General features: G+C 53.3%; 3 protein-coding genes and 1 pseudogene across 4 annotated transcripts; 3 read left to right on the top strand and 1 right to left on the bottom strand.

The window, feature by feature from the left end:
• Positions 1 to 3,914: 3,914 nt before the first annotated feature.
• SLC9A1 (solute carrier family 9 member A1) lies at positions 3,915 to 61,862 on the top strand. Its single transcript, XM_084874920.1, has 12 exons — positions 3,915 to 5,102; positions 44,585 to 45,045; positions 48,847 to 49,097; positions 50,063 to 50,280; positions 54,499 to 54,701; positions 56,289 to 56,378; positions 56,746 to 56,816; positions 56,936 to 57,109; positions 57,385 to 57,499; positions 57,710 to 57,811; positions 59,584 to 59,656; positions 60,124 to 61,862. Exons 1-12 carry the CDS (start codon positions 4,751 to 4,753, stop codon positions 60,450 to 60,452), a joined length of 2,439 nt encoding a protein of 812 aa, XP_084731046.1. The 5' UTR covers positions 3,915 to 4,750; the 3' UTR covers positions 60,453 to 61,862.
• A 23,336-nt stretch (positions 61,863 to 85,198) lies between these two features.
• Positions 85,199 to 85,878, top strand: LOC311618300 (large ribosomal subunit protein eL24-like; annotated as a pseudogene). The gene is made up of 2 exons: positions 85,199 to 85,537; positions 85,756 to 85,878. The product of its transcript is annotated as a large ribosomal subunit protein eL24-like (transcript).
• Positions 85,879 to 110,830: 24,952 nt separating this feature from the next.
• On the top strand, positions 110,831 to 119,694 carry TENT5B (terminal nucleotidyltransferase 5B). The gene is made up of 2 exons (XM_084876144.1): positions 110,831 to 111,180; positions 117,838 to 119,694. Exons 1-2 carry the CDS (start codon positions 110,920 to 110,922, stop codon positions 118,858 to 118,860), a joined length of 1,284 nt encoding a protein of 427 aa, XP_084732270.1. The 5' UTR covers positions 110,831 to 110,919; the 3' UTR covers positions 118,861 to 119,694.
• A 3,027-nt stretch (positions 119,695 to 122,721) lies between these two features.
• Positions 122,722 to 128,721, bottom strand: TRNP1 (TMF1 regulated nuclear protein 1). Its single transcript, XM_084872389.1, has 2 exons — positions 127,780 to 128,721; positions 122,722 to 123,403 (listed from the first exon to the last, which is right to left on the bottom strand). The coding sequence occupies exon 1, from the start codon at positions 128,584 to 128,586 to the stop codon at positions 127,909 to 127,911; it is 678 nt and encodes a 225-aa protein (XP_084728515.1). The 5' UTR covers positions 128,587 to 128,721; the 3' UTR covers positions 122,722 to 123,403; positions 127,780 to 127,908.
• Between the last annotated feature and the right edge of the window lie 5,063 nt (positions 128,722 to 133,784).

The raw sequence follows: 133,784 nt of genomic DNA on the forward strand, positions 1-133,784 counted from the left end.
AGATATATATACATATATACATATACACACATATACATATACATATACATATATATGTGTGTATATATGTGTGTATATATATATATATATATATATATATAGAGAGAGAGAGAGAGAGAGAGAGAGAGAGAGAGAGAGAGAGAGAGAAAGAGAGAGAGTTGCTGAGGAGGAGGAAGAGGAGAAGGGGAAGGAAGGATTCAGCAACAGGAGACTGAGCAGGAACAGCCAGTAAAATGGGAGGAAAACCAAGAGAAAAACCAGGAGAGAGAGGGATCTGATCAGCTAATTGAGGAAAGTGTTTCAGGAAGGAGAAAGTGGGGTAGTGTGGCCCAGCAGTCTAAGAAATAGAGAATGATTAAATGTGTTGAGGTTGCTGATAGGTAAAGAAAAATAAGGACTGAGGCAGACACCACCATTTGATTGAGCAATATGTGCCACTTAAAATATATCACTTTGGCATACAGATTATTTTTAGCTGAAAGCAGTTGAGAAGAAGCAGATCTGGGAAAAGCTCTCTGCCTCCCTCTATTTGTATAAAAGTAGGACAAAAATTGACAGAAGAGTCCCTCTCTACCAGAAAAATTAAGTTATTCACCAGAGACAACTTTGGACCCTTATCAGCCTGGAGACAGCACCAGAGGAATCTATAGAACAAACTTTATTAACTAGCCTTTATCTACCAATAGTTTCCCACAATTTGCTACCACTAAATGCAGGTCCTTTTCCTTCGTCTTGTCACTTCTCTAAAAATGTATTGTTCCTTTTCTAAGATGCTATATAAGCCCATGTTCTAACTAAACCTTTGAGTCACTCATCTCTGGATACACAATGAACATATTTCTGAACTTCTGCTTTTCTCTCGTCGATGTGTACTTGGCCAGAACCTTTCCTCCCCTACAGAGGTCCTCAGTGACGTTGACAAGAGCAAATTAGGTACAGTATTTAGGTATGAAGACCTAATTGGACCAGATGAAAGAGACTGGGAGGAGAAAAAATGATGCAAACACTGTAGACAATTCTCTCTCAAGTTTTTGGCAGGAACTGGAAGGCAGGTAGAGGTGAAGATGTTGGTGTTAAAATGTCAAAATAATACATTATATGCATGATAGAGGTTGCCCATCATTGGTAGAGGTGACATGCATTTCATTCATGATAGCTGATCAGGTAGCTGCTGGGTGCTGTTCTAAGTGCATTGATTAATATCCTCATACATTGATTAATAGCCCCATTAAATTGTCATTACCCCTCTCCCCCAGATTATGGAGGGAGAAACTGTGGAACAGGGGGGTTGATTGATTTACCGAAGGTCATACCATTAGTGAGTGATGGTGCTGGATTTGAACCTAGGTAATATGGCTATCTACATTAGGCCACGCCTATACTTAACTTTTATCCTATAACTGCCTGGTCTGGGCTGGATCTTGGCCATGGGCTGCCTAGCTAATTTCTCCCGAGTGCTCTTTCCTGATTTCTGTCATGATGCTACAACCTTGTCCAGGCTATGGAGGACCTCAGTGCTGACCCTCGTGGAAGCTGCCACCTCCTGAGGGGTCACCGAGAATGAAGTGAGGGAGAGTTAGAGAGTAGGGCAGGTTGGAGCACAACAGTGAAGTAAACATTGCCCTCAAGACTGGAAAGGATTAGAGGTCTCAGGGTTCTGACCTCGTGTCACTTGTGGAAAGTCTCTCTGCTAGTCCCGCCCTTTCCCTCTCTTTTCTTGACCTGTGGTGTTTTAAAATAGTTCTGGATTCAGACACTAGAAAGCTGACTTGAGTTCAGGATATGCTACCTAATAAGCTGTGTGACCTTGGCCAAATGGCTTCATGTCTGAGTCTATTTTTTTTTAATCTATAAAATGAAAATTAATAATAGCTTCTATCTATTGTGCCCTCACTATGTGCCAGGACTAGGGTCATTGATCAACTTGGGGCATTTGGTTGTGAACTCAAAGGGACTGAACCATTGTGAGGCATTATCATCATTATTCTGATCCTTGCCCTAAATGCTATTTCTTTGCTTATTCCCAGTATAATTGATGTTTTCTTTTCACCTGCTCCCAGGTGACACAAGGTCCTTGGCTTTCTCTGAAGACTCCTTTAGGCTCTTCGATCATCTCTCAAGTGGCGGGACCTGTGCCAGGAGAAGGTGAGGTACAGAGAATTCAGTTTAATGTCAGCATCTCAGTCACCATCATATCACTCTATTACTTTAATATATCTGTTTGTGAAAGGATATCATATCTTGAGAAAAGCACACAAATCATGAGTGTTCGATGAATTATCACAAAACAACTACCTCTGCGTAACTTTTGTAACCACCATCCAGTAAAGAAATAGAACGATATCAGCACCCTAGAAGCCCTCATTGTGCCCACTTTGTGCCCCCTCCCAGTCACTTCCACGTCCCTCCTCCCATGTCTTATCTCTGTGTTGCCAGAGCCTAGCACAAAGCCCTGCCCCATGAGGTCCAGTAAATATTTGCTAAATTGAACCGAATGCCTTTGGAGCTAGTTACCTTGATTTTCTTGGCCTTGATTTACTCTTCTAAAAAATAGGGCCAGCATTTCAGTAATTTCTTAATTATATATATATATATATATATATATATATATATATATGAAATATATATATATTTCAGAGAGGAAGTGAGAGGGAGAGAGAGATAGAAACATCAATGATGAGAGAGACTCATTGATTGGTTGCTTCCTCCATGCCCCCTACTGGGGATCAAGCCTGAAACCAGTTCATGTGCCCTGACCAGAAATCTAACTGTGACCTCCTGGTTCATAGGTCGATGCTCAATCACTGAGGCATGCTGGCTGGGCCAGTCAATGGCTGTTTTTAAAAACTTTACAGTGATTCCAGCAATGATGACCTCTTGAATCTTACCAATTCCAGCCAACACTTTACATTGAAATCTCAATTCCACTACTGCTGTGGGTTGAATTGTATCTTCCCAAAAGATGTGGAAGTTCAAACCACCAGTACCTATGAATGTGGTCTTATTTGGAAATAGTGTTATTGAAGATAATCAAGTTAAGTTGAGTTCATTAGGGTGGACCCCTAATCCAGTCTTACTGGCAACCTTATAAAAAGGGGAGATTTAGACTCAGAGACAGTGACATAGGGAGGTTGCCACATGAAGACAGGAGTTATGCTGCTACGATCAGTGAACACCAAAGATTGTCCGCGAAGCACCAGAAGCTGGAAGCACGGAATAGATGTACCCTCACAGCCTTTAGAAGGAACCAACTCTGCCAACACCTTGATTTCAGACCTCTAGCCTCCAGAATACGAGACAATAAATTTCTGGTGTGTGTGTGTGTGTGTTTAATCCACCTCCTTGTGGAATTTTGTTACAGCAGCGCTAGCAAACTGATACAACTATTGACAATACTAGCTAAGGAACTCTTTTTCACCCTTTTTCTTATGTGCAAAACTGAAACCATAATAATAGTTCTATGTGCTGGGCCTCTATTCTACACCCTTCACACAGATGATCTCATTCGGTCATCTCAGTAAGCCTCTGATAGGTACTGCTGCCTTTACCACTTACTTTGCAGATGAAAAAGTGTGGGGCAGGGAGGTTAAGTAACTTGCTCAAGGTCACATGGTAACCAAATACATAGGATAATAATATACCCTGCACAAGACTAATGGGAAGCCTTATGAGCCTGCGGGTGTGGATGTGAGAGCGCTTTGTAAATAGTAAAGCATTTTACCCCTGTTGGATAGAACCTCTGTAGATCCAGGACTTTGCTTGTGTGTGTGCCCTCACCGCTCCTTTCTCTTCCTACAGAACGTAACACTTCCTTCCGCCGGCGGCCAGGGGTCGCTGCGCCGCACGGCCGCTGACAGGTCGCTCTAGCCCGCTCACGCTGGAAGCTCGTTGGTGCCTATAAATGGCAGTGACCGGCTCAGCTAGGCACCAGCCCATCGCTGCCGGGGCTGCACCCGGCGCAGGAACCAGAGCTGGATCTAGGCTTCGGGAAGCCGAAGCTGGGCCGGGGCGGAGCGCAGCGCCGCCGCGCCGGGGCCGCCAGGAGGGCCGCGTTGCCGGGGGCCCACCGCGAGCCGCCCCCAGCCCGCGCCGCGCTCTCCCGCCGGGCCGCCCGCCCCCGCGCCCCCCCACCCCCCATTTCCCTGGAATCTCAGCCCGGCGCGCCTGCACCCCGGCGCTCCTCTGGGTGGGGAAGCTCCCGGCGGCTCTCTGGCTTCCCTCCTTCCTCGCAGCCCGGGCTCCCAGCCCCCTCGCTTCTTTTCCTGGACTGGGTCCCACCCGCTTCTGCCTTCCTCCTTTAGCTCAGGTTCCCTGCTCCTTCCCGCAGTCCCCTTCTCCCCTCAGTCACTTTCTCAGCCCGGGTCCCAGCCTTCCCGCTTCCTTGTCCTTGCCCGGGGTGCAACCGATCTTGCCCCTTCCTCTGTCCTAGGCGCGATCTAGCCCCCACTCTCCTTTCCCCTGGCCTGGAGGTCCAGACCTTTCCGCCTCCTCCCGTGGCCCTTCCTGGGTCCTTGTCCCTCTTCCCCAGTTTGGAGTTCTAGATCCAGGACCCAAGCCTCCCTCCATCCCCAGAGGACTGCTGCCATAACAAAAACAAAACAAAAAAAAGAGACCTCTCCAAAACATGAACTTTTCCTAGAGATGACCGCAGTCTCTCTCCCCACCTGCTGACCCCGCTTGCCACCTGATGTCCCAGGTCTTCCTCTCACTTTGCTAAGGGGTCAAGGCCTGCTGGGCTGAGGGAGGTAGGATGCTTCTGTGGTCTGGCGTCTGGGGTCCCGCTCTGCCTCGAGCCCTGCCTTCGTTGCTCGCGGTGGTAGCCTTGGTGGGGCTGCTCCCTGTGCTCAGGAGCCATGGCCTTCAGCCCAGTCCCACTGCCAGCAGCCTCCGAGGCTCAGAGCCCCCTCGAGAACGCTCCATCGGGGACGTCACCACCGCGCCACCGGAGCTCACCCCCGAGAGCCCCCTGGTTAACCATTCCATCACTGAAAGTGGCTCCAAACTCCAAAAGTCCTTTCCAGTCCTGGATATCGACTACGACCACGTGCGCATCCCCTTCGAGATCGCCCTCTGGATCCTGCTGGCCTGCCTCATGAAGATCGGTAAGTCCAGTCTGCTCGGATGCATCCGCTGCCACCAAACCGGTGCCACCTGCTCGGATGCATCCGCGGCCACCAAACCGATGAGCTGCTTGCCCCATCCTTACCCCTCCAGGCAGGAATCAAGGTCTGGACTCCTGTGAGGTAGGCAGCCTCCATCCCGGCATCTTGGTCCTTCTCAAGCTTGAGCTCTGTGGCCTCTGTGCCTGAGGCCTCCCAAGCACTGTGCACGGGAAAGAACAGGATGAGAGCATGAGATGCTTGTGATACGGGGGATTTCAGCCAGACTACCAGGCCTGGCAAGTCTCCTCTGGCCGGACCAGACCCTCAGGGGAGCCAGGCACCCCGCTGTGTGGAAGGCAAAGAGAAGTGTCTTCCAGCAAGTGGCACAGCCTGCTCTGTCAGCAGCAACCAGTGCAATCAGATGCTTCATGGGAGGGTTTTCCGGGTGGAGTATGTTTCTCCTTTGCCCAAGGAGTTTGATTATAGTGGGAGGAGGGGGGAGGGTCAGTCTCGTGCTGGAGACCTAGAGGTGTGGTAGAACATGAGGGATCCCGGTATTTCCACCTTCCTTTATCCCTGAAACATTACCTGTCAGCTTTGCTTGCCCTGGCTTCTCCTTCTTGTGTGAGGATCAGTTTCCGTCTCAGGCATGCTATTCTCTGAACAGTTCATGGGACAGGGGACCCTGGGGTGTCTGTAGTTTGTTTTGGGGGTGGAGGGGAGCGCAGGCAGTTGGTCAGGCCCCAGCTCACTTCCAGGTTGGCACCTGGCTGCCTCTCAGGGTGGTGCCTGAGCTGGCCAGTCACATTGGCCTGCTGCTCACCCAAGTGGGAGGAGGGCAGGTGGAAGGGTTCAGGATGTTCCGGTCTGGGGAGACTTGGACATGTTCTTTTTGGGAGAAGGAAACAGGGTTGGTCTCCTTGCAAGGCCTGAGCTCTGGGTTCTGCTGGGTGATTGATGGAGCTCACCGGAGCCTGCAGAGCCCAGAGGTCCCTGGAAGGAGGGCGGGGGTGGGGGTGGGGAGGGGTACTTTGAAAGCTGACTTTGCTTTCTGAGCCCCAGCCAGCTGTGGAAGGCATGAGGGCCTGGTGCTCTGGCAGTTTGGGTTTGGGGAGTTGGTGACTCTTGGCAGGAAGCCTTGCAGCTTTCCCAAGGACATGCAGGAGCCGAGTGGCAGTGCCGGGCCGGTGTGAGGCGGGCTCCGGGACATGCTGCAGGAAGGCGCTCTGTTGTGACACATCCCAAACGGAGCCTGCTTCCTGGTGCAGGATGTTCCGGCCTGAGGAGAGCTGTGACCGTGGCAGGGCCCGGCCTGTTCATGGACCTGGGCCATGGGCACCTATACCCTGATGGCAGCCAGGAAAAATCCAGGACTGGGCAAGGGGAGCCATGTGTACTGATGCTGACACATAACATGACCTTGAACGAGCCGGGCCCTTTTTCTGCAGGTCTCGCCCACCTGTGAAACGGGCAAGAATCTCAGTGTGACCACATCAACCCAGTCATGAAACCTATGTTTTAATTTGCCGTAAGAAACCAAAGTGACCACGATGTGTCATTTACTTGTGTGAGACCCGGAAGAGACTTCCCAAGCACTGTCTATAAATGGCCCTCCTCTCTCCAATCACCTCTCCTTTCAGCCACTCCTGCCGTGGTGGCAGGGCCCTGGGGACTGGCACACACATGGCAGGTCTCAGTGACTTCTGGTGGGATGACACATGACCATAAAGATCCTACTGTGGGCAGTCAGGAGTTTGTCCATATAGACCTGGTATCTCTGGTTCTAATTGGGTCAGGTTTGGCCTGCTTTGTCCCCACCAGAACCTGTGCCAGGGACCCTGGGCGGCAGCAGAACAGAGGTGGTGCCATGGCAGGGGTATTAGTCTAGAAGTTAGGAAACTTGGCTTCTCACCCTGCCTCTCTCTGTGGCCTTGGACCCATCACCCATCTCCACTTGTTAATGGGCCCAGGTGGCTCCTTCTGACCATTTCTGCCACTTCACTGACTTAGGGAACCCTGGCCAGTCATTCGGCCTGGGGACCTCAGCTGTCCTGTTGTAAAATGAGGAGGCTGAATACGATCTCTGAAGGCCTTCACAGTTCCAAAAGCCTGTGTTTCGGGCTTTGGAGGACATTTTTTCCTGTGTCTGAAAACAGAGGCGTCCTTGCATCTGGCCATCCCGAGAAGGAAATCCACCGAGAGATCACCGGGGTCCCCGTTCAAGTGACACAAGGGGCAGCCCGTGCTCTCCTCCTCCCTTTGCGGCGTAGCAGTGAGGTCAGATAAGGGCTCCACCGCTTTTCCACTTGCCTCGCTGCGCCTCCATTTCCTCTTGTGTAAAATGGGGAAGCGATACTATCAGCCGTAGCGCCTCCTGATGTGCCGATGACAGAAGTGAATGCCCGTCAAGTTGTCTTGGTGCCCACAGGGAGCACTCAGGAGCGGCAGCTGCCCGGGTTGGTATTTCAGTCACCGAAGGGCATCCCCACCTCAGCCTCCTACCGCATCCTTTGAGGCCGGAGGATTACAAATCTCTCCACCCTGGGCCGCCACCGGGTGTCAGGGTTTTGGGGTGTGTCCGCTGACTTTGTTTTCCTTTCACTTAAGCTGTCTCTCAGGTGGGAGGGACATGGCACACCAACTGACTTCGGAGGTAGGGGTTGGGGGCCGAGACCATGCTCCCTCTGCACTCCCCAAGAGCCTTGGGGTTCCTGTTGGGGTCCCGCCTGTTCTCTCTGCGCCCCCGTGTGGGTGGCAGCTACGTGGGAGCCCTCATCCTGTCACCTGTGGCAGCCGCTTCCCTTGCACGGTGCCCCTCCTGTAAGAACGGAAGGTGCGGTGTGCAGCCCTCATTCTGCCCTCAGCACGGAGCAGAGCCTTGCAAGGCCTGAGCTCTGGGTTCTGCTGGGTGATTGATGGAGCTCACCGGAGCCTGAGATGGGTGTGGGAGGGGCGGGGTCGGAGCTGAAGTTTCAGAGTAGATGCTCTGGCTTCTCTAACCGATTCAGGGGGTGAGTGGGCTGGTCACTTCCCTTCTCTGGCCTTTTTTTGTTGTTGTTGTTATCTCTGCAATAGTCAGGCATTCTTGCCTTTCCCTTGGTGGGGTGGGGCTAGTGGTGGGAAGGGATCTAAATTACTGGGAGAACTAGGAGAGTGACCCCACGCCTTGGGTTAAGGTCCATTCTCCTCGCCCACCGCCCACTATGATTCGGACCCTGCGTGAAGTCCGCTCTGTCCCCAGTTCACCCGGCTCCCCGTCCAGTGCTCCTGCCAGGGCAGAGCCTCCCTGTAACCCAGCTCGCCGCTGGCACCACCGCGTTTGTTTGTCCATCTCCCTGACCCGGAACTCCTGGCAGAGGCCTGGAGCCCGGAAAGCAGGTATTCATGTTGTCGCCTGACCAGAGGCAAAAAAGGCCTTCCTTTGTCCCTTTCCGCCTTATAGCTTGTTTTGGTCTTTACAAGGGGCATCCTGACATTTACTCTCAGGACAAGTCTGTGCGCAGAGGAGAATGGGAGCCATTATTGCCCTCTCCACGTATGTGGACATCAGAGCCAGCAACGGGCTTCCTATAAAAATAAGGTTAGGCCTTTCCTCTCCCTCTTCTCAAAGGAAGAGACGAACAGCTTAAAGGTCACCTTGAAACTGGTGCAAGGAGCCCGGATGGGACCTTTCTGAGAAGAAAGAAGTGACCTTTTGCTCTCGGAGAAAGTAGCTGAGTGACTGCAGGACAGTGGAGGGAGGGCACCTGAGGACTAGGAGGAAGCCTTCGGGTAGGACACGTGTCTCTGGAAGGGCCAGGGCTGGTGTTCTCGGGCCTGAGATGGTCATTTTGCTTGGAGTTCATTGAGCTGAGCACCCACGAGGCCCGCCTTGCCTCCATGCCCCGCCCCACCCGCCCCTCCAGCTCTGGTGGCGAGGGGAGACATGGCCAGCAAGCCTGGACCAGGCACCTTGTTCCTCTGAACCTGGCTCGCCTCATTGGTGAGGTGACATGCCATCGCTGCTTTCTAGGCACCCCTGCATTTCTGTAGGACCCGTGCAGAGATTGGGTGTGGGCATGCCCAGCCCAGTGCCCCGCTCACTGTGGCAGGTCTCAGGGCCTGTTCAGATTCCTCCCCCTTTGGGCGGTCTTCCCAGCCCACGCCAGCCACAGCAGTTGCTTTCACGTCTCCCCCTGAACCCATCTCCCTTATTGTTTATCCACAGCGTTGGCATTAGGCCTCGCCTGCCCTGTGACATCTCTTCTGTGGGGTGTGTGTGTGTGTGTGTGTGTGTGTGTGTGTGTGTGTTTTAATAAGAGTAACCATTTTATTGAGTATCTACAGAGTAGAGTCAGGCACTTTGTAAAAGTGGTCTCATTCAATCCCCACTAAAATCACACGGGATGAAGGCTCTCTCTGTTTGGCAGACGAGGAAACAGCTCACAGAGGTTCTCTGCTGTGAGGCTGAATTGCTGTTTCTTTTCTGTCTGAGTCTTGGCATAGCCTCCTCGAGGGCTGCAGTTACGTCTCCTGCCCCTCACACTCCCCTTGGCGGATGTCCACAGCCCTGCACTGAGTAGGTGCCCAGGTCACTGCACCTGCCCTGGGAGCTGTAGGGCTCCCCTTAGGGTCAGGGCAGATGCCGATGGCGGGAGTCTTCTCCCAGCCCTGAGGAGACGGGAAGGGTTCTCGGTGCTGGCTTTGGGCCCACACTCCGTCCCTATGAGTCTGCATGGGTGCAGCCGAGGCTGGGCCTGTCCCTTGTCCTCTGGCAGTGACCTTGCCATCTCTTTGCTGGTGCCCTCTCGGTAGTCTGACTGCTTCCCTGCTTGGCAGGAGGGTTTCTGGGAAAGGGTGGTTCCCTTTATCCAGCAGGGGTGGCTCACCTGTTGTGACCTCCCGCCTGGGCAGAAAGGGTGCTGGGTTGCTTTTGGTCCCCTCACGGCTCAGCAAGATCCCTGGGAGGCAGCTCCGTGTTGGCAACAGGTGGCACCGCGTTCTTTATCCCTAAAAGGCAGGCGGAGGGGCGTAGTAACGCTTGTGGGTACTGTAACCTGCGAATACGGCATTTAATTCTGGTCATCTCAGGGGAGGGCCTGTGGTGAGAGCAGCAGGTGATATTGGTGGGCCATTTGGTGCATTGAGAGGATCAAGGGGAATCAGAGATCCAGAAGGGCTCCGAGGAGAGTAAGTGAGCAGACACACCCATGCTGGCAGCCTGATGGTCATCGGGAGGCACACCAGTTCTGCAGGAGGAAGGGCTGGAGGAGCGGGTGACCGAGGGGTCAGGCCAGCACAGGTCTGCGTTCTGACCATCCCCTTGAACACATCCTGAAGGAGGAGCGTGAGAGCTGGACACAGAGCTCTCTCTGTGGAGCAACGGACCTTTGAAATGGAGGGCTTTTCCTTTCCCGTGAAGTGCTGTAGGTCCTCCAGGAGGAGAAAGGAGAGGCAGAGAAGCGAATTAAAACAGAAAACATACCCGGCTGGTGTGGCTCAGTGTTTGCTCGTTGACCCATGAACCAGGAGATCAGGGTTTGATTCCAAGACAGGGCACATTGCCCAGGTTTTGGGCTCAATCCCCAGTAGGGGGCGTGTAGGAGGCAGCCGGTCAGTGATTCTCTCAACTTGGATGTTTCTATCCCTCTTTCCCTCTCCCTTCTTCTTTCTGACATCGTTAAAAACAAATAAATAACAACAACAGAATCACACAGAAAAGATGCTGGATGGGTGAAGAGATCTGAGGTCTGGTCCTAGCTCTTTGTGCCTCGCTGTGTGACCTTACGCAAGGCACAACCTCTCTGAGCCCGTGTCCTAATTTGTAATATTGTGTTAGGTATTTGTTCATTACATCAGCCAGCACTTATTGACCTCCTGTTTCAGAGGCTGTGTCGGGTACTGGCACAGCTAGAATACATTGGGGTCTAAGCCGAGCTCCGTCTGTCTGACTCGGAGCCCATGTTTTCTTTATCATCACGCCCTGACTCCCTCCCTTTCAGGTCAGAAGTTTTATTCCCCACATCATTTTGAGCAGGGAAGGCTGAGAGGTTTTAGTGTTTCATGTCTTGGATGCTCTCTGTGGATCATTTCTTGGGTTTGGGGGGAGACTGTGACCCTCCTCTAAATCTCACTGGGAGGCAAACAGTCCTCAGAGCTGGCTGGCAGTGAGAAACACAGGAGGAGCTGGGAATCGGAGCTGAGGGGCCCCAGGCTCCCTATGGGAATGCCAGCCTCTACACAGCCGGCAGGCCTTCCTCCTTCCCTCCCTTTTCCCATCACCCTCCACCCCCACCCTCCCTCCCTGGTGGGGAGAAGGCTCACTCAGCAAGCCCGGGGCCTGGGTTATCCCTGAGTCATCCATCGCCTGTGTGGGCCTCGTTCTGCAGCACTCATTCCCCCGGCGAGCGTCTGAGTCAGACACGTCTCCCCAAGGTTGTCTGCGCACACCACACCGGACCAACCCATCTCTTTAGATGCTGATAAACATCAACTGGCGCTTTAAGGCAGCCTGTGATTATACGTGGGTATTTTTAATCTTATGGGCTAATCTAATTTTAACCGAACTGAGTTTTGGATCGGGCCTGGATCCGTGGCTGCTCTCTTTTCCCTGGGATCACGCCGACTTCATTTTCCTGCCCCTACAGCTCATCCAGCACGAGGGGCCCCGTTCTCAGGGTCTGCTGGGCCAGACCTGACCCCTGGGCTCTGATACCGTCTTGCTGAAAATCTGGAGTTCCCCAAATTACCCCAGCAAGCTTTTTCCCGAAAAAGATGTTTCCTGAAGCAGCTCTAGGTGGGGCTCAGAATGAGAGGTCCTGTTCCTTCCTGGGCCCCCTTCCTGATCTCTTGGGGGACACTTGCCCCTCAGGCCGGGCTGGCCCGTCCCCGGTGCTCAGGCTGTCTGAGACCAGGCCGCTGCAGGCGGAGAGGTGACATCACCACTGTGCGTCAGGGCCCACAGACTCACCAAAATAATAGACAGCTAACACTAACACAGCACTCCCCTTGTGCCAGACAAAGTTAAATAAAGGCTGTGTCTTTGTGCTGGCCAAGCCAAGACTGGGAGCAGCTAATTAATTCGTCTGTTTAAGCTGGGGTGCAAGAGCAGGTCAGCTGGAATATCCATCCGGCATTTCACTTGTGGCCCATCGGGGAGCCAACAGGAGTGAAACCCCAGCCCCGCTCATTAAGAGCCCCCCGGGCCGCCGAGGAGAGAGTGGTTGACCTGTGCGCAGGGCTGGGCAGATTCCTGGCTGAAGCAGTGTCCTGAGGAACAGTCGGTCCCCAAGGGCAGGGGTGGTTCGGGAAGGCTTCTCTGAGGAGGCGGAACTTGAGCCAGTCTTGAAGGGTAGAGAAGTAGATAAGCAGGCGTGACCAGGACAGCTATTCTTAGGACAGATTCCTACAAGAACGTAAGCCCCTTGAGGACGCCGCGCCAGAATATTTGCGGAATGAATGAAGGCTTGATTGATTCAGGGTCCACATTGAACCGGCATCTGGCCACACAGAAACCGGTTTGACTGCTCAGCGAGGAGGGAGAGCGAAGTTTGGAGAGGCTAGTCACCAGCCCGAAGGCCAGGCCCGGGAGCAGAATGAGCTCGGGAAGCGACAGCTGATGCTTTCTGTGTGTGTGTGTGTGTAGCTGCCCGTCTCCGTCCCTCCCGGCCGCCTGCAGCTGGCTCTGATGAACGGAGGGTCCTGTCAGGGCGGGGTGGGGTCCGTCTGGAAAAGTCTGGGTTTGTTTGGTCGGCTGTTGATTTGTGTAAGTAAAAGCAAGACACCAGAGCTTCCTCAGGGGGCTGCCAAGAGCCCTAATTGAATTGAGCTTTTCCCCGGGAAGATTCCTCAAGCCATCAACCACACGGTGACTGTGAATTACTGAGACGCGTGGCCATAAACCACACAAGAAAGCAGCCTCATTACAGTTGCACCTGGGCAGGTTGACTTATGGCTTCTCTTTGTTTTTATGTGTGTGTTGGGAGTGGATTGGGGCCAGAATCTCCTTTCTGTGGCAGATTTGTTTTTATTTTTATAATATGAATAAATAAAACATGTACATGGTAAAAAACAAAAAACAAACAAACAAACAAAAAAACACCCCACAAAAACAAAAACCCAAACAAAAACAAACCCCAGGAATACAGAAGGGTATTAAGGTACAAAGTAAAAGTTCCCCTCCTCACTTCTCTGACCACCCCCACTGTCACACTCCCCAGAGGTCAGCACTGTTAACTTTCTTTTTTTTTTTTTTTTTAAAATATATTTTATTGATTTTTTAGAGAGAGGAAGGGAGAGAGATAGAGAGCTAGAAACGTCGACGAGAGAGAAACATCGACCAGCTGCCTCTTGCACACCCCCTACCGGGGATGTGCCCGCAACCAACGTACATGCCCCTGACCGAAATTGAACCTGGGACCTTTCAGTCCGCAGACTGAGCCAAACCGGTTTCGGCAGCACTGTTCACTTTCTTGTGTATCTTTTCAGAAATTCTCTATGAATATGTGAGCGTGGGAGTATGAGGGCAGGCTTAATTTTCATAAAGCCATTTGTAAAGGGACAGAGCTCTAGGCTGGGAATTGGGGATCTGGGTCCTCTTTCTTACATATTGATGTATGATAAGTCATTTTGCCACCCTGGGCCTTAGTTTCCCTGTTTGTCAATTCCCAGTGTTGTCTCTGGGACTTTCCAACAGGAAAGGCAGTCATCCCAGGGCGCCCTCTGCTCTGGGGAGGCCTGGGCAGACTTGTGAGGCCCGTGGAGCCCATTCTTTGGGGGATGTGCCACTGCTGTCATGATCCCTGGCTTCAGAGCACAGACTCCTCGAGTATAAGATGGTGGTCAGTTCCACCTCCTGCTCTGGGTTATGGGGTTAAATGGGCTCTCAGAGAGCCCACTTTTTTCTCTTGCTGGGGAAATAAGATAACACTCGAGGGAGAAAGCACAGGTGGGAAATTGTGTTACTCAGGCTGGGATGCTGAGGTTATCAGAAAGGAGGGGGAGAGGAGGGAAGGCTTCCTGAAGGAGGAGATCTTTTTAAAAATATGTACTTTTTAAATTGATTTCAGAGAGAGAAAGGAAGAGGGAAAAAGATATAGAAGAGTGATGAGAGAGAATCATTGATTGGCTGCCTCCTGCACACCCCTCTGGGGATCAAGCCCTGAAACCCAAGCATGTGTTCTGAATTAAACCCTGACCTCCTGGTTCATAGGTGGATGCTCAACCATTGATCCACACTGGCTGGTCGTGAAGGAGGTGATCTTGAGCAGTGGGCAGGTGGAGAAGAGGAACACCATTTAGGAGGGCTTTTAGGAGGGTTTCTGGCTTAGGTGGGAGAATGGATTGGGGGATCTGCTGTTCTAGGATATAGGTTCCTAAGAGTCTTCCTTATGCATGATGGAGTTGAAGGGTGCACGGACCCCCTAAAGTAGCCTGCAGACATTTATTTATGTGCTAGAGGACTGGTGCATGGAAATTCATGCACTGGAGGGGGATCCCTCAGCCCAGCCTGCCCCCTCTCACAGTCCAGGAGCCCTCAGGGGCAGGAGGCAACCCGGTGATCAGGGGAAGGCAACGCCCCATCACGCCTCTGCTGCTGCCACTGCCAGCAGTGCAAGCCTCGGCTGGCCCCCCGGTTACCTGAGCCTCAGGTGACCCTGGACGGCTGGGCAGCTGCCATCCGAGGCTTGCCTGTGCCTCAGGCTGGCCCTGGGCTGCTTGGGAGCTGAGGGAACTGGAGGATTCCTGAGGCAGCCTGCTGCCTGGGTGGGGCTGAGAGGACTGGGTGCCGCCATCTTGTGGCTGTAGACACCACCATCTTTGAAGGCATGGCAGTCAATTAGCATATTTCCTCCTTATTGACTGTAGGCACCGCCATCTTTGAGGGTGGAACAGTCAAGTAGAATATTCCCTCCTTATTGGCTGTGGGTGCTGCCATCTTTGAGGGCGGGGCAGTCAATTTGCATATTCCCTCTTTATTAGATAGGATGCTTTTATCAGAGGGAGAAGACCCATAATAGCTACAGATTTTCAGACGGATCTGTGGCTCCCCGAAGGTTAAGAGCTTCAGCCTTGTGTGCAGTGGGCATTTGCAGAAAGGTAAAGGCCTTTACTTGGACAAAGTGTTACTAACCCTGGGACGAGTGGAATTTGCCTGGGGAACTGTTGAATTCCTAGGCTAGAGGAATCTAGTCAGAATGAGTAAGCCGTGTGCTGGGAGGGGAGGTGGGAAAATGACTCTGTAACGTAGAGAAACACTTCTGGGTTGGGGAGCAGAGCAGCGGCAGCAGGCCCCGCCCTCCCCTGGTCGGGCTGCCCCCGGGTTTGCTGGGTTTCTGTGGTGAGCCCTGCGGTAACCCAGGCCCTTGCCCTTTTTCCTAAAGTGGCGAGGGCCCGAACACACCCCTGAGGTTTGTTGGGGGGCACAGCTGCCTCTGAGGCAGCAGAAGCAAGGGGTGGCCAGTGAAGAGACAGGCTTTGAGGGTGGTGGTAAGCAGCCCCAACTGGCCTCCACTGTTTTCTGAGAAAACCAAGCCCCCATTTGCTGCTCCCACGCTGCTTTTGGAAGTGAAAGTAGAGACTATTATTCTGCCTCTGGAATATTAGAGGTAGACAGGACCTTACTTTAGCCTGTGGCCCAAGGACGCACAGGGGAAATGGAGATGTTTTGATCCAGTCTCCTCGTGTTCCCGTTGAGGCCCAGAGGGGAGGTACCCAGAACCATGCGTACGTCAGTGGCAGAGGGAGGGCCTTTTCTGTTCTGTTAGCTAACCCCGGGATCTCTGGGCGGTAAGAACTGGACCAAGAGGAAGGACTATGGTCTGTGATGTTGGTATCTGAGCCTTAGTTGCTCTCTAGTAGCCCTGTAAGGCTACGGAAGGGCAGCTTCCTGCTGGCGTATCTACCAGAGAACTGTTGATGGCAGGGAAACCCTCTGGCCCAGCCACAAAGGTCCTCGCAGGAGAACCAAGTGAAGAGCCAGCCCGGAGGCTTCTTCCCTCGCCCACCAAACGCCTCAGGCCTCCGTATTCCATCACGGAATAACGTTGAGCCTGGGCGCTGTGCTTTTTATAGCGTCTCTGCCATCAAACCAGGGAATGAGATCTCCTGGGTCCGGGCCAGGGCCCACGGGACTCTGGGCGCCATACCGGGCAGGCAGGCTGCCAGGGTGAGGCGGAGCAGCTCACCTAGCTGAGCTCAGGCCCGGCCTCAGGTTACAGCTTAATGGCGTGGGGAGCAGGCACCCTGCCCTGCCAGGCCCGCCTGGCTGGGGGAGCTAGCAGAGAGGCAAGAGAACGGCCCTCTCTCAAGGAGTCCAGGAACTGGTTTGAGAAGCGCAATATAGACGCAGAGTAGTGAGGCAGGAGCAAATGGCTGTGATCTGAGGTCCAGATGGAATTGTATGAGGTTTCAGAGGAGGCAGAAAGACCTCACCTGGGAGGATGGGGAGTGGCTTTGCGAAGGTGATGGTTGAACTCCGGTTTAGATGAGAAGCTTGAGTGAAACAGCATTTGGGCACCAACAGAAGCTTCTAGTTGGGGACCTTTTGCTTGCACAGTTCCACAGACCTCGCCTCAAATCTCAGCTGTCACCTCGCAGCACCATGACTGGGGAGGTCACTTCCCCTCCCAGTCTGTTCACCTGTAACAGGGGTGACGCCTGGCAGGGGTGCAGGAGGGTGTGGGGAGAGTGCTCTTGTAAGAGGCGGGGTACAGTGCGTGGCACGTTCTGTACACACAGAAAATGGAGGCTCTTAGGAGCCAGCCCCCTTCGGGTCCAGGAGGAAGAGACATACTTTGTTTCTTCTGACTCCTGAGTTTCTCAGGATCTGAATAATCACTCAGCAGTGACACCCTGCTGTGTGTCCAGTGCTGTGCTGAATAGGATTCCTCCTTTTATTGGGAACCCCCCTGAGGCGGCAGAGCACTTCCCAGCATGCATCAGGAGACCTTCACTGTTACTCACTGTTTTATCGATGAAGAGGCCAGCCCAGCCCAGGTGACTTGCCTAGGGTCATAGTGGCCAGCCCCAGGGCCTCCCATCCCAGGCCCCGTCCTGTCTCTCACACTTAGCAGGCATTCTGCCACCTGGCTGGGGCAGGAAGACTTGCCCCTTGAAACGTATATTGAGCAAAGCACTATTTTGTATGACATCTTGACATGTAGCTATAAAAGCTACACTTTCGCAGAACAGATGACGGTGTTTAAAATAGACCCCGCTATGATGTGCCGGTGTTCAGGGCAGAAGATTCTGCCACTTGGTAACCGCATCCCTCTGTCTGAGCCTCAGTTTCCCCATCGGTGAAGCAATGTCTCTAAAGCCCACGCACACCACAAGCACTCGGAAACGGGAGGTGGCACTCTCCTGGTCGCACCCCAGGAAGAGGAGGTGAGAGTAGAGTCGAGAAGTGGAGGAGGATTTCAGGGCCAGAGGGCGCTGATTGGGGTAAGGCCGAATGTCACCAGGACTGGGGAGACCGTGAGCCTGTGGGCTGAGGCATCTGAGTTTGGGAGGGCTGGGAGACTCGCCCTCCGCAAACCCTGACTCATGCCTGATAAATGCGGTGCTGAAGGTGAAAAGATGAATAAATTTAATCTCAGCCTCTCAGTGCAGGGGGGGGGGGGGGGTGTGCGGAGATGCAAACAGGCACTTGTGATGAGCTGTGAAGGGTGGAAGGCGAATCAGAGAAGGCCTCCCTGAGCTTAGGCTGAGGCTTGAAGGTTAAGCAGAAGTTTGCTCCGCTCCCACGGAGGGAGGAGCTGGAGAAAGGCATGGGGAGAGATGAATCATGCAGAGCCACTGCCTTTCGCTTCTGAAACCCCCTCCCCTCACCCCCAGGCATTGTTCAGCCCCTTGCCTGGCTGGGAGGAGACGTGAGCCCCTCTGGGGCTGTGAGTGCAGGGTTTGGTGTTGCCACAGCTCAGGGGAAAGTTACCGCTGCCGTTGGTTAATAAGACCCATGAGTGCCTGGCTTTGTGCCGAAGGCTCCATCCACATAGCACATCACTGTCCTGGTGTCATGGCAACGCTGAGGGATGGGAGTTGTGCTATCTGTCTTTATCCAGCCTGCAGCCACCTCCGGAAGGTGAAACGGGGGATAATTAAGTGCATGATGATGACTGTGTCGTTGCCTCAAGGCCCAGAGGACTTCAGGGAGCGGAGAAAGGTGGCTGGAGTGAGCAGGGAGCAGAGGCCTCTGTGTGGGTGTGGTCACAAGACTTGCATAAGGGGGAGGTGGTGGATCAGGCGAGGGTCACAGTGCCAGCTGAGGCTCTGAGCGGCGGGTGTGAGTGGCACCTGAGAGGAGGCCCAGCCAGCTGAGGCTTGGGTCCAGACGGGGGATCAGGGAGAAATAGGATTGGGGAGGTGGGAGCGGCTAGAACGCCAGCTGATGGCTATAGACTTGGCAGGGCCCTCAGGCTGGTGGACAGTGTGGCTCTGTGGGTTGCATGCTTGCCCCTTGGTTTCATTTCCTCTTCTGCTCTCCCTGGCTAAGTCATGGGCCTCTCTGACTGGTGACTCCAGGTGTCTTCTGAATGGTCTCTGGCTCCCCTCCCTCTGCTGGTTATCAGCTCTCCGCAGAGCGGCCGGAGGGACCACTTAGGAACGTAAACCGGAATGTGGTGCTCCCTGCTAAAAACCCCTTTCCATTGCTTCCTGACGAGCTTGCGGTAAACTCCAAGGGAGGTGTGGCCTGTTCCTCTGTCAACCTCACTTCCTGCCGCTCTTCCCCCTGCTCCGCTCACGCCGCCTTCTCGGGTTCCTCAAGCACCCCAGCCCTGCCAGGCCTGTCCCTCCGGGCTGGGCCCTGCCAGCCTCCCACATCGCAGGACTGGTGGCCGCCTGCCTGCAGGCGCTGGGGCGGGCAAAGGAGGGGGCAGGAGTCACAATAAAGATTTATTATTTTTTTACTAGTAAATCTTTACTGCCACCACACTTGCTTTCCCCAGCCTAGAATCCTGCCCGTACACCACCCGCTTTCTCCTTCAGGCCCCGCATCAAACACCATCTCCACAGAGAGGCCTGGCCACCCCGTCTAATGTGCAGCACGCCCATCCCCCCTCCCTGCAGCCTCCCTCCATGTACACAGCTAGTGTACAAAGCAGGCTGAAGGACACAGGCAGGAGCCAGACAGGGAGACTCCCAATGGCCAGGGCTCACTTGCCAGAGCGGACACAGCAATGTGGGGCAGCAGTAGAATTTCCGAAGGAACTGAACTCGGGAGAGATGCGCTGCTCTGGGTGGACACCTGGCCTCTCCAGGGAGCTGGCTTTCCAGCTGAGCAATGACAAGAAGGAGGTGCCTTTCAAAGACCAGGGGACTTCAGGAGCCCCTGGGAGGCAGCCAATCAAAGGGCGAGTGGGTTCAAGGGGCTGGAGCAGAGAGGAAGGCGTGTGAGAACGGAGAGGAAGGCAAGGGCCGGCCACGTCGGGCCTGTGTGGGGGCCTGGGTTAGACATTGGATTGGATTCTAGGTGCCATGTGGGGCCATTGGAGGCTTTGACCAGGATGTCGGGGTCTGACCTGGGGAGGGAAGTGCAGAGCAGCCTGGGAGTCGGCCGTGGAGAGCTGGCTCTGGCTTCGTGCAGGCCTCCGTGAGCCATGCAAAGCGGGTCGCTGGCCCACAGCTGCTCGCCCGGATCTGTGAGAGCATCAAGAGTGAAGCTTCCGGCCGAAACCAGTTTGGCTCAGTGGTAGAGTGTCGGTCTGCAGACTGAAAGGTCCCAGGTTCGATTCCGGTCAAGGGCATTACATTGGTTGCGGGCACATCCCTGGTAGGGGGGTGTGCAAGAGGCAGCTGGTCGATGTTTCTCTCTCATCGACGTTTCTAGCTCTCTATCTCTCTGTAAAAAAATCAATAAAATACACTTTAAAAAAAAAAGAATTCTTAAAAAAAAAAAAAAAAAAAAAAGACTGAAACTTCCGACAGGCACCTCTGCCAGAAGCTCCGGCCTGCAAGGGCCATTCCCAGGGAGGGGTGGACAGGGAGCCGGAGCAGAGCAGTCAGGCATGTGGGGAAAGGAATGGTTGAGTGGGTGCCAGGCTCTGCTGGACTCCTGCCCCCTCCTTTGCCCGCCCCAGCCTCTGCAGCCAGGCGGTCACCAGACCTGCGATGTGGGAGGCGTGGGACCGCCCAGCCCAGCGCCAGGACCCTGAGACGCGTTTCTGGCTGAATTCTGTGTCCCCACGTGGCCTCAGAGTTTTCATTCCGGGAAAGGGCTGGCCTGGAATCAGAATCGGATTTTATTGTTGGGAGGGATCCTAGAGACCGAGTGAGGAGTCCTGGAGGTGCAGCGGACGAGATAAGGGGGTGGGGTCCAAAGGCCTGGCTCTGGCTCCTGCCGCTAGGAGTGCCTGGCGTGCAGGGTCGGGAGGTTCAGTGACCGCTGTGGCATCGTAAGTGCTTGGACATGTCTGGTGAGCAATGACCGGTGACGGGGCCTGGCCCAGCCCCCTCCTTTCACAGGAAGAAGCGGAAGCCCCAAGGGGAAGTGTGTCCACAGGCCGCAGTGGGCGGGGCAGAGCTGGGGTTAGTTCAGGTCTCCCAGCTCAGAGTCTGTGATGGAGTAGATGTCATTCTTTCCTGCACATCTCCCTCGTGAACCGTCCCCTGTTCCTTCTGCAGGGGGAGGTGGCTGTCCCCGGGTGTCCCACCTTCTCCTCAGCTGGTCTCTAAGCACCTACCATGTGTTAGCACTGCTGTGGGGAGGAGCTTCCCGCCTTGTGCTGCCAGTTTGTGTGGGAGATAAGACATGTACACAGCTCGTATACAAAGCAGGCTGAGTGACAGGGAGGCGGCACCATGCAGAGCGGGCCCTGGTGGCAGGCGGACGGCTCTGGGTTCTGGCTCTGCCATTTAGAGGTAGTCGCCACGAGGCCCAAGCCTGCTTTGGGACAGATCAGGAAAGCCTCTGGTTCAATGCAGTTGAAAAATGAACTGCAGCCAAAACCGGTTTGGCTCAGTGGATAGAGCATTAGCCTGCGGACTGAAGGGTCCCAGGTTCTATTCCGGTCAGGGCATGTACCTTGGTTGCGGGCACATCCCCAGTGGGGGGTGTGCAAGAGGCAGCTGGTCGATGATTATCTCTCATCAATGTTTCTAACTCTCTATCCCTCTGTCTTCCTCTCTGCAAAAAATCAATAAAATATATATTTTTTTAAAAAGTGAACCGCAGGGATTTTGGGGACGTCACCACGATTGGCCTGTGTTCCGGACCAGGCTGTCCTGGCAGGTGGGGAATGGGCCAGATGAGGTTTTTCCTGGTGTTCCTGGCTCCGGGAATTTTCCACCTCCCCTATCATCTGTGGATAATTACCTTTCCTAAGAAACTGACCGGATGGGAAAGGGCAGGAAATGGTTTAGGACAAGGGCTGTGCAGGAGTTGGGGGAGAATGGAGAGGATACAGCTGGAGCGGGGGACACACGCCGAGCAGCAGCGTGATTCCCTGTGTGGGGGGAGGGGAGAGGGCCAGCGCAGGCCGGGGATGTGAAGCAGAGTGGGTGGCTCTGGGGGAGCCGAGTTCCTCAAAGCTCCTCCACTGCTGGTTCCTGCTGGGCAAGAGGGGAAGGTCGACTGGCAGGGCCTAGCTTTTCTGAATCAACAGGGGCTGGGATCCTAATTGGAAAAGCGTGAGGCAGTGTGGCCCAGTGGCCGGAGCACGGTCCAGGTCGCTGCTCAGCTCTCCTTCAGCTGAAATTCCATCATGTGGGCCAGAGGCTACTATGGCGAGTGGGTGTGCACTGGGCACCCTTTCCTGGTACCGAGCACTCCTTCCCACCTAGTTCCCTGCGGGCCCAAAACATAAGTTACGGTTAAACAGCAGCTGTCAATGTGCCGAGGCTCTCGGGAAGCCAGGCTCTAGTCAGGTGAGCAGGTGACTGAACCAGTAACCACTGATTAGCAGTGAGGAGCAAGTGGGTCTGACATTTGAACCCGGGGCAGGGCTACCCGTGCAGTGCCAGATGGTGGGAGTCAAGGACCTGGTGGCTGAAGGTCATCAGACATGAATCCCAGCTTCACTCTTAGGCTGAGTACCTGACTTGTGAGCATCCTTTTTCTGGAGATAAATCTCCCTGCCTGTTTTGTTTTGTTTTGTTTTGTTTTTTAACCTTTCTCCTTCTCTTTGTTAAATTGAGAAATAACATACCCAATTAAAGTGATGATCTTAAAGTGTGTACCTCAGTGATTATTTACAAATGTTTATGTTCATGTTTTTTGTTTATTTGTTTGAAGAGAAACATCAAAAGTGCTTTATTGAAAGTAATGTCCATCGCTAGCTACACATTTCCCCCGTCTTTCAGGTAATTTGTGGGTACCGTCCCAATAGAACTTTTCTTGTTTTGAGGCAAACCATTCAGAGATGCCATTTTCCACTTCTTTGTACATTTTTTTAAAAACTAATAAATCTTTATTGTTCAGATTATTACAGTTGTTCTTCTTCCCTCCCCCCCCCCCCAGCCATAGCTTCCCTCTACCCTGTTCCCACCCCCACCTCTGTCCTTATCCCCCACCACTGTCCTCATCCATAGGAGTATGAGTTTTGTCCAGCCTCTTCCCAACCCTCCACACTCCTTTCCCCCTGAGAATTATCAGTCCATTCCCTTTCTATGCCCCTGATCCTATTATATTCACCAGTTTATTCTGTTTATCAGACTTTTTATTTACTTGATTTTTAGATTATGAACTTTGTTGTTCATAATTTTTGTCTTTACCTTTTTCTTCTTCTTCCTCTTCTTAAAGACTACCCTTCAGCATTTCATGTAATACTGGTTTGGCAGTGATGAATTCCTTTAGCTTTTTCTAATCTGTGAAGCTCTTTATCTGAACTTCAATTCTAAATGATAGCTTTGCTGGGTAGAGTAATCTTGGTTGTAGGTTCTTGCTATTCATCACTTAGAATATTTCTTGCCACTCCCGTCTGGCCTGCATAGTTTCTGTTGAAAAATCAGCTGACAGTTGTCTGGGTACTCCCTTGTAGGTAACTTTTTCTCTTGCTTTTAAGATTCTCTCTTTGTCATATGCTCTTGGCATTTTAATTATGATGTGTCTTGGTGTGGTCCTCTTTGGATTCCTTTTGTTTGGGGTTCTCTGCACTTCCTGGACTTGTAAATCTATTTCTTTCACCAGGTGGGGGAAGTTTTCTGTCATTATTTACCCAAATAGGTTTTCAATATCTTGCTCTCTTTCTTCTTCTGGCACCCCCATAATTCAGATGTTGGTTCGCTTGAAGTTGTCCCAGAGGCTTCTTACACTATCTTCATATTTTTGGATTCTTTTTTATTTTTGCTTTTTCTGGTTGGGTGTTTTTTGCTTCTTCATATTTCAAATCTTTGACTTGGTTCTTGGGATCCTCTCATCTCCTGTTGGATCCCTGTATATTATTACTTATTTCAACCAGTGTATGCTTAATTTCTGATTGGTCCTTTTTCATATCCTTGAGAGTCTCACTAAATTTATTGGCAGTTTCTAGAAGATTCTTGAGTAACTTTATAACCATGTTTTTGAACTCTATATACAGTAGTTTGCTTTCCTCCATTTCTTTCTTTTTAAAAAAAAAAAAAAAAAAAAAAAAAAAAATATATATATATATATATATATATATATATATATATATATTATTGATTTTGTACAGAGAGGAAGGGAGAGAGATAGTTAGAAACATCGATGAGAGAGTCATCGATCAGCTGTCCCTTGCACACCCCCTACTGAGGATATGCCCGCAACCAAGGTACATGCCCTTGACCGGAATCGAACCTGGGTCCCTTCAGTCCCCAAGCCGACGCTCTATCCATTGAGCCAAACTGGTCTCGGCTCTTTTTTTTTTTTTTTTTTTTTAATTAAAGTTCTTTTTTTTAAAAATATTTTATTGATTTTTTTACAGAGAGGAAGAGAGAGGGATAGAAAGTTAGAAACATCGATGAGAGAGAATCATCGATCAGCTGCCTCTTGCACAACCCCCACTGGGAATGTGCCCGCAGCCAAGGTACATGCCCTTGACCCGAATCGAACCTGGGACCTTTCAGTCCACAGGCGGACGCTCTATCCACTGAGCCAAACTGGTTTCGGCATGACCTGTTTCTTTGTCTCTGCATTTTGGCTGCTTCCCTGTGTTGATAGCATGGCTTTTTGTGCTAGGTGTCCCATAGGGCCCTGTGGCTCAGTCTCCCTAATTACCTGAGGTGGACACTCTTGGTGCACCCCTTTTTGGGCTGTGTGCACAGTCTGATTGTAGTTAAGCCTTGATTGTTGTTGGTATCACTGGGAGGAATTGACCTCCAGGCCAATTGGCTGTGAGGATTAGTTATGTCTATGGTGGGAAAACTTCATAGTTCTGGAGACACCCTTATGGGGCAAGACTTGCTTCATTGGGGCTCTAGGGTCTGAAGAGTTGCAGTCTGGATGGTCTCTCTCTGACCACTGGGTACATTGGCTCTTGGATCTCCAAGGAGAGAGGCCACCCAGCAGGAGCTACAGAGAGACCTGCAGATTCCTTCTCTTTGTTTGGAGGTTCCCAGATGAGTTCCAGCTGTGAAGCAGTGCAAGCTGCTGTTGAGTCTTGAGTCTTCTTTTGGAGGGTCTGAGGCTCTTTGACCCAGCTACAGTATATTAGGTTTCAGATTGTAAAGGGCCAGCCCATTCATATGCAAAAACATCTGGGAAGAGCTTGGGTGGGGTTGTAAATTAGGTGGGGTGGGGTCTCCCTCCTGGTTGAAAAAGACAACAGCTCTTTCCGCACTGAGCTCGCCTCCGTACCTCTGCACTTCACCTCTGCCCCCACTTCGAGTCTCTGTGTGCTTTTCTCTTTCCTTCTAGTTGTAGAATTTCCATTCAGCCAGCCTTCCCATGGTTCCGGATGATACCTGTTTTGTCTTTTAGTTGTAGTTTTGAAGTGGTTGTGCGAGGCAGCAAGTTCAGGTGTTTACCTATGCCGCCATCTTGGTTTTTTGTTTAAGTCCATGTTAACAACCACCCAGATCCAGATAAAGGACATTTCTGTACCCCCCTAATGTTCCCTCCTGCCCTTCCTTCTCGGTACCCCCACACTCCCCTAAGGTAACCACTATTCTGATTTCTGTCACTAATTGGTTGTACCTGTTCTTCAACTTCACAAGCTGAAATCAGACAACAGGTGCTCTTTCGTGTCTGGCTTTAGATCTGCGTCTCCACCAGGCTCCTTTGTTGTCGCGTGTACCAGAGGTGTGTTCTTTCTGTCGCTGTGCGGCCTTGCCTTCTGTGAACACGCCACAGTCGGGCCATTCTTATGCTGCCAGGCATTTGGGTTGGTTCCCTTTTTTGACAATTATGAACAGAGCTGCTCTGAACATTCTTATGCTTCCTGGGTTTTTTTTGTGGAAATTAAATTATAGTAAAGTGTTTAATGCTGAGTTTTGACTTACAGTAGGTGCTCAAAAAATTTCCCCCAGAATTTTTTTTTTAATAAGTTTTTATTGTTCATATTATTACAAATGTTCCTTCCCTCCCACCACCATTGCTCTCCTCCACCAGGTTCCCACCCCACCCTCTGCCCTTTCCCCACTCCCCATTGTCCTCATCCATAGGTGCACAGTTTATGTTCAGTCTCTTCCTACATCCCCCTCTCCCCTTTTCCCCAAGAATTGTCAGTTCACTCCCCTTCCATACCTCTGATTCTATTATATTCAACAGTTAATATTGTTCATCAGATTTTTTTAATTTCCTTGGTTTTTAGATTCACTTGTTGATAGTTACGTATTTGTTGTTCATAATTTTTATCTTTATTTACTTTCTCTTCCGAAAGAACCCCCTTCAGCAATTCATATAATTCTGGTTTGGTGTTGATGAACTCCTTTAGCTTTTTTTTATTAGTGAAGCTCTTTTTTTTTTTTTTTTTTTTTTTAAATATATTTTTATTGATTTTTATACAGAGAGAAAGGGAGAGAGATAGAGAGTTAGAAACATCGATGAGAGAGGGTCATCGATCAGCTGCCTCTTGCACACCCCCTACTGGGGATATGCCCGCAACCAAGGTACATGCCCTTGACCGGAATCGAACCCGGGACCCTTCAGTCCTCAAGCCGACGCTCTATCCATTGAGCCAAACCGGTCCGGCTAGTGAAGCTCTTTATCTGACCTTCGATCCTGAGTGATAGCTTTGCTGGATAGATTATCTTTGGCTGTAGGTTCTTACTATTCATCACCTTGAATATTTCTTGCCATTCCCGTCTGGCCTGCATGGTTTCTGTTGAGAAGTCAGCTGACAATCGTATAGGTGCTCCTTTATAGGTAACTACCTTCTTTGCTCTTGCTGTTTTTAATATTCTCTCTTTGTCTTTTGCTCTTGGAATTTTAATTATGATGTGTCTTGGTGTGGTCCTCTTTGGATTCCTTTTGTTTGGGGTTCTGTGCACTTCCTGGACTTGTAAGTCTAATTCTTTCACCAGGTGGGGGAAGTTTTCTGTCACTATTTCTTTCAGTATGTTTTCGATATCTTGCTCTCTCTCATCTTCTGGGACCCCCATAATTCTGATGTTGGTTCGCTTGAAGTTGTCCCAGAGTTTTCTTACATTATCTTCAATTTTCTGGATTCTCTTGCCTTCTAGCTTCTGTGGAGGAGTCCCCCAGAATTTTTTGTTTGTTTGTTTGTAAAAGGAAGAAAAGTCAAACACTACCTCACAGGTCATATCCCTTTCATTCCACTGCTCCTCAGCCTAATCACTCTTCACGGTTCATCGCGTCTGCCTGCACTTTTTCCTGTGGTTCTATGAAAATCTTTTCATAAAAATTTATTTTAATAATAATGCTGTCCATACTCTTGCAACTTTTTTCATTAAATCAGATTTTTGGTTTTATTTATTAATCCTTACCTAAAGATATTTTTTCCATTGATTTTTTTTTTTAAGAGAGAGGAAAGGGAGGGAAGAGTGGGAGAGAGAGAGAGAGAGACAGAGAGAGCAACATCAATGTGAAAGAAGTCCTGACCAGGCCCCGACCCTTTGGTCCATTGGCTGGCACTCTAACCACTGAGCTACACTGGCTAGGGCTAACTCTAAGTTCCCTTGTCTGCATCGAAGGAACAGCTTTGAGAGGGACAGGTTGGAATGAGCTCCTGAGCATCTCCCTCGGGGCCTTTCACTCTGTCTGGCAGGAACAATCTCTGGCTTTCCTTTCTGTGGAACCCAATCCCTGGGTACACGTTCTGGCTCCTGGAGCCCTGGGTGCAAGTCCTGGCTCTGCTGCGCCTTGTCTGGGTGTGTTCTTGGGCTTAAATGCCCTGAGCATTGGTTTCCTCATCTTTAACAAAAGAGAACCCATACCCACCTCAGAGGGATGCCCGTGAGGTCTCAATGGGATGGAATATTTCGAAGCAGAATGGAAAGTGATGCGTGTATGCTGGTTATTAGGTAGAACCATGGGCTGCCAGAGCTAGAGGAAGTCTCTAACCCAGCTCATTGTCTTACCCACCAGGAAATCATGAGCCAGGGAAGGTCACGGAGCCAGCAGGTGTTGGAGCCAGAACCAAACCAAAGGGGGCATCGGTATTGCAGCTTCCCGGACTCCCTGGGCCGGAGCTTGGCTCTCACTGCAGGGACTCCCCACGGGGGCACGCTAGAAAATTTCCCAGCCCGTCTCTTCCTGCACGCGTCCTCCCCTCCCCCCACGGCCCCTCCCCTGGCAGAGGCCACAGGGATAACTAGAACTTCCAGGCAGTGATCAGTGCTCGCCATCCCCTGGCCCAAGAGGATGAAGAAGCAGAAAGATGGGCAGAGGATTGGGGGCTTGGATGGGGAGGGATATATATGCTCCCCCAGCCTAGGCCATAGCGCCTTCCCTGTCCTAACTGCACTCCCAAACCCCGGCCTCTGTCCATCTCCCAGCCCCACCGAGCTCCTCCCCTCTCCCTAAGAAGCCAGACCGCACTCCTGCTCCCTGCCCTCCTGGGCAGATGATGGCGTGGGTTTGAGTCGCCTCTTAGACTTCTTTTAGCTCAAGGTTCAGCTCTCCTTAGCCTTTGCCCTCCCAGCTCTGTCAGAGGACAGAGAGGCGCCCCTCAGCCGGGTGAGGTGATGGCCTAGGCTGAGGTCAAGAATCAGGAAACCAAACCCTGACCTCCGAGGCCTGAGGCCTGTGTCTCACTCGGGAGGAATGTGGCGTGATAAGGTTTGCACTGCACCGGCCCAGGTGGGCTCCATGGTCCCCCATGTTTAGCCGCCGCGCACACACAGTGCCAGGTACACGATGGTGGCAATGGCTCCCCCGTTCTGGCTCCCACCTCTCTTGGAGCCGAAGCTCAGATATGGTAATGCCCCTGGCAGTGATATCAGGGAGCCGGGCAGGCCAGCCTGGGAGTGCCCTGTTGGTCCAGGGTAGGGCTTGGGGAGTGGCTCCGAGCCGTGGTATCCGATTTCAGGGCGAGGTTGTGGAGTGACACGTGTTCCAGTGGCTGTGAATGGTGGTGCCACGGGCGTTATCGCACAAGAAGGTGGTGGGGCTGAAAGACCTTGGATCATGAGGCCAGAGGGAAAGAGCCATTGGAGGTCACCTGGTTCTCTTCCCGCACCTGGGCGAGCAAACCCAGGGCCCGGCGTAGGGCCGTGCGGCGAGGCATTCAGGGACAGTGCTCCTTCCCCTCCGCGGACAACAGCGGCTGCTCCTGTGGACATTCTGAGACCGTTCAGTGAGGTCCATCCTCTGGAGAATTGAGAAAACAGTGGTCCAGAGCACTTGGGATCTTGCTCCCTGGCAGATATCAGTTTGGCTCATATAAACTTATAAAAATGCAAAAAACAAAACAAAACACAAAGGTAGAGAAAACAGCTATCCAGCTCCTTCGCTCTGTGGCTCAGAGGGTTGGGAAATGCCCTGGAGGACGAACCTCTCAGCTGCAAGTCAGCTTCCGGGGCTTGAGTCCTGCGTGGCCTTGCCGCTGTCTGCCAGGTGGCGCTGGGTCTCTCTGAGCCTCGGGTTCATCTGTGGTGTGGGGATGGTAGTGCCTTTCACTGGGCAGTTGTGAGGCCCAAGGAGTCCTCGATGAGTGCTCCCATCGTCAGCATCCTTGTCTCCTGAGGAGGCTGAGGCTGATCGGAACCAGGGCTTCAGCCTGAGGACCAGGTCCTTTGCCTGCCGTGCGTGGCTGCCTCCCCAGTACCTCCTTCTGCTTCACGCTTCCCCGTCTCGTGCCATGTGCAAGGCCCTGCCCCGGTGGAAGCGGGTACTGCTGGAGGCTGTCTTTCCTCCTTCCTGGACATGGGGCAGGGACCACTATCGGATGGGCGGCAAGCAGGCCATCCTCGGTCCCTCATGGGCTCCCAGCCTCCGGCCAGGCTCTCACTCCCAGCACCTCTGAGCCAGAGGCTGGGACCTGTGCCCTGGGCTGAGAGCAGCAGCAGGAGGCCGTTACTGCCGATGCCATCGAGCAGCCTGGTGTGAGGGCAGAGCATGGCCTCCAGGACCAGGCATTCCTGGGACCAGTTTTGGGGTTACTGGTCGTGTGGCATCGGGGCAAATTCTTTAAGCTCCGAGCCTCAATCTCTCCTCTGGAAAATGGAAATGGTGCCAGTCTCATGGCCTTGCTGAGGCTAGTGAGAAAGCACAGGGCTTGGTGGTAATTCTCCCTTCCCATGCTGGTGTGTGCGGCTGGAGGGCTGGACTGTGTCCCCCAAGGGGCCTTGCAGGTATTCTCGAGAGTTCCATTCCTTCTCACCGGGGTACCACCTAGCCCTGGTCCTCCTGCTGCAGCGCACACACACACACACACACAGTCCTGGGCAAGCGGGCCTGCGGGAGTCTTGGGAAACCAGAGGGTTAGAGTGAGTGGGTGGCTCACCCCCAAGGCCACATTGTAAGCCAGTGACAGTCTTAAGTGAACCGGTTCTGTTCCCAGCATGGCAGACGGGGCTGGAGGCTGGAGGAAGCACGCGGGGCCGTGGCTCTGGCACGGCCTCTGTAATCCTGCCGTCACGGTATGGGAAGCACCACCATGAAGTTCCCAATAAAAGGCAGTTTAAACAAAGGTGGGAGTGCATGTGGGTGACACTGTGTTCCAGGCGAGCACCGGCTTTGGGATGGTCCTGGCTGTGGATCCCAGCCACTGCCTTGCTGTGTGACCGTGGCCACGTTCCTGCCCTCTCTGGCTTCATTCTCTGCATATGTGAAATGGCAGGATTGGTTGGAATGGTCATTTTTAATTTTTTTTATTTTTATAAGAGTTTATTGGAGCCGAAACCAGTTTGGCTCAGTGGATAGAGCGTCGGCCTGCGGACTGAAAGGTCCCAGGTTTGATTCCCGTTGGGGGCATGTACCTTGGTTGCGGGCACATCTCCTGTGGCGGGTGTGCAAGAGGCAGCTGATCGATGATTCTCTCTCATCGATGTTTCTAACTCTATCCCTTTCCCTTCCTCTTTGTAAAATATATATATATATATATATATATATATATATATATATATATATATATAAAGAGTTTATTTGAGCCAAACTGATGACATCTGCTGGGGAGCAAGATCTCAGACGTTCCCAGAGCGGTCTCGGAAGGCCCTGCCTCCTTTAGCTTCCAGTGGCTTCTTGGTGCTCCTCTGCCTGGGAGAGGCCTGACTGCCCACACCGGACCAAGGCCTGCAGCCGGCCATGACCTCATCTTTCCTCTGCAGTGTCCTCAGAAGGGCAGCGTTCTCTGAGCATGCCTAGCTCCCCATCCACTCAGCACACCTGGCTCCCGGAGGCCTGGGGTGACACCTTGTCCCCGGTGGGCAGGGAGCGGCTGTTCCCCTCCTCCATGATGCTCGGCCAGCCGGGCTGTTTTTAGGAGACGTGTGGGGGAGACTCTCAGGGCACCCCCTGGAGATGGATGCCTCAGACACCTGCCTAGGGGGAACCTCTGGCCGCCCCACCCTGCCCGCGAGCCTCAGGGGCCTGCTGCTCAGGCTTCAGGGCACCTGCGTTTGCCCGGCCCAGCTACTCCCACAGCTCTGTGGCCTGTACGCAGGTACTCTGGAAGGAGCTTCTAGCGGTTTTACAGGACAAGAAGGCAATTCAGTGGGGCTTCAGGGGGCTCCTGCCTCCTCTCCGCCTCCCATAGCCTCCCTCAGCACCGCTGGACACTCCTGTCAGCAGGCCTGGGTCTAGAACCACTGATGACAGGACAGAGCACCAAGCTCTGCTCCAGAGGGCTGCCCTAGAGGGTGGCCTCAGTCTCCCGACTCTGACCGCTTCCCTGGCAACTTCACGGGCTCTGTCTGTGCCTGGGGGTCGGGGTGCAGGGATGGAACTGTGCCCTTTGCTGCACACTTTCTTGGCAGCCCTCTGCTCCAAACACATAATCTCATCAAGTCTCCAGCTGGGAGTTCTTTATGATAGGAATGATGATGAACTCACTTTTCAGGTAAAGAAAGGAGACTCAGAGGGTGCGTACCTGCCAACGAGACCTGGCTAGTAGATGGCAGAGCCAGGCTCTCTCTTAACCACAGGGCTCCCTGCCTCCCCTGATGCGCGTGGCTGAGTTTGCGTTGACACTTTGGACAGATCCCTGAGCCAATACTCCTGCTTGTTTTTCCAGATTTTCTGCTCCCAGCCATCTCACTCAGGATCTCCCAGCCTGCAGGGGGGACCACCTCCCCTGGACCAGCCCTCACTGTAGCCCCGGCCCAGGCCCTGGCCCTCTGCCTCAGCCCCCAGGGTGCTGGCTGCCCAGCCTCTGAGAGAAGGTGCCTTTGGCACAGGCTGCCACCTGACTGGTGGGTCCTCCTCTCACTGCGGCCTGGCTGTGGGCTGGGCTGCAGCTCCAGAGAACCAGGCAGTGAGCGACCCCTGCCCCAGCGGAGGGCCCAGCCTCTATAGTGAAGATCTTCCTGCTGTGCTCTTGTGGAGCCCAACTCAGGTGTCCTTGGTCCCCTTGTGTCTTCTGTCAAAGCAGAGCTGTCACATGGTCACTGCAGCTCTCTGGGTGTTCTGTTTTTTGGAGTGTGTGTGTGTGTGTGTGTGTTTACCTCCATTTCTTTCTCTTTCTCATAGCTCCCCTGGACCATGGGCATTGCTTATCCTCATGCTAGAGAGGAAGGAAGTGAGGCTCAGGGCATTATCGTGATTTGCTAGAGATCACGGAGAAGTTCAGGTTAAAAACGGGTAGAAGCCGCTCCCATGGGGGCAGACCAGGGCTCTCTACCCTGCCTCGTGGGCACTTGCTGCGCAGGAAGACTCTTCTGGGCCCAGACACTGTGTGTGTTGGCCTGGACGGAGGTGGTGGGAGTTACAGATCCTGGCTCTGTCCAGAAGCAGAGGTCAGATTTCAGAGCCGGACAGGCTCTCCACACACCTCGAGGATGGGGAAACCGAGGCCAGAGAAAGGCAAGAGCTTGTTCAAGCACCTAGTGAGTTAGTGGCAGCGTCTAGCTGGGACCCAGGTCTCCCGATCCCCAGCTGGGCTAGGCACAGGCCCTTCCTCTCTCCGAGGGTAGCTGTCTGGTCTCCTGAGGCATATTTGGAGGTGGGATCGGGGAGGGCTCACCCATCCTGCTTGAATATTCAAGAGGCAGCTGCCCCTGGAGCCTAGACTTTATAACAGGCTGTGGACGCTCTGCCCCGCCCCAGGGTGTGGAGCCAGGGTGGGAGTGGGACCTGCAGCTTCTCCTTGGACTTCCTCCCTGAGGTGCTTGCAGGCAGGACTGTCACGTGCTCCCCAGGTCAGAGCCCTTGGGTGGCCCTGCCTGGCTCCCCAGGCTGCCTCAGAAGCCCCTCTTAAGGGTAGGTAAGGCCTTTTATAATCTGGCCCCAGGTGAGCACTGGGCTGGGAGTCAGCCACAGATCTGAGCCCTGGTTCTGGGCTAACCTGTGACCTCGGTGAGTGTCTGACCTCTCCTTTTTCCTGTCTGTTACTTGCCCTTCAGCATTTTAGTGAGACCACCCACGCCCTTATTCCCTCTCCAGCCTTCACTGTCATTGGTTCCCAGGAGAAGTCCTCTGTTACCCCGCCCTGGCCAAGTAGCTCAGTCGTTTGGAGCCGAGGTCAGCAAACCGAGACTTGAGAGCCACATGCGGCTCTTTGGCCCCTTGAGTGTGGCTCTTCCACAAAATATAATACCACGGCCTGGGCGAGTCTATTTTGAAGAAGTGGCATTAGAAGAAGTTGAAGCTTAAAAAATGTGGCTCTCAAAAGAAATTTCAATCGTTGTACTGTTGATATTTGGCTCTGTTGACTGATGAGTTTGCACTGCGTTCGAGAATCGTCCTGATATGCCAGGGTTGCGGGTTCAGGCCTGGTCAGGGTACATACAAGAAAAAAAGCAGGAAATGCCTAAGTGAGCGGAACAACAAACCAGTCTCTCTTTCTCTCCACCCACACCTCTCTCCTTCTCACCCTCTCCCTTCCTCTCTCTCAAACCGATAAGAGTTCATGAGAAGAAATGATGAATTCATTAAAGAAAAAGGAAGAAGTCCTCACAGCACCGGGCTCCTTTCCGCTTTCCACATGCTGCTGCTTTGCCCGAAGGCATCCCAGCGCCTCCCTAACCAGCCCTTCCTTTGGGTTCAAGCTAGTTCCGGAGCATTCCGTGCACAGAGCTGAGGGCCAACCACTGGAGATAGGAGACCAGACAGGAATTCTGCCCTCGAGTCGAGCCTGTCAAAGAACAGGTCTTGATCCTCAACGTGTGCCATGCTCTGTGCTAAGTACTAGAGTCGAGCAGATGGGTGAGACTGGGTCCCTGCCCTTAAGGAGCGGTGTGGCCTGGAAGGTAGCCAACCAGGCACACAGTGTGAGCAGACTCAGCGGAGGGCCGTGTGCCCTAGGCTCCCCGGACTGGGTGTGACCAGTTCCTGGCCTGGGGGTGATTGGGGAAAGCTGCCCGAGGAGCTGGCATGGCTCTCCCTTAGCTCACTGTGAGGTCAGGGTCTGCCCCATGCTCTCCTCTCACGTGGACCTTGTGAGGTCATTGAGGCAGGAGATGATCATCCACTGAGCAGAGATACTGGCTGTGAGCCTACTGTGTGCCAGGCACAATTGTAGGTGCCAGGGTCCACAGTGGTCGTGACGGCCTGCCCTCGCGGAGCTTGTGTTCTGATAAGGGGACCCATCGGTGAGCACACACAGCTGTCGGGAAGTGGGGGGTGCTTCAGGAAGGCTGCAGAAGGGAAGCCAGTGGAGAGGCTTGGAGAATTCCCTGAGGAGGTGGCATTCGAGCAAGAACCTGAAAGGACTGAGGAGGATCCACCCTCGTAGTGCAGAGTTTCTGGCTGAGGGAACAGCAACTGCAAAGGTCTTAGGGTAGGACCGTGTTTGTGCCCAAGGAAAGGCAAGACAGCCAGCAGAGGTGGAGGAGGGAGGGCGGGGAGCCAGCAGGTTTGCCACTGGATCGGATGTGGGTGTGAGAGAAGATCAGATGATTGCGGGTTTGGGCCTGAGCGATGCTGGGGGGAGAGAGACACTGGAGGATGGACAGGCTCGGAGGTGGGACATGAGAGTTCTGCTCCTGTGCCCTCGCCACTCTGCAGGTCCGCCCCGTGCCTCCCCCAGACACACCGGCCTGAGGGCCACCCACGCCCACCTCTCCGGGAAGCTCTCTGCTTTCTTGGGCCGACTCCGAGTTCTGTTGTCCGAGAGTCATTTTCTCTCATCGACGAGAGGTGCGGGACACCCCTTCTTCATCGCCACCCAGACCCGGGAGCACCGATAGACTCCGTAGCTGAGTGAGCAGCGCAGGGGCCCCACACCTCCCCGGCGGCTGTTCTCTCTCCTCGCCCAGCAGCCCTGCTGGAGGTCTGCTGCCCCTTTGCGGCTCCCTTCCTCCTCTGGAGCCGCTGAAAATGGGACACCCGACTCGCTCTCTGCAGAGCTGTTGTCCTGGAAATGGTAGACTTTCTCTTTGTGCTGCTTTCCTATTGCAACCTCCCTCCATAATGGACTTAATTCACTGTCAGGCTGCTGAGCTATGTGACTTTCACCCGGAAGGGACACTGAAAACAACAGGTACTTGATATGCTCAATTTTACAGAATTTGCATTTTGCACATTCTACCCTACCCCCACCAAAGGGAGAGAAAAGAAAAATCCAGCTTTCCCATGGCTCTAAGGTTTCTGAAATGGAGCCTTTCTTATCAAGCCTCGTGTTCCTTCCCCTAGCCCAGGTGTGTGGCGGACTGGTGCTTGGAGCTCCTGCTACTGTCTGCAAGGAGTCACGGCCAGACAGGGCCAGGGAGGGGCGGGGCGGGGCGGGGAGAGCCCAGCTGGGGAGCTCACGTGCAGGGTGGAGACGCCTTTTGAGGGGAGGAAAGGGAGAGGGTATAGGGTTTAGGGTACTCGGCAGGAAAGGGAGAGGGTTTAGGGTTTAGGGTACTCGGCACACACTGATTGGTGGTTTCCTATAAGGCACATGATTAGGCACTTAGGGACTTAGGAATTGGGGGCGTAGGGTATTTGGAAATGTACAGTCCATAAAAGGTTATTGGCCAGGTGCTCAGGAATGTCCCAGGCCTCGGGTGCAGGTTACGCCATTCTCCGTCCATCAGTTGGGGGAAGGGAGGGTCTATCACTATGACTCTCACTTGCCTGAACATGAAGAAACTGAGGCCCGTCCATGGTGTGATGATTTGCCTAATGGTTCCTAAAGGGCAGAGCAGGGTCTTGAACCAGGTTTTGGCCTCCTGGCCCAGTGTTCTTTTCCCCACACCTCAGGTGGCCAAGTATATGCTGCTTGTATTCTCAACTAGGTTTTTAGCTGATTTCCCAGCCAGATTTGATGTTCTCGGAGGGGGGGACCCTGACTCCCTGAGCTGTGGGTGGAAGCAGGACAGTCTCAGAGACCAGCAGGAGAGGCTGCTCCGGAGCAGTGCATTGTGGTCGGGATTCGGGATTCCAGGTCGGGAAGCTGGTGGAGCTCAGGATTAACCCTTGGCACTCAGCCTCCCGTCCACAGTAAGGCCTGGACTCCAGGAGTCCCCAAGCCCCATCTATGCGCACACAGGGGAATCTTCTTCACTTTGAACTTCTACCCATTTTTTCTTTTTCTTTTTTCTTCCCTACCCATTTTTTAAAAAAATATATATGTATTTTTATTGCTTTCAGAGAGGAAGGGAGAGGGAGAAAGAGCTAGAAACATCAATGACGAGAATCATTGATCGGCTGCCTCCTGCATGCTCCCTTCTGGGGGTCGAGCCCACAACCCAGACATGTGCCCTTGACCAGAATTGAACCTGGGACCCTTCAGTCCACAGGCCGATGCTCTATCCATTGAGCCAGACCGGCCAGGGCTCCTACCCATTTTTTTCAAAACTCCTCTGGGAAGCCGTCCCAACACCCTGGGATGAGTCAGGTGCTCCTCCCGGACCCGCAGCCAGGAGCTCCGTAGCTGGCGCTCTGTTCGGCTTGGCATCCCAGCACCTGGCCCCGGGCCCACCGTGGTGATAGCGCGCTCAGGAAAGCAGGTTAAAGGAACACTGGGAGCTTCCTAAAGGACCTGGGATTGAAACGGCCTCAATGGGAGGAGAACGGTGGAGGAAGAGAGTGGACACATGAAAAAGAAATTTCAAAGTCTTCCAAGGGCCCCGAAGCCTCCAGCCAGCCTGCAAGGGAGACTGTACAGGGAGGGAGTCGCTGGCACACAGCTGGAGCAGGCCAGCCATGCAAGGACCCGAGTTAAGGGGCCCGACCCCCTGCTGCAGGCCTCAGAGGGTCCCCTGACCTTCAGGCCTGGCCCCGAATGCCCCTGACCTAGTCCTGAGCCAGGTTCTACTCCTGCCTTTGAGGCCCACCAGCCTTCCCCCTCCCCCTATCAGATACCCGCTGCAGTGGTCCCTACCCACCCTGACCCACCTCAACCCACCTGAGCAGCAGCACTTGGCATCCCCCCCGCCCTCTGTCCTCCCCAATCACCTAAGCTCTCCGTAAACATTTGCTGAGTGGATTTCACTCCAGAGGATTCTCCCCACCCCCACAGGAAAGGCGAGCGGGTTGAGTCCCCGTGCAGGGAGGGGGAGATGACTCACACCGGACAGGGGGCCAGGGACTCAGACTGTCGGTAAACAGTCCCCATGTGTTGACAAGATGCAGAGCCCAGCAGGCAGCAGCAGGTCTGGCAGGGAGAGGTATCCAGGCAGCCGCAGGAGCTGCCGCTAAGAGGGGTGGGGCGGGACCTCAGGCTTCGACGACTCTTCTGTCTAGTTTTGGGTTCCTGGCAGTTGCCGGAGGGATACGCACCAGTTGCTTTTGATTTTTTCAAAATGGAAATATACCGCTTCGGTGGTTTTATTTCATGTTTTTATCGATTGATTTAAAAACATTTTATTAGAAGGGAGAGAAGGAAAGAAACATCAATTTGTTGTTCCACTTATTCACGCATTGATTGTTTGAGTCTCACGTGTGCCCTGACCAGCGATCAAACCTGCAGCCTCGGTGTATGGGAAGGACACTTAACCAGCCGAGCTACCCAGCCAGGGATGCTCTGAGGGGTTTAGATGGAACCGGCGGTCACTGAAAACCCTTTTCCAACAGGATTAAGTAGAAGGAGAAAACCTCCCAGGGATTCTCCCTTCTCTACACCCACTGGACAAGTTCTTCTCCTGAACCCCAAAATCTACAGTTAATAGAGTGGGATATGAAGTTCCAAAATTTTCTACTCTGTAGCTTTAAAAGTTTATATAAATGGTATATTCTACCTACTGTGCTATGTAGCTGCTTCTATAAGGCAGAGCACTTGACTCCAGCATCTCATTTGATTTTCTCAACCATCCTGTTCTCCCCAACTTAAGGTTAAGTAAAGAGAACATCAGAGGAATGCCCACTTATTGCTCCAAGGAGCCAGGGCTACCGGGCAGTATTTCAGACCCAGGATGACCCACCCTGCATTCCCCCATCCCCGAGGCGTGACCTCACTGCCCCTCCACATGGCATTCAGGTGAAGGCAGGTTTCTTGCACCGAGATCTTCCAGGCAGGCCCGCGCTGGCTTGGCTCAGTGGATAGAGCGTTGGCCTGTGGATTGAAGGGTCCCGGGTTCGATTCCAGTCAGGGGTGCATGCCCGGGTTGCAGGCTCGATCCCCAGTAGGAGGCGTGCAGAAGGCAGCCAGCCAGTGATTCCCTCTCATCGTTGATATTTCTAGCTCTCTCTCCCTCTCCCTTTCCCTTCCTCTCTGAAATCAATAAAAATAAATAAATAAAAAAGGGAAAAGAAAAAGGCCCAGGCAGGCCTGGCCTCTGTGGCTGGCGATGAGACCAAGGGCTGGGCTTCCCCTCTCCCTGCCTCTCACCTGGCCCTGCAGCACCACTGGCAGCAGAAAGGCCTAAACCACCTCCCTTTAAAGGAGGCCCTTCGTGGCCTCACCACGCAGAGTGGAGAGGGGGGAAGCACAGAATGCCTGAGCGGGAGAAGAACCTGGGATTGTTCTGGTTTCAAGCCCCATGTCCTTCCTTTTCTGGGGCCCAGGTGGAGACCGGAGCTGGGTGCAGGTCAGGCAGGCAGGGGCTGAGCAGTCCAGTCAGTCCCACCTCCCGCCTTAGAAGTTTAGCAGAGAAGACGGGTAGTTAACCTGGAGGGGGAAGGCTTAAAGGATAGGATAGGATTTCCTGAGTTTTTTCCAAAGCCACCAGCGTAAAAGGGAAGAGGAGTGAGGCTTCCCTGGAGAAGAGCTCATGGAAATAAATACCACGACTGGCCCTTTGGGAACCATTTTGGGCTTCTTTAGTCTTGGGCATCCATGCTCCTCTTAGCAACAAAACAAGAATAAAACCAGGGAAGTGTGGTGAGTGGCTCAGAACACAGACTCTTCCTGGGTTTGAATCAGTTGCCAGCTACATGATTTTAAGCAAGTGGTTTAACCTCTCTGTGCCTTCGTCTCTTCATCTGTCAAATGCAGGGACAGCCCTGGCCGGTGTGGCTCAGTTGGTTTGGAGTCATTCAGCGCACAGAAAGGCTGGCAGTTGGATTCCTGGTCTGAGCACGTGCCCACGTTGTGGGCTCGATCTCCGGTAGGGGGCGAGCAGGAGGCAGCCAATCAGTGTTTTGCTTTCTTATGGATGTTTTCCTCTCTCCCTTGCTCTCTCTAAATATCCATTTTTAAAATCTTAAAAAGAAGAAGTAAGGGATGGCATGGGGACTGTGACCTCCCAGCACTGTGGTGAGGTGCACATGAGTTGGAGAAAGTCAGAGCTCACTGCCGCAAGCTGCAGAGTGCCAGGCTTCCTCTGGAGGCGTCACCTTTCGTTACTGTGGTTGAGACCGGTTGCTGGGGCAGTTGAAGAGGGAGTTCAAGAAATGGAATTGTTGTGCAACTAGAAGTCCTTCGGGACCTGGCCGAGTTGCAGCCCCAGAGTCGTCAGGCCTGGAACTAGGGCGACAGAGCCCCTGTCTGCCCCTCAGTCCCTGGTGACCCAGCCCTGGTGGGCCAAGGAGGCCCCTCTTCCCAGCAAACCCCACCCCCGACTGCCCAGGCCAGGGGAGAGAGACCGGGAGGGCATCAGGGGTGTCTGGTCACCTGGCAGCCAAAGGTGACACGGAGCTGCCTCGCCTGCCTGCTGTGCTGCTGCACCAGCCTCGGCGGAGGGGACAGTCTGGGGAGAAGGAAACAACGTGCTTGTGGTGAAGAGCAGAGAAACTGCAGAGGGAGGGTTGGTCACGTGTCTGTTGTGTGTGTGTGTGTGTGTGTGTGTGTGTGTAAGAGTGAGTGTGACTCTGGTCACCTGAGTCAGCAGGTGTGCCTGTGGCCGGAGAGACGGTGAGACTATGTAACAGAGGGAGAGTATGTGTATAAGAGAACAAGGGGGTGAGTGCATGTGAGTGTCAGTGTGTCGGAGAGGGAGAGTGGGTGTGTGGGAAAGACACGGTGAGCCTGTGTGAAAGGATGTGTGTAGTAAGAGAGAGCTACGGGTGAATGTGTGTGTGACAAAGAGTGAGAGTGTGTGTCCCCTCAGTGTCCCCAGGTGCCCAATGTCACCTGTACCGGACAGAATAAGAAACACCTCTCCCCGCACCACACCCCAGAAAAAATGAAAGCATCTCTCCCCTCCCCCCGTCCTTCACCTAAGCGGAGAGCAGTGCGGCTGAGTCAGCAGGTGTGCCTGTGGCCGGAAAGGCTGAATTCTGCGCCTCGGTCCTGGCTCGGCGGCAGCGGACACCTCTCAGACAGCCGTGTGGTTCCGGAGGTCACTGGGCTGGAGCTTCACGGGCTCCCGTGGTGCAATCGTTCCCATGACCATTCACACCATTTGAGTCTCGGTTTCCCTGCCCACGTAGCAGAGGATTTGTGTGTTTTCCACAGCCCGTTCCAGCTCTCACAGCTGCCCCGCCCCTGATTCCATGCTGGTGACATCACCGCTGCAGAAGCGTGTGCTGTCTCACCTGGCTTTGCGGAGACACTTCCGGCCTGCAGGATAGGGCCAGCTGGTGGAGCCAGGGCCTGGAGAGAGGACCCGTCCAACCTGAGCTCGGTGCCTCGTGACAGAATCCACCGCCTGCCCCTGGGTGCTGCCTTCCCGTGGGCAGGGAGCCACGCATGGACCCCAGACCTTCCGCCTCAGCCTGGGTTTGGCCTCCCCTTGCCTTGCCTGGCAGGTCCCAGAGCTGCTCCTGAGGGGCAGGGCCAGCACAGGGAGACCCGGGGAAGCACTGGCTCCAGCCCCGGGAACTCTGGGAGCTGCTGATGCTGAAGGGAGTGCACAGTGTCCGCGTCCGGAGCCTGGGACCCAGCCCTGATGGCCGGGCCTGTCCTGCCTCCTGAGCTCCAGGTCTGCTCTCATAGGAAGGCCTCTGTGGGGAGACCTGGGGGCGCAAAGGTCCGGGGGTGAGAGAAGCGTGGTGATCCCCACCAGCTCCTCACAAAGGCCCTGACCCTGCGCCACCCCCGTGTCCCCGGTGCACAGCCCCGGCCTCGCTCAGAGCACACGTGCCCTTGAGTGAAGGATCCGTCAGCTCTCTCTGCTACAAGTCTGAGAGGCTTGACGCTAGAGCAGAACTCCCCTTAGGCCCTGGGGAAGCCCCCGACTCTGGCTGAGCCCCAGCTTTCTCTTCTGCAAAACGGGGACAGTGCCGATCCCACAGGGCTGCTGTGAGGAGGAAAGCGATGCTATGAGCCAGGCTCCCAGCACAGAGCCTGGCGTGTGGTGCCCCTTTAGGAGTAAGGAACATTCGCCGTGTCACTGCTCTTGGCTTGTTTCACATGCCCCCCGCCCCCCCGCCCCTCTCTGGGTCTCCAGTGCATTGCCAGGGGAGTTTTGTGGGGATTTAAAAGATCTGACCTGTTGCCGAAACCGGTTTGGCTCAGCGGTAGAGAGTCGGTCTGTGGACTGAAAGGTCCCAGGTTCGATCCCGGTCAGGGGCATGTACGTTGGTTGCGGGCACATCCCCGATAGGGAGTGTGCAAGAGGCAGCTGGTCGATGTTTCTCTCTCATTGACATTTCTAGCTCTCTATCTCTCTCCCTTCCTCTCTGTAAAAAAATCAATAATATATATATATATATATATATATATATATATATATATATATATATATATATTTTAAAATAAATAAATAAATAAAAGATCTGACCTGCTAGGTAGAAGTGGAGCTCTCAGCCTCCTGCCCTGTGCTGTCTCCTTAAAGTCTGCCTTCCCCTAAGACAGCCATGGCGCTCGGCTCTAGGGCAGGTGGGTGTCGGTGTTGACAGGGTCTGCTGGCCAGAGCTAGAGCTGGACTCCTGGCCGTGAGAAGCTGCTTCCTGGCTCCGGCCTGCAGAAGGGGCTCAGCTGCCCCGAACCTCCATGCCATCCTGTCTGCGCTGGGAGTGTGGCGCCATTATCCTGTTCCCACCACTCTTGCACGTGTTATCTGTCCTTGCTGGGTGCCAGGGAGAGAGAGGAAGCCGAGTGACCACTGTGGGTTGAAGATGATGAGAGCCATCAGAGAAGGACAGACAGGGGTGGTCAGGGAATGCTTCCTGGAGGAGGCAGGCAGAAGCTCACAGTGTCAGCCACACATTGTGGGGGTAGAGGCACAGGAACAGTGTTCTGAGGAGACAAGCTGGACTGCGCGAAGATCTGCAGGAAAAAGAGGGCATGGATGCCAAAACCGGTTTGGCTCAGTGGATAGAGCATCGGCCTGCGGACTGAAGGGTCCTGGGTTCAATTCCAGTGAAGGGCATGTGCCTTGGTTGTGGGCACATCCCCAGTGGGGGGGGGGGGGTACAGGAGGTGGCTGATCAATGTTTCTAACTCTCTATCTCTCTCCCCTCCTCTCTGTGAAAAATCAATAAAATATATTTTTTTAAAAAGAAGAATTATTTGGGGGAATTACAAAGAATTTGGCAAGGCTGCAATGTAATGATTTATAGTATGGAGCATGGGACATGAGCAAGACCAAATGATGGAGACAGTGCTGTATAGCAAGAGATTTGGAGTCAGTATGACTTCACCATTCCCAGTACCAGCCAGCTGACCACCGAGGGCTTACTGGTGGGCACTGCAAAGACTGGGGGACTTTTAAGCAGAAGAGGTGACTTTGGTCAGGTCTGTTTTGAAGTCAGGACATGGGGGCTTTGGGGATGGCCTAGGAGAGAGATGTGTTCTTTCCCCCAACACGTCTTGAATGAATCCTGGGTGCTTCGCACTGTGACAGGGTTCTGGGCCTGGGTAGTATTTTGAGTGAGTCTTGACCTGTAGCTATTCTGACACTACCCAGATCAGTACTGAGAGTGGGAGGGGCTTTGGACATGGGAGGGATGTTCCTTCCCAAGGACCACAGGGGTAATGAGAGCAGAGACCTGGTCAGGTGGGCTATTGGGAATCACATGAGTAATCACATGAGGAAGGGGGAGAGAGAGTTAGAAACATTGATCAGCCGCCTCCTGCACACAACCCTTCCCCCCCCCACTGGGGATGTGCCCACAACCAAGGCACATGCCCTTCACTGGAATCGAACCCAGGACCCAAGGCCCAGCCTTGTGCATTTTCAAATCAGTAGATACTTGTTGAACATCAACTGTGTCCCCAGCCCTGGGAATCCTATAATAAAAGGCTAATATGCAAATCTACCGAACTGCAGAACCACCGGTTACTATGATGCTCACTGACCACCAGGGGCAGACGCTCAACACAGGAACTTCCCCCTGGTGGTCAGTGCGCTCCCACAGGGGGAGTGCCGCTCAGCCAGAAGCCAGGCTCGTGGCTGGCGAGTGCAGTGGCGGGAGCCTCTCTCTTTCGCAGCAGCGCTAAGGAGGTCTGTGGTGGCTTAGGCCTGCTCCCAGTGCGGAGCGGGCCTAAGCCAGCAGTCAGACATCCCCCAAGGTCTCCCAGACTGCAAGAGGGCGCAGGCCAGGCTGAGGGACATCCCCCCTGAGTGCACGAATTTCGTGCACCAGGCCTCTAGTAAAAGTATAAACAGATATGGAATCTGCCTGCTCAGAGCTTACAGGGAGGAAAGCAAGAGCTTTTTACCTTGAGCAAAGTGCCAAACCTTCTTAACCAAGCTGACCCTGGGGTTATGGTAACCCAACGTACAGTTAGATGTGCAGGCCCTCCCTCACCTCCCCAAAGCTGGCATTGAGAGAAGCTGTCTCAGACGGGGACTCTTGCTCCCTCCCAGCCCTGGGTATAGAGCCCTGGGTGGGCCGCTGCAGAGTGGCCCGCTGCTGGCTGGCCAGGACCTGGCTGGGGGAGATGGTGGTGTGTCTCAGGCTGAGGGGATGCTCAGGCTCTGACAGGGAGTGAAGGTTGGACAGGTTGACGTATAGAACTGCAGAGTTTGATGGGAGCTGGGGAGTCTGTCCCTGGAGTTTGTCCTGGTTCTGCTGCTCATTTGCTGTTGTGACCTTGGGCAAGCCCCTTCCACTTTCTGAGCCTCGGGTGTCCCTCTTCAAAGTGGGCGGGGTTGGGCTAGAAACAGCGGGGCAAGTAGGTTCTGTCTCACAGGCCAAACTGATTGGTTGCTCTTGGCTTCTTAAGCAGCTCTCTGGGCTTGGCAGGAAAGCATGCCCATCCGGGATTGAAGGTCGCTGCATGCATTCTGCAGGGCGTGATCCTCAAGCTCCATCCTGCGCTGATTGCTTTGGTGGTTCTGCTTCCATCTATCTCCTGTGTCACCCCTCTGCCAACCTGTGGTCCCCTTCTGCTTAAAGCCTTCGTGATGGGGAGCTCACTATCTCCCCTCAGACAGAATTGTTAGGTTGTTATGCCCGGTCTTGCGCCAGCCTCCCTGAACTTGTGCCCGGATGATGGATGGCTTGGGTTCAGGCCTAGGGAATGCCTTTGAACGTGGAGCCTCAGTGATGGATATATAATTTCTGCCTTCTGGAGGCATCCAGAGCCACTGCTTTCTGTATTTCTGTATTTTGACAGTGAAAGAGATAGCATCTGTATATCCTTTGGAAAAAATAGCACTTTAAAAACATTCACTTAGCATAGACAGCCACCCTGTGAACCCTGCGTTATTATCAGCGTTTTTACAGCGAGGGAGTTGAGAGTAGAGAGTTAACAGAGCGGCCCCTGAGATCAAACCTGTACCCCTCCGGCCAGCTTCCTTTCTCCTCCCCAGCCCCGTCCCAACCTTCTGCTCCGTTCTCGCGCCCTCCTCAGGTTTCCACGTGATCCCCACCATCTCGAGCATCGTCCCGGAGAGCTGCCTGCTGATCGTGGTGGGGCTGCTGGTCGGGGGCCTGATCAAGGGCGTGGGCGAGACGCCCCCGATCCTGCAGTCGAACATCTTCTTCCTCTTCCTGCTGCCGCCCATCATCCTGGACGCGGGCTACTTCCTGCCGCTGCGGCAGTTCACGGAGAACCTGGGCACCATCCTCATCTTCGCGGTGGTGGGCACGCTGTGGAACGCCTTCTTCCTGGGCGGCCTCATGTACGCCGTGTGCCGGGTGGGCGGCGAGCAGATCAACAACATCGGCCTCCTGGAGAACCTGCTCTTCGGCAGCATCATCTCGGCCGTGGACCCCGTGGCCGTGCTGGCCGTCTTCGAGGAGATCCACATCAACGAGCTGCTCCACATCCTGGTCTTCGGGGAGTCCCTGCTCAACGACGCCGTCACCGTGGTGAGGGCTTGGGGAGCACACCCACGCACACGCAGGGCACAGGCCCCAGTCCAATCCAGAGAGACCCCACGTCCGCCTGCTCAGCCTCGTAATAAAACAGCCAGCGTCCACTCCTGCTTCCCGCGGGCAGGCATCACGCTGAGCGTGAGACATGGGTGGTTTTACTTAATCCTCACGGCACCCTTAGGAGGTGCTTAACATTCCCGCTCTATAGAGGAGGAATCGGGCCCAAAGAAGGTCAGTAACTTGCTAGAATGGGAGAGAACCAAGGTTAGAAGCCAAGTCCGTCTGACTCCGGGCCTGAGCTCTTGGCCTGACCTGGTCGTATGCTCCTTCCCTGACTTGGATTGTCATATGATCCTGATTGAATTGCTTGCCCTCTTCCTGCCTCAGTTTAACTTTTTTTTTTTTAAAATATATTTTATTGATTTTGTACAGAGAGGAAGGGAGAGAAATAGAGAGCTAGAAACGTCAATGAGAGAGAAACATCGACCAGCTGCCTCTTGCACACCCCCCACTGGGGATATGCCCGCAACCAAGGTACATGCCCTTGACCGGAATCGAACCCGGGACCCTTCAGTTCCCAAGCCGACGCTCTATCCATTGAGCCAAACTGGTCCCGGCCTCAGTTTAACTTTTGCGGACCAGTTGGGAGGGGTGTTTCCGCTCTCACGTTGGTTATGCCTTGTTAAGAGTTTCCTATGTGCAGAGTTCTTGCTCCCAGAACCTCCAAAAGTGATGAAGTAAAATGGGTTGGCCGCTTGCTCACTGTGTGACTGTCCCTCTCTGGGCATCACCTTGGCATCTGCAATGTGGCGGAGGAGTCAGTGCTTCCCTCCCGGGTCTGGTGAGAACGGACAGCCCAGCGCAGGGTCTGCACGCAGCAGCTCTCGATGCTCGCACGTACCTTCCTCCCCGCCAGTTCCTCAGGAAACGGATACGTGTGTGCGCAACTCACACTGTGTTGTGAAAACATCTCCCTCCCCGAGGGGCCCCTGAGCAGCTGCACACACAGGAAGACACAAGGGCATGTGTGCGCCCCTGCATGCTCGTACATGCACCCCCTCTTCTCCACCCCAGCCCCTTTGGAAGCTGCACCCCGAAGAAGAGGCAGACAGGGTTGGCTGGCTGCTGACAGCCTTGGCTTCCTCTCCTTTCCCGTCCCCTCCTCGGCTCCTCATGAGGCTGGCAGAGCGGCCTGGCTGAGCAGGCAGGCCGTGGCTCTGGCCCCTTTAGCACCCCCTCTCGCCGGAGTCACCACACGAGCCTGCTCTCCATCTGTAACGAGTTGCAGGGTTCTTGCAGGAATCACACTCACGAATGTCTAAAACAGGGGTCTTCAAACTACGGCCCGCGGGCCACATCCAGCCCCCAGGGGAGTCTGATCCTGCCCGCCAGGTTTTTTGGGCAGTGAGCGCAGCCAAGGTGTTACAGTAGGAATTAGTAGTTCATATAGTCCGGCCCTCCAGCTCTCTGAGGGACCGTGATCTGGCCCCCACTTTAAAAAGTTTGAGGACCCCTGGTAAAACCACTGGGTGCCAAAGGTGAAGTCCTCCCAGTGGATCTGGGTGTTGGGTTGGCACTTCCAGGGAGCAGTGGGGCGTGGTTGTGTCAGGTAGACACTCAGTCTGGCCACCTTGGGCCCATGCCACAGCTCACACCACAGCAGTGGCCGTGGTGGTAATAACCTCTGGTGTCCACTGAGCACTTCCTGTCTGAATATGCATTGCCTCATCTAATCTGCACAGAAACATGAGTGGGTGCTGTTATTAAGCCCATTAATAAATATAAATATATATAATTATTTTTCAGAGAGGAAGGGGGAGAGAGAGAGAGAGAGAGAGAGAGAGAGAGAGAGAGATAGCAACATCAACGATGAGAGAGGATCACTGATATGCTGCCTCCTGCTGGCCCCACATGGGATCAAGCTCACAACCCGGCAAGTGCCCTGAAAGGGAATTGAACCTTCACCTCCGAGTTCATAGGTCAATGCTCAATCACCGAGCCACGCCGGCTGGGCTCTGCCCATTTTTTAGTGAGGAAACTCGGGCACTGAGAGGTTACCTAACTCATCCAAGGTCACATTTCCTGATAACTGATGTGGCCGAGGTTCAAATCTACACAGAGTCCAGAGTCCAGATGCTTACCACTATGCTAACCGCCTCCCTAGTCCCAGGGACAGCAATACCAGGCCGGAAAGACAGGCCTTGTAACTCCCTACCCACCCCAGTGGCCCAGGCAGTGTACCCTGAGGACCACGGTATCTCCAGGCTGGGGGTGAGTGCAGGTAGCCCAGGGCTGAGAACGCACCTGCGTCTGCTGCTGACCTGCCCTGACTCCCAGCTGGGCCCTTTCTGGAGCTCTGGTGCCTCGATTCCCAGACAGAAACCTGAAGGCTGTCTCTGAGCTGCGCTGTCTCTGAGCTGCTCCGTCTCAGAGCAAGCCCCCCCCCCCCCCCCCGCCTCCAAGGGCTTCCCAGGTACTAGGAGGGTCCCCTCTCAGGGATCCTCAGCAGCCCCCTTGTCTGGAAACTTCCCAGCTAGTCTCCTGACACCTGCCGAGAGCCAGCACCTGAGAGAGGGCAGAGCCTCAAAGACAAGCCTGCCAGGGAACAAGTTCTGGGCCCAGATCTGCGGCCCCCGGGCTCGGGGCGCTCTGGCAAGTTCTCTCGCCGCTCTGAGCCTCCGTGAGCGATGCAGGCACCCGGGGCCCACCCACCTCACGGGGCTGTTGTGCATCAAGCAGGGCGACCACCGTCCAAGGGCCCTACAGTGTCTGAGGTGCCACTTAGACATCTGACGAAAGTGTTAGTGACTTTATTTCCCAGGCGAGGAGTGGGCACCTTAGACTCTAAGCAGGGGTCGCAGAGGAGTTTGATCCTGCCCGCCAGGTTTTTTGGGCAGTGAGCGCAGCCGAGGTGTTACAGTAGGAATTAGTAGTTCATATAGTCCGGCCCTCCAGCTCTCTGAGGGACCATGATCTGGCCCCCACTTTAAAAAGTTTGAGGACCCCTGCTCTAAGGCTTGGAGAACCTCTCATTCGTAGCATCTGAACTTGGCTGCTCATCACCACCACCTGGGGAGCTTGTTGAGTAGCGGTTTCTGTCTGCCCCGCCCCCCACCCCCGGCAGAGAGTCCCAAGCAGGGTACGGCCTGGCCACGTGTATTTTCAGAAAGCGTCAGAGGCTAAGAAGTCCTGTTGTAGCTCATTGTTTGAACCGCCCCTGCTTGACACTGAAGGAGGGTCATGATCTGCCCAAATCACACGGTGAGAGGCCCACAGAGCAGAGCCAGTCACAGCTACACTGTCATGGGCGCCTTTATTAACTACCGTGTTTCCCCGAAAATAAGACATCCTTCGAAAATAAGACCTAGCGCATGGAAAGATAAGACATCCCCTAAAAATAAGACCTATCACAACTTTGGGAGAAAAAATTAATATGAGACACTGTCTTATTTTCAGGGAACCAGGGTAGTTTAAGCCTCACAGCAGCCCGGTGAGATGGGTCCTATCACCCCCACTTTGTGGAGAGGAAAGCTAGCGCAGGGGGACTGATAATCTGCCTGGTGACTCTGGGGAGCAGGAGCCAGAGGCCAGCCAGCAGGGGGCTTCAGAGCCGCGCTCATAACCAGCCCGGCACCAGGGCCCACACCAGGCCCTCAGGGCACCTGCTCAGGCCAGGGCTTCCCTGTCACCATGCGGCCTCTCCCTGTGGAAGGGAGGGGATGACCCTGGTCTGACCCCGGGGAGCCTTGGGCAGGACCCCGCCCTCCTGCCCACCAGCCTGCTTGCCTCCTGCAGGTCCTGTACCACCTCTTTGAGGAGTTTGCCAACTACGACCGCGTGGGCATCGTGAACATCGTCCTGGGCTTCCTGAGCTTCTTCGTGGTGTCCCTGGGCGGGGTCTTCGTGGGCGTGGTCTACGGGGTCATCGCGGCCTTCACCTCCCGGTTCACCGCCCACATCCGCGTCATCGAGCCGCTCTTTGTCTTCCTCTACAGCTACATGGCCTACCTGTCGGCCGAGCTCTTCCACCTGTCCGGCATCATGGCGTGAGTCTGGGCGTGGCACGGGGAGGCCACCACTTGGATGCCCTGGGCTTGTGGGGTCCAGGGGGCTCCCCAGGCCTCAGCCTCCAACTCCAGGGGGGAGACGAGCTCCAGGCTCCGGGCCCTGGGACCACCCCCGGAAGCACTGACGTTAAAGTTCTGGGAAGTCCAGCCTTGCTGCTGCCTTTTCTTTTTTTCTTTTTTCTTTTTTACAGAGAGGAAGGGACAGGGATAGAGAGTCAGAAACATTTATGAGAGAGAAACATCGACCAGCTGCCTCCTGCACACCCCCTACTGGGGATGTGCCTGCAACCAAGGTACATGCCCTTGACCTGAATCAAACCCAGGACCCTTGAGTCCACAGGCCGGTGCTCTCTCCAATGAGCCAAACTGGTCAGGGCTGGCCTGCTGCTGCTCGCCCTCATTTGTCTCAGAGGAAGCCGTTGGTTGTTGCTCTTCCCCTCAGCACCCCCAGCGGAGGCTCCAGGCTTCAGGTGGAGGGAGGAGTCCGGGGGTCCTGAGGCCTCCGCTGGTCTTGATGTCGGAGAGGGCGATGCAGAGGTGTCCCCAGAGGGAGGGCTTCGGAGGGCAGAGGCGGAGCTGGACGGCGGGTTCGGGGGGAGAGGGAGGAAGCTGGGCCACAGGGGAGAGTCAGCCCCAGGCCACGGGCAGGTGTGATGGGTCCTGTTGGGCAGGCAGAGAGGCACCTGGGCATCGGGGCCGAGGCACAGCCTTCGGAGTTTTCAGACCTGAGTCTGTGCCTTAGCTCTGTCCCTCGCCCGCAGTGACAGTGGCAGGTGGCCTAGCCCCCCTCGTCTTACGGAGGACAGACTGTGCGGGTGACGGGGGCTGAGAGCAGGGGGGAAGCCCGCCGAGGAGCTCAGCAAACGACCTGCCAGCTCCGGCACAGAGGGCTCTGGAGGGCGCCCCCGGCTCCGAACCCTGAACCCCTCTCCCCCCACCCCCAGACTCATTGCCTCGGGAGTGGTGATGCGCCCCTACGTGGAGGCCAACATCTCCCACAAGTCCCACACCACCATCAAGTATTTCCTGAAGATGTGGAGCAGCGTCAGCGAGACCCTCATCTTCATCTTCCTCGGCGTCTCCACCGTGGCCGGCTCGCACCACTGGAACTGGACCTTCGTCATCAGCACCCTGCTCTTCTGCCTCATCGCCCGGGTGCTGGGTGCGTCCCCGGGGAGCCAGGGAGGGGGAGGGGTGTGCGTGTGCGTGTGCATGTATGTGTGTGTGTGTCAGAGAGGGGGAGGAGGGGTGCGTGTGTGTGTGTGTGTGTGTGTGTCAGGGAGGGGAGGAGGGTGTGTGTGTGTGTGTGTGTGTCAGGGAGGGGGAGGAGGGGTGCGTGTGTGTGTGTGTGTGTGTGAGGGAGGGGGATGGGTGTGTGTGTGTGTGTGTGTGAGGGAGGGGAGGAGGGTGTGTGTGTGTGTGTGTGTGTGTCAGGGAGGGGGAGGAGGGGTGCGTGTGTGTGTGTGTGTGTGTGAGGGAGGGGGATGGGTGTGTGTGTGTGTGTGTGTGTGAGGGAGGGGAGGAGGGTGTGTGTGTGTGTGTGTGTGTGTGTGTCAGGGAGGGGGATGGGTGTGTGTGTGTGTGTGTGTGTGTGAGGGAGGGGAGGAGGGTGTGTGTGTGTGTGTGTGTGTGTGTGTCAGGGAGGGGGATGGGTGTGTGTGTGTGTGTGTGTGTGTGTGTCAGGGAGGGGGAGGAGGGTGTGTGTGTGTGTGTGTGTGTGTGTGTGTGAGGGAGGGGAGGAGGGTGTGTGTGTGTGTGTGTGTGTGTGTGTGAGGGAGGGGAGGAGGGTGTGTGTGTGTGTGTGTGTGTGTGTGTCAGGGAGGGGGATGGGTGTGTGTGTGTGTGTGTGTGTGTGTGTGAGGGAGGGGAGGAGGGTGTGTGTGTGTGTGTGTGTGTGTGTGTGTGTCAGGGAGGGGGATGGGTGTGTGTGTGTGTGTGTGTGTGAGGGAGGGGAGGAGGGTGTGTGTGTGTGTGTGTCAGGGAGGGGGATGGGTGTGTGTGTGTGTGTGTGTGTGAGGGAGGGGAGGAGGGTGTGTGTGTGTGTGTGTGTGTGTGTGTGTGTGAGGGAGGGGAGGAGGGTGTGTGTGTGTGTGTGTGTGAGGGAGGGGGATGGGTGTGTGTGTGTGTGTGTGTGTGTGTGAGGGAGGGGAGGAGGGTGTGTGTGTGTGTGTGTGTGTGAGGGAGGGGGATGGGTGTGTGTGTGTGTGTGTGTGTGAGGGAGGGGAGGAGGGTGTGTGTGTGTGTGTGTGTGTGAGGGAGGGGAGGAGGGTGTGTGTGTGTGTGTGTGAGGGAGGGGAGGAGGGTGTGTGTGTGTGTGTGTGTGTGAGGGAGGGGAGGAGGGTGTGTGTGTGTGTGTGTGTGTGAGGGAGGGGAGGAGGGTGTGTGTGTGTGTGTGTGTGTGAGGGAGGGGAGGAGGGTGTGTGTGTGTGTGTGTGTGTGTGAGGGAGGGGAGGAGGGTGTGTGTGTGTGTGTGTGTGTGTGTCAGGGAGGGGGATGGGTGTGTGTGTGTGTGTGTGTGTGTGTGTGAGGGAGGGGAGGAGGGTGTGTGTGTGTGTGTGTGTGTGTGTGTCAGGGAGGGGGATGGGTGTGTGTGTGTGTGTGTGTGTGTGTGTGTCAGGGAGGGGGATGGGTGTGTGTGTGTGTGTGTGTGAGGGAGGGGAGGAGGGTGTGTGTGTGTGTGTGTCAGGGAGGGGGATGGGTGTGTGTGTGTGTGTGTGTGTGTGTGAGGGAGGGGAGGAGGGTGTGTGTGTGTGTGTGTGTGTGTGAGGGAGGGGAGGAGGGTGTGTGTGTGTGTGTGTGTGAGGGAGGGGGATGGGTGTGTGTGTGTGTGTGTGTGTCAGGGAGGGGAGGAGGGTGTGTGTGTGTGTGTGTGTGTGTGTGAGGGAGGGGAGGAGGGTGTGTGTGTGTGTGTGTGTGTGTGTCAGGGAGGGGAGGAGGGTGTGTGTGTGTGTGTGTGTGTGTGTGAGGGAGGGGAGGAGGGTGTGTGTGTGTGTGTGTGTGTGTGTGTCAGGGAGGGGGATGGGTGTGTGTGTGTGTGTGTCAGGGAGGGGGATGGGTGTGTGTGTGTGTGTGTGTGTGAGGGAGGGGAGGAGGGTGTGTGTGTGTGTGTGTGTGTGTGTGTGAGGGAGGGGAGGGTGTGTGTGTGTGTGTGTGTGTGTGTCAGGGAGGAGGGTGTGTGTGTGTGTGTGTGTGTGTGTGTCAGGGAGGGGGATGGGTGTGTGTGTGTGTGTGTGTGAGGGAGGGGAGGAGGGTGTGTGTGTGTGTGTGTGTGTGTGAGGGAGGGGGATGGGTGTGTGTGTGTGTGTGTGTGAGGGAGGGGAGGAGGGTGTGTGTGTGTGTGTGTGTGTGTCAGGGAGGGGGATGGGTGTGTGTGTGTGTGTGTGTGAGGGAGGGGAGGAGGGTGTGTGTGTGTGTGTGTGTGTGTGTGTCAGGGAGGGGGATGGGTGTGTGTGTGTGTGTGTGTGTGTGAGGGAGGGGAGGAGGGTGTGTGTGTGTGTGTGTCAGGGAGGGGGATGGGTGTGTGTGTGTGTGTGTGTGTGTGTGTGTGAGGGAGGGGAGGAGGGTGTGTGTGTGTGTGTGTCAGGGAGGGGGATGGGTGTGTGTGTGTGTGTGTGTGAGGGAGGGGAGGAGGGTGTGTGTGTGTGTGTGTCAGGGAGGGGGATGGGTGTGTGTGTGTGTGTGTGTGTGTGTGTGAGGGAGGGGAGGAGGGTGTGTGTGTGTGTGTGTGTGTCAGGGAGGGGGATGGGTGTGTGTGTGTGTGTGTGTGTGAGGGAGGGGAGGAGGGTGTGTGTGTGTGTGTGTGTGTGTGAGGGAGGGGAGGAGGGTGTGTGTGTGTGTGTGTGTGAGGGAGGGGAGGAGGGTGTGTGTGTGTGTGTGTCAGGGAGGGGGATGGGTGTGTGTGTGTGTGTGTGTGTGTGTGAGGGAGGGGAGGAGGGTGTGTGTGTGTGTGTGTGTGAGGGAGGGGGATGGGTGTGTGTGTGTGTGTGTGTGAGGGAGGGGAGGAGGGTGTGTGTGTGTGTGTGTGTGTGAGGGAGGGGAGGAGGGTGTGTGTGTGTGTGTGTGTGTGTGTGTCAGGGAGGGGGATGGGTGTGTGTGTGTGTGTGTGAGGGAGGGGAGGAGGGTGTGTGTGTGTGTGTGTGTGTGAGGGAGGAGGGTGTGTGTGTGTGTGTGTGTGTGTGTGAGGGAGGGGAGGAGGGTGTGTGTGTGTGTGTGTGAGGGAGGGGAGGAGGGTGTGTGTGTGTGTGTGTGTGTGTGTGTGTGAGGGAGGGGAGGAGGGTGTGTGTGTGTGTGTGTGTGTGTGTGAGGGAGGGGAGGAGGGTGTGTGTGTGTGTGTGTGTGAGGGAGGGGATGGGTGTGTGTGTGTGTGTGTGTGTGTGAGGGAGGGGAGGAGGGTGTGTGTGTGTGTGTGTGTGAGGGAGGGGATGGGTGTGTGTGTGTGTGTGTGTGTGTGAGGGAGGGGAGGAGGGTGTGTGTGTGTGTGTGTGTGTGTGTGTGAGGGAGGGGGATGGGTGTGTGTGTGTGTGTGTGTGTGTCAGAGAGGGGAGGAGGGTGTGTGTGTGTGTGTGTGTGAGGGAGGGGAGGGGGTGTGTGTGTGTGTGTGTGTCTGCGCGCACACGGCAGGGCTTCCCCAGTCCTCTCCGCAGGCTGAGGCTGTGCTGGGCCGTAGGGAGCAGGTCTGATCTCGGGGAGACTGTCAGGGTGTGTGGGACGGAGGGCCCTCAGGAGCTCTGCGGTTCTGGGCCGTTGGATCTGAGGAAGGACTGAGCGTTCCCGGGCTGTCCGTGGGCAGGTGGCTTTAGCACTTGCAGAGCTGCGTGCAGCTCCTCCAAACCTGCGCGGCCACTGGGCTGCACGTGGGACCTCGGTGCTTGCGCTTTCCAGACCCCCCTCGTCCGGTGCTTCCTCACCCTGCGTCTCACTGACTCTCCGAGATTGGGCCTGTGGCCTGAGCCTGGCGCACTGTTTTAAAACCCTTCATCGGTGCTTCGTCCTCCACAGTCTGAGGGTTGAGGTTGGACCCAGACCTCTGCATTGTGTAATTTTTATTATGGAAAACCTCAACCCAGAGAAAAGTAGACCCCATATGCCTGTCGTATTTACTTAATAGCTATCACCCTGTTTCATCTCTTCCCCATCCCCCTCCCCACCTTTGGCCCCTGGAGGCCTCTCTGATGTCTCTACAGTGCATCCAGGCTGGGGGCCCCTTAAGAATCCACCCAGCCCTTGGACTGAGAGAGTCGGAGCACCCTGGGCTGAGGGGCCTAGGAAATGAGTGAACTGAGGGTGTGTGTGTGGAGTGCTTACCAATGGAGGCTTCCCCCGGAGAGGAAGCCCGGAGGGGCCGGAGACGGCCTGACCGCCTCTCCCTCCGCCCGGGCAGGTGTGCTGGGCCTGACCTGGTTCATCAACAAGTTCCGCATCGTGAAGCTGACGCCCAAGGACCAGTTCATCATCGCCTACGGGGGCCTGCGCGGCGCCATCGCCTTCTCGCTGGGCTACCTCCTGGACAAGAAGCACTTCCCCATGTGCGACCTGTTCCTCACCGCCATCATCACCGTCATCTTCTTCACCGTCTTTGTGCAGGTGCTGGCCGGGGCGGAGCGGCCCTGCCGGGGGCCACGGGTTCTAGTCCCAGCCCCACCAGCACCTTGCTTCGCCACCTTGGGCGAGCCACTCCTCCTCTGGGCTTCAGGCTCCTCAGTAGCTAACGGGGAATTGTGATGAGTCATTGTGAAGTGACCCTTCGGAATATGAAGGAGTGAGAATGCTGCCTAACAGGAACCCGGTGGGAGAGAAGTAGGTACAGCAGGCAGGCCCAGGATGCTCATTATAGGGCTTTAGGAGAGTGACTTAATTCCTAGGGCCTCAGTTTCTGCATCTGTGAAATGGGAGCACGGGGAATTGGAAAGGTTGCTGAGCCAGGCAGCTGAAGGTCTGGAGGCAGCCCAAGCTCTGCTGTCCGCATGACCCTGGGAAAGACCCTTCCCCCATTTCTGGCTCTCAGGCCCCATCTCTGAAGTGAGGGGACTGGACTAGGTGATCCTGAAGACTCCTTCCCGCCTGCTGGGCAGCGGTTTCTGTCATTCGAATGACCCAGGCTTAGCTGAGAGCCCTCCCCGGCCCTGCTTCTCGTCCCCTAGCAAGCCCCGCCCGGGATTGCGTGAATCCACCTTACCTGACCTGTGACCTTGGGCAAACGAGAAAACACTGGGCCTCCGTGTCCCCGCCATCCGCTCCGTCTTTCCTGGACACTAATCCCGGCGAGCGTCATTCCCGCCCAGGAGAGGGAGCCTCGGGCCGCACTTCTTCCTGTCCTTGAAGAGGTGATGGGGCTGCCTCTTCTGTCCTCCTGCCCTGCTTACACTCAGAAATACTTACCACCTCGCCTTTGCAGGTGTATATGCATTACCAAGCCCATTTCCAATGAAGGCAGCATTGAGGTGGTTTGAATCCGGCTCTGCTGCTTCTGTGAGACCTTAGAACAGGGGTCTTCAAACTACGGCCCGCGAGCCACATGCGGCCCGCAGAGGAGTCTGATCCGGCCCGCCAGGTTTTTTGGGCAGTGAGCGCAGCCGAGGTGTTACAGTAGGAATTAGTAGTTCATATAGTCTGGCCCTCCAGCTCTCTGAGGGACCGTGATCTGGCCCCCACTTTAAAAAGTTCGAGGACCCCTGCGAAAGTGACCGAATCCCTGAACCTCAGTTTCCTCATCTGTAAAACGGGGACGGTGAAAGAACCTCCCTCTTATGGTGCTGTGGGTGTTGAGGATCCGATACCAGTAAAACACAGCTGGCTCTGGCACGGGGCAGGTGCTGTTCAGTTAGCTGCTGCCGCCGTTACCCGGTGGCCCGTGGCCACAGCCCTGCCCGGGAGCCTGCCTTGGGGGTGCAGAGCACGCTGTGGTGGAGCCCACCCTGAGACCCAGGCCTCGACCCCTGGCCTGGGCTAGATGACCGTGTGAGGCATGTGGCTGGGCCGGCCAGACCTCTGACTGTCTTCAGGAAGAGCAGGCCTTGGGGACCTGCCTGTATAGAAATGCTCACATGGAGGTTGAGCTGCTGGGGCTTTGGAGCAGAGGGCATCCAGCCTCACAGGACCCCGGGGAGATGGAGGCTGCATGGCCTCCCTGTGAGGACAGAACTGGAGGCCTGACACCCCCCTGCCCCCTAGGGTATGACCATCCGGCCCCTGGTAGACCTTTTGGCTGTGAAGAAAAAGCAAGAAACGAAGCGCTCCATCAACGAGGAGATCCACACGCAGGTACTGGACGCTGGGCCCTCGGTTGCAGGAGAAAGTTTGGGGAGTAGCTAGTCCTTGGGTCCATGCCTTGGCCCTTATCCCAGGACCAGGGAGGTGTCGTATGAGCAGCTGGGAGCCTGAGGAGGGAGCATCAGGCACAGGTGGGCTCAGAGCAGGGAGTTCAGCCATGCCCCAGCGGCAGAGGGTTTGAGGTGCCCTGGGGTTCAGGATGAGTGCGGCATGGGCACCACCTGCTGGCTGCTCTTGGAACTACAGGGCTGATCTGAGCAGAGAAGCACTAGTTGTCAAGGTGGGGGGGCCTCCTCAGAAGTCTTGGTAGGGAAAGAGCCCAGTAGTGAGGCTTGACCTGGCCCTGGGCCCGTTTCAGTTCCTGGACCACCTTCTGACAGGCATCGAGGACATCTGTGGCCACTACGGCCACCACCACTGGAAGGACAAGTAGGTGGCAGGCCTGGTGGGTACGTGGGTGGGGCGGGGCAGGTAAGGGTCTCCCAGGGCCTGGGTGTCACCCCACCCCGAGGAGCTGGCTCCATCCACCGTTTCCCTTCTCCCACCAGGCTCAACCGGTTTAACAAGAAGTACGTGAAGAAGTGCCTGATCGCCGGCGAGCGCTCCAAGGAGCCCCAGCTCATCGCCTTCTACCACAAGATGGAGATGAAGCAGGCCATCGAGCTGGTGGAGAGCGGCGGCATGGGCAAGATCCCCTCTGCTGTCTCCACCGTCTCCATGCAGTGAGTGCGCAGGGCCAGCCTGGCGGGTTCCGCACCCGCTCTAACCCCTCAACCCCGGCCGGGAGCGGGCCGCGCTGGGGCTGGGGGCGGTGAGCAGGGCCCCTCTGCCGTCCTGTCAGGGCTGTGAGAGCTGCAGGGCCGCACTGAGGGCCTGAGGCTCTGCCGCACCTGCTCCCCGAGGCCTTCCCCTGAGTGACTTCCTTCTGGCCCAGCCCGGAAGGCTCCGGGGTCACAGGAATTTTCTGGGGGACCTAATCCCTGTCGTGTTGTCCCAGGAACATCCACCCCAAGAACCTGCCTGCCGAGCGCATCCTGCCAGCACTCTCCAAGGACAAGGAAGAGGAGATCCGCAAAATCCTGAGGAACAACTTGCAGAAGACCAGGCAGCGGGTGAGGGGCTGCTCCCCGTACACACACACACACACACACACACACACCCAGGACAGGAGCCCCTCTGCCCCCTGGCAGCTCCAGCCCTGCCCTACACATGCCCCCAGCCCTGCCCCACCCGTGCCCGGGGCCTGCCCTGCCCCACACATGCCCCCAGCCCTGCCCCACCCGTGCCCGGGGCCTGCCCCGCCTGACACTGTTCCTCCGCAGCTGCGGTCTTACAACAGACACACGCTGGTGGCAGACCCCTACGAGGAGGCCTGGAACCAGATGCTGCTCCGGAGGCAGAAGGCCCGGCAGTTGGAACAGAAGGTGCGTCCGGGACTGGAGCGGCTCCTTCCTTTCTCTGGGCTCTTCCTCTTCCTGCCCCCGCCACTGAGCCCTTCTGCGGACGGAACACTCTGAACACTCTGCTCCAGGGGTGTTGCTGCTTTGCCTTCTCTGCCTGTTTCAAAAGCCGAAAGCTGAGCCCAGGGCAGGTTCCAAGAAGGCTTTCTCCTAGAGGAGCAGTGCAGAGTCCAGGCCCCTCATATCCCAGGTGTCTGTGCTTTGACTCCTCCTGTTCTTGTGAGAAAACCAAGGCCCAGGGGAAAGACAGGTGCCCAGAATCACAAAGCAAGGCACTCCTCATTCATTCATTCATTCATTCATTCATTCAGGAAACATTTGCTGAGTGGTCTTTAAGTGCTAAGCCTCTGTGAATCCCAGCGAGTCCGCCCAGTCCCTCCCTTACGGAATCTCTCATGCAGAGGCCCCTGTGGCACAGGAAGTGCGAGGGGCCCTGAGCACCTTGAACAGGGAGGGCTTGGGGTAAGTTTAGGAATCAGAGCCACGATGGGGGCGTGTGGGCAAAGGAAGGTCCAGGCAGAAGGAAGATCATGTGCATAGGTTCCCAAACACAGCATGTGGCCATTCTAGAAACAGAGGGTTCAGCCCTAGCTGGTTTGGCTCAGTGGATAGTGTTGGTCTGTGGACTGAAGGGTCCCAGGTTCGATTCCGGTCAGGGGCACGTGCCCAGGTTGCAGGCTCAATCCCTAGTAAGGGGTGTGCAGGAGGCAGCTAATCAATGATTCCCTCTCATCATTGATGTTTCTAGCTCTCCCCTCCCTTCCTCTCTGAAATGGATACAAATGTAAAAAATTAAAAATAATAATATTTTTTAAAAGGAAACAGAGGGCTCAGCTTTCGGGGAAGATTGATAATGGAGTAAGGCTGGGGCTTTATTCTGCAAGCACGGAGAGCCATGAGGGTGCCATGTAAGGGAGTGACATGGGGAGGAGGGAGGCAGCCCAGATTAGGGTGGTGGCAGGGGGAGATGGAAAGGAGTGGGTAGATTCAAGAGACATTTGTTTATTTTTTAATATGCTTTTATTGACTTTTAGAGAGAGGAAGGGAGCAAGGAAGAGGGACAGAAACATCAATGAGAGAGAAGCATCCATCGGCTGCCTCCTGCACACCCCTCCTGGGGATGCAATCCGGGCATGTGCCCTAACCGGAATCAAACCAGGGATCTCTTGGTTCATAGGTCAAGGCTCAGCCACTGAGCAACACCAGCCGGACTCAAGGGGCATTTAGGAGGGGGAACTAGTAAGATTGGTCATCAGTTTGAGGTGGGCTGAAGGAAGAGGAGGAGGAGTGGGGGGTCAGTCTAGCCTTCTGATTGGGTAGGTGGGAGTGGTGGCCATGACGGGGGAAGCCAAGAAAGGAACAGGTTACGAGGGGGTAAGAAACTGAGTCCATTCCCAACACGTTGCATTGAGGTGCCCAGGGGCCACCCGGGACCCGGTGTCCACTCCTGAGCTGACTTTATGGATCGGTCCCCGGCGGGCAGGTGTGGATGGAGTCAGACTGGGCAGTGTCACCACGGGAGAGGCAGGGCAGCAGGAGGTCCAGGGCCACCCAGGAGGTTGCATTGCTTGAGGGGAGCCTTGGCCAAGCCCTCAGGAGCCCCGGAAGTGCCAGCACGGCGCAGCCTGATGAGGACTGGCCAGGAGGGAGTGGGTGCCCACGCACGCCTGTGGCCAGCAGCCCCGGTGCCATCAGAGGGGCTGTCTGAGCTCACGCCTGTCTGCTCTTCCCGGCAGATCAACAACTACCTGACGGTGCCCGCCCACAAGCTGGACTCGCCCACCATGTCTCGGGCCCGCATCGGCTCAGGTAAGGCCGGGCCCGGGTGCCCGGGGAGGGGCCTGGCGGCTGGGCACTCAGGGCCTCGCAGAGCCGGTGGTGGGGACAGGCTTCATCTGTGCGGGGAGCTGGCTGCCTGGCAGGGGGCGGGCGGGGGCTGCACCATTGGGTCTCCCCGGCAGGTGGAGGAGGCGAGGGCGACCTTCTCTCAGGCCTGGGGCCGGGGGGTGTCGGTGACTCGGAAAGGAGCCCCCATTCTGGGTCTGACGGGGAACAACATGGGAGAGGGGAGCCCGGGTGTGAGGGAGGAATGAGGTCCCAGAGGGGATGACAGACTATCTGACGAGAGTTCGTAAAGGCCCAGAGGAGTAATCCCGACTCCAGGACCGCTGCCCTAGCAGGGGCGCTGTGGGGGCGGCTGGCACGGGCTGAGGTGGGGCCCATGCCGCTCCGGGCTCAGGGGCAGAAGCCAACCGGGCCTTGTTCTTGGTCCCCAGACCCGCTGGCCTATGAGCCGAAGGCAGACCTGCCGGTCATCACCATCGACCCCGCCTCCCCGCAGTCGCCCGAGTCCGTGGACCTGGTGAACGAGGAGCTGAAGGACAAGGCCCTCGGGCTGACCCGGGACCCCAGGGCGGCCGACGAGGAGGAGGACGGGGGCATCGTGATGCGGACCAAGGAGCCCTCTTCGCCCGGCACCGACGACGTCTTCACGGCGGGGCCCGCGGACAGCCCCGGCTCCCAGAGGATACAGCGCTGCCTCAGCGACCCGGGCCCCAACCCCGAGCCCGAGGAGGGAGAGCCCTTCATCCCCAAAAAGCAGTAGCGCCGGGGGCACGGGGCCGCCCTGTCCCACCAAAGACTCTCCCACCAGAGCAGGGGCTGCTGGGAGCTGGGGGCGCCCCTCCTTCCTGACCCGCATGGCAGCTGGGCCCAGCACGGCTTCCCCCGCCTCCTTGGGAAGCACCCCCGCGACCTCCACCAGAACTGCCTTCCCGTCCACTCGGCAGAACCGCTGGGCTGTGAGGCAGACCCTGCCCCTTCCGTCCGGCTCTCTCCCCTCCCCAGAGGAGGGCCTCCGAGTTTCCCAGACCTCGGCTCCCCCTCCTCCTCCATCCTCCTCCTCCTCATGCAAGCCAGTCTTACTTTCTAACCAAAGAGCCTCTGGCTCAGCCCGGGTCCCCCCTGGGAAGGGAAGGAGCCCAGGCCTCTCCTGGCCTCGGCCAGGCTCTTCCTCACCGGAGGAAAGAGACGGGGAGCAGTATCTGACCCCCCCCCCCCCCGCCCGCTTTGCCATCCTGGCCGGCAGCCCTGACGCCCTTCCCCAGAGCTGCGCCTCTGAGCTTCTCCGGGTGGAGTTGGGGCGCTTTGGACCGTGAGCAACTCAGCTTTCCCGGCGCTGCAGCGGGGACCAGCGAGCCCTCGGCGGCTGGTGTCAGGAGAGAGGCCTGCAGGGGCTCCCGTCAGTGCTGCCTTTTAACCTACTGTGTTTGTCCCACTCCCATGTCTGATCTGTCTGCACAGAGGCCATTCCTGTTTCTAAAACATTTTCAAAGCCCCTGGCTGAACGAAGCCACGCCCTCCTCCAGAGAAAACCCCGCCCCCCATTTGGGCCTGACTGCCCAGCGCTCCCCAAATCGAGTCAGTCCTCTGCCTCCTGGACTCGTAACGGTGGCCCCAGGACCTTGATTTCAGAAGCGAACCCCCACATCCAGTCATGTTGCTCTCCCACTCACAGATGCTGGGCCGTCCGGTCCTGTGCTCCCCTCGGTCCTGCTGGCCCATTCTTTCTCTCGTCCCTCCCATCGGCCCCAGAGACCTCTCCCTCTCGGTTCCCGCACCCGACTGGCTGTGGCGCCCAGTCCTCAGGGGAACAGACCTCCCCTGGGCACTGCCCGCCGGCCGGGGCCGGTGGGTGGGCAGAGTCCCAGGCTCCCGGGGCCTCTGCTCACAGGCACACACTCCCACCCCCACTGCTACCACGGCCAGGCCCGTGGCGTCTCCTCCCGGGGCACCCCCCCAGGATCGTGCAATAGTCAGAGTCCCTCTTCCCAGTGGCCTGGGCAGCAGGTGCTCGCCTGTCCCCCTCCATGCCAGTGCTGATTTGGGCAGGAGTCACCGTGCAAGGGCGACGTGACAGCCATGCTCAAAGCCACCACAGCTGCTGCTGCTCTGCCGCCTGTACAGAAGAAACCAAATCTTTTTCGTATTCTAATAAATCCATATGAGTTTTTAATAGCGTCGAGGGCCGTTTCCTGGGGGAACAAGGGGCTTTGGGGCCTAGGGTGACCCGGGGACCCGAAAGGCCTGGCTCGGTGGCTGGCACAGAAACACTTAGTGCCCATCAGCCGCGGCTGAGGTTATTACTGCGTGCCAGGCGTCAGGGACACAGCCGGGAGCAGAGCAGCCCGCTTCCGCCCTCTCCCTCCTCCCCCTCCGGAGCCTTCAGCCTCTGGAAGAGCAGACTCTTCAGACATTCACATAAACCAGGGAAAACCCAACGTGTCTGTGAGTGAAAGGCGGGGGTGGTGAGGAGGCCGTTCCTAAGTGAGGTCCTAAGAATGAGCTGAGGTTAACCAGGTGACGACTGTTCTAGAGTGTTCCCAAGTATTCTGATGGAGCTGCACAGCGAGCACCCTGGGATCTAACAGAAAGACCGGGGTGGCTGGGTCAGGGTGAAGGAGGGGAGGCCAGGCAGGGCCCTGCCGTCCACGGTGAGGGTTTTGGTTACACGAAGGGCCATGGAAAGGTTCTCGCCTGTAAGGGGGGACAACAGCCCCGGGATGAAATGTGCTCCGCGTGTGGCAGGCTCAGCACAGGGCAGGTGCCCGGAGTATGCTTAGTTCAGTCCAAGTTCTGACCACCAGAGGGCAGTGGGGCCTGGGCTCCTGGGAACCTGGGCTGTCCAGGAAGCATCTCTGCCCAGCCTGGGACTTCTGTACAAAACTGACTCGACCCACGAAATCTGAAGTACTCAGTGCCAAGGACTGTAGGGAGGGACCATGCCACTTCTGTATAAGTTGGTGTCCCATCAAGAAACGAATGATATGTTCCAAGGATATGGAAGAGCCTCCAACTAAGGGGTCCTTTACAGGAGTGTGGGCAGGGGACCCACCAGGGAGGGACCCAGGGAGCTCACCCTGCAGGAAGCCAGTGCCACCTCTATGCCTGAAGGGTAATGGAGAGAGCTGTGACCAAGGAGGGGGTTCCCTGCTGAGGCCGCAGTCCTGGGGAGCAGAACGCAGCCCCTGCCAGGCAGGGGCCCATCAGACAAGCATTCTGACTTCAATCCTGCTGGTGCCTCTCCTCGGCCGGACCCAGCTGGAAGCCAGAAGGAAAGGCCTCTGAGCGGTTTCACTGAGTTCAGTCCACACGGGTCAGCCTTCCAGGAAATGGAGCAAGAGAAGAGTGGGCACAGAGGGGAGCAGGGTATCCGAGCAGAACGATTCCTTGTGTCCCCCACCACCCACTCTTGTCCGTTGGATGCAAAGCTCATGTCCCTATGGCTACAGAATTTCAATTTGGGGCGATGAAAACATTTTGGAAATCATTGTGGTGATGCTTGCACAACTTTGTGAAGGTACTAAATGCCACTGATTGTTCACTTTAAAATGGTTCTATGTTATACTAGAGGCCTGGTGCACGAGATTCATGCACTGGGAAGGGGTTGTCTCTCAGCCCTGCCTGCGCCCTCTCACAGTCTGGGAGCCCTCGGGGGATGTCCTACTGAGGGCTTAGGCGGGGATGCAAACTCGTTAGTCAACAGAGCCAAACATCAACAGTACAGCAATTGGCATTTCTTTTGAGAGCCACATTTTTCTTCTTCTAACGCCACTTCTTCAAAATAGACTCGCCCAGGCCGTGGTATTTTGTGGAAGAGCCACACTCAAGGGGCCAAAGAGCCACATGTGGCTCTCGAGCCGCAGTTTGCTGACCATGGGGCCCTAAACCATCAGTTGGACATCCTTAGTGCTGCTGCCACTGCCGCTGGGCTTGCCAGCTATGAGCCCAGCTTCTGGCTGAGTGGTGCTACCCTGTGGGAGCGCACTGACCACGAGGGGGCAGCTCCTGCATTGAGCATCTGCCCCCTGATGGTCAGTGCATGTTGTAGCAACTGGTTATTCGCCGCTTGGTTGATTTGCATATTACCCTTTATAGGATGAGTTTCACCTCAGGTTTTTTTAGATGGAAGGGGGGGAAAAGTTTATTTCCAACAGGACCTGTCTGTCTCATTGACCATATCCTTATCCTTCAGTCATTCTCACCTTGAGCCAAATTTAAAACTTTGGTCATCACTAAGGCTCTTTCAGTAAGACAGGAGGAGGAAATAACAAAAACCCGCTACAGCGCCCCCTGCTGGTAACTGGTCACAGGCTAAGTGAGCAATCATGTATCGTCCTTCCACCCTCTCCATGTTCCTCTTACCAGCGGCCAGCACTTTAACTTACGGGGTTCTTTACCTGTTACCTGGTGGGGTGTCCTAAACCTTTATTTCTAGGCAATTCGGGCTCTTATTGATCTTAAGTTTGTCAGGTGGTGGAGCTTCCTGGTAACTGTCATAGTTGTACTGGGGGATCTGAGAGGCACCAGTAAATCCTGGATGCAGACATAGCCTTCCTGCCCACCCTCCATTTTCCTTCTGGTCATGCAGATTAGCCAGCCTTTCTGGTACAGTTGGTACCCCTCTCTGCCTTTTGGTTCAGTAACATACACAGCTCAAAATGACCAGTGGGGCCCTGGCCAGTGTTCCTCAGTGGTTAGAGCGTCAGCACTAAAGATCCGCAGATTCGATTCTCGGTCAAACTTGGTTTGTGGGTTTGATCCCCAATCCCGGTCAGGGTGTGTGTAGGAGGCAACCAATTGACGTGTCTCTCACATCAAAATGTTTCTCTTTCTCCCCTACCTCCCTCCTTCCCTTCCATTCTCTCTAAAAATCAATGGAGCCGAAGCCAGTTTGGCTCAGTGGATAGAGCGTCAGCCTGCAGACTGAAGGATCCCAGGTTTGATTCCGGTCAAGGGCATGTATCTTGGTTGCAGGCACATCCCCAGTAGGGGGGGTGTAAGAGGCAGCTGACCGGTGTTTCTCTCTCATCGATGTTTCTAACTCTCTCTCCCTCTCCCTTCCTCTCTGTAAAACATCAATAAAATATATATGTTAATATATATATATATATATAATAAAAATAAAAATCAATGATAAAAATATCCTTTGGTGAGGATTAACAACAATACCAACAAAACCCCAGTGGGAAGGCCTTCCAGTTTAAGAAGCCACATCTGTGTTCTCTGCGGGAAGTGAGCATTCTTCCTTTGGGAGCCAAGGACCCCAGACCCACTGGACACACAGTTGAGGGGATGGAAAGCAAACCTTTCTCCAGTAGGTTCCTTGGGAAAATAGTGAGAAGAGCCACTCCCAGCCCTGCACCGCGGTCCCTCGGCCTCTGTGTTCCGGATGTGAGAGAGGTGACGCCATGTATTAGCCACTGATTCAGAGCAGCGGTGGGGAGTGTCCGGCCCTGCCAAGGCTTTAGGGGTGAGTTAATTAAACATGTGGCCAAATACAGCAGGCTGATTTCTAAGTTGATCGTTATGTGTGGCCCTCGAAGGATGTTATAAATATCCACAGGGCCCCCGGCAGAAGGAAGGTTCCCCACCCCAGACTTAAAGCACGTACTGCATCCTGGCCGTCAGTCACCTGGCCTTGCAGGGTGTCTCCCAGCGGGCACTGCCTGTCCAGTCAGCAGCTCTGAGGGACAGGCCACATTGCCAGTCCAGTGTGTTCCGGGGGGAGACCATACGCCCTTCACCCTTTAATGAGGATAGGCGTGTGCGGGCAGCATGGTGATGGATCAGGCATTCTGGGAAGTCCGGAAGTGATGGTGCAGAAGCACTGCGGGCAGGAAGTCCATATCCGGAATACATACTTGTTACCATGAGGTAACAAAAACCATTCCTTTTGTAAAACAAGGGGGCAAGGAGGGCCGCCTGCCAATAGGTAGCTAGCAGGTCATGCTAGAGCAGTGGCTCTCACATTTTTGGCCTCAGGAGTCCTTCTCACTCTTACAAATTACCAAGGGTTTCCTCTGGGTTATGTGGATTTTACTGCGTTAGAGGTTAATGCTGTCACTTGACTTGGGGTGGAGAACACAATACAATATACAGATGGTGTATTATAGAACTGTACACCTGAAACTTCTATAATTTTATTACCCACTGTGGCTCCAATACATTCAATTTTTAAAAAGAAATTAAGGCTTTAAAATATTAATTTATTTAAAACTAATAGACCCATTTCAGGTTAATATAAATATAACCTTTTCAGTGAAAAACAATTTCTTCAAAACAAAAATTGTGAGAAGAGTGGCATTATGTGACATTTTTTGCAAATCTCTCTAGAATCTGGCTTACGAGAAGACAGATTCTCAAATCTGCTTTGGCATTCAGCCTGTTGTACACGCGACGTGTAGCCTTTGGAAAATTCCACCGTCCACTTGAAAGAATGACAGTGAAAATGACAAAGAATGTCTTGGTGACCGTATGAAAGTAGATTTGGCCTCACAAAACCCATGAAAGAACCTTGGGGACCTCCAGGGGTTCGTGGTCCCCACTTTGAGAACCATTGTCCCAGGGAGTGGTGCCATATTGAAAACAGGTTGGTCTTTGCTGCCAGCAGCTTGGGCACTCAGCAGTTCCAGTTGCCAGATCAGATTTGGTAAGGGAAGTGTGTTGAGCCCTTGTATATCAGTTTTCTATGGCTACTGTCAAAAATCACCACAGGCATCATGGCTTAAACCAACACAAATCTATCTTACAGTTCTGGAAATCAGAAGCCTGAAATGCATCTCACATTGCTAACAGGAAGGGACAGGTCAGGCTGTGTTCCTTTCTGGATTCTCTAGAGGAGAATCTGTTTTCCTTGCCTTTCCCAGATTCTAGAGGCTGCCTCCATTCCTTGTCTTTTGCCTTCCTTCCATCTTCAAAACCAGTCATGGCCAGCCAAGTCTTTCTCACATCACATACTCCACTCTGACACTGGCTCTGCCTCCGACTTCCACATTTAAAGACCCTGGTGATTGCATCAGGCCCGCCCAGATAATGGAAGGTCAGCTGATTAAACCTTAATTCTATCTGTTACCTAACTTCACCCTGTGCCATTAAAATACATCACATTTACAGGTCCCAAAGATTACAACATGGACATCTTTAGGGGGCCAATATTCTGCCTACCTCACTATACATAGCCCCTATCCTTGCCAGCATGGTTACTTTGTAGGGGGCCCCATTGAGCAAGAACTAGGGTACCTGGTGAAAGAAGTTGACATCTACATTTGTCCACCTGATTATTGAGAGCTTCCTTCAAAATGACCCCTCAGGGCATTTGTGTGGGTTAAAAGAGTTTTACCACTTGTGCCCCTTTCCAGCAGTTCTTCATATCTTTCCCTTAGACTTCATCTTCATCCATCTTGGTATTTCATTTATAAACATGTTTTTATTGACTTTAGAGAGAGAGGAAGGAAGAGAGAGAGAGAGAAACATCAATTGGCTGCCTCCTGCACGCCCCCTCCTGGGGAACAAGCCTGGAACAAGCCTGACCGGGAATCTAGGGAATCTAACAGGGACTCTCCCGGCGCATGGGCTGACACTAGACCATGAGCCACATTGGCGGGGCAATCTTGGTGTTTTCAAGTCTCTGACCATACAGCCAACTTGCCAGCCACTGCTCAGAGTAGATCTGTAAGTGAGGGCATCTTTTCTTTCATGCAAAATGGACAATTGATATAACTAGAAGAAGATACCCTTCATCGCTGTCTTTTAGAGACAGCCTGACTGGCTTTAAGGCAGTAGTTGTCCATTGTGGCAGGTGCTAACATACAGACTCCCTTAGAAATCATGTCTGTCCTTTTTCCTCCATGGAACTGGTCATAGCAGCTTCCCCAAATGTGGGTTAAGGGAGAAGCAGTGAAGTCATAAGTGTAGGTACAGTAAGGATTTGATCCACCTGCTCTTGCACTTTCCTTGTACCTCCTGGACTTACTCAGACCTGATCTCATATGCAGTCTTTAAGAACAGAATGCTACCAAAAAGAAAAAGAACAGAATGCTACCGTGCATGTCCAACGGCATGGTCAGATGGATCAGATAATATCCAGTTCTTGCTATGGGTCCCTTGTCCCACAGTAAGGTATTCAGTCTCTACGTGTCCAGTTGTGAGCCAGGTTTTTAAGTGCAGACTGGTTACTGGCAGAGAGGGCATGAATTAACCCCAGACCCCAAGGTCTGTAACTGGACTGTGACACTCCTATTGGGACGTGTCCATACACATCTTTTTCTGCCATAGTCGCTTGCAAATCATATAGCTCCTGTGACAGGGCAGCTTGCTCTGCGGTCTGGACCTGCTGCAGAGTCTTATGTTGCTGCAGCCTCACTCAAAACTTGCAGCCCTATTGGTTTCCCAGTAAATGGGTAGAACAGCACTGACAAATCCATATAATAAAAGCCCAATATGCTAAGTGTCTGGTCATCCAGTCAGCCATTCAATCAATCAAAGAGTAATACACTAATGATATGCTAAAGCTATGCAACTGCTTGCTATGACAAGCACAGACCACCACGGGGCAGACAGTCGACTGGCTGACCAGTCACTATGATATGCACTGACCACTAGTGGGCAGATGCTCTGACCAGTAGTAGGCTAGCTTGATTCTGGTGTCTGGCTGATAGAGACAGGCCAGACAAGCCTTGGGCCTTCCCGAGATCCCTCCCCACCAGGGGGCAGATGCAACGAGCAGGCAGGTGGTAAGGAGCGAGAAGTCCCGACTACAAGAGTGTGCAGGCAGGGCTGAGGGACATCTCCCCCCCCCCCCCATACACGAATTTTGTGCACTGGGTCTCTAGTATGTTATATGTTGCCTCAAAAATCCAGAGTCCCATCCAGCATTCTGCTTCTTCCTTCGTAGTGGGCAATAAAGTTTCAACAATTGCCTTTTGCTTTGGAGGAGATATTCCAACATGCCCCAAACCACTGAATATTCCAAAAAATTTACTGACGTGACATGCCTCTCAATTTTTGTGAGATTTATTACCCTTCCCTTGGCACACATATGTTCTACTGAGAATCTAAAGTGTTTGCCGTTTCCTGCTCAGTGGGCCCAATTACCCTAACTCATCAAATAATGGCCCGGCATAATGTTGTGAACTATAAAAGGTGCTTAAGTCCCTTTGGACTGAAATATGACAGAAATCAGGAGGCAAAGTCCTGAGGTCATAGAACAAAGATGTACTGCTGTCCCAGATACACGAAGGCAAACTATTTCTGATTATCTTTACTTAGTGGTATGGAAAAGAAAGCATTTGGGATCAAAGATGTACAGCAGGCCCCAAGTTGTGTTGGTGTGTGCCAGTAAAAATGTCACGTCTAGAACCACCGCTGCCATTGACATCCCACCTAACTTCACAGACATCTATGGTCATTCTCCAAGGCCCCCTGGTTTTTGGTGAGTTAAACTGAGTCTTTGAAGGAATGACCTCATGTACATATTTCAGATCTTTGATGGTGGCACTAATTTCTGAATTTTTAAAAAAATATATTTTATTGATTTTTTTTGCCCCCCTCCCTCTCTCCCATACACACCCTCCCTCCCCAAAGTTTTATGTCCATTGGTTTTACTTATATGCATGTACACAAGTCCTTCAGTTGATCTATTATCTCCCCCAGATCTTCCTCCCCTCCCCACTGTAATTTGACAGTCTGCCTGTTGCTTTACTGTCTCTATATCTGTCTCTTGGTTCATCAGTTTATAATGTTCTTTATCATCCACAAATGAGTGAGGTCATGTGGTGTTTCTCTTTCATTGATTGGCTTATTTCACTCAGCATGATGTTCTCCAATTCCATCCAGATTGCTGCAAATGATGAGAATTCCTTCTTTTTTATTGCAATTTCTTTAGGAATGAGGAATTGCCTTTGGTGGTGAGATTGTAGTTCAGGGACTTCCATTCGGCCCTGCCACCCCTAACAGCTCTCATGGCATGAGTCAGGAAATCAGCAGGGAGATTCTGCCAGTTAATTTACAGACACGGGAAGAGTCTGTGGTTCCACTGGATCCACGTGGGCTTAGAACAGATTGAAAGCCTTGAACTTGGGACTCAATGCAAGGACAGAACTTCAGAAAGCCTCGAGGGTATTCTGAAGGGATCTTTGCTCTCTAGTAGCTACAGGGCACATATATGGCAAAGGACCAAGCCTGGGCCCTGACTGTCAGGATCCCAGGGTTGCAGAGCCAATGAGATGAGCAGCCCCACCATTTGGAAGGTCAAGAGGGAATGGGACCCTAGACATGGAGTGGGGACGTTTGGGTAGAATTTTGAAACCCCCACCCCCCCTGAGTGCTTAACTCCAGAAATAATCAGAAAAGTGCAAAAACTATACTGAAATACTATTATACACACCCAAATGGGTAAAATTCAAAAGCCTCACAGATCACAGTGACAGGTGGGAAGCAATGGGAACTCTCATACCTGCTGGTGATGAGCCCAACTACTTTGGGGACAAGTTGGGCATTTTCCAGTAAAGTGGCATAAATACTTATACCCTGTGCTCCAAAAACACCACGCTGGGAAAATGTCCCAGAAAGTTCATGCACTGTGCACCAGGAGACGGGTACAGAAGTGTTCAAAAGAGGCCTGGGCTTGACCTGTGTGGCTCAGGGTTGAACATTGACCTATGAACCATGAGGTCACAGTTCGAATCCTGATTAGGACACAAACCCATTTGTAGGCTCAAACCGCAGTGTGCAGGAGGCAGGCAGTCAATGATTTTCTCTCACCATCTCTCTTCCTCTCTGAAATCAATAAAAATATATTAAAAACAACAACAACAAAGGAGGCCTGGCTGCGGGGCTTGGTTGGAGCATTGTCCTGTGAGCCAAAAGGTTGCAGTTTGATTCCCGGTCAGGGCACATTCTTAGATTGCAGGTTTAGCCCCTGTCAGGGTTCGTGCGGGAGGCAACTGATTGATGTCTCTCCCACAACAATCTTTCTCTCTCTCTTTCTCTCTCATCAATAAAAACATTTTTTAAAAGTATTAAGAGAAGAGCCGAAACCGGTTTGGCTCAGTGGATAAAGCATCAGCCTGCGGACTGAAAGGTCCCAGATTTGATTCCGGTCAAAGGCATGTACCTTGGTTGCGGGCATATCCCCAGTAGGGGGTGTGCAAGAGGCAGCTGATAGATGACTCTCTCTCATTGATGTTTCTAACTCTCTATCCCTCTCTCTTCCTCTCAGTAAAAAATCAATAAAATATATATATTTTTAAAAAATATTAAGAGAAGAATTATTTATGTAGATCAAACTGGAAACAATCAAAATGCCTATCAACAGTAAAGTAGATAAATAAATGTTGTTATATCATACCATGGAATATTAAACAGCAATGAAAATAAACAAATGACATGGATTAATGTTATAAATCCAGTGCTAAGCAAAAGAAGCAAAACATAAAAGGTACATTGGGAATCATACCATTTATATAAAATTCAAAACCAGAAAACTCTAAACTGTATTGTATAAGGATGGATAAACTATAAAGAACTGTAAAACTATAACACAAGGCAGAGATTTCCATAAATACAGAATGATTACCCTTATGAGGAAAGGAGGGGGTGTGATTGAGAAGGGGCACACAGGATTCCTGTGGTGTTGGCAAGTCTATTTCTTGATTTGGGCAGTGATTACACATATTTTTTTTTTATAATTATACATTATACTATGCTTTTGTATTTAATGCAACTTTCTGTTTGTGAGTTACATTTTACAATCAAATCTTTATACAGAAACAAGTTATTATGAACAACTTTATCCTGATATACTTGAAAATGTAGAAAAATGGGTAAATTTCTAGAAAACTTTTACTTTCCAAAACGGAATCAAATCAAAGAGAAATGAGATATCTGAATAGTTCTATAACTAGTCATCTATTGCTATGTAACAGATTACCACAAATTTACCAATTTAGAAAAGCACATTTATTACCACATGATTTCTGTGAGTTAAGGGTCTGGGTACATCTTAACTGAGTGCTCTGATTCAAAACCTCACAAGGCTGCAGGGGTAGGATCGCATCTGAAGGCTGAGATAGGGAAAGATCTACATCTTTGGTCTTCCTAGGAACATGAGCTTCTTGGTGTTAGACCATGCCTGTCAGTGGCATCAATGTTTATGAGTAGAGGTGCAGAGGGAAGCAGCGGGAGGAGGAGAAAGCAAATCCAACTCCACAATAGGATCAATTGCAGGTGGCAGATGGCTGCCCCTCCATGAAGGGAGTTTGTGTGATCAGGCTGTGAAATCAGAAAAATACATACACTAGTATTGGTCTCTGCCCCTGGGTTCCTGGCACAGAACTCCTAAAAACCTCTTTCATAAGTGATAGGAGCAGCTTTTGTTCTGTTAAGAAGACTTCAGGTGGGCTGTTTGATGGCTCCTGGGTGGGTGTGGTCACCAAAAGGAACCAAGCCATGATCAGAAGCTTGAAATGCTCAGCGCCACCCATCATCCTTCAGAGAGAGGAGAGGGGCTGAACATGGGGCTGGCAATGATCAGGACTTCACGAAGCCCCCATAAAACCCCTGTAGTTTGGGGTTCGGAGAGCTTCCGGGCGGGTAAGCACATCCACATACCAGGAGGGTGGCGTGCCCCAACTCCACAGGACAGAGGTCCTGCACTCCGGAACCTCCCACCTCACCCTATGTCCTTCTTCATCTGGGTGCTCATCTGCTGCTTTACCGTACCCTTTCATAAACTGGTTCATACAAGTGTCTTCCCGGCTCTGGGAGCCTCTCTGCACACTGACCACATCCGAGGGGAGGGGGTCATGGGAACCTCTGGTTTGTACCCAAGGCAGACAGACATGGTGGGTAACCTGGGGGCCTACTATTGTCATTGGCCTCTGGAGTGGGTGGCTGTCTCCTGGGACCAAACCCTTAACCTGTGGGGTCGGGACACTGTGTCCAGGTACTTGGGTCAGAACTGAGTTAAACTTCAGGACACCCAGCTGCTGTCCTGGAGAATTGCTTGGTGAGGAGAAAAACCCCACATATTTCAGTGTGAAGTGTTCTGTGAGTAGGAAAGGAGACATGAGGACAAAACAAAAACAAAACAAACAAAAAAACATACACACAAAAAAACACACAAAACAAAACAAATAAAAACAGGAGAAAGACACACAGAGGGAGAACTGTGTAGGTTTTTCCAAAACAAAAGCTATCACCTGATGCCTCACTGAGCCTCAAAGATACAGCTTTGGCCACTCAGAGGGGATGTGGCCAAGCTGGCTTAGGGGGCGCATATTCATGCTGGAGAAGCCCGGCAGAGGCTCTCCTGCCTCCCTGGCCACTTTGCTCATGGGCCCATTGATTAGGTTCTTTTTCTTTTAAAAAAATATATATCTTATTGACTTTTTTACAGAGAGGAAAGAAGAAGGACAGAGAAACATCGATGAGAGAAAAACATCCATCAGCTGCCTCCTGCATACCTGCCACTGGGGATGTGCCTGCAACCAATGTACAAGCCCTTGACCAGACTCGAACCTGGGACCCCTCAGTCCGAGGGCCGACGCTCTATCCACTGAGCTAAACTGGTCAGGGCTTGATTAGGATCTTGAGCACCTGCGGCTCGCGGGAGACTCTCCGAACCTGGGACATCACCATGCAACAACCCATCTTCCTCTTGGGGAGCAGATGGAATTAATAAACTGTGACTATCAAGCAACTTCTCCCAGAAGATAAATTATACATACTGCAACAAGGGGGAGGAGAACATGTAAGGTTTGCAAAATTCTTACAGGAATTTGTCCTTGTCCTGAAGAAAAAAAAAAAAAAATGCTGGCTTGCTGTTTTAACAGTTCTATTAGAAAGTTGAAGCTCTTTGTACCTCACATAAGACAAGAAAGTTGAAGCTCTTTGTACCTCACATAAGACAAGAAAGTCACCTCTGTGGCTGCCTCGCACTAGTGAGAGTTGCAGCCAAGGTATGGCCAATTCTGTGCCCAGTGGATAACAGCCAGATGTGGCTCAGTATTATCTTAGATCATGATAACGGGGCAGGGGAAAGCGGGGGGTCTCTTGTCCTCAAATCGAAGACTCGTTGCGATTAGAAGCATCAGAGGTAAGGCTCGGCGGAGGCTGAGATGGCTCCTTGAATTCTGTCCAGGTCCTGAAAGCAGGGAGGAGAGGAAAACACCCACAGGTGTCCCCGGATTGCCTTTCAAAGAATGCCCTTTGACGGCCGGTCACCTGGCACAAGCACTCTCTCACCATCTGGGCGAGAGTCTTACCACAGAGCACCTCCTTGTCACCACCTCCAGTCTCCCTCCTGCCATGGCCCTGCTCACATGGCCAGGCCGCCAGCCACTGCCCAGAGCCGCCCTCCGGCTGCTTCTCCTCTGAAAAACGGGACGGTTTCTCGTCGCTGCCGCTGCCGGAAACGGACAGCAGCGTCACAGCCATCCGTCTCCGGCCGGCCTGGCTGCTGGCGGAACCATCTGCTAACGGGCTGTGGCGAGAGCTCAGAATTGCCTGAGAAATGCCCTCCGTGGCTCATCCTGGGTTACCTGGCAACTAGCAAGCCAACCAATGGCTCCCTGTCCCTAAGGAGGGGCTGTGCCTGAACCCAGCCGCCCATGGGATGAGGTTGAGGTGGGGCCAGCCGTTCCCCAAACAGCTGACACTGGGTTGAGACTGCTTACCACTCATCTCCCCTCCTCCCCCCTGTTCCATTGCCCCAAGGTCATCCTCATACTCGCCAATGGAAAGGGCCAGCATGGCAGGGGGACCAGGCTGCTGCCTCCAGCCTCAGCCAGGGACCCTGTGCTGCTGAGTGTCCCCGAGCTCCTGCACAGCACAGACTAGAACTTGCTTCTTTTCTTTCTTTCTTTCTTTCTTTCTTTCTTTCTTTCTTTCTTTCTTTCTTTCTTTCTTTCTTTCTTCCTTCCTTCCTTCCTTCCTTCCTTCCTTCCTTCCTTTCTTTCTTTCTTCTTTCTTTCTTTTAAAATATATTTTATTGATTTTTTTACAGAGAGGAAGGGAGACGAATAGAGAGCTAGAAACATCGATGAGAGAGAAACATCGACCAGCTGCCTCCTGCACACCCACTACCGGGGATGTGCCCGCAACCAAGGCGCATGCCCTTGACCGGAATCGAACCTGGGACCCTTCAGTCTGCAGACAGACGCTCTATCCACTGAGCCAAACCGGTTTCAGCAGCGAGACTAGAGTTTTCAATCCTGGGGCATCTGGTCCCAGGGACCTGCCCCTGAGGAGCAGGTGGAGGGAGGGGCAGCCTGAGAGGGACTCCGGGGAAGGAGTTGCGTGCTCAGCAGCTGCTTGGGCTTCAGGACACGCCGGACCCAGCCCTCTCCCCTGTGTGCCTTCTCCCCTTGATGACGATGCTGCCGGGCAGACCTGCCTTTGTGGCAAGGTCAGGCAGCACTCAGCTCTCATCACATGGTCCCCAGGGGCCTCCCGTCAGGCTTGCAGCCTCCCCGGGGCCCAGCAGCTTATGAAAGCGATGAGCTATTTCTCAAAAGGAGAACGGTGGCTTGCAGAATGAGACACAGCTTTGCTCTGAAATCCTGGCTCCTGAGCGGAGTGGAGCCTCCTGGGGCTTGTCCCAGGCTCTGTGAGGGCATCTCAACCTGCCATCGACACTCTGGGCCTCGTACAATTCCAGCTTTGGAGCCACTGCCATGTGTGAGGGCAGGCAGCCGGTCCTCACGCCATCCAGGGCCTGGTGACAGAGCTGCCTCCGGGAGAGGGCTGCACGGCGCCTGCCTCGGGAAGGGAGACAGATCAGCTGGGGCGCTGGGCCTGGACCTCGGCCCACAAGCCTCCCCCAGCCCCAGAGTCCCCTACTGGGACCCTGAGCTCTACCTGCCTTTAGTTCCACCCAAGGGATCAGGATGGACCCCGGATCTTCTTAGCACTTACTAGAGGAAGTAGGATAACATACCGTGTTTTCACTTGAGTGTACACTGAGTGGCCAGATTGTGATGTTCTCTGAACGCATGATAATCTGGCTGCTCAGTGTGTGTGTGTGTGTGTGTGTGTGTGTGTGTGTGTGTGTGTGTTAGAGGCCCGGTGCATGAATTCGTGCATGGGTGGGGTCCAGCCAGCCTAGCCAGGGGGAGGGGACATGGGCAGTTGGCTGGCCTGCCTGCTGGTTGAACTCCTGGTCGAGGGGACAATTTGCATATTAGCCTTTTATTATATAGGGTATACACTGAGTGGCCGGATTATGATTATTATATAGGGTTTAATTTTATGATTATGATTATTATATAGGGTATACACTGAGTGGCCAGATTATAATCTCTGAAAGCATGATGTGTTCAGAGATCATAATCCGGCCACTCAGTGAACATCAGAACCGCTGTGTGGGCAGCTTGCTTAGAGCAGAGCTGCCCAGGCCCCAGCACTGCAGAGTCTAACGAGCAGAGCCGCGGTGGGACTCAAATACACATTTATCCCCGCTCCCCACCCCGTGATTCTCATCCAGGGAGTCTGCCAGCCACGCTGGTGGAATGCCTCAGGGCCAGGCAAGCCTGGGTCCAGATCCAAGCTCCGTTCCCGTGTGAGCTTGGAACCGTTTCAGCTCTGAGCGACGGGTTTCCAAAAGCACAGGGGTCTCAACAGCACACACGTGTAGGTCTCCCGTGCGAATGTCTAGGAATGCGGTCCCAGCTGGTGTGGTGGCACCACAGTCATTAAGGACACAGACATTTTCCTGTCAACAGTTCCAAAACCCTCCAAATTCAGCTTTGGGTTCTGGGTCTGAAATGGCCGCCCGGGTCCAGCCAGCGTGCTGGAACGGGGGGAGGGAGGAGCACACATCCTCCGACGGAGGGTAATCCGTCCAAGTTGCACTCACCACTTCCCCTTACATCCCCATGGCCAGGACTTGGTTATACGGCTGGATTTTCTGCAAGGAAAGAGGAGACATGTCAATTTCTATTTGATTATAAATGATGATTTAGGCACAAATAGAGTGTCCAAGGTAGCTGAGACAGACAGACAGACAGGGTGAGAAAGTGAGAGACAGAATCAGCTAACATCACTTGTGTACTTACTGCTGCCAGCCACCGCTCCAAGCTCTTTATACATAACCGTGAACTTCATTCTTCTAACAATCCTGCGAAATGGTCCTACTGTTCCTGGGGTCACACAGCTACCCCGAAAACACAGACCGGAAGATCAGCCTTGCCTGCTTACTCCCCAACTGACTCAGCAAGTTCTTTGCTGACGAAAGGGAGGAGGAAACCCATACTTAGTTCAGACCAGACGCAATTACACCCCAAGACCCGGATACAATGTCCCCCAACACCTTGACAGAGCCTCTGCCAGCCTGGAGGAGGGTAGAAGCCAGGTGTCAGCAGAGGTGCCCCATGAGACTGAGGCAAGTTTTGCCCAAACCCCATCTTGTGCCTCTGGACACACTAGGGATTTCAAGCCTGGGCTTGTGCTTCTGCTGCATTCTGTCTGTGGTGTTTGGAGACTGGAGGGGTAATTTCTGGGCTCTGGCACCCTGGAGGCAGGGGTCTGCTGTTGGCACAATGCTGGGCACACACTGGATGTTCCATAAATGTTTATGAATAATAACTAGAGGCCTGGTGCACAATTCATGCATGGGCAGGGTCCCTCAGGGTGGTCTGTGAGAATCAGGCCCCAGCTCGCACCCCCAGGCTTGCACCTCCACAGCCCTGACTGGCCCCCCACCATGGCCTGGCACTGTCCCCTCACCTGCTCCACCATCCTGCCTATGGGCTGATTGGTAGGGGCCAGGCCCCCTGCCCAGCTTCCTCAGCACCTGGGAGCTGGGCAGCAGTCCCACCCCACCACCGTAGGGCGCCGTCTGCAGGGCAATCAGCGGGCAATTGGGCCCCACCCCTTCATCTGCCTTGGCTTAGCGCTGCCCACTCACCTGCTCCACCTCTCGCCATGGTCCCACTCTCATCAGGGCCCATTGGGGCCAGCATTGCTTCCACTGCCACCTGCTGCCAGCACCACATCACCAACGCCCACCATGTTCTGCGCCACCCTCTGGTGCTCAGCACACGTTACAGCGAGCGGTCAAACTCCTGGTTGAACTATTTGCATATTAGGCTTTCACTATATAGGATGGTCATCACCATTATTTAATCCTCACCTGATGATATGTTTTTATTGATTGTAAAGAGAGAGGGAGGGAGAGAGAGAAACATCAACAAGAGAGAGAAACATCAGCTGCCTTCAGTACATGCCTTGACCAGGTATCAAACACACAACCTTTGGGTGTATGGGATGACGCTTCAACTGAGCCACCGTGCCAGGACATAACCATTATTTACTACGTGCTTACCACGTGCCAGGCACTGTGCTCAGAGCCATTTGACATGAACAACTGCCAAGATCTTCATTTTACCAATGAAGAAAGCGACACTCACAAAGCAAGGCACCTTCAAGGTCGTGCCAGAGCTGGGATTTGAAGCCAATGCCCAGATGTCTACAGCCCTCAGAGAGCTACCTCCCCCTCCCCACCCTGGGACACGTGCATGAAGTCCCAGGAGCCGGGTGGAGGCTGGTGGTCCTGTGGGCCAACACCCACAGGAGAATGAGCTTTGTCTGGCTCCCAGGGAGTCAAACTACTGCTGGACACTCCTGTTCTGTCTCCTGTATTTCCTCCCCCAGCGCCCTCCCGCCCGCTGAGTGAGCCTGCACAGCCCAGAATGGAGGGCATCTTCTCTGCGGAGGCAGGAGGGAACACGGGCCTCTCATCCACAGGGGACTTGGGAGCAAGTTCCAGAAATGCACAATAGCATCCAGTTGAGAGCCTGCACTCTGGCCTGCCACTCCTCAGCTTCCTGACCCAGACCGAGCTAGTGAGGGTTAAATACATTAATACAGCCCTAACCGGTTTGGCTCAGTGGATAGAGTGTCGGCCTGCAGACTAAAGGGTCCCAGGTTCGATTCCCGTCAGGGGCATGTACCTTGGTTCGGGGCATATCCTCAGTGAGGAGTGTGCAGCTGATCAATGAATGTTTCTCTCTCATAGACATTTCTAACTCTCTATCCTTCTCCCTTCCTCTCTGTAAGAAATTAATAAAATACATTTAAATAAATAAATACAGCTTTTTTTTTTTTTTTTTTTTAGAAACCCAGCAGCACCACCACCAGCTGCAGACTCCATGACCTCCACATCCAAAGGTACTCTGATCGCAGCAGCTAAAACAACTCCGAGACCATCTGGAATCCTGTAACAGAGAGGAATAGACAGAAGCGCTCCAGCCGTGAAGACAGAAGAGACACAATTCAGAGATGGAAGATGCTGATGACGCCTCACCACACCAGCAGACAGCAGCTGTGGGTTGCTGAAGGATGCCCAGGACCAAACCAGAGACGGGCGGACCTGCATTACCACCATTTGTCCACCAACCAGATCTGAAATACCATGGCTGGCATGTACACATAAGGAACTATCTGGCATTGAAATTGGGACTCAAAAGAACTGTTGGCCCAGAAGGGAACTCACTACAGACTGATTCATTTGCCTCTCAGCATAACCATTATGGCTTGTTGCAGTTTAGGTTCTTACAAGGGTATTTCTTGGATCACATGATCTCACACATTTAGAGGAAATAATGAACAACATAAACACACCCAGAGAAGGAGAACCAGCAATCAGACTCTCAAACCTCAGAGGGAAAGTAAGGGAGGATGGGGGTAAGGGGAAGAGATCAACCAAAGGACTTGTGTGCATGCATATCGGCCTAGCCAGTGGCCATGGACAACGGGGGTTGGGGGGGAGGGGCATATCTAGGGAGGGGTTTGGGATGGGAATGGGGGAATAAGGACAATTATGTGAGACCATAATCAATTAAAAAGAAAAAAGAAACTATCACATAATTCAGGTCATAGCAGTATAAATGGAGAGTGGAGAACGCACTATAGACATGCTAATATCTAAGCTCTGTAATGGAAACTGAAACTTAGGAAGGAGTCCAGGCTAACTCCTGAGCCCCCGCCATTGATCACTAAGTGGATTGTGGAGTTATAGAAATTCTCCTTGACGTTAATAGGAAGATTACACCGCCTTCACAAACACGCCAATGCTATTTCTCATTCTTTTTCCTCTTTGGGACAAAATGTAATTTCTCTCATCTCTTAAACTTAGACTGTGTTTCTTTGCCTAGTGCAAACAGATATAAAGAGCTGGGAAAGCAAAAAATAATAATAAAATAAAATAAATACATACATTAATACACATCACATAAAGCATGGAGAAAGGGGCTGGCACGCTGTCAGCAATTCTAAAGCGTCAGCCACCATTAGGAGTATTTCAGCTAAAGCAGCAGAGGCCAGCCACCCCACAGAGGGCTGAGGGCTCTCTTTTAGACATAATAAAATTCGTCTTTAATGAACAACTGGCAGGAAATGTAAAAATTCAGGTTGAAAAAATCACCAACAATCCCACTCTTCAAAGATTATCTTTTAAAAAATATTTTTTATTGATTTTTTACAGAGAGGAAGAGAGAGGGATAGAGAGTTAGAAACATCAATGAGAGAGAAACATCAATCAGCTGCTTTCTGCACACCTCCCTCTGGAAATGTGCCCACAACCAAGATACATGACCTTGACTGGAATCGAACCTGGGACCTTTCAGTCCACAGGCCAACGCTCTATCCACTGAGCCAAACTGGTTAGGGCAAGATTATCTTTAAAAAAAAAAATATATATATATATATATATATATATATATATATATATATATATATATATACATTATTGATTTCAGAGAGGAAGAGAGAGAAACATCAATGATGAGAGAAAATTATTGATCAACTGCCTCCTGCACACCCCACAGTAGGGATTGAGCCCACAATCTGGGCATATGCTCTGACCTGAAATCAAACCGTGACACTCAACCACTGAGCCACACCAGCTGGGCCATCTTCCTGTTCTTCAATTCAACGAATATCATAATGATTTGGTACTTTTCTCTGTGTCCTACCCCCAAAAGGTGACTGGGATTAGTGGTTCTCCTGCCCTGACATCACCTGAGTCACTCTGGCCCAGACAGTCACCCACGCCTTGGGTTTGCTCATGGGGTGACGTCTCAGAGGCAGGGAAAGAGGCTGAAGAACAGGCCGTGCAAGTATGTCTGGCTTGTCCCCAACCACCCAGAGAATTTTATAAGCAAAGCGTCTTAGTGACTTTTAAAAGGTGAATCAGAGCCCTAGCCGGTTTAGCTCAGTGGATAAAGTGTCCTCCTTTGGACTGAAGGGTCCCAGGTCTGATTCTGGTCAAGGGCATATGCCTGGGTTATGGGCTTGATCCCCAGTAGGGGGCATGCAGGAGGCAGCCAATCAATAATCCTCTCTCATCATTGATGTTTCTCTCTCCCTCTCCCTTTCGCTCTGAAATCAATAAAAATAAATACACAAATAACCAGCTACCTCCTGCTTAGATCCTCTAAACAGCTTCCCCTTGCCCTGAGGAAGACGCCGAGATCCCCACCATGGCCTTGACGCCATGCACGATGGCCCGCGTCTGAATCCTGGCCTCCATGTGTTAGTTGTGTGACTTTGGACAATCCACTTAAACTTTTCTGGGCCTCGCTTTTCTGGTATAAAATGAGAACAACAGGACCTACCCCTTCGAGCTGCTATGAGGGCAAATATGCTCAGTGAGCAGAACAGCACCTGGCATAGGGCAAGCCCCTGAGAAATGTCAGCAGCTGTTACTATCGTTATTTTGTCCCACCATTCCCTCTGCCCTCTCTCCTGGGATGCACACCCCAGCAGCCTGACTGAGCCCCCACCTACAACCCCTCAGTTTCATGACCTCTGACGCCACCCAAAGGCAGAACAACAGGGCAAGGCTTCTCCTTGTCTTATGGGGGAGAGATGGGGTTTTTTTCCCCAAAAGCCCCTAAGGTAAGGTCCTGACGCGGGACAAATTGTTGAAAATCGGGACTGTCCCGCCAAAAGCGGGATGCCTGGTCACCTTACCCTACTGCCTCCTTGACCAGAACAGGATCCCACACCTGCCCCTGAGCGAACAGCGAGCAGAGAGGAAGTAAATGGAACAGCCTCGCTGTAAACACCTGAACAAACCGGCCTCTGTCCGCTCTGAGCAGTGCGGCTCTAACTCCAGGCGTTTGCCCAGGATCACCTGGGAGCTTCTTAAAACACAGCCCCGCCCTGCACGCTGGATTGGGCAGGTCTGAGGACATTGCATTCTTGTCTGGCCCGTGTTGTTGTGTGTTGGTTGAGGGTCGCCCGGTGCACCGAAAGGTTGCAGGTTTGACTCCAGGCCAGGCCTCGATCCCCAGAAGGGGGCATGTGGGAAGCAGCCGATCTATGTTTCGCTCTCACATTGCTGTTCCTTTCGCTGTTTCTTTCTCCCTCTACCTTCCTCTAAAAATAAAAATAAAAAATCCATTTTAGGAATCCTAAAAAAGAATTAAAAAGAAATGGCATTCTCACACGTTTCCAGATGCTGCCCAGGCGGGTGGCTAGGGACCATTGAGAATCCTGGCGGGAAAGAGAGATAAATGCCCCCAAACCGTAACTCAGTCTCCGACTGCCACCTCCACCCCTGAAATGGGGTGTGTGAGCAGGGGCTACCTGGAAACCTCCGAGACCTAGAGATTTCTGCCGGTTTCCAGGGCTTGTTCTTGTGGCCACTGCCTTTGTTCTGCTGATTTCTTGCAGCTGCTCGCTGCCTTTATTGCTGACCTGGAATTGGACCAAATGAGTGACGAGGGAGGGAGAGCATTTTCCCCTGCTCCCAGAGCAACCGAGGGATGGCTGCTGTGTGAACCCACAGCACACAATGGAAAGTAGCACAGAGACATTCCAGTCCTCAGCCCTGAGGCCGCCAGACACAGGGTTCTCACGTTCTCCCAGCCCTTCACCCACCCAGCGCCCAGCCAGCTGCCGCCTTCCTCCTCTCCTCCACCTACACACCCCTCATTCCCAGGCTCCTCAGGAATCTGGGAGGGTTTCGAGCCTCTGAGGCTGAGAACCTGCTGGCCAGGAGGGGTGACCCTGAAGGCGTCCAGAGGCACCGGTTTGGGGCACAGGGGGTTATAAAGCTCCAGGAAGACAGTGTCTTTTAATGCCATTGATTTCATATCCTCGGATTCTGGAGAAGTGACCATGCCCTTCCCTGTGAACGGAGGGTGCCCAGCAGTCCACACACCGGGAGGGAGGCCCTCCTGGGTCGGCTTATTCTGAAATCTCCATTCCCAATGCACCTGGAGGAGTCCGGAGGGAGGCGGTGGTATTTATGACCCTCTTCCCTCTCAGGAGAGTAGACCCTGCGTTGTTAAGCAAAAGACTTATGTCCTGAGGCCCTTTTGTTCTTGAAGTATGGTAGCAACCATACTTAGGTAAAAACTGCTGTTTGAGCCGAAACCGGTTTGGCTCAGTGGTTAGAGCATCGGCCTGCAGACTGAAAGGTCCCGGGTTCGATTCCGATCAAGGGCATGTACCTTGGTTGCCGGCACATCCCCAGTAGGGGGTGTGCAAGAGGCTGCTAATTGATGATTCTCTCTCATCGATGTTTCTAACTCTCTATCCCTCTCTGTAAAAATTCAATAAAATATATATATTTTTAAAAACAAAAAACTGCTGTTTGAATTTTAACCCTGTTATTCAGGCTTCAGCACTCGGCACTCGCTTACTTGCTTAAACAATAGGGGAGTTGCCTCAGCTTCCCGACGGAGACCTGCAGGCTGAGGCAGTTTTCCTGTGCCTGTGGACCGGGACCACAGGAGATGGATTCCCACTGACTCAGTAGCTTCAGGAGTGGAAACTGTAGAAAACCTTTAGAGATTAACCGCTGAGCTCTGCTTCTGTGCTATCTGCTACTGCAAGATAGGTCCACCTTCCATTTTTTTTTTTTAAATATATTTTATTGATTTTATACAGAGAGGAAGGGAGAGAGATAGAAAGTTAGAAACATCGATGAGAGAGAGTCATCGATCAGCTGCCTCTTGCACACCCCCTACTGGGGATATGCCCGCAACCAAGGTACATGCCCTTGACCGGAATCGAACCCGGGACCCTTCAGTCCCCAAGCCGACGCTCTATCCATTGAGCCAAACCGGTCCCGGCTAAGTCCACCTTCCAATGTCCAGCAGGATGTGGCTGGGAACGGCCCACAGGGCCGTTCCCAACCTTTATTTTTTATTTTATTTTTTAAAAATATATTTTATTGATTTTTCACAGAGAAGAAGAGAGAGGAATAATTAGAAACATCGATGAGAGAGAATCATCAATCAGCTGCCTCTTGCACACCCCCTACTGGGGATGTGCCCACAACCAAGGTACATGCCCTTGACAGGAATCAAACCTGGGACCTTTCAGTCCATAGGCCGACGCTCTATCCACTGAACCAAACTGGTTTCGGCTGTTCCAGCCTTTAGAATTTAGAATTTAGAATTTAGAACAAAGGAAAATTTCTGTGGTTTGGACCTTTCAAAGGACTGCCTGCACCTGGAACAGTGCGGTCGTGAGTGTGGCCACCTGCGTGTGGTGCTCTGGCGGCCGTCCTGGCCAGTTCAATAAATCCTTGCCTGCTTTTTTTAATCAATCATCAGCCTCCAGTGGTCTTATTTTGAACCCAGGGTTCGACCCCACAACAGTTCTGAGGCCCTTGCTGGGTTTGGCCTGCCTGGTAGTAGTTTCAGAGGAGAGGCTGGGAAGGGCCAAATTGCTCAAACTGTTGGTGTCAGAATGAGCACCTGAAGCCCATGGGGGCGATGAGGTGGCGGGGAAGCTGTGAGGCAGGAGGTAAGGTGGAAGTTGAGCCAGGGGAGGGGAGCAGGCAGGGAGAAGGAGGAGGTGGGGGGTTGGGGGGCAGGGTGAGGATGGATGAGGGCCACCTGGTGGTCACAGCACAAGGTGCCCCAGTGACACTTCCCTCTGTGTGCTGAGCAGCGCTATCACTTTCAGATTCACGTATCTCCAGTGAAATTCTGCTCAGAGAGCAGCCTGCTAGTCGTGGTTCTTGGGATAAGAAATGCATCCTACATTTGAGTCAATTCCAAGACAAACCTAAGGGAACAGCTGCTAGAATCCAGCAGAAGCAAAAACCAGAGCCAAAAGATTGTAAGCCTGAGAAATAGCAGGAGTCTGGCGGAGGGTGCGAGATGGGGCCTGTGCCACTCTTATTTTAATCCCAGTGAGCTGGGAACCCCCAGCTAGGCCTGGGTTCCCCCATCGCCTTCAGGACAGACGGTGTGCCCCAAGCTTCTTAGGCTAAAAGAAGTCTGTTTTATCCAGGTGAGAGGGTAGAGGTCGGGGGCATTATGATCGGTCACAGATAATTATGTGTTTCCACTCCTCTCCGCTGTGATTGGGTTAGGGGAGGCATGTGACCTTGTTCTGCCAATAAGACAGACGGGGCAATCTCCTGGGGGCTGTTGGGAGGTCTTCCCTCTCCAATAAATGGAGACGGGGAGGCGGGTGTAGCCCTGCCTCAGCTTTCCTTCCTGAAGTTCTGTCAGTGGTAGATCAACCGAGCAGGCGGCTACAGCCATGAAGGCAGAGCTTTGCTGTGTCAGTGGGTATAAGATCCATCCCAGACACGGGAGGCGCTATGCCAGGACCGACGGGAAGATTTTCCACTTTCTTAATGCAAAAGGCGAGCGGGCATTCCTTTCCAAGAGGAATCCTGGGCAGTACACCGGACTGTCCTCTACAGAAGAAAGCACCGGAAGGTACAGTCGGAAGAAATTCCCAGGAAAAGAACCCGCCATGCAGTCAGATTCCAGAGGGCCATCACTGGTGCCCATCTTGATGCTATAATGGCCAAGAGGAACCAGAAACCTGAAGTTAGGAAAGCTCAGCGAGAACAACCTATCAAGGCTGCTCAAGGCCGAAACCGGTTTGGCTCAATGGATAGAGCATCGACTTGGGGACTGAAGGGTCCCGGGTTCGATTCCGGCCAAGGGCATGTACCTTGGTTGCGGGCATATCCCCAGTAGGAGGTGTGCAAGAGACAGCTGATGGATGACTCTCTCTCATCGATGTTTCTAACTCTCTCTCCCCCTTCCTCTCTGTACAAAATCAATGAAATATATTAAAAAAAAAAAAAAAAAAAAAGGCTAAGCAAGTGTCTCAAAAGACGGCAATGGCTGCTCCAAACTCCCACAAAGGCAGCGCCTAACCAAAAGACTGTGAAGACTTCTGCTCCCCATGGGGGTGGAAAACGCTAAGTTGGCAAATGAGGTTTTAAAATAAAGACCTAACTATAACTAAAATAAATGAATAAATAAATAGGAAAGGGTGGGGGGGGTCAGAATCAGTGTTAAAAGTGTGAACCTGCCTCTGATTAGCTGTGCTAGCTTAAGAAGGTTACTTGATCTTTCTGCCTCGTGTTTCTCATCTGCAGAATTAAAATAATAACGGTACCTCCCTCATAGGGTTGCTGTGAAGATCAAATGAGTGAATTCGCCTAAAATGTTTAGACCGTTCTGGCACCTGGTGAGCATCCGATAGGCAGTAGCTGTTATTTTTATCTGTAGATATGATGCTTGGAGCCACTGTAGCCATCTTCTAGCTAGGAAGTAGGGACCCTCAACACAGAAGATGGGAAGGCAGAAGAAAAGAGTATTGGTTCAAAAATGTCTTCCTCAAGACCTAATTTAATAATAATCTCCTTTTGGCAAAGATCACGTGTGAAGATAATAAAACTTCCAACTCTTAGGCAACTTGTAGTTGAGTATTGTTATTTGCAGCCCAGAGCATCCTAACCAATTGGTACATTAGTCTGTGGAACAGTCATATTTATCGATGAGAATACTTACCAAGGAGGCAGACTGTGGCATTGATTGCTGATTATTTATTCTTAAATATTTAGTTTCTCCTTCCTTAAATTAAAAAAAAACAAAAAAAAAAACAAACAAAAAAAAAAAACAGTATTTTAGCTGGCACATGCTGCCTAGCTAGAAACTATATTTCCTTTCCAAGTAGGTGAAGCCATATGCCCAAGTTCAAGCCAAGGGAATGTAAACAGAAGTGATGTGTGCTACATTCGGGATTGGCCCTTAAAAGGAATGGACATGCCCGTCCTTCACTCTTCTGTCTTCTAACTGGTGGGAAGATAGCAAGAGCCGGAGCAGTGACCTTGGGTCCAGAGCCATTTTGAGAGTGGGCAGAGTTGTCCCACCAGCTCTGAACCACCTACTTCTGACCTCTTAATTCAAGAAAAAGAAACAATCTTGTTTAAATCACTGTGTTTGGAGTTGCTGCCCTACTGTAGATCTCTACGAGGCTGCTGAGAATCAGGTGGAATTAGTGGCACAGAAATACTGTTCTGTGGTTAGTATTATGACCCTATGTATCAGTTGACTATTGCTGCATAAAAAAACACCCACAATTTAGGAATTCAAACAATGACTGCCGAGACCGGTTTGGCTCAATGGATAGAGCGTCGGCTTGGGGACTGAAGGACCTGGGTTTGATTCTGGTCAAGGGCATGTACCTTGGTTGCGGGCATATCCCCAGTAGGGGGTGTGCAAGAGGCAGCTGATCGATGACTCTCTCTCATCGATGTTTCTAGCTTTCTATCTCTCTCCCTTCCTCTCTGTACAAAATCAATAAAATATATTTAAAACAATGACTTATTATTCCTTGTAATTCTGTGGGTTGGTTGCATTCTTATGCTGGTTTTTCAAGGGCTTGTTGGTGCACCTGCATTCAGTTAGAGGACTAGCGGAGGGCAGGGGTCAGCTGGGACAGTGAGGATGGCTCGGCCTCCCTCCATGTGTCCTTCATCTTCTAGGAAGATAGTCCAAGCTAGGTGTCCTCTCATGGTGGATTCCCTGAGAATTCCAAGAAGACTCAAAGCACAATGTCTCTGTTTATGTCATGGTTGCCAACACTCCGCTGGCCAAAGCATGTCACGTGGTCAAGCCAAGAGTCAACATGGATGGGTGTAGATACCAGGAGACTTGATTCATTGAGTCATTTTGGGTAACAATCAACCTCACCCTCACATGCCCCATGAATTTTGGAAGCTTATTAAGGATAATTAGACAACCTCGTGCAATGCTCATTAGGCCCATCTGCACAGGGACTAATAACACCCTAGGAGTAGGTATAATTGAAATTCATTCCTTTTTTTTTTTTTTTTTTTTTTTGGTTATTTATCACCTAACTTCAAGGAAGTATTTCAGGTTATTTATGTAAATATAAAAGGTTTTTAAATGGTAAAATTAAATTTAAAAGGGTATTGGATATGGACAATAGAGAGGGAGTAAGGGAAGAGGGTGGGATGGGAACCAGATGGAGGGGAGCTATGGGGGGGAAAAGAGGAACAACTGTAATAATCTGAACAATAAAGATTTATTAAATTAAAAAAAATAATATTGGATAGAATTAGAACAGAAGGAACATGAAGGTAGGGGACGGGTGAGGGTCAGAACAAAAGGTGCATGTCCCACGGGGCAGTACTCCTGCTAGGAGAGGGGCATGAGAATCTCCGGAAAGTTCTGGGACAAGATCAAATAAATGGTCAGGAGATAGTGGAGGTGATGGGGGTGAAGAAGTGGCCTCCCAGAGAGTTCTACCATCTTGTGGGGCTCAAGCCAGCTGGGATAAGGGCACATCTGAAGCCCCCTAAGGTGGTGCTTCTCACCCTTTGCTGTGTGTTAGGATGACCTGTGGAATGGATTTAACTACAGAGTCCCAGCCCCAATCCCTATAACCTGAATTTCTAACCAGCTTCCCAGATGATTCTGAAGTAGGTAGCCTTTGAACCACATTTTTAAAAAACATATTTTATTGATTTTTTTTTTTTTTTTTTTTTTTTACAGAGAGGAGGAGAGAGAGATAGAGAGCTAGAAACATCAATGAGAAACATCGACCAGCTGCCTCTTGCACACCCCCTATCGGGGATGTGCCCGCAACCAATGTACATGCCCTTGACCGGAATCGAACCTGGGACCTTTCAGTCCACAGACCGATGCTCTATCCACTGAGCCAAACCAGTTTTGGCATGAACCACATTTTGAAGTAGCTTTGAAGCCCATAAACTGGTGCAAGACTTCAGGCAGGGTATTCAGTGGGGAAGAATAAGCAAGAGGAAAGCTTCTTGAATAAGTGAGGAGCTTCTCAAAGTCCCAGAGAGATTTTAGAATGAAGGGGATGCAATGTGATCTTGGCGGTCCCTAATATTTCAGTTATTTTATTGATGCATAGAACCATCCTCTTCCCTGAATAGATATCTTATGGAGTCTCTCAGCCCTCAGCAATATTATTGGCTCTAGGACTTGCCCCCTTCCCACTTGTTGCTGATTGGACCAGGGGGTGGGCACCTGACTCCAGTTGGACCAATCAGATTCTCTCAGCCAGGAAATTAGAGGAGAGGCAGAGAACTTCAGTATTAAGTCCACTGATGGCTGTGCTCCGTAGTGATAGGCCACGAACCTGCTGTTAATGCTCTGCAGGATTGCCTGGTCCCTGCTCTTCCTGGATCCTGGCTCTTCAGCTTCCCTCTGTCCTGTGACAAACTCTGGCAATCTTCCAATATATTCTACTTTTGACTGAATCAGCTTCAGTCTCCGGCTTCCAAAGGCACCTTAACTGCTACAGGCTGGCAGAGCGAGATGGGGTCAGAGTTAGTAGGTTTGAGGTTGTCTCTAGGATCCCAAACTGGACTGTCCCTAAGAAATGGGTGCATCTGGTCAGTTTTCTGAAGAAACCATGAGATGCCAAAGGCTGAATGAAGGTGTTGTTGGAAGGACTGTGGCAGCTGGGGAAACACATGTTGTGCTGTCGCTGGAACTCATTGCTGCGGTGCAGAAAGTGGGAGGTCAGTGAGGAGCAAAGGGGGAAGAGAGCTGAGGGGAACTTAGCTGGGCCTGCATGGGGCATCCATCATCTTCTCGCCTCTTCAAACCATGGATGGAAGAGATGCTTAAGATGACTTATGTAGTTGTGGGAGACAGGGAAACCTCAGGGTATGAGGTTCATATTTCTGAAGGTTTTCCTGAAGGCTGGTGTGGTAGCTAGCCTCCACTGTCCCCAGAAATCCCCACCTCCTTTTGGTCAGGTTCTTATACAGGCCCCTACCACATTCAATAGGGCGACCAACAGAATATGACAGGGGAGATGGTATGGGATTTTCAAGACCGTATCCAGCCTCACTCTCCTGGATGGAGAAGCCGGCCGCCATGTTGTGAGGATGCACAGGCAGCCCTCTGGAGAGGCCCAGGAAGTGAGGAGTTCAAGCTTCCTGCCCGCCATCTCTCTGTGAGTGACAGGTGGACCACACTTCACGAGAAACCCTGCGTCAGAACCACCAGCCGAGCTGCTCCTGGATTCTGACCCGCAGAAGCTGTGTGAGAGAACAAATGTTTATTGTGGCTAAGTTTGGGGGCAGTCACTGGCCTAGCAAAAGGTAACTAACACAACTGAGGAGGAGAATGTGCTGGACTTGGAAAATCTCCAGAAAGAGGTCACAAAGGGATGAAGGATAAGATCGAGTGGCTCAGACCCGCCTCAAGGGATCTCAGGCACCAGAGACAGCCCTGCAGACTCCCCACCTTCTCCGATGCAGGAGATGAGGGGGAGGGGAGCTCCTCTGGCAGCTGAGGGCAGGATTCCCAAATCCTGGGAAAGAGCTGCTAACTTCCCTGTCCTTTAGGGTATGTCCTGCTTCATCGTCCTGGGAGCCCCCCAAAATTCACAACTCCCCTGATGTTCAAAATACCAGGATTTCTGAGTACCCACCATAGTAATAGGCAAAGGTCCACCGTTCTCCCGCCCCCCCCACCCCCCCCCCGCCAAGGTAAGTCCAAGCATCCCAGAGTGCCTATCCATCCGAAGGAAGCCATCATGGTTAGTTTTTCCTAGTTGAGGAAGAAACCAGAAAACCTGGTCTTGACCGCAGCGGGGACCCCGTTCTCAGCTGCACACCCTTCCCCAAATCAGAAGCGTCAGCAGTCCCTCGGAGCATCTCTGAGGAAATGGAATACTGCCTTCACAGAACACCCAGGGACCCGGCCTGAAGGAGTGGCTCCGGGATGTCCCAACGGCTCAGAACAAGAAGTCCCGGCCGTCGTACACGCCATCCCGGAATGCTGAGGCAGACGGCATCTTCCCGGGAAAGGAGGCAGACTGTGGGCGTGCTCATGGCGTGGGGACTTCTCCTGCCTGTCTGGGCTTGCCATCTCCCTCAGGGGAAGGCAGGCCTCTGAGGGTTCTAGGTTCCTCTTTTCTGCCGTCTCGCTTTCCACATGCTTCTCACTCCACCATCGCTCCTTCCTCCCCACCACATCTCAGGCCCCAGGCTCTGAGACCTCAGGCTCCACTTCCTGAACAGTCCCACTCTCCTCTCTCAAAGATTCCTCTTCGGGGACATTTCTGATGGGCTTGGCAACAGCATCATGGTGACCTCTGACCTCCTGATGTGACAGTCATGGTGTGGGGGCAGGGACCCTCACCCAGCCTCACTCCCCACCTCCCGGCGTGCAGAGAAGTGCCAAGAAGCCGGGGTAGGACCCTCCTGGGGACCTCTGCCCAGTCCCCAGTGGGATAAATGCACCCTTGGGTGGCCCCACACCACAGCCCCCGCCACCCCTCCAGCGTCCCAGTGTAGACCTTATTGGGACCCTGCCTGCCAGTCCCCATCCCTGGGCCAGCCGCCCCTGTCCCCGAGCAGGGGCTCAGCCGAAGAGGGAAGTGAGGTCGCTCCAGAGAACCTTGACTGCTGCGTTGGGGTGGGACTGCGTTTGTACAATAGTTATCCCCACCGCGTTCTGGAGAACTTTTAGGCCTGGGGAGAGCCGGGGAGGTGCTTTTCTCTGCCGCAGGCCTCTGTGAGCGTGGAGACAGAGAAATGGCCAGGTCTGGGTGGTACCCAGCCATCCTCGGCCTCAGCGCTGTCAGGGTGTGGCAAGAAGGACGGAGGCACAGCCTTCCCACAGCCAAGACAGCCCCAACGAGGAGGCGTCTGCTTTCCCACCTGGAAGATGGGAATGATGAGATTATACCCGATCCGACATGGCTCAGTGTAGACCTATGAACCAGGAGGTCATGGTTCAGTTCCCCCTCAGGGCACAAGCCCAGACTGTGGGCTCCTTCCCCCGTGGGAGGTGGAACATGCAGGAGGCAGCCAATCGATGATTCTAGCTCATCATTGATGTCTCTCTCTCTCTCTCTCTCTCTCTCTCTCTCTCTCTTTCTCTCTCTTCTTTCCTCTCTGAAATCAATAAAAATAAATTTTTAAAAAAACAAGGTAATAGAAGGAATGCCTTTATTCAGCCTCTGATGAGGTGAATTTTCCAGTGACACACTGGTAGGCAGGGCAGAGGTGGAGCGAGACCCTGAGATTTCAGAATTTAGGCTGCGTCCTGACAGCAAAGGCAGGCAAACAAAGACAAGGACTGATTTTATTTTTTTAAACATATTTTATTTATTTATTTATTTATTTATTTATTTATTTATTTATTTATTCATTCATTTATTTATTTTACAGAGAGGAAGAGAGAGGGATAGAGAATTAGAAACATCCATGAGAGAGAATCGTCGATCACCTACTAGGGGTGTGCCCACAACCAAGGTACATACCCTTGACAGGAATCAAACCTGGGAACTTTCAGTCCGCAGGCCGATGCTCTATCCACTGAGCCAAACCTGTTTCGGCAAGGACTGATTTTTTGACAGCCATAAATCTGTCTGGAAACCCTCAGGGACATGATTGATGGGACTGCATCGCTGAATGGCTGAATTCATGGCTCCAGGGGAAACCACTTGGGAAATTGTGAAATCGTCAAACCTAACTCCTAGAGGCAGGCAATGGTCAAAAATTGGGACTGCCCTCAGCTCCCAGGCCAGGATGTCTCTGGTGCTGCTGAGGTTTGCCTCAGCGCCACCTGCTGGCGGGCACGGACTGGCCAGCTCCTACTAGAGGGAGCTCGGAGTCTGTCACCAGGATGCGGGAGGAGAGGATGCGAGAATAGGGAGCAGTCTCTCTCCGGGAACAGCACTTACCTGACTTGTTCCAGAGGGTCCGCCAAGAAAACAGAGCAAAGCCTTGGAAAAGGAAAAAGAGATTCCTGCTTTTCCCTTCAGAGGAGGGCTTTTCCCACGAGGCGGCTGCTGCTGATGATTCTTTAAAGGTGCGTGAGATTGATTACTTTGACTGCCTATAATTCCATAGGAATAGGGGTAACTTGTACAAAACAGATTACAATGTAAGTGATTACTGTTCACAGCCGTGCAGAGGAGTTTTGTCCAGCGTAGAATGTAAATGCCTGTATCATATTCTCGTTTGAGCCCTAACCGGTTTGGCTCAGTGGATAGAGTCCGCCTGCGGACTCAAGGGTCCCAGGTTCGATTCCGGTCAAGGGTATGTACCTTGGTTGCGTGCACATTCCCAGTAGGGGTGTGCATGGAGGCAGCTGGTCGATGTTTCTCTCATCATCGATGTTTCTAGCTTTCTATCTCTCTCCCTTCCTCTCTGTAAAAAATCAATAAAATATATATTTTTTAAAAATTATCCTTGAGCAAGTTCTTGGTTCCTAAGGAATCTACAAAGCCACACCGTCCTTCCTTCCTGCCCCCACCTGTCAGGCAGCGCCAGCAAAAGCATCCTCTGGGTCCCCGCTGTGCCCAGCACCAGTGTCAAGGACAAGCTGCCCTGCCAGCCTCTCCCTCCAGACTGCCAGCTCCGGGGCAAGGACAGCCCTGCTCCTCTCCGGGTCTGCAGAGCTCGGGCTGAACGTATGAGTATCATTGGTGTGACCCACACCGCACCGCCGGTGAAAGGGCCTGGTGTACGGGAAGCCAGGCGGGTCTGCATGGGCTAGAACACTCCTGGGCCTCAGTTTCCACCGCTGTGAAATGAGAATAATGTTTCACATGTGTTGAACATACAGATGGGAAGGAAATGTTAACTACTGCATGTCTTCCATTTCCCTCTTTTAGTTTCTAGTCCTACTCCCCCCTCCCCCGCACCCCCAACCCTGCACCCCCACCTCCAGGATGCCACACACAGGAACAGGGTCATTTCCTCTGGCTGTGCACCCTGCCAGCCCACAGGAAGTGTTGGTTCATCCCCCCCCCCTCCCTGCCTGGCTCAGGAATGAGAGGGAAGGAGGAGGTGGTCGAGGGGCCCCTCATCGAGTGGACAAGAAGCAGGACTCACTTGGCAGGAGCTGGGCACACACGCTGGGGGGAGAAAGGGAAGGCGGGGGTGCCTGGGAACAAACAGGGAAACTCCAAGAGGAAACCAAAGGGAGAGAGAGGCTGGATTTCCAGCGACTGCAAGTCCCCACCCCAACCCCAGCTCCTCCCGAGCCACAGGAGTCCGTCTGCTTCCCTGGCCCCAAAACAGTTCCATCCGCTAAGAACTGCTGACGCCCGGATAACCGGGATGCCGGCGCCCCCTTGTGGCCATTGCTGAAACTGCCCCCCAGGAGGAGCAGAGCCCCTGTGCTCAGGGTTCAGAAGGAGCCCAGCCAACACTTTTCCAACACTCCTGGGTGTCAGCCTCTTCAACCTCATCTTTCCCTTCCCACTGACTGAGCACTGACTGCATTCCAGGTTCAGCGCTCAGCCCTTTTTAGGACGTTAGCATGTCTGATTCTTGGAACAACCTTGAAAGGTAGGTACCACTTAATTCCATTTTACAGATGAGAAGACGGAGGCACAGAGAGGTGAAGGCGTTTTCTGAAGGCCACAGAGCTAGGATGTTGACCGGAAGGGCTTCCTGCTGGACAGGAGAGGGACAGTGAGGCAGGTGGCCCCGCAATGAGCAGCAGTTGTCCTTGGGGCCTTTGGGCTCCATTCCAATATGGTTTTGGTGGCAGACCCTATACTGGGCACTGGCAGCTCCTGTAATCCTCTGTCTTGATCCCTATGAATCCTCGCCTCAGCGCCAACCCCGTTTGACTGGCCTGAGTTACTAGCCAAGCGCCAGCCTCCCACTAAGACTAAGGCTTCCTGAGAGCAGGGACCTCGTCTGCTCTCCTCACCGCTGTGTCTCCGGAGCTCCAACTTGATCTCAGAACACAGAATAGGTCCCGATAAACATTCACAAATGAACAGCTAAACCAATGAGTGATTCAAGATTTTTAAAACAAACCAGTCCCTGCCCTGAAGGTGCTGTCAGCCTCGTAAGGCAGATTGATAGCGGGTAAAGTGTTCCTGACCCCGCACCCTGCCACCCTCAGCTCCCCTGGTGCTTTGCCAGAGGGAACTACAGGAGCTCTGGGCGCCCAAAGGAGGCGTGAGACCTGCCCGGGGCCTCAAGCAGGCTTCCGGGGGAAGATGAGGCAGCAGAGGGGAGACCCACACGGGGAGATGGGGAAAGGCGCTCCACGCAGAGGCCACAGGAGCAAAGCCTGAGAGGAGCCTGCATGGCGTACACAGGATTCTAAGCCTCAGTGAGGAACGTGAAGGGAGGAAGAGAGGTCTGCAGGGACTTCATCAAGTGAGCCATTGGGAACAAATCCATCCCTCGACTGTGTCTCAGGTTCCTCATCCACAGAATGGGAATGAGAAGGGAATGAGGCAGGGCCTGGCACACAGTATCTCAGGTCTCCTCACCACCAGGTGAACTTCAGGGGGGTGACCACCAGGGGACAGCATCAGGGTCCCAGAATCTGAGCAGAAAATGGCCTGAGACCAGGTGCTGAGGGACCACAGCATCCAGCTGGGTTAAGTCAGCACCTCTGAGATGGCAGCATCAGGAGACTCAGTGGGGTCCAAGCATGGAGCCAGGTCAGAAAACTGGGGTGGGCCGGCCTCACACAGAGGGCACAGGATGGAGACTGAGACACAGCCAGTCATTCACCCTTTCCTCCAACAAATGTTTATTAAGCAGCTCCTATGTTCCAGCTGTTAGCAGCCCTGGGGATGCAGCAAAGAACCCAATATAGTGTGTGAGATTGCGTGTGTGCCTGTGTGTGGTGTATGAGATACTGAAAAGTCCTAGGGCTAAAAAAAATTAAAGGTAGGAAGGGAAATAGGGAATGTGGGGACGGTTTGCGATTTTAAATAGGATGGTGCAAGGAGACCAGGGATGCGGTAGGAGGAAGTCATGAGGAAGGAGAGTCCAGGCAAAGGGGAAGGCACGTGTGAATGCCCTGGGCAGGATTGTGCCTGCTGTGGTTCAAGCAGCAGTGAAGAAGCTGGGGGGGGGGGGAGGGGGTTGGAAGGAGGGAGCCAGATGGCGCAGGGTCTTATGGCCACTGGGAACCCCAAGTGAGGACACAACGTGTAGTGACAAAGGTGCGCAAATGGAGAGAGGCAGAGAGCCGCTCATTAGACAACTAGAAACTGGTGTCTCATCGCCCAGCCACACCTCCCACAGTGCAGCATGAACTAATATTTTCTATAAATCCTGTAATTATCTTGTGAATAGCGCAATTATATTGCATTGTGTTTGTGTGCATTAAAGGCATACATTTGTTAAGTGTAAACACTTAAAATATAACATGTATTGCGCAACACTTTTTACTTTTTTTTTTTTTTTTTTTTAATAAACTGGAAGCCTTCACATTGGAAGCAGAGGAAACTTTTCTTGACCTCCGAGAGTTTCTGGAGGTGGGTCTACACTCACACTCACCCACTCTCACATACACACACTCGCACCCACTCCGCCTCAGGGCCACACTGGGCCGGTCCCTGCAGTGTCTTCCACTGCCTCTGCCTCACCTGGCCCAGCCCTTGGCCACGTACAGAGCGCATCCTCATGGACCTTTGATACAAAATGAGATTAGTGTGTCCATTTTACAGACGGATACGCTGAGGCTCTGAGAGAACTCTGCTCAAAGTGGCTGAGGAGGGAGCAGGGAGGCTGAAGAAGGCAAGATGGATATGGGGAAGATTTAAAAGTTTAAAGGTGAGAAGAGCAGGAGTGTCCTTGCTAACCCTCTGAAGGATCATGGCATTTAGACAGATGTGGGTTTGAGTCCCAGCCCCACCATTTATTAACTACTAGAGGTCTGATGCACGAAGTTCATGCAAGGGGCTCGGCCCCTGCTGCCGTGGCCTGAGGGTCCTCTGGTCTAATTAGCATATTCCACTCTTATTATTATAGATGGGTAAATTCCCTGAACTCCCTGAACCTCCATTTCCAGATCTCCACAACAGGAATAACGCCAGTTCCTCGTGATGTTGTTGTGCAGATTACAATGAGGCAGCATGGGTGAAACAGCTGCTCTTATTATTGTTATGTTCAGTCTTACCATGTCCTGGGGTGAGGGGCGGGGTGGGACAGAGTGGGGAGGAGGCTGTTCAGATTACACCCCACCCAGCCACAGCCACGTGCTGGCGGACTCCTGCTGTGCTGCCTCCTCTGCGGTGTAGACAGTTGTTGTGCACTTGTCACAGTTCAACATCTCCATCCCCCGTCCACAGTTCACAGAGTGCTGTCATTCATTCACTGGGCATCTCCCAAGAGCCTCCTGGACAGACCAGCACAGTGGCGGGTCCGGGTATCTCCCACACTGTCCCTGCACCCAGAGAGCAGATGCCACGTAGTCAATCGTACAAGTACGTACAGTTAGGAACTGGGTTAAGGGCTGGGAGAGAAAACCGTAGAGGGGCCAGGAGAGAGCATCACAAGAGGCCCCAACTCAACCTCAACAAACTTGCACAGCAGCACCAAGGATAGCTCTCACCCCAATGCCTGGGATGGAGACCCTGGACCTCAGGGCAGGGCAGGCACTGGCCCGCGGGCACCGAGGGATAGGGTGAAGGTCCGGGAAGTCAGCATCCCTCTGACTCCTTACCCACGACGCTGGCCCGGGGGAAGGAGAGCCCTGCCAAAGGAGTCCGCCTGCAGCGAGGCCTGCCGAGCTGCCAGGAAAGCAAAATGGACCTTCTGGAGTCCTAGTCCCTTCACATCTGCTTTGCATCCCCTGAGGGGTGGGGGCTGGCTTGGATCCCTGGGGTCTGAAGCTTGGGCACATGGACCTACCTTTACCCACAGCTGTTCCGAGCTCGGACTCTGGGGGGAGGGGTGCTCCCCGGGGAGGATGTACCAGGCTGGCTCGGCAGGGTGTCCACCTCACAGGCAGAGCCGGCTAGAGGCTACACTGACTCTGAGTTGGGTTTATTGAGCTGCTATTCGGTGATGACCAGTCTGTGGGCTCTGTTTTGCTCCTTGCAAAGTCCTTGTACAACCCCTATCACTCCTGATCCTCACCAAAATCCTGGCAGGAAAGAGAAGGCACTGGGCATGGAGCTGGGAGACCAGGGGCCAAGTTCTACCAAGCGCCAGAGCCCTTCCATTCAGTCACTCAGCAAACCTTCACAGCGAGGCTGCGTGTGCAGGGCACTCTACTGAGTGCAGAGAGCAAAACAGCCAGCCACCCTCGCCGGTTTGGCTCAGTGGATAGAGCATAGGCCCTCGAATAAAGCATTCAGGGTTCGATTCCGGTCAAGGGCACCATTCCCCGCCCTCTTCAGGGCAAGTGCAGGAAGCAGCCAGTCATTGTGAGACACATCAATGCTTCTCTCTGTCTCTCCTCCTCCCTTCCACTCTCTCTAACAATAAACGGACGGGCGCCGAAACCAGTTTGGCTCAATGGATAGAGCATCCGCTTGGGGACTAAAGGTCCCGGGTTCGATGCCGGTCAAGAGCATGTACCTTTGTTGCGGGCACATCCCCAGTGCGGGGTGTGCAAGAGGCAGCTGATTGATGACTCTCTCTCATCGATGTTTCTAACTCTCTCTCTCTCCCTTCCTCTCTGTACAAAATCAATAAGATATTAAAAAAAAAAAAAAGAGCTGAGTTTACAGTAGTCAGCAAGCAAAATTTAAAAAAAAATAATAATAATAAAAATAAATAAATAAATAATAAATGGACCGGGGAGAGGTCAATGTGGGGGAAAAGGAGACATCTGTAATTCTTTAACAATAAAGAATTTAAATTTTAAAATAAATATAAATAAATGGGAAAATATCCTCAGGTGAGAATTAACAACAAAAAATTAAAAATAAAAAAACCCACACAGACTAACCAAGGACTCTTCAAACAGAAAGTAATCAATTAATCATATAAAAGCCAGGAGTTCGATTCACAGGCATTATCCATGTGGCGTCTCTCCCTGTCTCGGCCAATCCATAGGTATGTCCTGTTGGCACTACCCTGTCCATCTGGAGTCCAACCACTTCTCGCTCAGACTTCAGCTAGACTCCCTGTGTCAAAGTCCCAGCTCTGTCACTAACCAGCTGGGTAACTTTAGGTAATCCTTAATCTCTCTGTGCCCCTATTTCCTCATCTGTAAAATGGGTACCTATCCCTCAGGGTTCTCATAAAGTGTCAGTTGATGAACTGAAAAGTGTAAAGTGCTCAGAATAATGCCTGGCACAAAGTGAGAACTATACAGGGTGGAACAGAAATAGACTTCCAGTTGCTCATATGAAAACAGTACAATAATTAATAAATAATAATACAAGAATTGTCTGTTTTGCATACTCATAACTGTAGACCTATTTTTATACCAGCCTGTATAAGTGTTTTATAAAATAAATAAAAGATATTAGCGACTTCCATTTGAGAGCCTCCTGGGCGCTGAGAACTTATTGACATTACCGATCATCCCCACATTCCTCTATAACACATGTGTCAAACACAAGGCCCGCGGGCCAAATCCAGCCCGCCAGGCCTTGCAATGTGGCCCGCACCGCACTGTCATCACTGCACTCCGTTGTCAGTTTTTATGACATTGTCAGTTTATGACTGTTCAGTAAACCATTCGGCCCGCGATTTAGGCTAGATTTTAGATTTTGGCCCCTTCTCTGATTGAGTTCGACACCCCTACTCTATAAGATAGTTCTTATAGTTCCCATTTTACAGATGAAGAAACTGAGACCCACAAAGGTGAAGCCACTTGTCTGAGTTGACCTAGACCCGTGGTCAGTAAACTCAGTCAACAGAGCCAAATATCAACAATACAATGATTGAAATTTCTTTTGAAAACCAAATTTTTTTAAACTTAAATTACATAGGTAGGTACATTGTTATTAACTTAACTAGGGCAGCGTTTTTCAACCGCTGTTCCGCGGCACACTAGTGTGCCGTGAGATGTTGCCTGGTGTGCCGTAGGTGCAGACAAGACAAGAATTTTATAATTTTTCACTATTTTGTTTACTTAATATTTCATAATAAAGTAATTATAAAATACTTTCTTTGTGTTTATTTGATTCCTATTCAAGAGAATTACTTTATATATAGTCAATGTAGGCACAGAGTTAAATTTTTTAACATTTTCTAATGGTGGTGTGCCTCGTGATTTTTTTCATGAAACAAGTGTGCCTTTGCCCAAAAAAGGTTGAAAAACACTGAACTAGGGTACTCCTAAGCGGGCCTTTGCTAAAAACTCAAGGGGCCAAAGAACCGCATGTGGCCCGTGAGCCGCGGTTTGCCGACCACTGCCCTAGGCTGACTAGCAGCCCTCTGTACATGCCACACTACGTTGCTCTTCTCCACCACAGAAGCAGGGGGATGGACGAGGCCTGTCTTGGACCTTCTCACTCACACTCACCGCTGAAGACCCCTCCCGTGTGTAAACCATCCCGGGCTCCTCGGGGTAACTAATGGCTCAGAGCTACAACCATCTCATTAAGCAATTAGCTCTGGGAGAGCCAAGGCAAGGAAGTGACTTCACTGGTCACTTGACACCACCCCGCTCCCGGGGCTGGAGGTAATGGGGGTAATCATGGCGGTGGCGGTAATGACACTGATGATGGTTGTCAAGGGATGGAAGAGATGACAGCTCTGCCAGATCTTGATGTCGGTAGAGGAGGTGACGGGGCTGGTAATTGACTTGGTGCTGGTTAAGGTGATGGCTGATGGTGGTGGCAGATCCTAGCACCGACGGAGAGGTGACCGCGGCAGGGATGACCTTGCGGCTGGGCTCTCAGCCTCCATCCCACCCTCCTAGGTGGGAAGGTTGGAGAGCCAACAAATACAGTTCCCTCCCTCGCAGCGTTTGCACGTGGAGCAGGCAAATTAGATTCACTCGGGCAAGATTGGGAGCTGAAGTGAGACTCAGTCATTTCTGTGCTTCATTTATAAAATAGGGACACAGCCCTCACCAGTTTGGCTCAGTGGATAGAGCGTCAGCCTGCCAATTCAAGGATCCCAGGTTCGACTCTGGTCGAGGGCATGTATCTTGATTGAGGGCACATCCCCAGTAGGTGTGCAAGAGGCAGCTGATGGATGTTTCTCTCACATTCATGTTTCTAACTCTCTTATCCCTCTCCCATCCTCTCTGGAAAAAGCAATAAAATATGTTTAAAAAATAAATAAAATAAAATAAAATAAAATAAAATAAAATAAAATAGGGACACAACAGGACAGTACCTGCCACACAATAAGCACGATGTAAGTGCTGGTTGTTGCTGCTATTGTTGTTTTTTACGTTTCTTTCATCTTTTTCTGGTCCCCTTTTGGCTGTCTCTGCCGCTAGCAAGGCTGTTTGTCCAGCCGCTCTCTGGTGCCAGGTGTCCAGCATTCTCTCCAGCGTCCAGGTGGCCCAGAGGCAGTAGCAGCAGTGAAAGCAGCTTCTTTTTTAAAAATATATTTTATTGATTTTTTACAGAGAGGAAGGAAGAGGGATAGAGAGCTAGAAACATCGATGAGAGAGAAACATCGATCAGCTGCCTCTGGCACACCCCCTACTGGGGATGTGCCTGAAACCAAGGTACATGCCCTTGACCGGAATCAAACCCAGGACCTTTCAGTCCGCAGGCCAACGCTCTATCCACTGAGCCAAACCAGTTTCGGCTGAAAGCAGCTTCTTAAATGCAGCTCCCTGGCCCCTGGATCGAAGCTTCTTGAGTTCACAGCTCAGCTCCAGAGGCAGTGGCTCTCTCGGGGGGTCAGCTGTGTAGCGTTCTAGGAGTCATTGCTGGAGGCGTGGCTCCTGAGCCTCTCCAACCACTGTCCTGTATCGAGTACCTTCCTGCTCAAGATACCGAGGGGGGTTCTGTTTCCTGCTCTGACCCCTGACAGATACTGTCTGAGAGCCCGATGGTTAAAGCTGTTGGTGCTTGAGGTAACAACTATGGTGACATGGAAGATGGTGGTGAGGATATGGGGCTAGTTTGGTGGCTGTTGGATCTCGGGGTGGATGGAAATGGTGATAATGACAATGTCTGGTGGTAGAGGCATTGGTAACAGGAAGTCTGGAGTGCAGCAATAGAATCTGACTGTGGCTGACTTAGGAAGAGAAAGGAGATTGGGGAGCGCTGAGGTTGGTCACAAAGCCCAGAGATCCTGACTCACATAAAGGGCGGGAACAAAGAAAGTGACAGCAATGGACAGGCCAAACCCCACTGCCAGACACCTGGACACCAGAGTCACCATCAGACACCACATTGGTCCCTGCCACCAAAGGCCGCCTTTCTGAGCAAAGTCTGAACCCTTCTGTGTTTGCATCACTCACTCAGGATTCCAAGCCCTGGGCTGAAGCATCTGCTCGGCAGGGCCCAGGTTGGGTGCCCCTGTCCAATCTGCTAGAGTGTGGTCCCTTCCAGCTTCAGTAGTAGGCAGGGGGCACGCTGACCCTGAGAGTTGGCAGCCCCAGTCCTTTCCTGGGCCTGTGGAAGGCAATGGGACTGCCCTGGGTCAGAGAGGGAGCTGAGAGCCAGTTCTGTGAATCTCTTCAGAAGGTAGGTGGGCAACTTGAAACCAGTCACAGTAGAGGGCTTTGGGCTGTTTGCCCCAGCTCATCAGCATGTCTCTGGCCAGAGCTCTGGGCACTGTGAGACCTTAATCATCTCCCCCCTCCCCCACTCGCCTGCTCAGAGCCTGGAGCAGGACCGATGGAAGGGCCAGTCAGCCTGTGCAGAGTTCTGGAGTGCAGGTCAGCGGGTGGGGGCACGCAGGGGAGATAGGAGGCCGCACCCCCAAAAGACACCCCTGATGGTAGATCAGGAACTCTGGGCATTAGTTTAGGGCAGTGGTCGGCAAACTCATCCGTCAACAGAGCCAAATACCAACAGCACAACGATTGAAATTTCTTTGGAGAGCCAATTTTTTAAAACTTAAACTTCTTCTATCGCCACTTCTTCAAAACAGACTCTCCCAAGCCGTGGTATTTTGTGAAAGAGCCACGCTCAAGGGGCCAAAGAGCCGCCTGTGGCTCTCGAGCTGCCGTTTGCCGATCCCTGGCTTAGGGGCATCATCTTCACCAGAGACTGGGCAGGAGCCCAGGAGTCGTAGGCCTGTGGCTGTCAGCCCAGCAGCCTGACTCACCTTGCTGAAGTTGGAATCCTGAGGTGGGTCTGTCCTGGGAGGGACCGAAGGCTGCTTCTCTCTGTTCCTGATCCAGGATGAGCCCTGACCTTGGGCATGGACTGGTCTGAGCCTGGTGACAAAGATCCCCACCCAAGCCCAGGCAGCCCCACCCAGCTTCTGGGTTGGACACGGATTGGGCCACAGAAGCACACTCTCACCTCCATCTGTGCCCGACCCAGGCCCTGGCTCAGCCCTAGCATCATGACAAGCCTAACCCTTGAGCCCAAGGGGGAGCCGGCCAGGAGCCGGCTCTGCTCAGCACCGTTGTTCGCCTCTGCAGCTGGGGCTTGAGCTCCTGCCTGGAGAGCAAACCGTGAAAACAAAACCAAATTAAAGCCCATCACCATCTCCTCCTTGCTTTAGCGGCACATCACGTCTTAGGAAACGAGGCCTAGAAGCAAAGGCTGTGTCCTAAGGCCCTCACCCCTGCCTGCCCCTGCCAGGCTTCCTGTTTGATTTGGGGATCCTTCCCTTAAACCCGCCCTCCCCACCATCTCCGAGTGGCCTCCAGGTCCCCAAGAGGAGCGGGAGCCCTGAAAGGCCCAGGAACTTTATCTGAGAGCTCATAGGAGGTGAAGGCTAGGACCTTATCTGGCTTATGGGCTGAGGCAGGACCCTTCCTCTCACTGGGTCTCAGTTTCCCCATTTATGAAGTCTTGTGCCCCTTTATGATGGATACATTCTGATAAATGGGTTGTTAGGCAATTGTCTTGTGCAAACACCATATAGTGCACTTACACAAACCTAGATGCTATAGTCCACTATGTATAGTCTAGCCCCATGGTCGGCAAACTGCGGCTCGAGAGCCACATGCGGCTCTTTGGCCCCTTGAGTGTGGCTCTTCTACAAAATATCTGGTCTCTCTGGGTCTGGGCGAGTCTATTTTGAAGAAGTGGCGTTAGAAGAAGTTTAAGTTTAAAAAAGTTGATTCTCAAAAGAAATTTCAATCGTTGTACTGTTGATGTTTGAGTTTGGCTCTGTTGACTAATGAGTTTGCCGACCACTGGTCTAGCCTAGTGCTCTGTAGGGAAGGAAAAATAATTTTCCCTCTCTGCTTCTGGGTTCTCGGCTGAGATATCCTATAATAAGAGACAGAGTGACAAGAGAAAAACAAACAAAAGTTTAATAATTTGCATACCTCCTGTATACCTGGGAGGGACCCAGGGAAGTTCAGTAACTGGCCCGAATGGCTGAAGCCACCACCTTCACTATTATTCCCAGCTGAAAACAAAGGTGCTGAGGGCGGAGAGAGCTCTGGGCAGTAATCAGGAAAAGCACATGCAGGTTTCATCTTGGCCTTCTGAACTGACAAGAGTTAAGGTCACCCCCCCCACCCCCACCCCACTTCCAGGGACAGCAAGGGAGACACAAATGGCTATTTTCCTTATGAAAGTAAATACCTTACGAAGGATATAACCTCTACTCGGTTTTCAGAGCTTCTCCCTGTCTGTTCTCCTTAAAATGAAGCAGCCTGAAGTGATCCTGTGCCAAAGAGCCATATTGGAGGATGACAAATTCTGCTTCCCTTCAGCTCTTAGGCTACAAACCTGTAGAGCATGTTACTGTACTGAACACCGCAGGCAATTATAGCACAATGGTGAGTATCTGTGTGATGCGTTGCTCTGCGGAGTCAGCATGCTGCGAGGCTGAGACGTCACTGTGCAGTGTGAGATGGAGCAGTGTCAGCTCCATTATAATCTCATGGGACCACCGTCGAATAGGGATGTGGCCCGTACCTCACCATTTGGTGCACAATTATAGAGTGAGAGACAGCCTTCCAGCTCCAACATCCAAAGTGAAGGACGTGGTGGCCTCTCCGCCTCGGGGTTGGAAGAATCCTCACTGCCATCAAGGGATCCGGGCTTCCAGCTGGACCAGCCTTGGGGATCCTCAGATCCCACCCCTTCATGTTAGCCCAGAAAAGAGAAGGATTTGCCCAGGAGGCTAGGAGTGAGTCCCACCTCCTTTGACAGAAAACTGCTTAAAAAGGTTTGCCTGTCTGCTGGCCCCGACCTAGACTGTCATCTGGGCTCCCCACCGCAGGGCCCCAGCCCAGACTGAGGGGAAACAGGAGGAGGGAGCGTTGGGAGAAAAGGGATGGGAGTGGGTGGAGCACTGGGATTTACTGACCAAGCAGTAGTAGGGAGGAGGGTGGGGCTGGCGTGAGGGGGAGCAGGACACAGAAGCCCCACCCACTCGGACGTCAATTCCCGGCGTCCCTCCCTTCCCCGAGGCTCCTTCCCCAGGGCGGGCTCCTTCGTGGGAACTGCTGTTTTGGCAGCAGGCACCCGGCCAGGAATGAAGCTGGGTGGCAGGGCGGACAGTTTCCTGGGTAGCCACTGGGGAAACCCCAGACAGGCTGCCCCTTGCTTAGTCCTGGGGGAGGGGGTGGCTGTGGGCTCAGGGAACCAGGTGCCTACTTCTGCAGCCTTCGCAGCGGCAGCTGGACCACACCTGGGAGCTGGTTAGAGACGCAGACTCAGGTGCTTCCCAGACCTGCTGATTCATAATCTCTATTTTAACAAGATCCCCAGGTGACTGCTATGCACATTCCAATTGAGAAGCCCCATTCTATAAGAGGTCAGCCTACGTATGCATGTACAGGTTTAAAAGTCCTATGTAATGCTGAAACCGGTTTGGCTCAGTGGTAGAGCGTCGGTCTGCGGACTGAAGGGTCCCGGGTTCGATTCCGGTCAAGGGCATGTACATTGGTTGCAGGCACATCCCCAGTAGGGGGTGTGCAAGAGGCAGCTGGTCGATGTTTCTCTCTCATCGACGTTTCTAGCTCTCTATCTCTCTCTCTTCCTCTCTGTAAAAAATCAATAAAATATATTTTTTTAAAAAAAGTCCTATGTAATAATCCTATGTAATAAAAGGGTAATATGCAAATTGACCAAGTGGGAGAACGACCAGTTGCTATGACGCTCACTGACCACTAGGGAGCAGATGCTCAATATAGGAGCTGCCCCCTGGTGGTCAGTGCGCTCCCACAGGGGGGGCACCTCTCAGCCACAGGTCGGGCTGATGGCAAGCAGAGCAGAGGAACATCTCCTGCCTCAGCACTAAGGATGTCTTGACTGAGGCTTAGGCAAGTTCCCCACGAGGAGCAGGCCTAAGCTGTCAGTCGGACATCCCCTGAGGGCTCCTGGACTGCTAAAGGGTGCAGGCCAGGCTGAGGAGACAACCCCCCCCCCCCAACAGTTCACAAATGTAGTGCACTGGGCCTCTAGTAAATAAGTGAAAGACATCTACAAACTTCCAATTATACAATAAATAAATCCCGGGGATGTAATGTAACTATAGCAGGTGACTATAGTTAACATTACTCTGTATTGCATATTTGAAAGTTGCTTAAAAAAAAATAGATCTTAAAAGTTCTTTATCACAAAAAAGAATTGTAACTATATGGTGAGAGATAATAACTAGACTTATTGTGGTGATCATTTCACAATATATACAAATATGGAACCGTTGTACACCTGAAACACATTCTATGTCAATTATATCTCAATAAAAAATTAAACCATAAAAAGATTATCTTCCTTTTTCTTCTTTACATTTCAGTTATAGCATTATCTTCATTTCCCACCCCCCAAAATAAATATTAGGAGTGTAAATTAGTATCTATTATCTATGAATTGTATTTCATTACAGAGAAGAAGGTATTGCAAGATACTTTTATAAAAGGGAGGTGGGGTCTGCTGGGACTGGGGACCACTGATGAGCAGCCACCCCAGTTTTTATTGGCAACATCAGCCTGGAGGGGTATAAATAGGAGCGAGCAGCCCTTGAGCCTGAGAAGCTTCCACTCTAGCAGAGGAGATGAGACAAAGGCGTATATCACCCCTTCCTAAGCCTCAGTTTCCTCACCCATGAAATGGGCTTAACATCAGTCACCTCCACCTGCGTCCCCACAGGTGGCACAGGCTCAGAGGAGCTGGGGGTCAGGAGGGACTCTGTGAACCCAGGAGTGCCCTGGAGTGCCCTGCTCACAGCTCTACCCTCTGCTGCTCGTCTCTGTCCTTCAGAGTGTGCCCTGAGCCCTCCTGATTCTCTCTCAGAGCTTCATTCTCTGTGATCTCACTCTCTACACCCTTCCTGTGCTGATAAAGGAAAACAAAACAAAACAACAACAACGAAAAACACTTGTCTGAATCTTGCTCCAAATCATCAAATCAGCCCTGTTTCTGTGAGGGCAAACATGATTGAGTTCTGACTACATGTTGCCACACATGACTTTTATGCCACCCTGAATGTAGGTGATAATGACCCAATGAACAGATAAAGAAAAATTAAATACTAATACATGCTATAACATAGGCGAACCTGGAAAACATTATGCTGAGTAAAAAAGACAAATCGAAAAGAGCACATATTATATGATTCCATGTATATAAAGTGTTCAGAATAGGCCAATCTACCTAGAGACAGAAAATAGTGTAGTGGTTGCTTAGGATTGTGAGCTGAGGGGGTTGGGAAAAAGTGGGGGGGAGGGGTGACTGCTAAAGGGGACATGGTTGCCCTAGCCGGTTTGGCTCAGTGGATTGAGCGACAGCCTGTGGACTGAAGGGTCCTAGGTTCGATTCCGATCAAAGGCCAGGTTGTGGGCTCATTCCCCAATAGGGGGTGTGCAGGAGGCAGCCGATCAATGATTCTCTTTCATCTTTGATGTTTCTATCTCTCCCTTTTCCTTCCTCTCTGTAATCAATAAAAATATATTTAAAAAATAAAAATAAAGGGGACATGGTTTCCATTGGGGGTGATAAAAATGTTCTAAAATCAATTATGGCCCTGGTTGAATAACTCTGTGAGTATACAAATCAATATTGAGTTGTACACTTTCTACAGATGAAGTGAGAACTGCTCCTGTGTCAAAGCTTAGTGCCTTGCCCTAGCTGGGTTTGCTCATTGGTTAGAGCACATGTGTCAAACACAAGGCCCGTGGGCCAAATCCAGCCCGCCAGGCCTTGCAATGTGGCCCGCACCGCGCTGTCATCACTGCACTCCACTGTCAGTTTATGACATTGTCAGTTTATGACTGTTCAGTAAACCATTTGGCCCGCGATTTAGGCTGGATTTTAGATTTTGGCCTCTTCTCTGATTGAGTTCAACACCCCTAGGTTAGAGCATCAGCTGAAGGATCCTGAGTTCAGTTCCAGTCAAGGGTACATGCTGGGGTTGCGGGCTCGATTCCCAGTAAGGGGAATGCAGGAGGCAGCTGATCAGTGATTCTCTCTCATCATTGATGTTTCTATCTCCTCTCCCTTCATCTCTGAAATCAATACAAAAATATATATTTTATTTTTTTTTTAAGTTTAGTGTCTTGTGTGATTCCAAGCTCTTGTTTGGCAACCCAAAGCTGAGGAGGAGGCAACGTAGGGACCAAGACTCTCCCCAGAACTCCTTTTCCCTTCCCACTTCCTTAAATCACAGAAGGTGTGAATGGAAGAGACTGACTCCTATTTCATTCCCATTTACAAAACAGGAAACAGGTCCAGACAGGGAAAGGGACTTACTTGTGTCACAAAGACTCAATTATCATAGAAACTAAGTTCCCTTTTAAAATCACTCAAAGTCGGAATGAATATGTGAAATTTGTACAGGGGAGAAAGGCTCACATATAACATTTAAGCCTTAGACTTCAGAGCGTATGTAACCCAGCCACTCGTTAGGGCAATTACATTTTGGTTTTGGTGAAAATGAAAAACTCTATTGAATATATCCCTTCTCTCTGTCTCCCCCACCCCTTCTCCGTCATCTTCTCCCTCCTCTTCCTATATCCTCCAGTCACCCCACTCCCATCATAATGATGTTTATGTCCTGTGACTGGGCATATTACCTTTGGGAATAGAGGTGTCTACAGCGTGGTGATTCACAGCGCACGAATTTGTTAATTGCTCTTCCTAGTGCTGATAGAAGGAAGGAAAGAGGAAAAGAAATCTGTTCCTTCCCTTAGAGAACTTGAGTCAATGTGTGGGGTGGTCACAGCACCAGGCCACTCTCACAAGGTCCTGCCCTTGTGTAGTTCCAGCCCCAGCCAGTCTCCCTGAGGAAAATCCCTTCTGCTTTCTGGACCCCGGTTTTCCCATTTATAAAGTGCAAAGAGGGTGAACAAAAATGACTGTCAAAAGACTTTCTATCTTGAGCTTTCAAGGCTCTAGGAATGTGTGGCTTAGCACCTTCTGTGCTGCCCTGACTGTCCAGGAACAAGCAGCGGGGTGATAGGGCAGAAGTCCGTCCAGCAGAAGCAATGGGAATGTCACCGCGTTAAGGAGGCCTTCATTGATTACACCATCTACTGATGTCATCGATCTCTGCAGTTATCTTTCTCACTCACTATATCTCTTTTTAAAATATATATATTTTATTGATTTTTTACAGAGAGGAAGAGAAAGGGATAGAGAGAAACATCGATTAGAGAGAAACATTGACCAGCTGCCTCCTGCACACCGCCCACTGGGGACGTGCCTGCAACCAAGGTACATGCCCTTGACCGGAATCGAACCTGGGACCTTTCAGTCCACAGCTCTATCCACTAAGCCAAACCGGTTTCGGCTATATCTCTCTTTTTCACATACATACATGGTTGCTCCCTCTTCCACTACCCTATTTCATTTTCTTCTTAGCACTATCTGAAAGGTCTTATATTTTTCCTTTTTTCTCTTTTAGTCTTATGTATTTTCATACGGTATGTCCTATTGAAATAATCTTTGGCCAACTATATATAAATCAAAACTTTAAAAATATTTGCTGAGCACCTTCTCTGGGGCGGATAAGGAACTGACTGAGGGGGGTTTAGTGTAAGGTGATGAGACTTCCTGCTTTTGGCGGGATAGTCCCGATTTTTAACAATTTGTCCCGAATCCTGCAGCATTTTTAAAAAGTCCTGATTTTTGGAAAGTCACTTAGTTTAGTGACTTGCTTAAGGAAGCACAGGACCTGAGGAAGGTGAGAACAGGCAGGCAGGAAGGAGTTCTGCCAGCCACCAAGAAGCTCCTGCAGACGGGGCTGCAGAAGGGCCTGAGACGCTGGGTCAGGAAAACCAACACCCCCACACCCCCAGTTCCAGCTTCCTTCCATCCTCCATAAAGGCCCTAGGTTTGTCCAAGTGTAGTGGAATGAGCATGCGCCCGCAGACTCTATGTCCAGGATCAGCACAAAGGCCCGACTGGTTCGCTGTGTGACCTTGGGGAGTCAGGCAGGTATCTCCCTTTTCCAATCAGTGTTTCCCCTTCTCTGAACATGGACTTGAAGGCTGGCCAGGCTGTAACGCACTCTCTTGATGGACAAGGAACCATCAAGAGAGTGTGTTACAAAGTCCCTACCTCGGTATACTCTGAGTTTGTTACCTTTCCTCGAGGATGGAAGCTTGCGGGAACGCAAAAGGAGCGCTGTGCAGCGTTGACCAAAGAGCGAGGTCTCTCTGGGCTTCTGAAAACAGTGGATGGCTAGGACCAAGCCAGGTGATTTCTACATTCCTCCCGGCGCCAAAAACAAACAAACACCTGAAACGTATTAGTGGTCCGACTCCGCTGCAAACCACCGATCACGCCCTCCCGTCTGCCCCTAGAGAGCGCAGTCCCTTTAAGTCCAAGGTCAAGGCTCCGCCGGGCCAATCACCGCGGACAGAAGTTCTTTAAGGACCAAAGCAGGGAATTCAGCCGAGAAGGAGGGCGGGGCAGAGGAGTGCCTTCCAGCCAATAAGAATAGTTCTGGCTCTTCTGACCAATGGCAGAGCTTTTCCCGCTGTGAGACAGCTGCCTGGACCAATGGGACTGTCGCCCGCGGCCTATAAAAGTCAACTGGGCGCTGAGCGACAAGCTTTAGGGTCCGAGGTCGCCGCTGTCACAGGTGTGCCCGGGATCGCCTCGCCGCCGCTGCCGTGCTGTCCCTGCAGCCGCGCCTGCCGCCTGGGACCCGGCCCACCCGCTCTCCCCGCCCTCCCCCCCTGAACCATCCCAGGCTCCTGCCGTCGGGGCCCCGGGCCGGGCTGATGATGCCGGAGAACGGAGTGGAGCGCTCGGACCGGGCGGCCGCGCAGGCGGGGACGGCTGCAGCCCAGGCGGTGGCCACGGCCGCCCCGGCAGGCGGCGGCCCGGACCCGGGAGCCGCCTCAGCTCCGCTCGGGCCGCACCTGAGCGGGCTGGGCTGGCCGCAGGTGAAGCGGCTGGACGCGCTGCTGAGCGAGCCCATTCCCATCCACGGGCGCGGCAACTTCCCCACGCTGAGCGTGCAGCCGCGGCAGATCGTGCAGGTGAGCGGGCGCGGGGCCCCGTGGCGGGAAGGAACCCGGGGGCTGTTGCATTCGCTGGACAGCGAGGGAAAACGAGGTTCAGAGAGGGACAGGGGCTGTAACAAAACGGCACAGCATTGATAGTAGCCCATACTCCCTTTTCCCTGCACTCACAGTCCCTCCCCGCTTGGCTTTCCCCTCCGCCGCCCCTGGGGAGTCCGGATTACTCTCGGATTGTTCCCCCTGGCCCTGGCTTGGAGAGGAGAGTAGGGTGAGGAGAGACACAGCAGTTGGGGAAGAACAGTCCCGCCTTGAAGGATAAAAGACGCCAGGAAGCCCTGGGTGGGTAGGTATACATTCCTGGATACAAAATGGTTCTTTTATTCCTAAAATAATCATTCCTGGGCCTTGTTCTCTCTTAATATATATATATATATATATATATATATATATATATATATATATATATATAATACATATATTTATTATTGATTTCAGAGAGGGAGAGTGAAAGAGAGAGAGAGAGAGAAACATCATTGATGAGAGAGAACCATTGGTTGGCTGCCTCCTGCATGCCCCCCCCCCCCCTTACTGGGGATAGAGTCCGAAACCCTGGCATGTGCCCTTGGCCAGAATCTAACCTGGGACCCTTCAGTCCGCAGGCCAACGCTCTACCCACTGAGCCAAACCAGCTCAGGCATGGGCCTCATTCTCATTCCTTCCCTCTCTCAGACTCTGTCCTGGGCTCCCACAGCCCTTTGCTCAAGAGCCGCTAGCTATTATGTGGACAAGGAGTCCCTCAGCTGGGCTGTGGTAGGAGGAGATTAAACACCAGGCCAGACCTGATGCCTGCACGCTGGGAGGCAACCTCAGGTGTCCAGTTTCGGTGTTTCTTCCCCTTCCCAAGATTGGAAATGAGTGTCAGCCCACACCCCAAGCGCCATGTCTGTACTGAGGAGCAGGCAAAGAGAATGCTGGCAGCCCCTCTCCCCTTCCTCAGACTCCCCCTCCCTTCACCTGACCTTCAGCAACCCTCAATCTGCTCTTTCATCTGTTTAGACCAGGCACTGCCATGCTCTGAAATACCAGAATATGGTCACTGTTGCACCCATTTTGTAGCTGGGGAAGCTGAGGCCCCAGAGATGAGCTGCCTAAGACTACCTGAATAAGTGACTATCAAGCCCAGAGAATTCTGGGTCTTCCCAAGAGCCACTGCTGCAGGTACAGGTGTTTTCCCTCCTTCCCCCTTCCTGAGACATAACGTCTAGGTCTGTGGAAGAAGAAGAAACCAGAACATCGCCCACAATTCCTGCACGTTCCTACAGAGGGGGACTTGCTGGGGTGGCGGCTGACAGAGGCAAAGCCTCAGCTTCCGCGGAGAGGCCGGGGTGCCCGCCTGCCCTCCCTTCTGAGGAATGGCAAAGGGTGGAAGCAGATTCTCCGGGGCTGACTCACCTGCAGCCCATGGCGCCTCCCAGAGGCATTCCTCTGCTGCCCGCTGTCATGGGGTAATTAGGGAGCCAGCTGAGGCTTTTCTCCCCAGGACAGTGAGGTCAACCTTGGGGCCCCAACTTCTGAACCTCCAGGCCTGTTGCTTCCGGGATGGGGAATGGAGTGGAGGAGCTGGTGGGACAGTTTCTCTCTGTGAGGACAGGAGGCGCCCTTGAGGGGAAGTACCCATCTGATCCAAACTGCCTTTCCTGGTCCAACTTGGTGCCAAGCCCTCTTTGGAACCCTAGGGGGCATCGATCTGATTGGGGCCCCGCCTTCCTGCTCCCCAGGTCCTCCCAGCCTGGTGGGGAGCTGACTTTACAAAGCGATAACAGCACAATGTCCTCCTAGACCAGGCTCAGAGACATCACAGCGCAGGGAGCTGCCTGCTGCGGTGAGATGGGCACAGAGACCTCAGAGCTGGACTGGGAGGCCGGGCATCTGGCTTTAGGGCCTGTAGTGCTGTCTCTTCCCTCTGCCGGGCCCAGTGTGCCCCTCTGCTCCATGGGGAGGGGTTGGGGTGCTCTCCAACACCCTTTCTGGTTCTAGACTCCAAAGGGAACGGGTGCCTTCTCCTGGCTGTGTAATGGCCTCCACAGGGAAGCAAGTCCATCTCCTGCCAGGAGTCTGCAGCTGCAGCTTCACAAGCTGTTGGGAAGTGTGTGGTGGGGGCGCTGGGTGTGTGTGTGTGTGTGTGTGTGTGTGTGTGTGTGGTGGAGGCGCTGGATGTGTGTGTGTGTGTGTGTGTGTGTGTGTGGTGGAGGCGCTGGGTGTGTGTGTGTGTGTGTGTGTGTGTGTGTGGTGGAGGCGCTGGGTGTGTGTGTGTGGTGGAGGCGCTGGATGTGTGTGTGTGTGTGTGTGTGGTGGAGGCGCTGGGTGTGTGTGTGTGTGTGTGTGTGTGTGTGGTGGAGGCGCTGGGTGTGTGTGTGTGTGTGTGTGTGGTGGAGGCGCTGTGTGTGTGTGTGTGTGTGTGTGGTGGAGGCGCTGGGTGTGTGTGTGTGTGTGTGTGTGTGGTGGAGGCGCTGGGTGTGTGTGTGTGGTGGAGGCGCTGGATGTGTGTGTGTGTGTGTGTGTGGTGGAGGCGCTGGGTGTGTGTGTGTGTGTGTGTGTGTGTGTGGTGGAGGCGCTGGGTGTGTGTGTGTGTGTGTGTGGTGGAGGCGCTGGGTGTGTGTGTGTGTGTGTGTGTGTGTGTGGTGGAGGCGCTGGGTGTGTGTGTGTGGTGGAGGCGCTGGATGTGTGTGTGTGTGTGTGGTGGAGGCGCTGGGTGTGTGTGTGTGTGTGTGTGTGTGTGTGTGTGTGGTGGAGGCGCTGGGTGTGTGTGTGTGTGTGTGTGTGTGGTGGAGGCGCTGGGTGTGTGTGTGTGTGTGTGTGTGTGTGTGGTGGAGGCGCTGGGTGTGTGTGTGTGTGTGTGTGAGATGGGGGAGCTGGGTGTGTGTGGTGGGGACGCTGGTTATTGACTTTGGGCTTCTTACCGGTGCTGGGTTGCCCTGCAGTTCAAGAATTAGAATCTTTCTCTCTCTTCCGCCTCTTTTTCCCCTCCCCCACCAAGGTTTCACCTACAGCAGCAATCTGAGCAGCAAGAAATGCAGTTCTTGCTTGTACCTGGGCTGGGGGCCGCTCTTTTGTAAGAGGTCCCCACCCTCTGGAAGCCTGGTTCTAATTAAGTCCAGCCACTTATTGCCTGTGTGACCTTGGATTAGTCCTTTGTCCAGGTCACACTCTTATCTCTCCAGCTGCAGCCCTAGGACTTGCGTTAGGTGGCTCTGAATTTTTTATAAGCCTGCCATCTGGCAGCACCTACATCTCCCTGCCGGCTCAGCAGTGGCCTGGGCGCAGAGTGGCTCTGGGGAAGGCCTGGGCACAGGAGAAAGGAGGGCGTAGCCGCTGCCCCCTCCGTGGCTGGAAAGTCTGATTCAGGAGGCTCCACGCTGCCCTGCAGTCCTGGGGTGTGGCAGTATCTGGGGACTATCTGCCAAGCTGGCTGTAGTCACACCTGGGAAAGAGACAACAGCCTCTGGCTGGCTGACACAGCCAACCCCATGGCCTGACGCAGGCGATTTAACAAGGGTACTGCTACCTACTCACCAGGCCAGGTGCCATGCCCTGGGGTGGGCATCGGCCTGGGAGCAGGAGCTGGCACCGAGTCAGGCTTAGTCAGCTCTGATGGGACTCGGGAGGGGGCTGGTCTGCTCTGCAGGCCTGACTGGGGTCCTTGGGACGAGACCTTTGGCCATTTCTCTCCTTGGCCCACACGGATACGGCTGCCAGGGTGCGGGTTAGAAGTCCCACGGGCTGGTCTGCAGCACCTGGCGCCTTACCTCCAGCTCCCCGTCTGTCTGGCCAAGGATTCCTCAGCCCCCACCTTCTTGCTACGTAACTACTCTGGCTCTGGGCTTCCGTGCCTGGAAGCTTTGGCCTCGCTGTGAAATGTTAAGAGGGAGGAGGATTAGATCCCTGGATTCTGGTCTCGGCTTCCTCTGAACCGTGGGAAATGGTAAGACTTTGGAGTCAGCCAGACCTGGATTTGAAGGCACCTCTGCATGACCTTGGGCAGGTGACTTCCCTCCTGAGAGCCGCATTGTCCAGTTTATAACTTAGAGATCCTGAAGCCCTCTCTCAGAGAGTCCGGGAAGAAGGGCTAGTGCCTGGCACCTAATACCCTGTTTCCCCGAAAATAAGACAGTGTCTTATATTAATTTTTTCTCTCAAAGTTGCGCTAGGTCTTATTTTCAGGGGATGTCTTATCTTTCCATGCACTAGGTCTTATTTTCAGAGGATGTCTTATTTTCGGGGAAACACCGTACTAAGGTGACCAGACGTCCCGCTTTTAACAGGACAGTCCCAATTTTTAATAATTTGTCCCACGTCCCTGGCATTAAAAAAAAAAAAAAAAAAAAAAAAAGTCCAAAAATTTGGAAAGAATCTTTCAAAAAATCAGGACTTTTTAAAAACGCCACGGGACACGGGACAAATTGTTAAAAATCGGGACTGTCCCGCCAAAAGCGGGACGTCTGGTCACCTTACCTAATACCACTCTTTCCCTCCCCCAGCTTCCCCCTCATCTCCTCTAAGTTTTGACAGCCGGTTGCTCACTCCCCGTAGCCATGAGAACACCTGCCCATGCCCAGAGTCCTCCTCCCGGAAGCAAGCTCCGAAGCCTTCCTGGAGGGAGCCGCCCGCCTCAGATTGCCCCACTGCATCTTGCCTCCTCAGCACTTGGATGCATTCTTCACAGTAATTCCCCGTGAGGCCAGGAGGGCAGCCCCTCCAGCAGGCGGCAGGCGCTGACTTGGCAGCGAGGGTTGCAGAATCGCTCCGTGTAGGAATGCTGCCTGGTCGCTTTGAGGACAGTGTGTGAAGTTCTCTGGGTCTCGGAGCGTCCAGCCCAGCTCCCCTCTTCTCCCCTCCTGGTCCTAGGCCTGGGGAGACACCCCTGGCTAGAGGAGCAGGTTTAAAATGACTTGTAGGACCGAAACCGGTTTGGCTCAGTGGATAGAGCATCGGCCTGCGGACTGAAAGGTCCCGGGTTCGATTCTGGTCAAGGGCATGTACCTTGGTTGCAGGCACATCCCTGGTAGGGTGTGTGCAAGAGGCAGCTGAATGATGACTCTCGCTCATCGATGTTTCTAACTCTGTATCCCTCTTTCTTCCTCTCTGTAAAAAAATCAATAAAATATATTTTTTTAAAAAATTTTTAAATTAGCCGAAACCGGTTTGGCTCAATGGATAGAGCGTCGGCTTGGGGACTGAAAGGTCCCGGGTTCGATTCCGGTCAAGGGCATGTACCTTGGTTGCGGGCATATCCCCAGTAGGGGGTGTGCAAGAGGCAGCTGATCGATGACTCTCTCATCGATGTTTCTAACTCTCTATCTCTCTCCCTTCCTCTCTGTACAAAATCAATAAAATATATTTAAAAAAAAAAAAATTTAATTAAAATAAAATGACTTGTAGGGAAAAATAAAAAATAAATAAAATTACTTGTAGGTTTGCCTATCATGTTCCTGTACCAGCAGATGGGATTGGCTCCATCTCTTCCCACTTGGTCGGGAGGCTTTCTAAGAGTGGAAAGGGTCTGAGTTTTAATGGCCAGGCCTGCCATCTCCGAACGGCTTCCCCTCGATATCTCACCACTGTAAGCCTCCGTTTCCTCGTCTGTAAAATGGGCATAATATTTGCCTCGCTGTGATCTTGTAAAGATGAATGAAGATATGTATCTCAGAGTCAAAAGAGCATGCATGGGTTTGAGAATCCAGCTGACGTGGGTTCTAGTCTCACCCTGGCCGCTCTCTGACCTTGGACGTGTTTAGTAACCTCTCTGTGCCTCAGTCCCCCACCTGTAAATTGGGATAATAATACTCAAACATAGGATTATGGTGAGGAGTGATGTGGTAATGAGTGTGAACTAACAATTATGTTCCAAACACATCTGAGCAATTGGCGCTCTGCCTGACACAAAACGAAGTGTTTTGCTTACAGTTTTAGGAAAGGAGAAGAGCATAGTGGTTCAGACATGGGCTCTGAGTTTCATTCCCAGCTCTGCATTCACCAGCTGGGTGACCTTGGGCTAGTTACTTGGCCCCTCTGTGCTTCCATTTCCACATATGTAACATGGGGATAATTGTACCTACCTTACCCAGTTATTGTGAGAATTACAGGAATCTATATTTTAATGTATAAAGTGCTTGGATCAGCACCTAGCTTTTATTTTTTTATTTTTTTAATATATTTTATTGATTTTTTTAGAGAGAGGAAGAGAGAGGGATAGAGAGCCAGAAACATCGATGAGAGAGAATCATTGATCAGCTGCCTCTTGCCACACCCCTTACTGGGGATGTGCCCGCAACCAAGGTACATGCCCTTGACCGGAATCGAACCTGAGATTTTTCAGTCCGCAGACTGACGCTCTAGCCACTGAGCCAAACCGGTTTCGGCTAGCACCTAGCTTTTAGTAAATTCTATGCTTGCATTTATCATTATTGCTGTTCTTTCTGAGGCTTTCCTCCAAATAGGCCATTCTCTAGCCTCAGGAATTTTGGCTTAGAAAATTAAATGTCTGTCCAAAGGCATGACAGCTGATAAGTGGTCAGCAGAGATTGGCGCTATTATCCCTATGACACGGAAGCCCATGGCAGACCTGGGGCCGGGGGACAAGCTCCTGACACCTCTCCTTCCCGCCATCCCCCGCAGGTGGTCCGCAGCAGCCTGGAGGAGCAGGGGCTGCGCGTGCACGGCGTGCGGCTGCACGGCTCGGCCGCCAGCCACGTGCTGCACCCCGAGAACGGCCTGGGCTACAAGGACCTGGACTTGGTGTTCCGCGTGGACCTGCGCAGCGAGGCCTCCTTCCAGCTGACCAAGGAGGTGGTGCTGGCCTGCCTGCTGGACTTCCTGCCGGCGGGCGTGAGCCGGGCCAAGATCACGCCCCTGACCCTCAAGGAGGCCTACGTGCAGAAGCTGGTGAAAGTGTGCACGGACACGGACCGCTGGAGCCTCATCTCGCTGTCCAACAAGAGCGGCAAGAACGTGGAGCTCAAGTTCGTGGACTCGGTCCGGCGCCAGTTCGAGTTCAGCGTGGACTCCTTCCAGATCACGCTGGACTCCCTGCTGCTCTTCGGCCAGTGCTCGCCCACGCCCATGACCGAGGCCTTCCACCCCACCGTGACCGGCGAGAGCCTGTACGGGGACTTCCACGAGGCCCTGGAGCACCTGCGGCACCGGGTCATCGCCACGCGCAACCCCGAGGAGATCCGCGGCGGCGGCCTCCTCAAGTACTGCCACCTGCTGGTGCGCGGCTTCCGGCCGCGGCCCAGCACCGACGTGCGCGCCCTGCAGCGCTACATGTGCTCCCGCTTCTTCATCGACTTCCCCGACGTGCTGGAGCAGCAGCGCACGCTGGAGCGCTACCTGGAGGCCCACTTCAGCGGGGCCGACGCGGCCGGCCGCTACAACTGCCTGGCCACGCTGCACCGGGTGGTCAACGAGAGCACCGTGTGCCTCATGAGCCACGAGCACCGCCAGACGCTGGACCTCATCGCCTCCATGGCCCTCCAGGCACTGGCCGAGCAGGGCCCGGCTGCTGCCGCTGCCATGGCCTGGTGCTCTCCACGCCCTGATGGGCCTGTGCCCGCCACTTTCAATTACTACGTGACCCCTGTGCAGCCCCTGCTGGCCTGGGCCCACTCCTGCTATCCCACCTGGCTGCCTTGTAACTGACTCAGACCCTGGTCGGGAGAGACGGGGTCTCCCCAGACGGAGTGGGGCCTCGAGGAGGGTGTGCGGGGCGGGGCCGCGGACAGGCAGCCTGTGCCGGGTGGCCCCGCGCTGCTGCAGGGTTGGGCCTTGGACTGAACAGACCACAGACTCCCTGAGGGAGGCCCCCGCGGGCTTACGGCCGAGCTGGGGTAATCTTTGCTTATTGCCACACACTTTTAGACCAACGTGATTGTGGGGTGCAGGAGCTGTTTGTCCTGGGGGTTCATTGCCTTCAGGAGACAAAGCATGTTTGGGGTGTTGGTCTCAATGTCCGTCATCGTGGGTTGATTGCTGTGGCCTAAGAAGGGTCTTTTTGGCTAGGGCCAGCCGAGAGGGAGCCCAGCAGCCCCGAGGGTCTGCAGCCCACTCAGTGGCTAAACTATGGTGCATTATGGGAACTAGTCACTTCGGGGTCAGGCTGGGCCACTCACAGGGCCTGGTAGTCCAACCTGGCTAATCACTGGGGAGGGGAAGGGAGGCATGAGACAGGTACCTGGAGAGGGATATGTTTGGCCCAGTCCCCAAACACTCCTAACCTGAGCAGTCAAGGTATAGGGACAGGACCAAGGGGCCTGGGGTAGGACACAGCCCAAGACCCTCCCAGGACACAGCTCCCTTCCCCCACGTCACAAGGAGCCCTCCTGCTGGGAGCTTGTCCTTAGGAGGGTGCGGAGCCCAAATTGGCCACAGTCAAGTGTTCCCACCCCGCTGGCCTGGCTACAGGGCCCTCAGCTCAGGGAGGAGAACCATGTCCCGCCCCTGCACTCTTAACACCTGCCAATAAAAATTGTCTACACTGAGCCCAGAACCCTGTACCATGCTTTCTCCTGGGAGAGGGGCCTTCCATGGCTGTGGGGCTGTAGCTGCCTCCCGCAGCCTGAGTCTGGCTTATATTGGGGGAGGGTACTTGGGTGGGGGGGGCGGGTTTTGAGTCCTGGGCTGTGGCTGAGGGGATGCCCCTTCTAGCAACACCAGCCCCAGCTTGACGACGGTGCTAGGAGCTCATGTCTACACATATGACTTGTCCCTGCACATCGCCTCAGCAAGCCTCCTGTTCGAGAGTAATCATTTCAGTGTTTCCCACCTAGAATCTGAATGATCCTGGACCTGGTCTCACCCTGTGGTGCTCAGGGCTACTTGACCCCATTTCTGCCTCTCTGCCCCATCCCTTCCCAGGAAGCAAGTGGAAAACAAGTTGGGTGGATCCAGACCGCAGAGGACTCCAATAATGGCAGCTAAGACTGGGGGGATTTCTAGGGGGCCCCAGAGCTTGAGCCCAGGTTTGGCCACCCTATCTGGGAGAGGTTCCCTCCGTCCTCTGGTTCTGCCACCCCCAAATGCGGATGGGCACGTTCCAACTTGTCCTAAGCAGGTTTGCAGTCTCCTCTCCAGCACCAGAGGCCACGCCAGGCTGTCACCCTCTCAGGGAGCTTTTCCCCCGGGCCATCAGCCAGTCATGGTCCTGGACGCTCCCCACTGTTTACGCAGCCCCTTTGATCCATGAATTGCAAAGCCCTCAACACATTCACCCTCATTAGTGGCCTCTGAAGTGGTTTTCAGCCAGGGGTGGAAAATAAAAAACACCCAAGGCCACAGAGGGTACCCCAGGTCATCTGGGTAAGTCCAGCCACCTCACCTGCTCAGTGGGTCCCTGCTGGGCTCACAATGGCTAGAAGGGTGAGTGAAAAGGCTTTCTTTGCTGGATGATTAAAACAGCTCCCATCTTCACTCTGCCCGTGCCCACCTAACAAAGGTCCTGGGAGGGACAAAGTTTGTCCCAGCTCCTGATTTGGGCATGTAGGGGATGCTCACAGTATAAGCACAGAGGCTTAGCGTGTTAGGATATGTTTGTCTCAGAAGGTGAGAAGCCAGGAACCAATGGTACATACGTGTATATACCAGCAGTCAGCCCACGGCGAGCCAGCTTCCCGTTCTAGTGACTGGGAATATGTCAGCAAACACAAGACTGAGATGGCTGCCCTCTTGAAGATTATAGATCATAAGCTAAATTATATCGCCTTAGAAGGTCAGTGATGCTCAAAAATATACACAGCCGGGTACGGGGTTGGAATCGCTGGAGTATGAGAATTTTAAAAGAAGTCAGGGTGGGCCTCAGCAAAAGTGTGACATTGGATTGCACAGAATTAAAGGTAGTGGAAAGCAAGCCATGCAGATCTGCGGGGAGAGGGTTCAGGCAGAGGGAGCTTGTCTGATAATGTACCCACATCTGGGGAGGGTGCATGTGCCTAAGGGTTTCTAACTGGCCTGTGCAGGTGCCCATGCTCACGGGTGTCTCTATGTGACCTGCATGGGGTGAGAGGCAGGAGAGACAGGCGTTCCCAGGAACAGCTACTGTTTCTGGAGTGCAGGCCAAAACCATGCTGGGTCTCCCCGATCAGCACCCGTTTCATCTCCACAAGAGCAAGGGTTCTCTCCATATCAGCGACCAGGAAATTAACGCCAAAAACATCAGAGAAGTTAGTCCGACTCTAAAGCCTTTGCTGTTAACCCCTGCACCATCCTGCCCCCACACTCCGATGTCCCATGGATGAGCATGACAGTATGTCTCCTATACATATATGTGACAGGGCATGCTGGCAAGTGACTAGAGTTCATATTTCTGTGACGTTTGCCATTTATGTATGCCTATGGCGGAGTGTATCACTGTGACAAGACGGACATTTTCTTGATGTCCGTGTGACAACAGCCATGACCGTGGTGATCACAGGCGTGCCTGTGGGTATGTTTCAGAGTGGGACAGTGGGTGTGAGAAAAACACTGACTCAGTGGCTGGCATTGTTCTCTTGTGGACAATCCCTGCAGCCATGAAAGATGCCAGGGCAGGCTGTTATCAAGAACTGGAAATCCCAGAGCCAGAGAGGGGAAGGGTGAGGAAGGAAAGCCCCCATCCCCCACAGCTCTCTCCAAGTAACAATCCCCCCCCTCCCCCCCCAGCCTTATGACCACAGCAGGTGGGGAAACTAGAGGGCAAAGAAGCCCTGCTGTAGACAGGGGGCCGCAGATATGCCCCCCAAGCGGCTACAAATGTGCTGGCTCCTCCAGTCCCACTCTCCACCCTTCTCCCTGCTCTGTGCCCCGAGGAGGGTGACCTCTGGGAACTGTGCATCAATGACTCCCTGTTCCTGGCCTTCCTGTTGGGTTTGGCCAATGAGAGGCCCCAGCAGGAAACTGGAGAAGAATGGGGTGTTTATTCCCCTGTCCCCTCCCCACCAGGTTGTCTTATTCATCTCTCTCAGTCACAGGCCACTGCTCCTGTCAGGGACTCTCCACCCAGCTGTCCTTTCCTCCCTTTTCCCTCCTCTGCCTCCCCCATTTTAGGTCCAGGAGTTGTAGAAGCTTCCAACTTTTGCTATCGCCATGAAAGCAGCACCATTCCGCGTTGGTTTCTTAAGCCCACGTCTTTGGAAAGAGTCCCTTTACCATCTCTGCCCAGTTTGAGTGTGCCCTGTCTCCTGCTGGGACCCTGACTGACCAACAGGTCCATGCTGTTGCCAGCACAGTCATAGGCTGCCAGGTTGTCACAAGCATGCACAACCTCCCTCCCCGTCACACATCTCCCATGTGCATTCCCAACCCCTAACTTCCTCAACACCGTCTTAATCAGGGAAGACTTCCTGGAGAGGGTCAGCTTTGAGCCAGGTCAAGGGAGACATCAGTCTGCAAATCAGTCCACAGTCCCAGGATCATCAAATGAAACTAAACAGAAACTGCTCGAGGAATTGCCAACCTAAAGAGTGGTGACTGACACACAAAGGAAAACAGGCAAGGGCACTAGCAAAGTAAACTCAAAACCACACGCAGTTGTCTCACATCATTGAAATTTATTCTTCCTGAATGCGTGAATCACGGGACTGACTCAATATACATTCATTTTGCAGAATTCTACAAGTTCTGGTTGCGTGTGAGTAAATGTGGCCCTCTTCCCTCTATTGGCAGGACATCTGAATAAGCGTGGTTCCTTTTCTCATTTAAAGCTTTGCTCAGGATTATGTAGCCACTGTCTCTCTCTCAGAAAGAGGCGTGTTCCCCGCGGAGCCAGAGCTGACCACCTTTCTGAGGGGCCACAGACGTGTTCCCCCGGGGACGGGGCACCAAGAGAGGAGGAGGAAGACAGGACTTTCTCAAACTGGTTCCCCTCCAACAGGTCTCCCAGCTGTTAGACTGAGAAGCAAGGGCAGCTCCCAAGCCGTGTTGTGACTTGTTTAAGAGTGATGACTCTATTTTTTAAAGAAATCCTTTCCACTTTCACATTGGAAAGGGTTTGCTGCTCTCTTAAATAATCTGATAGCATCTCAGCGTCTTCCAATGGTACAACATAAGCCAAAGTCAAATGTGGCATACACAAAGAAATCCATAGTGAGGGAACTTCCCCAGGATCCTGCTCCGCCTTGTGGAGGGTCCGGCGAAGAAGTCTTCCTGGAGGAGGTGCTCAGGGAAGGAACAGAATCCCAGGAGTTCAGATCCAGAGAGTTGCTGGGTGAAGCTGGAGAGAACAATTTCAAGATTTTCAATGACCTCTTCCCCACAGCCACCCAGTCCCACCCAAACCCTTCAACATCCACCTCCTGAAGAGGGGCCGTTATGGAGAGAAGGTGCCGGGGTAATAGTATGGAGCTAGGCTCCATTGATTCCTGGAAGGAGTGGGGGCTCCTGGGGTGAGCAGAGGTTCCCTTGCACCTTTGTCCTTGGCTGGGATCCCCACGGGTCTGAGCAGCTGGAATGGAATGTCCCTGGAATGGAAAGCCTGCCCTTCCTCCATCTCTCCCCTTATGGAGTTCCCGGGGCCCGTGGGGGAGAGAGACGGGAGCTTCCAGGGATTCCTGATATGGTGATGCTCTGGAGCAGCACAGGCCCACACCGCTGGGGGCTATGTCCTGGCAGCCTCTCCGAAGCCGGGCAGACCTGCTCCATCACACTGGCACAGATCTCCACTGTGTGTCAGGCACTTAGTGTGGCTCCTCATTTTTAATACGCAGAAGCTATCTCCTCCCTAGCTGCCCAACACACACACACACACACACACACACACACACACACACAGAAACTGGCTCAGGGAGAAGGTAAATTATTTGCCTAAGGTCTCCCCAGCAGAGAATCCAGGACAGAATCCAGGTCTGTCTTGTTCCAAGCCTGCGGTACTTTCTGCCCCACTATAGAGCCTGCCATCCTCCTCCTCTGCCATCCCAGGATCTTTGCTCTCCTGGGCACCAAACATCCCAGCCCAGGGTGGAGGGAAGCAGCAGTCCATGGCAAGCACAGGCCCTCAGCACGGTTGGGCTGCCTTTGCCTGAAGCCAGGTGTGCTGACTCAGCCTATATCACCCCTCCTCCCTTCCCCGAACCCAGACAACAGGCTGAGGAGCCAGCCTCTGGGGGTGTGCCCAGACCTTGGGAGGGGCACCTTAGGCTGCCCCTCTTATCACATCACTCCCAGAAACAGGGAGCACTGGCGCAGACAGAAAGGTGAGCCCAGAATCCTCCCACACTCATCTGATAAACAAAAAGTCACATAAATGTTTAAGGGATCTCCCTCATACAGGTTCTATGACCTTGTGCAAGTCACCTGTGGAAACGGCAGTAGCCCCTACACTGCAGAATAGCTGGGAGGACTGAAAGGGTGGATGTAAAGTGCTCAGCGCAGCGCCACACAGAGGCGGCGGTTACTAGTTTATTATTCCAGAACCAAGGATTCCTTCTCCCGTGACTCCTGGCCAAGGTGCCAGGGACCCCCAGCTTTCCCAAACACCTCCTCCCCCGCTGGCTCTAGACCTCTCCAGCCCTCAGATGCCTGGGCCCGTTTCCTCCAGAGCCGCTGGCAGGGAAAGGAGCCTCCTGGAGACTGCCGTTTGCCGGCTCGGAGCACCTGAGCCAGACCTGTCGCTTTAGCCTCGTCTTTAGAAAACCACCTTGGTCCCCGGATGGCAGTGGGAGAGGGTGTGCATCAGTGTTTGTTGCGTTATCAGGGTAAGGAATCTGAGGAGCCGAGTGATGGTGAAACCAGGAGGTGATCATCCACAGGGGCAGCCTCTTTCCAGGAAAGTCTTTCCTGATGGGCCTGGCCCAACCTGAAAGCTTCCATTGAGCCTCTTCTCTACGTGACCTCCCATAACCCCTTTACTGCCAACCGAGAGGCTGGCTGGGGGCGGGGACACTGGGAGTCTAGCTGCTCCAGGCTACGCCCACGTGCCCAGGAAGCAGCCCCACACTGCCCTCTGGTGGCGCCATCCAGAGACCCGAGAGAGACCTTCACTTGGCTAGGGCCAGCCGAGAGGAAGGGGCTTATCCAGGGGAGGGGCAGGTCCCAGGCTAGAACTCTGAACTGGACCCCCAGCCCCAGGCATTAATGAACCTGAAGGCTCCTGTTCCTCATTTCAAGTTGTGTGATCGCAGATTCACTAGTAGCCATCGATATCCTCAGTGCACAGGTCCAGTCCCCAGGGCTGGGGGCCATCAAGAAAGTGTTCAGGAAGTCATGGGGGTGGGGGCAGGGAAGGGGGTCAGGGGCTAGTTATTTATGAAGGCCTAAACACAGCCCTCAAAACAACACAAATGGCCCAGCCCCAGAGGGTCCCCTGGGAAGGTGACTGTCGGCGAAGGCTGCCTAGAGGAGGACTGGGAGGCACAGAATCTTAAAGTTTGACCTTCTGATTAAGTGCCGCTTCTTGAGCCCCTGGACTGAATCAATGTTTGTTGATTGAGAAAAAAATGGAGCTTCCTAGAGGCGGCCCTGGGCTGAGGGGTGGTGGGCAGAGCACTAAGCCGAGAGCTGGGGTTCCAGCCACTGAGCACCATGCGACACAGCCGAGGTCCTGGTGGTCAGCAGAGGGACATCGGGAAGTGGAGGGAGGAGGCAGAGCTCCTGTGACTCCAGGACCGTCTCTATTTCCTACCATCTCTGACTCCCTCCCCCACCGCCACCTCCAAATCAGGACAAAGCTGATTACTAATAAATCCCGGAGAAAGGCAGAACTGGGATGGCGCGGAGCACTTTGCACCATTAGCTAAAAGCTTCTCTGGACCAAGTGCTCTTCTGCGCAGCCCAGAAAACAAACCGTTCTGGCTGCTCCCCCGGGGCTGTGGCCAAAGCTCCGCCCTGGGTCACACAGGAGAGTCCTTGTCCTTTCTTCACCCCCGAACCCCAAACCCCAGAGTAGCTGCAGAAGGTTCTCCCCCCTGCGGAGGCCAGGGGATGTCAGGGCCACCTACTGTCCTGGTCCCCAAGCTCTCCTCCGTCTCTGAGACCTCCTCCTGGACTTCCCTTCCCCAGCTACAAACGGGTTCAGGAAGGCCTGGCTATTAGCTAAGAAACCCCAAAACTTTGGTACCTGGGGAAAGAAAAGGCTGATGGGGCTGGGGGGTCAGGTGAGCAATACACCAGACCCTCAGGACCCTAGATTCCCTTGGCTCAGACATTCGCATCCTACCCCCATCCACCCATTCCCAAGTCCTGACATGAGGAGGGACAGCTGTGTGCAGAGAGAGACTGAGGAAACCGGCCTGAAGAGGGGGCAGAGTTGTCCGGGTCGCACAGCAGACAAGCTGGACATCAGTTCTCTCTGGCCCCTGCCCCTGGGCAGGGAGAGACACTGAAAGAAAGCCTGGGCTCTAGTTCTGTCCCTCGGCGGGCATGTGACCTGGCCACTCTGCAGAATGAGGACGTTAGATTAGCTCCTGACTCCACCAGCAAGAGCCCTGCGGCTTCTAGGTGTGATTTCAGAGAGCAAACCCTTCTTCCAGGACTGATGGGGGACAAGTCAGACCTCTGCCCTGGGTTAACCTCACTACGGCGCTTCCTGGAGGTGAAGGCTGGGGAGCAGCAGAGCAGCAGCGAGGCCAGTCACAGCTGAGTGGGGGCTGGGGAAGGGAAGCCTGAAGGGCATGGGGACAGGAAGAGAAGCAGAGCTCATTTCAGGTCTGGCCCTTTAAGACCCCCTTTCTAGAAGTCAATGACATAGCTGCCCCCGTGCGCCTGTTAAAAGATGTTACCTGAGTCCTAACGGGTTTGGCTCAGTGGATAGAGCTTTGGCCTGCGGACCCTTAGGGCACGTACCTTGGTTTCAGGCACATCCCCAGTAGGAGGTGTGCAGGAGGCAGCTGATCGAGGTTTCTCTCATCTTTCTAGCTATCTTTCTCCCTCTCTGTTAAAAAAAAAAAAAAATCAATAAAATATATATATTTTAAAAAAGATGTTATTGATTCCATCCCTGGTAGAGCCACTTTAGAACCTTCTCCGGTCTCCCTGAGGGCGGGGTCTCTCAGAGAACAAGTGAGGCTTTCGACAGTTTCCATGGTTACCTAAGGCTGTACTCTGAGCTAAGGTGCATGAGGGTGTGAGGAAAAAAACCTCTCCTAGAAGTGGAAGGGCTAAAGCTTTATGGGACAAAACCCCTCGCTCTCTCTGGGATTCCATCTCACAAATGGAAAACGGGGGCCTGGGAGAGAACTCAGTGGAACATGGCTGTACCAGCCCCACCCCATCTCGGGACTTCACTGCTCTGTCCGCCCAAAGGTAGGGAGCTAGGAGGTGTCAGGAAACGGCAGCCTCAAGGGCAGGACTCTTCTTACAGCCCCAAGGGACGCCGGAAAGGCACTGCAGGTGCGGGGGGAGGAGGGGCGGGAGGGTGCTGCGTCAGTGCACAGGCTCCGATCGGTACAAGTTTGCGGGCACACCCTCCGTTTGTGCATCTCTATCATGGGGGCTTGGTGCCCCCGCCTCACTCCCCAGGTCTGGGAGAGGCCGCAGCCGAAAGCGGACACTTTATTGGGGACCCCGCGGGCTCCAGGAGCCCCCAGGCAGGGAGATCCGGGTCCCGGCAGCCCCGCCCCCGCCCCCTGGAAGCATCAGCCGCTAAGACCGCACCTCAGCCTCTCGGCCCGGTCCCCCGGCCGCCCGGCCGCGCTCCTGTGACCGACCGGTCCGTCCATCCATCCGCGTCGGGGACGCGCCCGCAGTCCGTCCTCGGCGCCGGGGCAGCGGCCGGCCGGGCGGTCAGCGCTGCGGGGAGGCGGGCCCGCGGGGCGGGCTGCGGCGGAAGGGCGAGTCGGGCTCCGGGCCGCGGCCCCGCCGCAGGCGCCCGGCGCCCCAGGGCACGCAGCCGCCCAGGCCCAGCGCCGAGGCGAGCAGCGCGGGCGGGCGGCCCCGGCGGCCGCGGCGCGGGCCCTTCTTGAGGCGGGAGCCGTGCGCCGCCAGGTGGAGCTCGGACTGCGCCACGCCGCCGCCCAGGCGGCTCAGGCTCTCCGCCCGGTGCGCCAGGCGCAGCTCGGCCGCCAGGAAGACGCGGTGCAGCTGCAGCACGCGGCTCTCCAGCTCCGACACCAGGCGCCGGCGGCCCTCCACCTCCAGCAGCCGCCGCCGCGCCTCGGCCAACTCCAGGGCGCGCCCCCCGGACCCCGCCGCGCCCCCTGCCGGCCCGGCGGCCCCCGCAGCCCCGTGAGCGCCCTGGCGCCGGCGCTGCAGCTCCTGCCCCTCGGCCGAGCCCGCCGACGCCGGGGTCGCCTCTGGCGGCGGCGGCGACGAGGCCTGAGTCGGGGTCGAGGTCAAGGTCGGAGTTGGGGGCGGGGGCTGAGGGGATGGCAGGGGCTCCCGGGGCGGCGGCGGCGGCGACCCCGGTTCCGCTGCCCCTTCCCGGGCCCCCGGGCCGCAGGCGCTGATGCGGCAGCCCGGCATCCCCCGCCCCCCGGCGGTCCGCAGCGGTCGGTCGGTCGGTCCTCGGCTTTGGCCGGCTGCCCCCGCGGGACGGAGGGTGGACGACGAGGATGCAAGCGATGCGGCCGCAGCCCCCGCGCCAGCGCCTAGCCGGCCGCCGGGGCCTCTTATAGGATTGGGGGCGGAGCGACAGACCGCGCAGCCAATCCGGGGCCGGCATGCTCTGAACCTCCCCCCCCCCCCGTCTCCGCCCCGCCCATCACGACAGCGCCCACTCCCGTTAGGTCCTCGGTCCCTCGGCTTTGCGAGGGCATCCGGTCTCCATCCCCCGCTCCCAAATGTTTGGTCGTAAGAACACTGCATCTTCTCTGTTTTGGCCCCGAGGCAGATGCTCTGGTGGCTGGTGCTTAGGAATCACGGCCTCCAGGCTCCACCTGGGAGTGGGTTTTGCCTGTGACAGTGAGAACTCAGGAGGCTTCACTCTGCACAGTGCTCCTTCCCCGTACCGCACCCCGGGGTCCAATCGGTTCTGCCTGGTCTTCTGCGCCACAAGGCTCCCCAGGACCCCCTTCTCCGGTCTCCCTGGGGCAGTGGAGAGGTTCACACAGAGCGGGGGGACTGGAGTCTGGTAGGGGTCCGATGGGGTTTGTTCCCCACCAGGCAGCAAAACCAACCATAGCGCTGCCGCTGCGTCCGCCTCGGCTTTGTAAACCTTGATGGACCCCCAGAGGAGCCCCGGACCCCACAATGTGCAAAATTCTTCCCACGCCCCTGCTCCCGTTTGCTCCTCCCAGTGGATGCCTCACGCCTTTACCCAGAGGGGAAACAGACCCAGAAAGTGCAGTGGCGCCTTCCCCAAGATCACATAGCAGGTCTGTCCCTGGATCTGGACCTCTGGATGGGAGCGGCTCAGCCATATGCCCTCTGGGGGCTCAGGTTCCTGGGTTCCTCCTGCCATTGGGGAGGAACATTGTCATTCTGGCAAAATAGAAAACAGAGCCCTGCCCATTTTCCCCACAACAGAAATGACCCTGCCATACCCTCTCTAACCACTGGCCCAGACGCCAGGGCCCTGCCTCCGTGTTCATCTCTTCAAAGGGTGCCATCGGAGATGGGAGGTCCCTGTGATGGGTGGGGCGGAGGCTGGAGGGTTTGGGAGACCCGCCCAAAGTGTAGCCAGTGCGGTCACTGCCCAGGCTGAAGAGGAGGCAGACGGCGGAGTGCACCGGCTTGATGTGAAGAAGAGCACAGGGAGCCGCCCTCTCCATGCTTTCAGGCGCCTTAAACTGAGTGATTAGGAATGTGAGCGAGACAGCTGGGCTCCTGAGAGGCAGCTCAGAGAGGAGAGAGCGCTCCATGAGGGGACCAGGCTCTGCGAAGGAAGGAAGCCTTAGGAGGAGTGAGGGAGACTCAGTGGAGGGCAAGTAGAGGGAGTCAGTGATGTTTCTCTCTCATCGATGTTTCTGACTATCCATCTCCCTTCCTCTCTGTAAAAAATCAATAAAATACATAAAAAAAAAAGTCCCCTGCGTCATGCATTCATTTATTCATTCATTTGACAAATGTGATCATTACCTTCTCTGTTTGACTGGCTGCTGAGAGTTCACAGCAATGATCCGGTGGGGCCCTGCCCTCAGGGAGCAAACAGACACGTGATGGCAGTTCAGTGAGTAGCTACTGCGATGGGAGAACACAGAGGCCTGGGAACACAGAGACATCAGGTCCAGTTGGGTGGGGAGGGGATTAGCGAGAGTTCTCTGCAGGTGACATTTAAACTGAGACCTGAAGGATGAATCACAGCCAGTGATGCAACCATAGTTGGGGGTGGGGGAGTGGAAAGGAGACGGATTCACGGGGAGAATACTGCTCACACAGGACCAGAGATGAGAGCTTTGGCATTTGCTCATTTTGTTCCTGGCTTCCTTAATGCCCTGGGCTCTGCACTCTCCGAAGTGGACAGGGGCCACAGCCAACCACCTCTTAGTGCACAGCCAGCCTGGCAAACACAGCACTGGGAATTAGGAAGTACATTTGTATATTTTAATTTATTTTTTACAGAGAGGAAGGAAGAGGGATAGAGAGAAACATTGGTGAGAGAAACATCAATCAGCTGCCTCCTGCACACTCCCTACTGGGGATGTGCCCGCAATCAAGATGCATGCCCTTGACCGGAATCAAACCCGGGACCCTTGAGTCTGCAGGCCAATGCTCCATCCACTGAGACAAACCGGTTAGGGCAGGAAGTACATTTCTATACTGTACTAATCATTGTTTTATTCTGATCCCTTTAAAATGTTTTCATTGCTTTTAGAGGGAAAGGGAAATGGAGAGAGAGAAAAACATCGATGAGAGAGAGTAACATTGATTGGCTGCCTTCAGTATCTTCCCCCCTCTAACCCCTCCCTCCCGCCCACCCGCCAGCATTGAGGATCAAGCCCAAAATCTAGGCATGTGCCCTGACTGAGAATCAACCAGTGACCCTTTGGTGCATGGCATGATGCTCAACCAACTGAGCCAGACTGGTCAGGGCTGTTTTCATTTTGTTTTATAAGTTACACAGTCCTCTTTAAAAAAAAAAATATATATATATATATATATATATATATATATATATATATATATATATATCATTGATTTTTTACAGAGAGGAAGAGAGAGGGATAGAGAGCTAGAAACATCGATGAGAGAGAAACATCGATCAGCTGCCTCTTGCACACCCCCTACTGGGGATGTGCCTGAAACCAAGGTACATGCCCTTGACTGGAATCAAACCTGGGACCTTTCAGTCCGCAGACCGATGCTCTATCCACTGAGCCAAACTCGTTTCGGCTACACAATCCTCTTGTAGAAAAGATGGGAAATAGAAAAATATTAAAAATTTTTAAAAAGAGAAGAAAGGAATCTGGAATTAGAGAGACTTAAGTTTGAACTGAAGTTCAGTCCTAGCTGTGCAATCCTGAGTAAAGCATGTTTTCTCTGTAATCTTCAGGGTCTGAGAAATGGAACTGCTGACACCTAGACAAAAGCATTGATAGAGGCAAGAATTTGTCCAAAATGTCAGAAGCTACACATATCTGTCCTTGGTTTGAGCAAGAGACCATGAAAGAGAAGGGGCAGCACTAGCCAGTTTGGCTCAGTAGATAAAGCATCAGCCTGCAGACCAAAGGGTCCCAGGTTTGATCCCAGTCAAGGGCATGTACCTTGGTTGCAGGCTCCTCCCTGGCCCACATCCCAGTCAGGACTTCTGCAAGAGGCAACCAATCAATGTGTTTTTCTCACATTGATGGTTCTCTCCCTCCCTCCCTCTCTCTTCCATTCTCTCTAAAAGTCAATAGAGCCCTGACCAGTTTGTCTCAGTGAATAGAGCATCGCCCTGCGGACTCAAGGGTCCCAGGCTTGATTCTGGTCAAGGGCATGTACTTTGGTTGTGGGCACATCCCCAGTAGCGGGTGTGCAGGAGGTAGCTGATTGATGTTTCTCTCTCATCAATGTTTCTAACTCTCTCTCCCTCTCCCTTCCTCTCTGTAAAAAAAAAATCAATAAAATATATATTTTTAAAAGTCAATGGAAAAATATCCTTGGTGAGGATTAACATAAATAAATAAATAAGTAAATAAATAAGTAAGTAAGTAAGTAAATAAATAAATAAATAAATATGATTAAGAATTAGAGAGAGAGAGAGAGAGAGAGACAGGAGCTGAGGAGGACTTGAATTCAGAGACCTGTCCATTATATCCATGCCTCTCCCGGGCAGCAGCCAGGAGAGGCAGAGCCTTATGGTGGGCGAGTGTGGCTGTGGGCCAAATCAGGGTCCCCCCCATCAGCTGAGAGTGGGTGGGGCAGGAGGTCAAGGCCTAAGAAGTCTCCTTCCATCCCAGCCTAGAAGATTCAAGGCCTCTGCTAAGAGATCCAACCTCTCCCTTTCAGTCTCTGCCCTGCAACCTGAGCTGGCACCCTCCGGGATGTGATATCAGTTTAATAATTTAGCAGATGCAGATAAAGATAGCAACTCTGAAAATAAACCAGCGAGGCGCAGCCTCCATCTCCTCTTTCCCCCGCAGACTTCCTGCCCTCCCCCCAAGGTCTCTGGTTGCCCCCATACCTGTCAGTGCCCCTGCCCACGAAGGGGCACCTGACCGGACACCTTCTCCTTTGCCTTCTCCGAGCTCTTCTCCTTCTCCAACCTCCTCCTCGCCTCTCCTTTCTCTCAGTTCTCCTATTCAGAGCTTTTATTTTAATTAAAGCTTAAAAGGATCTTGTGCCGCAAGTCGGAAGCTTAGATTTAATTCATGATGTGCACTGAGCAGGTATGCCCCTTCTCTCTAAGCCTCCGTTCCCACATTTGTAAAACGAGGCCTCTGGATTCCCAAGTGTAGCAGGAACAAAACGTTGGGGCTGTGGCAATTACCTGGACGGGGGACTAGATGTCTTTCCCATGAAGACACAGCTGCCGCGTCAGTGCCATCTCAGCCTCCAGCACTGCAATTCGTCTGCTGCTCCATCCGGGAGCTCACAGGTTCTCTTTGTGTTTAACTTCTCTTGTGATGGAAATTTTGCCCTGGTTATTGTTCCAAAAATAAAAGGCAGTACGTGCCTTGTGTTCACAATGGGTGTAGCAGGTTTCATGTGTTTTTGGTGCTTCTTCGTGTTTCTGACGACATGAGGGAAATTGTATTTCCCTCTGGGAAGTGGGGAAGAGTGATATCTCTTCCCCCTGGATGGGTCTTTGCTCAAGTCACCCCACCTGTACAGGCCTCGGCTCTCCCGTCTCTAAAGTGGCCAAGTGCTGAACAGTAAGCCGAACAACGGAAGTAGGACTCCACCATCTTTAGATTGTGAGCTCCAAAAGGGATGAGATCACTTCTGTTTTCATGAATTCATTCAACAAGATAATTAGCACTTACTCTGAACCAGCCACTATGGAAGGTGCTAGGGGAACAGAAAATAAACGCAGCATAGTCCTGCCCTAGGCTCAGTAGATAGAGTGTTGGACTGTGGACTGAAGGATCCCGGGTTCGATTCTGGTCAAGGGCACATGCCTAGGTTTTGGGCTTGATCCCCAGTAGGAGGTGTGCAGGAGGCAGCAGATCAGTGGTTTTCTCTTATCATTGACTAGAGGCCCAGTGCACAAAACTCATGCACCGGGGTTTGGGGGGGTTGTCCCTCAGCCCAGCCTGCACCCTCTCCAATCTGGGACCCCCTCGAGGGATGTCCGACTA

The sequence above is a fragment of the Pipistrellus hanaki genome (assembly GCF_964339955.1).
Source record: "Pipistrellus hanaki genome assembly, chromosome: 2".
Classification (NCBI taxonomy): Eukaryota; Metazoa; Chordata; class Mammalia; order Chiroptera; family Vespertilionidae; genus Pipistrellus; species Pipistrellus hanaki.

What these genes read in the sequence shown, in the direction of transcription:
- SLC9A1 (XM_084874920.1), top strand. Translation starts at nt 4,751, where the DNA reads ATGCTTCTGTGGTCTGGCGTCTGGGGTCCCGCTCTGCCTCGAGCCCTG. An exon ending in GGCCTGCCTCATGAAGATCG is followed by an intron (nt 5,103 to 44,584) that starts GTAAGTCCAGTC and finishes CGCCCTCCTCAG; the next exon opens with GTTTCCACGTGATCCCCACC. An exon ending in TCAACGACGCCGTCACCGTG is followed by an intron (nt 45,046 to 48,846) that starts GTGAGGGCTTGG and finishes TGCCTCCTGCAG; the next exon opens with GTCCTGTACCACCTCTTTGA.
- TENT5B (XM_084876144.1), top strand. Translation starts at nt 110,920, where the DNA reads ATGATGCCGGAGAACGGAGTGGAGCGCTCGGACCGGGCGGCCGCGCAG. An exon ending in AGCCGCGGCAGATCGTGCAG is followed by an intron (nt 111,181 to 117,837) that starts GTGAGCGGGCGC and finishes CATCCCCCGCAG; the next exon opens with GTGGTCCGCAGCAGCCTGGA.
- TRNP1 (XM_084872389.1), bottom strand. Translation starts at nt 128,586, where the DNA reads ATGCCGGGCTGCCGCATCAGCGCCTGCGGCCCGGGGGCCCGGGAAGGG.